Source organism: Myxocyprinus asiaticus, chromosome 1 (assembly GCF_019703515.2).
Source record: "Myxocyprinus asiaticus isolate MX2 ecotype Aquarium Trade chromosome 1, UBuf_Myxa_2, whole genome shotgun sequence".
In the NCBI taxonomy this organism is placed as follows: Eukaryota; Metazoa; Chordata; class Actinopteri; order Cypriniformes; family Catostomidae; genus Myxocyprinus; species Myxocyprinus asiaticus.
In genome coordinates this window covers 48,790,302-48,923,052 of record NC_059344.1, presented here as the reverse complement: position 1 = coordinate 48,923,052, position 132,751 = coordinate 48,790,302, and the positions used below count along the sequence as shown (strand labels likewise).

The window sequence follows — 132,751 nt, the reverse complement described above, 5'->3', positions numbered from 1 at the left end:
AATTGGCTTTTAGGTAGCTGTTATATGGGCAAAGAATTTTAGTGTTTATGTCTAGTTTTAGTAATCAGAATGGAGTGAGATAATTATGATTAATCATTATAATTATGATAATTATGATTATCAGTTGCAGGCCAGTGTGCAAATCCCCTGAATGCTTTGTTCCATTGGATTGCTTCTAAACAACTTTCCTTTCTGAATTCCCTTCTCTCAAAAACTCTTTTTGATATGACTGGTTTGGAGGACTGTGATTTTTGCCACAGTACATTCGCCAGGCAAGCTCTTTCTGTGTAATCTACATCCAGGGTGTTTTTAGTCATGTCTACCTAGAATTTAATAATGCTTTCAACTGTAGAATGGATATTTTAAATGATCACTTAAAGTATCATTAGCACTGGTGGGTGCGAGAGAGCTGAGAAAATGATGATTACATGGGTGTTTTTTTTTGTTTTTTTTTGTGTGTGGATGGCAGGCATGCCCCCTTAATCTTGTGCAACCCCGCGTCCTCAAGCGAGGACATTATGTTTTGGCTCCGCTATACACTGGGCATAATTTCGATTCATTTAAACCAACTGATCTCAGTTCAGGACACTCTGGGCTGTCATTAAAAGGTTAAACTTTCGACGCACAGAGTCATGTGACAAAACAACATGGCACCAATCTCAGTGACGTTTGTCTATGGGAGAAGCACCGTTGAAACCTTATGATGTTTTTACATTGAAACCTTTGTTTGTGTCAAAAGAGTAACATCTTTTAGTTTCATCCGATATGCCATTTGGAATATTTCCTCAATTTATCGCAAACATGCACACTGTTAAACACAATGACCTCCTGCGAGGACATTTGGTCATAGTTAGCATAGAACTCCAATATTCACTGTGCCTTGTCACATTGAGAATCAATGGTTGCATCTAAAATCTGGAAAATGTTGCTTTCAGAGGCTGTATACAGGGTTAGGATGAACAAACTATTCTGAGACCAGTGCAGTCAGACAACACACTGTAGGTTAAATCATTCATTTATTAGGGAGCAAAGGAGCATCCTATAGCTTTTCTATTAAGCCAATTTTGCATTCACTCCTAACTTCCGGTAAAAAGTTCAGATCCAGGCTGCATATGGTATTTGCACCAATCAACATGGTTGGCAGTCATGGAACAATGGTAATCAGTACATAAATTCAGAATTTACGATGTGCTTTACCCAATACACATTGTTACAAAGCTGCTTTCCAGAAAATCAGCTGTAATGTCTGTAACGTCTTAAAAACATAAATAACCAACACTCCTGGAAACATCATAAACAATTTGATAAAAAAAAATAAAAAATAAAAAGTACAATTATTTTTTAATTTCTCAACTTAGACCCATATCAGTAAGTGTCTGATTTGGTGCAGCTACGAAATCAGAAGACTACAAAGGACAGTTCGGACTGCTGAGAGGATTATTGGTTGCCCCCTGCCCTCCCTTTAAGAACTGTACAATTCCAGAGTGAGGAAAAAGGCTGGAAAAATCACTCTGGACCCCACTCACCCTGCCCACTACCTTTCAGAACTGTTGCCTTCTGGCAGGTGCTACAGAGCACTGAGCACCAGAACCATCAGACACAGGAACAGTTTTTACCCTCAGACTATCCATCTCATGAACAGTTAAAACTGCCCCATTGAGCAATAATTATGTGCAATACACAGCTTAGTCTATTTATATTTATCCAGCATACCATACCTCTTCTTGCTTCTGTATATAGCAGATTTGTATATTGTACATGCGTGTGTGTGTGTGTGTGTGTGTGTGTGTGTGTGTGTGTGTATGTATGTATGTATGTATGTATGTTTATATATATATATATATATATATATATATATATTAGTCCTATTGTGTCTTTCTATATATACTTATATTTTCTATTCACTTTTTATTTTTATTCTTTTTTTTAATTTTTTATTATTATTATCTCTTGTTGCTGTTTTTGTATTGTTGTGTACTGGAAGCTTCTGTCACCAAGACAAATTCCTTGTATGTGTAAGCATACTTGGCAATAAAGCTGATTCTGATTCTGATTCTCTTAGGACATCATTTTTTTAGGAAAACTATTTGCGCTTCCAAAAAAAAAAAATCAGCATGTCTATTAAGTGCTACTAGTTACAATCAAAAAGAGAAATGGAATATGTACACGGCAGTCACGCTCTGGTGTCAGGAGGTTAAAGGTATAGTTTGCCTCAAAGTGAAAGTGGTAGTAATCTGTCCCTGAAGTCACTGCATGAATATGTTTTTATGAGAAGCAAGAAATTGCAAGTTCTCACATGAACATGATTCTCTCATAACACTCATGAACATGCATTTTCACTGAAAACAATTACTTAAATTTCAGGTTGTTTCACACCAAAACCTATTGTTTGCCTTTAGAAGACTTGGAATATCATGCACAAACCTCATGGACTACTACTATGATATGTTTGGGTACAATCCACTTCCATTGTATTGAGAAGACTGTCTGCAATATTCATTTAAATGTCTCTATTTGTGTTCGCATAAGAAAGAAAGTCATGCGGGTTTGGAATTATATAAGGGTTTTTATTTTTCACTTTTGTGTGAGCTGTTCCTTTAAATTGCTCCCTGTGTAGAATGTCATGCTGGAGTACTGAAAATTAGCTTGTGCTTGTTTAGATGTCAACTTGTAATTCCTTGGTAGATGACATGATTAGGCAAACTGACTTAGAGATGGAGTGACTAAATTACCTTCTTATTTTATTAAATGGGTTCAGTTAAGTTATTTTGTTATCTGGTATCAGAGTGGACTGATGCCATGTTCTGAATGAAAATCCATGAATAAGGTCTGAATAACATTCAAATAATGAATTTAAAGTAGCCAGACTCTTTTATATTGCACATTTTGTTTTTCTAGATAATCATCATATTTAGATTGCTTTAAGCAATTATGTGAGCTCAGTGGAGATCTTGGCTTCCTAATTAACTTAATTCCCTTAATATACACGCATTTTCAAATTTTCTTAATTCTTCTCTATCTTTGGACTCTCTAATTCGTTTTTCTCCATTCTACACTTTGGGTTGAACACTGCTTATTTGTTTCTTTTTCACTAATGCATTGCAAACTTTTGGGTAGATTGTGTTCTCCATTTGATTGTGTGCTCTTATTTCCCCCACACAGCCCCTCCATCTGCTCAAATGCCTTGTTTCCTTTGTGCAGCCATCACTGATATTTCTCTGTGTTATGTCACAAGTTCCGCGTTACTTTCCCAGTTCCTCACGGACAAAGTGATTGATATCCACAGCAAGAAACCCCACCAAATGAAAGTAAAGCTGTCTACCTATACAGCAGAAAATTATTACTTCCACCAAAAACAAATATAAGACTGAATATGAACTTCTGTTGTATGTAGGTTCTCCTAAACTGTCAAGATTTATACTGTTTATTTGTATTTCTTACATGCACTTGTCTTGCATCCTCTTTTAATGATAGCAGGATTGATTATCCTCAGCCATTTTTTGGTGTCCCCCATCATTGACTCCCATTCCTGTCTTTATTCAGCACAGCTTCAATGTAACTTCACTACTATCTTCGGGGAAGTTTGATCATGGCAAATTATTCAGCCAGGCAGGCCTAATTTTAAACTATTTGCAGGGCCCCTGAAATTCTGGTATTTTTCTGATGAATGCCTTGTCCGCGTTAGAAGTCTGGGAGGTAAGTAAGCAAGACCTGATTTACGTCTATTTCCCGGACACACTACAGATTTCGTCATTCATTTGCCACCCAGTATTTTAAACAAAGGGGTGAAAGCCTTTCCCCCAAGTCATTCAGAATGTGTGTGTGTGGACATGAACTCCCTTTTTCAGACTTCTGTTTCACTGTGTATGGTATCCAGGACTTTTTCATACTCATAGCAGTGTTTGTGAGTGTTAGCTCAACATAACAACAGCAAGTCCGTCAATAAGAGTTGAGCTATCATGATTTACTTCAAACACTGACACACTCTCGCATAAATTTAGCACAGTCATCAAAACTCTGGGTGCTCTTGGGTTATTGGATTACAATGTATTGGCTTAGTAGTGACCGAAATAGCCAACACCTGCGCGAGATCAGCTGACACCCCCCCCCCCCCCAAAAAAAATACAAAATAAAAAGCCCTGGAAGTGCATCCACTTGTATACCAATTTGAAAGTTAAATACTTCATTTAGGGACTAAAACTGACTCAAAGTTGACATGTTGCTACTGAATGTTCCGGTACCCTGACCCCCATTCTGCATAGTTACTAACAAGCGGCAACTCCCTTCAGATATTTTTGCATTAGTTCAAATGTGTTTACCTTTTCCTATGGTGCAGCTAGTCTCAGGAACATGGGTTCTGGTCCTCGTTTCCATATGGAAACCAGGAAGGAACCGCACATAATCAATGACGAGTGCAATTCGGAAGTTACATTTTCCTTTAAGATTACATTTTTACTCTACTGATGTTTTGGTTTAGGACTGGAGCGTAAGGTTGAAAAAATATGCATTCCTATGCACTGTATTACATAATTTACAACTAAAAACAACTCTCTTTACAACTCTCTTTTAGCGCCACTCTGTGGACATTTCATACGGTAACTGAAGCTCACATGTGCCCACATGTTCAACAACACTTCCAGCTTCGGCTGCTGGGGACAGTGGTTCGAATTATGGTAAGCACAGACCAATTTAAGTTGATGAACTTTTGACCTACATTTGCAGATTTTTTTGACTGAAGAGGACCAATGTATTTGTTGTGATTTGCAAAATTCTTGACCATTTTCATGGATTGTTTAGAGAAAATCCACTTAATTATGTCTAATGCTGAAACAATCAACATTCCCTCACAAGTCTTGCATGTCATGACAAAAAATTCAGTTAAAACAGATTTAACCCATTATTGTGATTTATCTAAAGCTGACTGAATTGGCCAACATGGTAAAAGTTGACATACATATACTGACTCTGTAATGGTAATCAAGGACATGCTCTTGTGTTGAGTCAGAGCACAGCTGCGTTTGTGAGTATTGTGTATTTATGAAGATACTCAGAAGCGGTTTATTCACCCCAATGTCCTCAGGTCCCTTTTCACTTCCTGTATGTCAAACTATTGTGCTCCTCAAGGACGCAAAGCCCTGCAAGAGCATATGTAGTAAAATGGCTGAGCTTGCGTTTATTTGTCTTGGTGTACTATCAATAAATTTTTGCGCAAAGAGGATTTCTAGAGTGATAGAATCAGGGAGGGGAACTGTGTTGTTTATTTATCTTCACAAATGAAACATGAATTGAAATTGCATAATGGATCCCAACTGATGGTCTAAGATAGTGAGAATATTGTAGGCATCACTTTGGGAAGAGTGCTGCTATGTGTGTACAATAGAGAAGGAAATTGTCTCTTAAAGCTGAAGTATTTAATTTCTGTGCCACAACCGTCACCAAACGGAGATGAGCGGAACAGTGCCTGCCTTTTTGGTTCCGGAAGTGTTTTTCCCAATTTCTTTTTTATAGGGATTTCATTAAAGTCTTAAAGGTTTTTTAAGCCGTTAACCAAATCAAGCAGCTCGAAGTTGAATCACATTATTAAAAACATTGATTTAAAGTTAAAAAAAAGTATTTGAAAATGCAAAGGTACAAGAGTGTGTACTTAACGTCTTTCATGAGGGAATGAACTGCAATCCCATGAAGCACTGCAAATTAAATAATTGAATTATAAATGATGGAAATATATAAAACTATTAATTTTAAGTTGTTGATTATAAGTCTAGAAACAATATATTTTAAGTTTATTGCAAAATATTACGATACTGTATATACAATTACATAAGTAATTTGAGAGTGTAGAGAGACTGATTTTATTGAATCATTCACATTGGCTGAGTTCAGAATGACATATTACCCATACTACTCTTACTACTTCAGCCATATACTGTATGTCTATGGCAGAAATTGTAAGGGTAGTATGCCATTCTGAACTCGGCCCGTGTGTAATGAAGTGGGCGGTTACTGCTGAGCTCTTTTGCTGCGGAAACAAACCACAGTAAAAGATACACTGATTGGTGGATTTTGTCCCTCAGGATCATGGGTAGTGGAGTTCTTCACCAGGAAGTTTTTTTTTGTTTGTTTTTGTTTTTTTAAATGAAGCAGAAATAATGCAAACTGATGGCTTCAACAGTAGCATATTCCATCAATGAACAACTAAATCAATTCAATTAAATCAATTCCTCTATGGAAAAATATAACGGGATTTTTACTTCGGGAACCAGACTATTGCTCTGTATTGCAAAATAAATAATTGTTTTTAAATATATTCTTGAAAACTCCCTCCGTCTTCCAGTGGTTTTACAAACAGATTGTCCCGCCCCAAACTCATGCCTTTGGTTCAGCCAATGTTGCTGTGTTGGGCTTGGGGGCTGCTCAAACAAACAAACAGAGGAATGTTTTGATAGAACCACAGTGTTACACATTGATAAAGGTGCACTCAGTAACTTTTGCGTTTGTGTCATCTTGGACCTACAGTGACACCTGGCGGAGTGGATGCAGCATCATTTAAAATCAATAGTTTTCAGTTTCAGATCCCCATTGTAGAAATTCACTATTCACATTCAGCCATGATTACTGTAATCAAAGAGTGAAAGTGTCCAGTATCAGGGCGGTTACTGAGATTAAGCAAGTAGTATTTGACTGGTCATGTGCTTCTAACATGGCAGCCCCCATGAGGGGACCCTCTCCATGTAGAATAAAATGGCTTTCATAAGGTTACTGATATGACTTGAACTCTTCATCTCATGTGATTGCACATGATTGTATACCTATGTTTCACAATTACTATTCATTTCTTTAGGAGTAAAACTTTTTTAATGAAAAAAATTACTGAGTGCACCTATAAGCTGGGATACGAGAAAGATCATCAACAACGAACAAATTACATATCAGTTTTAAGGTATTTTAGTGAATAGCATTTGAGAATAATTTGTAAATGTTCTTTTTTTCCTGTCAGGTCCCTCTTTTTGTAACAATGTTTTTGCATATTTCTGGCCAAAATTGGGGGGCATGGGCTGGGGTTCTCTGACACATCTGCTGCCCTCTGGGCTTTCACACTGTGAGATTATTGCAGCTACTAGGCAGCTGTTCTGTATTTTGATGAATTCATTCCAAATCACTCTGTACATCTTGATGAACAGCCACACATTAAATACCTTCCAGGTCAAAATAGTTGACATGCTTGTTAATTTTTCTTATTAAACTTAAGTTAGGTTTGTTTGGGGTGAGTGCTCTCTGAGCTTGAAGACGTCTGTCAACACGGAATCAGTGGTTTCTTTTCCTCTCTAATAGGAATGATACATGTCCTGTTGTTTGTATAGCTTAAATACATATCACTTGAGAGCAACTGGTAGATATCACCTGCCAACATTTAATGTTACTAGCTGTAATCTACCAAACATCCATCGCAGCTGGCATAAACCATAGAGAGTTCAAGTGTTCAGGAGGGAGTCACTCCTCCAGGGAACTGTTATCTTCCCTGAAACTCATAAACATTTGTGCTATCTGGCTCACAACGGATGTTGTGGAAAACAGTCCCTCACCATGCAGTCATTCCACTCTTGCATACCTAGTAACACAGAGAATAGATTCATTAGCACTATGGGAGACATCACCACTGCCACTAATATACAGCATGTGATTTACAGTAGAATGGAGTTTAGAGAGTACTAAACAATCAGACTTGACGGGTAGACTGGTTTCCAGGGCAACTTTTAATCTTTGCACATTCTGAATGCAGTAGAGTTACAAGACTGTATGAACTTTACAAACCAGGTGATATTTGTATATAATGCAAAGCATCATCTGTATCTTTGTATGTGAAGCTTGTATATGAGTGGTGATACATGTGTTTATAAATCTCCTTAGACCTTTAAACTCCGTAACCTCCAAGCTCTGAGTGAGAAGCTGTAGATTCAAATTGTGTTCTGTGCAGCTGTACTGTTATTAGGAGAACTGCAGGATTTTCCCACGGTAGAGGGAAAGCTATCTGCTTTTCCTTCTTATTGCAAATGTGCTTTTGCCCATTTACAATGCAGATGTCTATCTGAGGCTGGCCATTTAATCACACTCATCCATGTTGAACGTTTATGACAAAAAACTGACAAGCAATTTCCCTTGATATTGTAATTCTGATACATTTTTATTAATAGAATTTACACTAAAATATTTATTTTGGGTGGATCAACTGCATGCCATACTCTTTGTCGTCTACACATCCATAACAAGCTGAGACCTGTATTTCTTGTTATTAACAATTTGTATTGTTTCCATTCAACAAATTAAATAAACATCACAGAAAATGCAGAATCAAATTATGTACAATTAAACCCTTCCCCCCAAACACCCCCACCCGACACAAACACTCACCCCAGTGGTCATAAATATTTGGAATAAAAAAAATAAAAAAAAACACGCACCCACAAAAAAATAAAAAAATTTAAATAAAAAGCATATTTTCAAAAAACAATCAAATTGCACACACATATTTAAAACTAGAGATCCCTCTCCCCTACCCCTCCACAAAAGTCTTCCAAAAAGGCCAAATATCTGCCCCATTTCCTATCAAATAACCCCAGATTTCTCTGCCTTCTATACCTCCCTTCCTCAAAGGCCACCACCCTCCCAAACTCCGAGCACCACTCATGAAATGAGGGTGCTCCAACCGACCTCCAACCCCTTAAAATAACCTGTCTGGCGATCATGACGCTCGTTAGGACCCAACTCTTTATGTGCCAATTCTCAACATCGATGACCACCCCATTGCCCAAAATACAGAGTCTGGGGCAAAGTGAAAGCCGAGTGCCCAATACATCACATAAAAGACTGAACTTTCAACCAGAACTCCTGGATCTCAACACACCCCCAAAAGACATGAGTTATATCTCCAACCTCTGATTGATATCGCCAGCAGGTGGGTGTGTCTTTAAGACCAAGCCTATACAATCTGGAGAGGGTCCAATAAAATCGATGTAAAATCTTAAATTGCATAAGGCGAACCCTTGCATCTCTAGATGCAGACTTGACATTTTTTAGGATCCTTTCTCCCATAATTTTTTGAGAGAATTCAAAGTTCGGTCCCCCAGACTCTAAATTAGCAGGGAGTAATACACTGATGCCTCATGACCCTTCCCAAGAGCAGCAATCACCACTCCCAGAGTATCTGCCGAACTGGGGGGGGGGGTGCGTGCCACTCCCAAAAACAGTGCAGAGTAGGTGGCGCAGTTGTAAATACTTATAAAACTGATATCTGGGAATGCCAAAATGTTGAACCAAATTTTCAAAAGGTCTCAATACTCCACTCTCATATAGGTCACCAAGTGTATTAACCCCTCTCACAATCCGATCTGACCAACAGAAAGGGGACTTATTAATACATAGTTTAGGGTTCAGCCATATGCTCGAGGCTACGTTTAATTAAATATCAGAATTAAACACTCTGGACACTTTTGTCCACATTGAGTGCAAATGCAAAATAACGGGGTGAGACTTAACCTCTCCAGCTAGTTTAATCGAAAGGCTTTGCAGTGGCGAGATAGGGGCAAGAACTTCCTTTTCAATACAAAACCAGGGAGGGGCTCCCTCAGGTGGAAGCGACCAATGAGCCAAATGTCTACGACTTTAACGTGGGATGCTTACCATTCTAAATGAAGGACTTCGCTATGCTATCAAATTGCTTGAAATAAGAGAGGGGGACATCTATAGGGAGAGATTGTAACAGGTAGTTGAATTTTGGAATATAATTCATTTTAATTACATTAACCTTCCCAATCATCAATAAATGTAATGAAACCCACCTGTCCACATCATTCAAAAACCTTTTTATTAAGGGATCAAAATTAACTCTGACTAAATCAGACAAATTTGCCGGGAATAAAATTCCCAAATACTAAATTCCCTGTTTGGGCCACTGGAAGGCGCCCGGCTGGAAGGCGTTACTGGACAGTACGCTGTCAAAGCCAAAGCTTTGGATTTAGACCAATTGAGTTTGTATCCTGTGAACTTGGAAAAGGATTAAATAATTCTGTGGAGGCAAGGCATAGATCTAGTAGGGTTGGAGACGAATACTAAAATATCATCTGCGTAAAGCAGAAGCTTATGCGGCACACCTCCTGCAATCACCCCTGGAAAATCATCCTCCTTTATCGTGGCTGCTAATGGTTCCAGGGCAAGACAGAACAATAATGGGGAAAGAGGGCAACCCTGCTGGGTGCCCCTATCCAGAGTAAAATAATCTGAAATTAATCCGTTTGTTTGTACCGCTGCTACAGGGTGTCTATAAAGTAACTTAATCCAACCAATAAATGTACTCCTGAACCCATACATTTCCAAAATCTTAAAAAGATAATCCCATTCTACCATATCAAACGCCTTTTTGTCGTCAAGTGAGATGGCAGTGACCGGCGATTGATCATTCGCTACTGACCACATGATATTGATGAGACGCCTAATATTATCAGAAGAGCTACGGCCTCGAATAAACCCCACCTGATCTATATGTATAAGTGATGTCATAACTTTAATTAATCGATTAGCCAGAATTTTTGACAACATTTTTACATCTAACTGGATCAGGGAAATTGGGCGGTAACTTTTACACTCGCTTGGATGTTTGTCTTTTTTAAGAACCAGACTGATCTGGGCTTGTGTCATGGTTGGCGGAAGCTTTCCATTCTTTAATGATTCCGTATAAACTTCTAACAAAAGTGGAGCCAGTTCTGTAGCATAAGATTTGAAAAACTCAGAGGAAAAGCCATCAGGCCCCGGAACCTTGCCTGTAGGCAAGGCCTTAATTACCTCATCAAGCTCTTCCAAGGTTATCTCAGAATCAAGAGAATTTTTTTGCTCAGTCGTCAGTTTAGGAAGTTCTAATGGTTACACAAAGTTTCTAATACCTTCATCAGTAGACGAAGACGTGGAACTATAGAGATCAAAGTAGAATTCTTTAAAAGCATTATTAATATCAATGGCCGAGGTAAATATTTCACCACCCGCAGATTTCACTGAGGGAATGGTAGAAAAAGACTCTCTCTGCTTTATATATCTAGCCAAAAGTTTTTCTGCTTTGTCCCCTGACTCAAAGTATGACTGTCTTGCCCTGAATAACCAAAACTCCACTTTTCGCGACAAAATAGTATTATATCTGTATTTCAATCAGGGCAATTCTCTGAGGCCATTAGATGACATAGGGTGCTTCAGCTCTGCCTCGGCACTTTTAATATTTCCTTCCAACTCCACAAGTTCTTGTGCTTTGGATTTTTTGGTGAATGAGGCATACTGTATGATCCGACCCCTTAGAACTGCCTTAAGTGCCTCCCAAGCCACGCCCACAGAGGATACTGAGGAACAGTTGGTCTCCATATAAACATTGATTTCAGTCTTTAACATTTGTTGGAAATCAGGATTTTGCAAAAGGGACACATTAAGGCGCCAACTATATGTTTTCTTTTTCTCTGTATATGGCAACACCTCTAAACTCACCAGGGCGTGATCTGAGACTAAGATATTTCCAATTGAGCAATCAACAACAGATGAAATGAGGGATTTGGATATAAAAAAAAAAATCTATTCTAGAATAAATCTTATGGACTGATGAAAAAAATTTATAGTCCCTACCTGATGAATTCAAAAGTCTCCAAATATCTGTAAGACCAAGATTTTTAAGCATCCTGTGAAGTGTCAATGTTGCTCTAGGGGGTTTACACACTTTTGCTTCACTATGATCAAGGACTGAGTCCATCAAAAGATTAAAGTCTCCTCCCAATATTATATCATGAGGGGTGCCAGCGGTTTGCAGCATCCCTTTAAGATCTATAAAAAAGCCCTGATCATCAGCGTTAGGTGCGTAAATATTAGCCAAAATCAACCTTTTGCCTTGAATTTCAGCTAAAAAAATAATGACTCTCCCTAATTTATCTTTAGTCTGTTTGAGACATTTGAATTGTAAATGTTTATTAATCAATATATTGACTCCCTTGCTCTTACTTGAGCCAGCACTAAAGAAAACGTCCACCCCATATCTTCACAAATTTTTCAACTTCCTGCGGGGAGAGATGTGTTTCTTGAAGAAACACTATATCCTATTTCTTACATTTAAAAAAAGTAATAACCTTCTTTTTATGGGGTGCCCCAACCCATTTACATTCCATGTGGAAAGAGACAATCCATTCATATTAACATTTGACATTTTGATATAGTAAAAAAAAAAAAAATTGTGTGTCAAAAACAAAATTGTACAGACCACATTCCCCATTAGTGAAACAATCAAACCCTGAACCTCCCCCCGAACAAAACAAACAGAAAAAAGAAAAGCATGTGCATTAACCCCGCGCACGAAAGCGCCAACCGGCGACAATCCCTCTAAACTCAAAAGGTCCATGAATGCCCACGAGCCCCACGACAACTTTGCCATCGGATTGCTCAATTTTGCCCCACAAATTTGTGAGGCAAAATTACATAACAGAAAATACTTTGTAAAATAAACCCCAGCCAATAGGAAGAATGAAAACAAAGAATGCGTAGATTCATTCACAGAACTGTCTCAAAGGTGTGATCTTCAACAAAACAAATTCCAGCTGATATAAAACCGTTCAGATTACTCGGAAAGACAAACGAATGTTCAATAAGCCAGCTGTTATGAGTTCAGCGGATGACGTAATCATTCCAATGTCCCGTAAATATACTCAAAACAAACTCCAGGCAGCAGGAGGAATAAGCATGAAGAACAAACAGATTAATCCACAGCTGTTCCAAAGGAGTGTTATTCAATAGAACAAGCTCCAGCCGCTAGGCGGAACCAATACAAAAAGAAACAAATCTGGCATCCCGATTCCCCAGATGGTCGAGTCAGTTCACTCAGAGGCCGCATAAAAGTATATACCATGACATACACAATCCGTCAACTTTATAAAAGACATCCTTTGTGTGAGCATGTAGATATTTTGCAGTCATCCGTAGTGTCCACTCTCAAACTGGCCAGGAACTTCAATGCAAAAGTAATCTTTCGTCAGTGCAAATGTTTCTTTAAGGAAAAGTGTTATTCACAAAACAAACTCCAGCCGCTCGGCGGAGCCAACGCAAAAAGACGCCCAGCTTCCTCAAAAGCCAGAATAAGTACAGCAAGTCGACCCACTCTCATGAGAAACACCCAATGGTTTACTCACCCATTGATTCTATAAAAGACATTGCCTGATTGGGACATGTAAATACTTTGCGACCGTCCTTCGTTTCTATTCTCAGTTTGGCCGGAAACATCAGAGCAAAAGTGATCTTTCGCTGATGTAAGAGTTTCTTGCATTCCTTGAACCGATCGCGTTTCTCTCTTGTCGAACTCGCAAAGTCCGGGAACAAGAAAATATTATGGTTCTTCCAAGAAAGCTTCCCTTTGCTCCTCGCCTGGCGCAACACAAGATCTTTATTGGATGATCTCAGAAATTTGGCCAGGATTGATCGGGGCCTTTCTCCCTCAGCAAATCTGTGAGCTGGGACTCTGTGAGCTCGCTCGATTTCCAGTTTATGGCCTGTTATGTCGAGCAGACTTGGGAAAAGCTCGTCTAGGAATTTCACCATATCTCTGCCCTCCTCATGCTCAGGAATTCCAACAATTCGAACGTTATTCCTGTGGCTTCTATTCTCAAGATCTTCAAGCTTTTCAAGGAGATGTTCCAAATCAGCTTTGGTCGCGGGTGGATTAGCGGTTAATTCCCTCTCCGAAGACTCCAGACAATTGATTCATCTCTCAACATCAGTCACTCTTGTAACTAACTCAGAGAATTTTATTTCCATCGCCGTAATTGATCGACGTATTACTGCGAGATCCTCCAAGTCAGCAAGAACCTTCATCAGCATCACTGACATGTTGGACAGTTGACGCTGGATCACCTTTCCGGCCGTGCCATCCAAATCGAGTCCCCGGTCTGTAGGCCTGTCGGGGCTTTCATCCTGAACACGTAAGTGTCTTTTAATGTCTCCAGAGCCCGAGGATTTTGACTTCTTTGCCATGTTTTGCCTCAAAGAGCAAATGTGCAACTCGGTGTATCAAATTTCACCAGATTATAACATGAAAATAATAAATAATTTAGCAAAGTTCGCAGAGCTCGTCACTCACACGTCTGCTTCTTGCATGGTGTCACGTGACCGAGACCTGTATTTCTGAATTACTTTAATGTGGTTTTAAACATCATTAAATCAAAACTAGTTGCCTAAGCGATCAACTTCACATTGGCCCTCATTGGTTTTTGTAAGAAAACAAAGCAGGTATTAAAGTTTAAATTAATTATATACAGAAAGTAAGTAACATACTTGTCTGTGATTGGTTGCAATGCTCAACTGCTGCAAAAACAAAATAGAAAAATAGAAAATTGTATATACAATTTTTGATGCAGCATGGGTAGACCTACATGCTTCTACAATTGACAAGTTTCATGATTAGTTAATTGTGGCAGCTGTAATTGTTATCTTGATTATTTATTTGATTAATTGTGCAGCCCTGTGGTGCACTATAGGATTCTATTCCCAAAATCACAATGTTCATTTTAAAGGGGATCAGAGTCATTGACATGTTGATTCTCTGATATGCACAGGCACAGAACTCTAAAATGTCATCAAACATTGTTTATTTTTTAATCACCCTGTCTTATGGTTACTGAAGCTTATTTTGGTCAATCAAATTGCCCAGTCAGTTGGTTGTTGGTGGGGTTATGAATGTCTAACCTGCAAAAGTAAAATAAAACAAAATAAAAATATGACATTTTATACACAAGTGATGTTTGGCCAACAAACCACAGACTGTTCTTTGAGGCACCTGCTAACAATTACTGTCACCTCAGACAGGAGACAGACACCATAAGCATCTATGCGTCCACTCAAAATGGCCACATATTCAGTGCTCATGAAAGATATTATATTGAACCACACCACCCAAGCTTTCATTATAGCAATGAACTACTCTGCTTGACTCTGTTTAAATCAAAATGATTTGTTATCTGTGTGAAATGTTGAGTGGTGCTCTCCTCACCTCCTGTGGACTGGGGCAGGTTAAAGTGGTTGTGAATCAGAGGTTGACTATGTGCATTGAGGAGCATAAAGATGTTGTACACTTGCTAAAGTAATTTCTCTGCAAGCTGAAACATGTCATTTGAGGCTCTGGGGCACTTTAACAACCATCATGCTCTAGTGTAGAGTATAGCTCTGGTGGTTAACTTTGCTTTCTTTTTTTTTTTAAATCAAGGTGACAAGAGACATAACAACACTGGGGTCTGGGGTCTGTATGTGATGATCTGTTGCAGTTGATAGCAGTTATTTTAGGGACTGTTTCCATGGCCAGGGATCAGGTCTGTCAGAGATCTCAATATAACTGAAGCCTTTCAACTTGTTGAGCTGCGTCATTGTGATTTTGAAAATAGTAATAGACTATTACCCATGAATTATCTGATATCAGGAAACACTGAGCATTTGAATCACTTAGTCTGTATGATCACACCTAGAACTGTGCATTTCAGCAGGTTATCATTTCAGCTTCTTGTCATGATAAGCACATGCTCAAACCTCTTGAAACTTCCTGTCATTTAAGAGGTACAATCCAAGTACAATTTAATGTATACACGCACTGCAGTTATTGAAGTCTTTACAGTCTGGATTGGGCAACATTCCGTTTAAGAGGGGCGTGTTTACTAGTTTTTCATCGGAATGTAGGCACACACACTGGGGCTGAGCTTCAGGTGAACGCGACTGCACGCAATCCTGTTGCCCTGAACTCGTATGATCTCAGTTCACATCAATATAAACTGAAGCTTCATTTACACATTTTTGATCATCAAGGACGTAAGTTGCTTCTACTTTAATTATTTTGCGTGATGTGTGTGTTCTTTATTTCATAAGATAACGCTCAAGGAGTTGGTTTTCCCATTCTCTTATAGAGGATGCTCTGTGGAAGCATACTAAAGCAATAAGCCAAGAGAGGCTGTGAGGAAAAATCACTGTAGCCTAACGAACGGAATCGGGTGGCGTGTTGCATTTATAAAATGAAGCAGTTCAATTGTTAATAATATGAATAAACAATTTGTCCGCAATAGTAATAGTTCATTTTAATAACGAAAATATAAGAACAGAATTGACGCATTACAGGTGTTGTAAGCGATTTTGAACAGCTCTAGAGCTTCACAAAAGCAACGGTAGCAAAATAGCGTTCTCTTGTGTATTGACAGTCTTATTTCACTGTTTAGAGAAACTAGCGCTGTCCAGGGGCGTAGATTCGGGGGGGTGGGGTGGGTGATAACCCCCCAATTATTTGTACCATGGTCAATGGAAACATGTAAATGCCCCCAACGTTCAAGCCAAATCTATGCCCTTGCCGTGTGATATTTTATGGCACCCATTTCATTGATATCTTTCCGGGAATAGGGATATTTTCTGCTTGTAATTTTAGGGTACGTTTATACGACAACAATGTACTAAAAACAGAAAAGTTTTTCCTTTTTTGAAAAGTTTCGCGTAGAGACGACAACGTTGTCAAAATGATCCCCGTTCACACGGATCCGTGAAAACGACTAAAAGCGCAGTATTATGCATGCCAGGCCAGTAGTTGGCGATATCACTTTGTAAAGGAACACTACGCGCCTGTGCACATAAGCATTCTTCCACAGAGCGGTGAATACAAACAATGAAGATGGCGAACGCATCGAGCAATTTTGTCTGGACGGACGATGAGGTTGCTTTATTACTACAATTACTTTGCTGCAGAAGCGTCAATAAATTCAAAATCTTGAGCAGCACAAACACAGTCCTGTAGTCCGCCATTGTAGTTTTGAAAGTCTCGTGTGTTATTTTGAAGTACTCGCGCTCATGCCAATAAACTGAACTCGTAATATGCGTGCACTTGACGTCATCGTTTTTCACAAATTAGTGTTTTTATATGTTTACACGGAGACGATAATGGCATCGTTTTCAAAAACTTGCACTTTGAAACCCATTTTCAAGCCCCAAAACACCGTTGTCGTATAAACAAACAGCCAAAACGCATACATTTTTCCATTTTTAGTTGTAAAACGTTGATGTGAAAACGGCCCCTTATTAAACCATTTATTTACAGCACCTTTAATACAGAATGTGTTCTGACAGTTGTGCATTTATAATCATTTCTCAACAGCTTAGAACACGGCTCATCCAATTATGAATGAATGAACGTTACATTTATATAGCACTTTTCTGGCACTACACTCAAAGCGTTTTTTTCACAGTAAACAGGGGACTCTTCTCAACCACCACCAGTGTGCAGCATCCACCTGGATGATGCGACAGCAGCCATAGTGCGCCAGTACGCTCACCACACACCAGCTATTGATGGAGAAGAGAGAGTAGAGTTATTGAGCCAATTAATGGATGGGGAATATTAAGGGGCCATGACTGAGAAGGGCCAATAGGGGGAATTTGGCCAGGAGACCGGGGTTACACCCCTACTCTTTACGAGAAGTGCCCTGGGATTTTTAATGACCACAGAGAGTCAGGACCTCGGTTTAAAGTCTCATCCGAAAGACAGTGCCTTTTTACAGTATAGTGTCCCCGTCACTGTACTGGGGCATTGGGACCCACACAGACCGCCATGTGAGCACCCCCTGCTGGCCTACCTAATACCTCTTCCAGCAGCAACCTTAGTTTTCCCCAGGAGGTCTCCCATCCAGGTACTGACCAGGCTCAACTCTCCTTAGCTTCAGTGAGCAACCGGTCTTGAGCTACAATTAGAATTCAGGGTCGAAATTGCACTGCGGTGAAGTAGATTATAATAAAGAAATAATCGCTGTCCCGCTCAGTAATTTGAAAGTCAGTTAACAAAAATATGAAATTAGCAGGAATGTATGCTAATATTGTTTGTATTTCTTTTCAGGTGATCTTCACCGACTGACTGTATGTGTAGTAGTACCTACATCTGAGGACTGAATGTACTTTAAAGGCAATGGCCGATATTAAAGCACCGTTATATTCCCTCAAGGAAAACTAATGATTTCCTATATATGTGTGTGACGGCGAGGCTCAAGTAGACTTCACAGGAAGGCATCTGGAGAGAACAAAACGCTTGAACTCCAGGCGCAGTCATTTATAAAGCGTATAACAAAACCTTCTTCTTGAGAGGACGGACACTGGACCACATGAAACTAAAAGTGTGTTTGAGGTTTGCTCTTCATCTGAAACAGCACTTTGTAATCTTGGAGATGTGTCTTTTATCTCTTAAATAATGCACATGAGTGAAGACCATGTAAACAAAAAGTTAATTAATTAATTAGATCTTCTGCGTCAGTGCAGGATTCTGTGGACAGGTCATCTTCTGGTGGTACACACTCATTTCTCTGGGTTCTTTGTCTGAGAAATCTCCAGGAAAATTTCCACTTCATGAGAAGAGGAGAGGAAACTCTTCAAAAACATGGATGCTGAAAGGTTTCCCGACTTCTTTGATGATAAAAACCACTGGGAACACACAGCTCATGGTCTTTACTTTATCAGATGAGTCTGATTTCAGACCTCAAGAGGATTTAACGTTATTGTGTGACACCTGACGAACAATGCAAAAGTCAAACAGGTATGTATGTGGATCATGCTAGTTCTCGAATGTGTGTGTGAATACTTTCATGATTTGATTCATTGTGTTGCTGAAGAAAAGATGGCAAAGGACAAAGCGACCAAGTAAAGTTGTCTACTTATTAGAATACATAGACCTATGCTTATTTATTATATAGCCTACATTTTACCAAATCAGTTTTACATTTTATTGAGTCATATTGGATATTAGGAGAATCAAACACAGAATTTTCAAGAATTTATAGCCCAATATTTTCAGCTTCATTGCTGGTGATTGTTACATTTGCAACACCACAGATGAAAAACTTGCATCATTATGAGCTTTTTCATTGTTGGTAGCTTGATGTAAATTTAGGTTAAAAGTCTTGTTTGTAGAATTCATGGTGGTTTTGGGGAAATTGTTTACTGTTTGAGTTAAATAAGCTATTCTTGCATCAAGGATCCAGCTGTTTAATCTAATCTTCAAGAGGAGAATGGTTTACTGTTCATAAAAACTTGTGGTGCTTAGGCATGACACATAAACAGATTTAACACTTCGGTTAAGTTCAGATTTAGTGCTCTGTGTTTTTTAGCAAGAAATGTAATGGTTCCACGTGTCCATTTAAGGTTTTATTACATTTGGCTTCATAAGTAGTGAACAGTAAATACCTTTAGCATTAAAAGCACCATTAATGTGAAGTCATATCCTTTTTATTACATGGTCATGGGAGGCTCAAGGTTTATGTTCTTACACCTGCTCACTGGAGCAGCAATAGAAACCAAATCTAAATTAACATCATTATTGCCTGTTAAGTATGGACCTCTTGACCTTTCACCCAGACAATAAGCTATACTCTAATATGCTGGACTATTAAGTGTACTGATGTTTCATGTAGTTAATTATTAAACATTAACTAGAGTCTGTATCTTTTTTTTTTTTTTTTATCTCATCGTTTATGATTAGGCAGCACAGCAGTTGATAGTAAACTTGAGTCAGTAAACATACTCCTCCTAGTTTCTCGTCCGTATCTTTTGTGGATAATTAAACAATACACATCTGGGAGAACCACATCAGAGGGCACTTTGCTGAAATATATCATATATGTTAACCATGGATGAGTCTACATTTCCCAAAGCATCAAGTGTGTTATCAACTAGTAGAAATTGTGAAGCAACAGAGCACAGTTAGCAAACTTTTAAAAACCTCATCATGTTTAAAGGGAAAGTTCACCCTAAAAATGAAAATTCTCTCATCATTTACTCACACTCATGCCATCCCAGAAGTGTTTTACTTTCTTCTGCAGAGCACAAATTGTAATTTTTAGAAGAATATCTCTGCTCTGTAGGTCCATACAATGCAAGGAAATGGGTGCCAAAATGTTTACACTCCAAAAAGCACATAAAGCATCATTAAAGTAATTCACACAACTCCAGTAGTTTAATCCATATCTTCAGAAGTGATATAATATCACCAGTAGGGGGTGGTATGCATGAAGAATGTGAATCACCAAAAAGACGAGAAGAATGTGAAAGGGATCTGTTTCTCACCCACACCTATCATATCGCTTCTGAAGACATTGACTTAACCACTGGTGTCTTATGGATTACTTTTATGCTGACTTATGTGATTTTTTTTTTTTTTGAGCTTCAAAAGTTTGGCACCCATTCACTTGCATTGTATGGACCAAAAGTGATGAGAAATTGCTCTAAAAATCTTCATTTGAGTTCAGCAGATGAAAGAAAGTCATACACATCTGGGATGGCATAAGGGTGAGTAAATGATGAGCGAACTTTCATTTTTGGGGTGAAGTATTCCTTTAACCTCATTAGGTTTGTACATATACATGATGGAGAAATGGTGTCCACCTTTAAACTTCTGAGAGTTCAATGCATAGATATATTGTAACAACAATGCAAGGAAGACAGATGGGCTTCTGGGAAACCACTCCTTTGAGTCAGTTGTTGTGTGGTTTGGGTAAGACTAGGTCTGCACAGACTTGTACTGTAAAAATGCATGTAAACATGTTTTCTGTGTGTTGGGTGAGTTCTCAATGTATTGTTGGCTCTCCACATGGCTACTTTACTCTTTGACGTGGAGCAACAGCTCTTATGTTAAGTGAGCCTGAGTTTCTTGTCCTGGTTCCACAACTTAATTCTAAAGGGATGGGTGTGTCTTATTAAGTGGATTTGGTGATTGACAGACTGGCCACCTGTCCGAGGTGTTTCTCAGCCTTCGGCCTGAGACAGCTGGTATAGGCTCCAGCACTACCCGCATCCCTACATAGCACAAGCAGATATAGAAGGTTGATGGATGGATGAATGGTGATTGACATCAATTTACATGATTTATTTTCTTTGTCTGTAGGAAGCTGTCTCTGTGCAAGGCACTCATCCTTGTAACAGTGCTCCTGTGTCCAGGTTGCCTGTCATCTCAGTGGGTAAGATAGTCCTTGAAAAACTGCCCTCTTTAAAAAATATTAGCATATACAGTAGAGTTTATATAATGCCTGTGGCGGAACAACCCACCACTCTCTCTCGCCATCATCGCCCCACCTCTGAGGGACGTCCTTTGGCCAGGCTCACAACGTGAGTGGGCAGGAGAGAGGAGAGGTGCAATTTAATAAGCCTCGGTTGGGCAGCGGATCATGAGGCACACCTGATCTGTATATAGCCTCATTGCTGCCATTAAAACGTTGAGCGTACCTCTCCTCAGGGAGCCGGCTTCTATCTCCTCGTGTGCACACACTGGCATCCTCGCAGGTCTAGGATCAAAGTACTGGCTGAATCAGATGTGCTGCCGGACCCGCTCCCCGGACCCCTAGAGCGAGTTAGACTTGCCGCTGGGGATGGTAGATGGCCGGGCTGCCTTCCCCTCACATGCAGCGGCCCCTGAGAAGACAGGCCGCCACAGAAGCCACTGCCCCTAGCGCCCCGGAATCTTGGAGGGGAGTGCATGTGGCTGTCGGACCCCGCTCACATTCTGGACCATCCCATGGACACTTCCCCTTCCTACACAGAACCCCGTTGCACCATGAGGGTGCCAGATTGATGCATTACAGTAGCTGGACCAGCTTGAAAATAGTTTTATCACTTGATCTGAGCTAAAGAAACACAATATATGATACCATTGTTACCATAATACCACAAAACTATTTTAAGTGTTACATCAACATATGCAGGGTACCACTTTATGCAGTGCAGTTTGCAAAAGTTATTGTAAAATTTAAGTCCTGTCAGGCAGTAAAAGATTACTTTAAGGGACAAGCATGAGTAATCAGTATTGTTAGTGTAGCACTAACCCCCTTTCAAGGCAAGTCAGTCCACTCGGTAGCCATCTTTGAACACTCTCGGGCAGCTATTTTCTATGGATAGAAGCGCTTAATAAAAGTGCTTCATCTCTGGCTAAATAGTCTCAGACGCTCAGACTTGCATATATCTCTGCCAAGGTTTTGCTCACTTTAACTAGACTGTTGTCTTGCCCATCGATTGCCAAAAGCAGCTGAATCAGAGCAATCCAGGCAGGCCAACCTCAGTAGATTCAGAGACTGGGAGGCTTTTTTTTTTTTTTTTACTTAAATTGCTGTTTACATACATTAAAAAAATGAGCAGTCAAGAAGAACATGATGTTTGGCTCATATTCTCTCTTTAACCTTTAAGTTGCACTGGCAAATGGAGGAAAAGTTTGCATGTTACTCTGCCTTTGATATCCTGGGGACTTCACCCAGTCATTTTCCCATTCCCCTCCTGTGTGAGATCCAAGCTAGGTCTTGTCTACCAATCATTATCATCTTCATTCCACTGAAATGACTTTCACACTTCTCTATGAAAGCAACACATACTGGTTCTATCCACAGGAAGCCAAGCTCATTGCATCATATCAAAATTCGGAATTTTATTTCCAACCAAATGTTCCCAAATCTCTTTCTAAGAAACATACTCCCAAGTCAACATTTCTTTTAAAATTGCCTTTGGGGGGAAGCTGGTGTTTCGAAGGTGAAGGGTCGATTTCATTAATCCGCCTTGCCCTCGGGCCCCATGGCAGACTGTCATCAACACTAATTTGAGTCTTTGCCACGGTAATGAGGGCAGTTCCAGGTCATTCCGGTATTGAAGATGATGGACGTCGGTCATAAAGCACTATTGTGTCTGTGTGAGTGCAGTCATCTGTCGTTTTAACCCTCACAGTCAGACATCCCCACTCATTACTAGACCCCTATTCAACACAAGTCTCTAGGATATATTGGGTCAGAAGATTCAAAACACATTCCATTTCATCCTGCCTTGATAACCTTATTAGATGACTTCATCCAAACAGAGAAAAATTCCTCTTACACTGTAGAAAGTGGTAACCTGCGATTGTTACAATGAAGAGCTCTTTCTACCTGATCTAACCCTAAACATGAATTTTATTGGTGTAACACAATGTATTCAGGTTGATTCAGTGATAAGTTAGAAACAGTTTATATATGTTAAACAAATTAAGATCATTTTTAGGTTAAAACATTTTTTTTCAGTGAAGCTTTCTTGTTTTCTTCTTTGAAAGGGTTAAACTTGAGGAACTTGTACAAAACTTAGCACAAAAAAGGAGTCAGATGTGTGCCAGTAAAACACATCTTTAGGGATCAAACTTTGGAATGCAAGTTCAATGCTCTATTTGAATGCCTAAATCATTTCATATTGTTGTGATGTGTTTACACACACCATGTGACACTGTGTTGCTCAAATTAGATTTACGTGAAACCATGGATGATTTTTATTTTAGGAAGGAAAACAGCTGCTGTCTATGAGTTTGTTTAACCTGGTAGAAGCAGAAGAGTGAGCTCTCCACACCTACATAACATTTAAATGCAAATGCTCTCTCTCTCTCACACACACACAAACCTTGAAGGGAAACAGGTAAGCCTCAAGGATCTCATGGAAACTGCTCTCTCTCTCTCTCTCTCTTAGTCTGTTACTGCCTGTTCGTCTCGGATCAAAGCCAGGAATGTGTCTAAGAATGACAGAGTAATGTTATCCTTGAGGACGATTAGTGGTGGTCTGATAGGAATACTGCTTGTGTAATGGGGGCTGTGTAATAGAGCTGATGTGGCATCCGCAGTCCAGCACCTGGGGAATACTCACCACACTTCCACAAATGTCAAGTGCCGTCTAGCATGTCCGATGAGCAGGAAATGTTTTGGTGGCCTCTCATATCATGTGTCCTAAGCAGTAGTATGCAATAATTTAGAGTGCAAGTACAGGATACCTTCTGTTCAGTAATTATCATACATCAGCTGACTTACAGAAATAGCAATAACATTATGCACTCCTCCACAGAAAGCCAACAAGCAAATTTCACCACAAGATCATATCAGAATTCTTAATTTGATTTTCAACCAAAGGCTCCCAAATCTCTTTCCAATAAACATACCTCAGAGTCAACATTTCTTTTAAAATTGCCTTTGGGTTTAAAGTTTTGAAGTACGTATGTCAGTTGACTTAGAAAATAGTAACACCCGCAACTGCTATACAAATCATGATAAATCTGCATGTTCCGACACAGCAAAAAATAATACAGTTACTACTATATATTAACCTGTTTTCCCTGTGCACTGAAAAAATGCTAGCCTTAAAAATATACTTTATGGGGTAACCTTTAAATTACCTGGTTTGATTCAGGGGCGGAAAGGTCGCCTGCAGGGGTAGCACTGGTGCCTCACAGCAAGAAGGTGCCTGGTTCGAGTTCCGGTTCACACTGGTCCTTTCTGTGTGGAGTTTGCATGTTCTCCTCGTGTTCACGTGGGTTCCTCCGGGTGCTCTGGTTTATTCCAGTGTCCAAAGACATGCAGATCAAGTGAAATGAAGAATCTAAATTGCCCATAGGTGTGAGTGTGTGAATGTGTTTGCCTGGGTGTTAGCCCTGTGATGGACTGGACACTTATCCATTGCATTTACCTGCCTTTGGCTCGAGACAGCTAGGATAGGCTCCAGCGCTCCCCGTGACACTACATAGGACAAGCGGCTATAGAAGATGTATGAATGGTTTGATTCAAGTCAAACATAATATATCTGAATCAACCTAAATTACACAAACAAAACTTATTCTAAGTTAGGTCAGGTATAAATTGCTCATTAAAGGGATAGTTCACTCAAAAATTAAAATTCTCTCATCATTTACCCACCCTCATGCCATCCCAGATGTGTATGACTTTTTTTCTTCTGCGAAACACAAACAAAGATTTTTAAAAGAATATTTCAGCTCTGTTGATCCTCACAATGCAAGTGAATGGTGAGCAGAACTTTGAAGGCCCAAAAGGCAGTATGAAAGTAATCCATAAAACTTCAGTAGTTAAATCCATATCATCTGAAGCAAAATGATAAGTGTGGGTAAGAAACAGATCAATATTTAAGTTCTTTTTTAACTGTACAGCTACACTTTCACATCTACATGCTGGTGTTGAAGTGAATTTCACTTTCACATTCAGCCACCTAATCGTTGGGGCTGGTCAAAGGTGGAGACTGATAGTAAAAAAGGACCTAAATATTTATCTGTTTCTCACCCACACCTATCACATTGCTCCAAAAGACATGGATTTAACCAACCATTTATGCCTTCTTTGTCATTTTTGGACTTTCTGAGTTCTGGTCACCATTCACTTGCATTGGGAGAACATACAGAGCTGAAATATTCTTCTTAAAATCTTAATTTGTGTTTTGCTGAAGAAAGTCATACACATCTGGGATGGCATGGGGGTGAGTAAATTATGAGAGAATTTTTCAAGAGTGGTTTCCATGTACGCTGAAGAAAATGTGCCTCATGTGGTAACATCAAAATAAACTTGTTTTATTCAAGTCTAAAATATTATTCAACATCACTGAATCAACCTGAATACATTAGGAAGCACTAACAAAATTAATGTAGCCAAGTGGAGAAATTTCATGTAATTTAACTCTGGTCATAGATTGGACATGGCCCCTTTAAGAACCAGAGTTTTGTGACACCCCCTTTCCAACACACACTTGTGTTGAGATGTGAGAGCATGCATTGTGCAAGAGTGCTCCCAGTTTTGTCCTTCGGTTGATAATTCTTTGGGATGCAAATGGATTGCATGTGTGCACATGTGCAGGAGCTGGCCTCTACCGCATTTCGTTGAACCATATTTCCTTTATATATTTCATTTTTTTTGGTTAATTAAAAATAAATAAATAAATATATATATATATATATATATATATATATATATATATATATATATTTATACAGGTGCATCTCAAATTAGAATGTCGTGGAAAAGTTCATTTATTTCAGTAATTCAACTCAAATTGTGAAACTCGTGTATTAAATAAATTCAGTGCACACAGACTGAAGTAGTTTAAGTCTTTGGTTCTTTTAATTGTGATGATTTTGGCTCACATTTAACAAAAACCCACCAATTCACTATCTCAAAAAATTAGAATACATCATAAGACCAATAAAAAAAACATTTTTAGTGAATTGTTGGCCTTCTGGAAAGTATGTTCATTTACTGTATATGTACTCAATACTTGGTAGGGGCTCCTTTTGCTTTAATTACTGCCTCAGTTCGGCGTGGCATGGAGGTGATCAGTTTGTGGCACTGCTGAGGTGGTATGGAAGCCCAGGTTTCTTTGACAGTGGCCTTCAGCTCATCTGCATTTTTTGGTCTCTTGTTTCTCATTTTCCTCTTGACAATACCCCATAGATTCTCTATGGGGTTCAGGTCTGGTGAGTTTGCTGGCCAGTCAAGCACACCAACACCATGGTCATTTAACCAACTTTTGGTGCTTTTGGCAGTGTGGGCAGGTGCCAAATCCTGCTGGAAAATGAAATCAGCATCTTTAAAAAGCTGGTCAGCAGAAGGAAGCATGAAGTGCTCCAAAATTTCTTGGTAAATGGGTGCAGTGACTTTGGTTTTCAAAAAACACAATGGACCAACACCAGCAGATGACATTGCACCCCAAATCATCACAGACTGTGGAAACTTAACACTGGACTTCAAGCAACTTGGGCTATGAGCTTCTCCACCCTTCCTCCAGACTCTAGGACCTTGGTTTCCAAATGAAATACAAAACTTGCTCTCATCTGAAAAGAGGACTTTGGACCACTGGGCAACAGTCCAGTTCTTCTTCTCCTTAGCCCAGGTAAGACGCCTCTGACGTTGTCTGTGGTTCAGGAATGGCTTAACAAGAGGAATACGACAACTGTAGCAAAATTCCTTGACATGTCTGTGTGTGGTGGCTCTTGATGCCTTGACCCCAGCCTCAGTCCATTCCTTGTGAAGTTCACCCAAATTCTTGAATCGATTTTGCTTGACAATCCTCATAAAGCTGCGGTTCTCTCGGTTGGTTGTGCATCTTTTTCTTCCACACTTTTTCCTTCCACTCAACTTTCTGTTAACATGCTTGGATACAGCACTCTGTGAACAGCCAGCTTCTTTGGCAATGAATGTTTGTGGCTTACCCTCCTTGTGAAGGGTGTCAATGATTGTCTTCTGGACAACTGTCAGATCAGCAGTCTTCCCCATGATTGTGTAGCCTAGTGAACCAAACTGAGAGACCATTTTGAAGGCTCAGGAAACCTTTGCAGGTGTTTTGAGTTGACTAGCTGATTGGCATGTCACCATATTCTAATCTTTTGAGATAGTGAATTGGTGGGTTTTTGTTAAATGTGAGCCAAAATCATCACAATTAAAAGAACCAAAGACTTAAACTACTTCAGTCTGTGTGCATTGAATTTATTTAATACACGAGTTTCACAATTTGAGTTGAATTACTGATATAAATGAACTTTTCCACGACATTCTAATTTATTGAGATGCACCTGTATATATAGCCCCATCGAGCGCTGTCCTAAAGGGTGACAATTGCTAGTAACTGTGTACCATTACTATGCTTATTAATTTTTACAGTTTAGTGCACAGTTGTTCTAACAAATGAGCTTGCTAAAAACACCTTAGCATGGCATAAGTGATGAAATTTAATAGTCAGGTATTCTGCCATTTAGTCCCTCTTTTTTGTTGTTCTGCAACCTTTCAAATGCACTTCATTGTTTATGTATTTGCAGTCATCCAGGAGAGTAGAGGTGGCAGGTGAGGGTCCAAAGATGTGGAGCCAACTGCTTTTCATGAATGAGTGGGCCTCGTGGGGCGGCTGGTCCGAGTGCTCACGCTCCTGTGGGGGAGGAGCTTCTGTCCGTACACGCACATGCATCACCAGGTAAATCAAAGCCTTGGCTCACCCCATCACACTATCTTCTCTGTATGTACAAAAAGAATGAAAAGTAAGAATCTGTGTACAAGGAGAGATGCTGTCCTGGTTTTATCATGTATCGCAGTGCCAGTGATTGTGCAAAGTAGGATGTGTTCCTGGATTTCTAGCAACCAATCAGATTTTAGGGTTAGGTTTAGGGTTAAGCTTGCACTTTGGTTTATGGCTGGGGTTGGAGCTTCAATAACATAAGTATTAACGTACACTTAAAAAAAAAAAAAAAATTCTTATGTGATAACATCTAAATTAAAGGAATAGTTCACCCAAAAATGAACATTCTCTCACCATTTACTCACCCTCATGCTATACTAGATGTGTATGACTTTTGCTGAAACAAACAAAGATTTTGAGAAAAATATCCATAAAATGCAAGTGAATGGTGGCCAGAAATTTGAAGCTCTAAAAAGCACATAAAGGCAGCATAAAATTAATTTATATAACTCCAGTGGTTAAATCCATGTCTTCAGAAGTGATATAATAAGTGTGAGTGAGAAACAGATCAATATTTAAGTCCTTTTTACTATAAATTCTCCTCCCTGCCCAGAAGGTGGTGATATGCACAAAGAATGAGAATCACCAAAAACAAAAGAAGAACTCTTAGGAGAGAAGAAGATTTATTGGACAAAAGGACTTAAATATTGATCTGTTTCTCACCCAGACCTAGCATATCACTTCTGAAGATATGGATTTAACCACTGGAGTCATATTTCTTTTTGGAGCTTCAAAGTTCTGGCCACCATTCACTTGATTTGAATGGACCTACAGAGCTGAGATAATCTTCTAAAAATCTTTGTTTGTGTTCTGCAGAAGAAAGAAAGTCATACAAATCTGGGATAGCATGAGGGTGAGTAAATGATGAGAGAATTTTCATTTTTGGGTGAACTATTCCTTTAAAATGTCTGAATCAACCTGACTACATTAGGTTTCACCAGCAAAATTAACTGTAAACTTTTTACAGTGTACCATTCCCTTCTGATTTCTGAGGTAACTGATGGTTAGAGTTAGGGAAAGGACTATGTTTGCTTGATAGGAATGTTTTTCCATGGAAACGTCCTACTTGCCATAATCACTGTGACCGTCATAAATCACATACAAATGTTCCATTCTTATTGCCGTTTCTTTTGATCACACTCATGTGATTCATATAAAATTGACACTAATTTGATACATCTGAAATGATATTTGTTATTGTTTCCCTCTAGAAATCTAGTAGGAGGAGCGTGCCCAGGGGATACCAGGCAATACAAGATCTGCAACACAAAGGTGCAGTAAATCCCTGACAGTTTGACCAGAATGTCTGCATTGCAGTACATTAGTCACACTTTTATTCTATTGGAAAGGTAGCATTTATGTGCAGTTGATTTTAATGGCATTCATTTTGGTATTACCAAAATTATCATTTGCACTGGTATTGTTTTGCAGAACTGGTGATTGTGTTAGCACATAGACGAGTGTAAGAGTGTGATTGAGGCTGCTGGGACTGTTCTAATGATTCAGAGAGTGTTAATGAATCAGGGCTTTAGCTGGTTTACACAGGCTGTGTGTGTATATGTTTTCTCTTGAGCTTTGTGTTTGTAACATCAGGAGTGTGCAGCTAGTTCTCAGGACTTTAGAGAAATGCAGTGTGAAGCTTTCAATGACAGACCCTTAGTTGCTGGCAACAGTTACCACTGGACAACCTTTCATGGAGGTCAGTGAAGCATGGCTTACCTCTTTAAAGCCTGTGTGTGTGTCTTTTTACATATTCTGACTGAAATGTCTGAATTGATGCCCTGTCACCTTTGCTTCAGGTTCTAACCCCTGTGAACTCAGCTGTCTGGCTCTTGGACACAACTTCTACTACAACTTTGGGCAGGTCCTTGATGGCACTCCTTGCCAAATAGAACAGGGGGCAGTCTGTGTGAATGGAAAGTGTCTGGTGAGTAGCTGCTTTGTTAGTTTCATAATAGCTAGTAACAACAAAATCTTTCCCTCACTGTTTTTACCTTAAAAGAGCTATTTCTACCTTAAAATTACTGGTAACACTTTGCAATAAGTTTCCATTCATTAACATTAGTGTTAGGTTTCATGAACAAACAAATAATAATTTTTTTACAGCATTTATTAATCTTAGTTAATGTTTGTTAATAAAAATACAATTGTTCATTGTTAGTTCATAGTGCATTAACTAATGTTAACTAATACAACTTTTGATTAAAAAATGATTAGTATATGATTTTATTAACATTAACTAATATTAATAAATTCTGTAAAAGTATTGTTCATGGTTAGTTCATGTTAACCGATGTTGTTAATTACTTTTACTTTTGTTGATAAACCTAATGTATTTGTTACAAGGCCCACAAGTGTGTTGATGTGCAAATACAAGGTCCATTTTATTTCAGGAACACACAGAGTTACAAAACATTACATTTTGATTGAACTTGGGATAATATACATATGTTAAAATTGTTTTTTTGGAAAAAAATTATTTAAACTTGAGTCTTAAAGACCTATCAAATGTCTTTCAAGCTTCAGCTTAAAAGTCACAGACAGCAATCTCATTCGCAATTACAAAATAGATATTCTCTGTTTCAGTACTTGTTGAAATTAATGCAATGAACAAAATCAATTCTGTTTTAAACAAATATTACATGTAAATTAACAATATGATATTTTGAAATATGAAATGTGTTCCTTTAGGCCGTATCCCTTTATACTGTATATTCTGGTTGATTCAGTCATATTAAATTATATTTTTGACTTCAACTAGTTAATTTAAATAAAACCAGTTAATTTAGATGATTGTGCACATGAAGCACTTAAAGTTTTTTTTTCAGTGCTCATGTCCTTTTCACCCTCTTCTTTTTGGTTAAATGTTCATGTCAATAATGTTTTGAATGCTCTGGCTGATAATAATAGTTCCATAAAGTATCATGGCATTAAAATTATTTTGGACATGTATCATGTACCATACCATGGTATTTAAAGTACTTTGGAGTACCATACTGTATATGGTACTACAAAAATACTGTATACAGGTATATGGTAATCATTCAGTACCATGATATATCAAAATATCATTGTATTATACCATCACTGTAACATGGAACCACCACTTTACGTATAAGGGAAATTGTAAGTATTGCTATTTGAAGTATATTTATTTATTTAATAACTTTTAGAGAAACATTATATTTACTCAGAGAGAAAGATCCTCTGATCTCTGCTCGTCAGCTTTACTTAAGTGTTAAACTGTCATGTAGTGGGGTTGAAACTGCTTGTTTTGCCTATACTGATGACGGTAGACAGCCTTTGATCTCTTTTCTTTGAGAGTGGTTTGTCACAAACTCCACACTTGAAAATATGTAAGTATAGATTTGTGTGCATTGATTTTTAAGACCTTTAATCACGCTGTGAATTTGGCAAGAGTAGGTAGAAAGTTCTGCTGCTTAAATCAGTCTGTGCTTACCGAGATTCAAACCACTACCCCAAGTGGCCAAAACTGGAAGTGTTGTTGAATGTATGGACACATCTGAGCTCCAGTTTCCAGGTGAAATGTTCACAGAGTGGTTTAGTTGTAAATGATGTAATATAGTTAACAGGAATGCATATTTTATTAAACTTACCAAAACGTCAGTGGAGTAAAAATTTAATTTTAGAGAAAAAAATGCAACCTCCGAATCGTGCTCACCATTGTTTATGTGAAAGTGATAACTTCCTGGTTTCCACGGATCTGGGACCCGTGTTTTGAAGGTTGCTCATGCAATACGCTATCAGTAGCGCTAAAGGGAAATGTGATCACATTTGAACTGATGCAAAAATGTCTCATGGGGGATGGCATTTTTCAGTAATCTGGCAGAATGACGTTGAGGTCACATGAACATTTGGAAGCGAATGTTCGATTTCCCATCTGATCATGTTGAATCCTGGATGGATCACTCCATACACTGTAAAATGTCATTTGTTTAAAATATTGTTAGATGGAGAATAGTATATCAAACTGCAAGACATGTTAACTTTCCAATAGTAATTATTGTCAACTACCTACATTTAAGTAAATATACTTGGTTCAGGTATGTCTTTCTCCAGAGTAGAAACATGAACAGACACAGTGTAGTGGCGACTAAGTTCATTTCTTGGAAAATTCCCAAGATTCTGTATGACTGCCATGAGCGGTGCCTGAAACTGTATGTGGCATTACTTGGTATTTTGACCACTGATCCCAGGGCTTTTGTGTGTATGTGTGTGTGTGCAGAAGCCAGGATGTGACTTGATCTTTGGATCTCAGCAGCAGGAGGACGCCTGCATGGTGTGTGGAGGCCACAACTCAACCTGCCTTCATCACCGAAGCGTCTACCAGAGCAACGGGGTGAACAATGGTCAGCTGCGAATCTAACTACACTCAGACTCACTCTAAACAATAGAACAGATAGTAGGTGCAGAAACTAAATTGACTTGTGCTATGCAAGAGTCAAAGAACTTTGCAACTTTGAAATCAATAGTTCTATTAAAACATTAATGTGAGGGGTGTAAACAAAAGATAACAGCATTAATACTTCTATGAAGTTTGTTACTCCGAGCAGCACAGTGGCCTCCAAACTTTAAAATTTGGCAGCTAGCTATGGAATTCTTAACCTAAGACCCCATATCCACCTGATATTAAGATGCTTTTTGGTGATCGGATCACATGTGGTCAGCGCTAAATACAGGTCGATAAATGGGCTCTAAAACGTTTTGTGATCAGATAAAAAAAAAACACATATGTGTGTGGTCAAAAACGCATCTGAACACATCACATTTGAGGTGTAAATGCTAATCCGTCCTGTATGCGTCCTGGCAGCAGCGAAGCGCCACCCCTCACCTGTCAATCAACCGCTGCGCTAAAACAATAGTTTAAACTTTTCCAGTTACGAACGGCTTTAAAAGGAAAAAACATCCGATCGGAACATTTTTAAAAAGTGGATATATACACAAGCATGAGAACTTCACAGATCTTCATCACTGTCTGATATCAACATGCAGGGACACATATGAGAAGCACAAACATCTGCAGCTCAGGTTAATACAGGTAATCCACTAAAATAATGGACAGTTCTGCTCGAAATGTTGTTTTTGTGCATAGATTAAATTTCAGCTCCATCAGGGAGAAATAGTGCACCGTTTTTGACTTTTCTGACTTTGTTGAGGTTTATTATCATGCAGGAACACATTGACATTGTGATTGATGTATGTCATCATGAAACAGAGTTCCTCCCCTCCAAATCCGATCACAAGTGGTCACAGAAGACGCATTTAAAGGACCAGGTGTAAACAGCGATGTGTCTCACCTGACCACATGTGATCGGATCACCCGAGACGCATCTTAATACCAGGTGGAAACAGGGTCTAAGTGGTTTCTGTGGGAAAGTGACCGTGACACCTCTCTCTCTCTCTCTCTCTCTCTCTTTCTTTACCCTCACATTTAAACACATATCTACACACTTAGAACACTGACACCTCTGACTTTGAACTTCGCCGCTTGAAACAGAACCTCTTTTAAAAGTGTCCCTCACTTTGGCCAACTGAAAATACAGAGCATTTACATTGGGGAAAACAGCAATAATACTGGCTTTGTCTGGCCATCTGAAAAGTGCTCGGTTCCCCACTCTTTAGCATCTGGATTTCTGAGAGTAGAATAACAGATTGGAGAATGCCAGCGCAATGCTCTGTAAGGAGGGTCAAATGTCAAAGGAGAAGAGAAATGCACTGCCTTGGTCGTAATTCTGTAGTACCTTGCAGCCAGATCACAAAGACCACAAGTGCATGTTGCAGCTGTAGAAATCATAAAAACACATATAGCTTTTTTCCATGAAAGAGTGTGCACCTGTTGGAAATCAGTGGTTTTTTTTGTTTGTTTTTTTTTTTCTCAAATGTGCTGAGAAGCATTATTCTTTCATCTGTTTTTTTCCCAGCAGGACTGTTTGGGTACAGTGAGGTCACTATGATCCCGGCCGGAGCCACACACATCAGAGTGACTGATAACAGCAGAAACTATCTAGGTTAGAGCACAGCGCTGTGTGATCTCTCGGCTGGAGGTTCAACATGTGTTTTTCAAAGCAAAAGAGGCAAGGTGCACAGTGTGTGAGAGAATTGTAGGAGACTACAGACAAAGGCATACCTTTATTAGCTCCATAAAAAGACGTATTGTAAAAATTGCAAAACTTCTAGTAATTTTTCACCTTTTAAAGTAAATTCTCTAAGAAATCATGAACTGGCTGTAAAGAAATAAAAGTGCACTTTGTCTAACTGCTGTATGAGGAAATGAGGTCCTTTGTTAGTGAAATATTTTTAGAAAAATCACATTTTGTAACATATTTTTATAGCCCTCCAAAATAGTCGTTCTCAGTTTGTGATCAATGGGAACTGGAAGATTAATGTTCCAGGGGAGTACAGTGTGGCAGGAACCAAACTGCTGTACCGCCGTTCTGCTGATGCCTGGGAGAGTTTTGAAGTTCCAGGACCTACTCAGGAGGATTTGCACATTATGGTTAGCTCTATGAATACACTTATTAGTTTTGCTTGCTAAAGCAACTATCACTATTGTGCATACAAAGATTTTGGTTCACCAGATTTTTGACTGTAAGATGGTAAAACGTAAAAAAAAAAGTCCAGAGCCATATTTAGGGACCAGAATAACAGAAACTTGGGGGTACCCTGTTTTATCATGGACTAGTAAGCACCCAACCAGAACACCCTAGCATCTATCCTGATCACCCTAGCAACAGTGAACTAACAACCACTGAGAACACCTTAACAACCGCAAATCAACACCCTGGCAACCATAAACAACACACTAGCATAGTGGTGGTGACATTTGTATGAGCAAGCACAACTTTAAATGTAATGTAAAATGTAAGTCTAATTTAAGTTATTATTTCATGTGTAAAAAATATACACATTTTTTATATTACCTTAGAATTTTTTTGTTTTGTTTGTTACTATGCTAATGTGCCATTTTATGGAAAGTTTATTTATTATGTTTTTTAATGATTAGCAGGCAATCAATTATAATTTTTACTGATCTGTTTGTAGGTATTGTCCACTGATAAGAACCCTGGGATAGAATATGAGTATTGGCTCCCTCCAGATCGCTATGCTCTGTATCATGGGAGAAGTCAACTTCGGCAGCCTCACCACACAGCAAACTTTTTGCCCTTTGGAACTCCAACATCCACTATCACAACTACTAGCACAACCACAACACCACAGCCAGTCACTAAACTTCCTATCTGGGGTAAACTCCTTTATTTCCTAATGTTAAGGAAACGAAATATATATCTACTGTGTGTGTGGGTATACAGTTGTGCTCAAAGGTTTGCATACCCTTGGAGAATTGGTAATATATGTACCATTTTTAAAGAAAACATGAGTGAGCAGGCAAAATGCATTTCTTTTATTTCTTATGGGATTCATATTCAACTGTAGGTTATAACAGAATGGCACAACCATAAAACAAAACATGGCAACAAAGAAAAAAATGAAATGACCCCTGTTCAAAAGTCTGCATACCCTTAGTTCTTAATACTGTGTATTGCCCCCTTTAGCATCAATGACAGCGTGCTGTCTTTTGTAATAGTTGTCAATGAGGCCCCAAATTCTTGCAGGTGGTATAGCTGCCCATTCGTCTTGGCAAAATGCCTCCAGGTCATGCAAAGTCTTTGTTCGTCTTGCATGAACCACACGTTTGAGATTGAGTGGCTCGATGATATTAAGGTCAGGAGACTGTGATGGGCACTCCAGAACCTTCACCTTTTTCTGCTGTAACCACTGGAGGGTCAACTTGGCCTTGTGCTTAGGGTCATTGTCGTGCTGGAAAGTCCAAGAGCATCCCATGCGCAGCTTTCGTGCAGAAGAATGCAAATTGTCTACCAGTATTTTCTGATAACATGCTGCATTCACCTTGCCATCAAATTTCACAAGATTCCCCGTGCCTTTTAGAGCTCACACACCCCCAAAACATCAGTGAGCCACCACCATGCTTCACAGTGGGGATGGTATTCTTTTCACTATAGGCCTTATTGACCCCTCTCCAAACATAGTGCTTATGGTTATGACCATAAAGCTCTATTTTGGTCTTGTCACTGCAAATTACAGTGTGCCAGAAGCTGTGAGGCGTGTCAAGGTGTTGTCGGGCGTATTGTAACCAGGCTTTTTTGTTGGCATTGGTGCAATAAAGGCTTCTTTCTGGCAACTCGACCATGCAGCTCATTTTTGTTCAAGTATCGTTGTATTGTGCTCCTTGAAACAACCACACCGTCTTTTTCCAGAGTAGCCTGTATTTCTCCTGAGGTTACCTGTAGGTTTTTCTTTGTATCCCGAACAATTCTTCTGGCAGTTGTGGCTGAAATCTTTCTTGGTCTACCTGACCGTGGCTTGGTATCAAGAGATCCCCGAATTTTCCACTTCTTAATAAGTGATTGAACAGTACTGACTGGCATTTTCAAGGATTTGGATATCTTTTTATATCCTTTTCCATCTTTATAAAGTTCCATTACCTTGTTACACAGGTCTTTTGACAGTTCTTTTCTGCTCCCCGTGGCTCAGTATCTAGCCTGCTCATTGCATCCATGTGAGAGCTAACAAACTCATTGACTATTTATACACAGACACTAATTGCAATTTAAAAAGCCACAGGTGTGGGAAATTAACCTTTATTTGCCATTTAAACCTGTGTGTGTCACCTTGTGTGTCTGTAACAAGGCCAAACATTCAAGGGTATGTAAACTTTTGATCAGGGCCATTTGGGTGATTTCTGTTATCATTATGATTTAAAAAGGAGCCAAACAACTATGTGATGATAAATGTCTTCATATGATCGCTATATGTATGTGTATATATATATATACACATACATACATGCATGTACATACATACATACATACATACACACTGGCAGCCAGAAGTTTGGAATAATGTACTGATTTTGCTGTTTCGGAAGGAAATTGGTACTTTAATTCACCAAAGTGAATTCAGCTGATCACAAAGTATAGTCAGGACATTACTGATGTAAAAAAAAATAGCACCATCACTATTTGAAAAAAGTCATTTTTGATCAAATCTAGACCGGCCCCATTTCCAGCAGCCAACTTAATTTGGTACTAGGAAATCACTTGACATTATATCAAACACAGTTGAAAGATATTTGGTTCGTTAAATGAAACTTAACATTGTCTTTGTGTTTGTTTTTGAGTTGCCACAGTATGCAATAGACTGGCATGTCTTAAGGTCAATATTAGGTCAGTATATACATATATATATTATATATATATATATATTAAGCTATCGATTTAAAAACGTTAATTAATGGCGATATTTATATAAATATTTAAAAAATGACGCCTAAAAAATAATTGACAATTGATCATGTCCCCGGACCATAATAAGGAATGTTCATCTTCATGTTTTTACGAGTCTTCTGTTCAAACACAGCTGGGCAGATATCAGTAACAACTGATACAGTGTCCTGAAAAGGCTGTTTATGACGCAAAGCAACCAAAATGAGACTCTCCAAAAGCATCTGTCTGACGCATATATTCATAGCCATGTCCTTATAAAATCCCTTATAAGTCTACCACGGACAGATGGCCAAATAAAATTGCAAAATGGAATGCTGTGGACTGTAGGCCAGTGATAGGCTTATGTTCAGTGATATTGAAACAAACTATAAATTGCCTTCTAAAACCACTTTATATATTATCTCATCAATGGTTTACTTATCTGCCACAATAATGTAATATATTTTAATGATCTGAAGTATTATATTTCTTACTGTATGTATTATATTTTAAATTATTTAAATATCATTATTTTATCACTATTTAATTAATTATTTTGAAAATATATTTGGGGGCCTTTCTTAGCAAATATTGATATGTGAATAATTCAATTAATTAGCACATCATGTAATTAATTTGATTACAAATTTTAATCAACAGCCCCAAAAAATGGGGCCACATGGCAAAAGAGAAGCACCTAAGTTTGCTGCCATTGAAAAGTTAGCTAAACGGTTTACTTATTAATTTATTTGTAGCATGTTGTTGCTCATGATGACTTCACAATGATGTCAATTTGTTGTTTACAAAAAGTCGTAGTACACCAAAAATCGTGCAAACGCCTTTTTGCATTTTTAAGAAACAAGCAATCAAAAATTGAGCCCCCTTTTTTTGGGGCCACCCTGTACATTTAGTCATTTAGTAAACACTTTTATCCAAAGCGACTTACAAATGAGGAACACAGCAAGCAATTTGTCATACAAAAGTCAGCAATATCTGCTGTATCGCACTGCCAAGTTCTCAAAGTAGCTGGAGTAGTTTAGATGCCAGCGCAGAAGAAAGAGACAGACAAGGAACGTTTTATTTTGTTATTTTTTTTATTGTTAAATAGTAAGTGCAATTAGTGTGGATTAGTTAAGTGCTCAAGGAATAGATCTGTTTTCAGCTGGTTCTTGAATGTAGAGATGGTATTAGCATAAAATAAAAAAAAGCATGAATTTGATGTAATTTAAATGTTAAGTACATTTAAAATACATGTGATGGAAAATGTTTGCCAGAAATGGGTTTTTTTTTATTAAAGCTCAATGTTAGGAGCCTTTTGTAAATTCAAGTGTGATTTACAAGGTCATGCTCTCAGGTGCTGCTGGCCACTGGCCGTTTCAACCCCCCTATCAGCAGCAGCCAGTTCCACGATTGGAAAGAGACGAACACCGCAGGAATCGGCTGCCTGAGATACATCGTAGAGGTCAGCACATGTTATCAATCCTTTTATACAGGCCATAAACATAATTTTAACACCTACCACCTCCTTGAACAGCCTCTCTTACAACACAGGCCTATTTTTAGGCTTGTTTGTTCCTTATTCTTTCCAACTGGTAATTTGTTTCATTACTATCTTGGCATCTGATTGGGTCTTCTAAAACATGATTATTTAATTAATACTTTCTTATATTTGTAATAATCCTTTTGTAGGCCACTGTGGGAAATGTCGGCGGGCACGGGGAAAAGGGGAGCGTCAGCGACAGTATTGCCAAAAAGATTTTGGTGAGGTCAATCAACATATCTCCCAACATATGTTTTTTAACGTACATAATTGGCTCTATTTTATATATGACAATATACTTTCTGCTACAATAGTATTCAGAGCAAAAGTTCTGGAAAAAGTATATCATGGTGAAGAAACCCGCTACGACGTCCATATCATCCACACATACCGCAACCGCTACCGTCTGGAGCACCGTGAGTTCCTATGGGCACCCAACAAATGTGACTGTCCCCCCCTTGAGGAGGGCCACCAGTACGTGTTAATGCTGCGACGGCATATTAATTACGAACACACTCTCAATCGTATCCTGTTAGAAGAGGACAGCTACGCTCAGCCATATCGAGCACGTGAGGATAGCCTGCTTCGCCCCCTAGAGGAGCTCTGCGGTAATAGAGGAACTAGAACTCAGTTCAGGGGGTAAACACACATGGTGCCTTTCACACACTACTTAACAGGACGCTGATCCTGAAGTTTGACTCTCATGCCAAGAAACAAGGCATAGACTGCAACCCTTCTCTGATGCTGAATTTAAATCAATGACGTGATTTTACTATAGCAGTTTTCATTCCTTTAAAGGGACATTGGACAGTTTGTCAGGATAAATTATGTCCATGAGTACATGAGGCAAGCCAAAGCAAAGAGAGTCACTAAATGAAGCACTTTAGGTGGATAGTTTCACCTTCCTTTAAAATGTATACTCCAAAGTAAATAATATACACAGAATTTATGATGCCTTTTCCTTGCACCGCATGTTTGTTAATGGCATAAAATTACTTGACAGCATGTATATTTATCATATTGTCATTTATCATTGTGCATTTTGATGTTGTTTTTTTATTATATGTATTTATATGTCAAAAGTATTTGTAGATGAAACCTGCATTTACATATAGCCTTATCGTTTTAAATGTTGTACCATCTATATGTTTGCCACAGTGAAAAGTGTTTGAGAACTTCTGCTCTGTCACAGTATAAGCTGTCAAATATATTTTTACACACCCAAGATAAGCAACAAATATATAATATGTGTGTGTGTGTGTGTGTGTGTGTGTGTGTGTGTGTGTGTGTGTTTGTTTATGTTTATGGCAGAGTGCTTTTCCCAATGAATAGTTGTTGTTGTTTTTGGAAGCTGTTTGTTTTTTTTTTTGCCAAATATTCCCTTTAATCATTAGTAGACTGAAGTTTTCCTATTACCTTGATGTGCTTGTTTAGAGTTAAATTATAGACAAGCCTCTGTAGAAAACACAGTTAAACTCTAGAATGTGATTTGTTAAAAATATATTTACAAAAATAACTTTTATGACAGTGACATACTAACACAAACATGCAATTAGAACTAAACAGGCTGGTTGTCGCTGGGCTATTAAAGTCATTATACTGTAGATAACAGCTTTTTCTCCCTGTGGCCTCTGAGTGTGGGAGGTGCTCACCCTTAGAGCATATGGCTATTATAGCACATATCCAAGCCATAGATCACTGAATCATAGCTGACATAGCCTATAAAAATTAAATAAATTTAAATGAAACACAGTATATATTAATCTGAAAAAGCCTTTTTAAAGTAGTCCTCATACTGTATGTCTACACATCAACCCAATGAAAAATGCTTCTACATTTCTAGTTTTAAAAAAATCACAAAATGTTCGACACATCCAGCTTGTCCAGAAAATGGACAGAATTTCTATATATGTATTCCTAATATATTCATTTTACTTTTGGCAATTTCAGCACATCCCCAAAGGTATATATGCCCATGCAGTCATAAACATGGTTAACATTTTCAGTGCCCATGTTGAATTGCATTTACAGTGCTGATGTTTTTAATCCTAATAGGATCTTCAGGAGCATCCATTTTCATTTAATGGAGTCTTCTCCTCAGATTTCATAGTTCTGGAGTTTGACCCATTGCCCAGTTGAGGTGGAAATGTCCATTAACTTGTGCACATCCCCACTGTCTTTGATACTGTTGAACAGTCTGGTTAATGTCATTCACACACTAACACTAACATGGCGCCGGGAGGGGGTCCGTCTCTTGATTCGGGCACGGCGAGGTCGTTTGTGATCGGACTGGCAGTGGCACAGGGGACCCAAGAGGAGCCACAGATAGAGAACCACACATGCCCAGCAAGAGGACAGCTTGACCCAGAATGTGGAGTAACTCCCGTGGGTGAAGGTGGTCTCTAGCACAGCAGTCTCATAACTGGGGGGAGATAGAATGTTATTATCAAAAATGGACCGGATTTGAGTCTTTTTTTACTTTCAGAGTACACTGTATATGTACAATGGGGCTAAAGGCCCGCAAGGTAAAAGGCACTTTTAATTTTATTTTCTCCCAAAAGGTTAAATTGCAATAAAAACTACCACACTGCTTTCCTAAATGCATATTTGTCACTATGCAATGCACAATTTCCCTGATACATGAGGTCAACTTATGCAGTGTCTAAAGGTTGATTTTGAGGTAATCTGATCTAACATTTAATAACTTTTAAAATGTTGCAAATGTATGTAGCTAATGAGAATCCCTGAAATTATCACATTTTGAGACAAAATACTTTTCAGTTTTGTTCAAGGTTATTAAATCAAAGGTTTTCAATACAGTAGTTGTCTAATAAATGAAAGGACAGTAGTTGGGGTAAAAGCCCCCGATAAAACAAATAGTTCTTCTCAATTGGGGGGAATAGATTTGTTATGAATAATGTTTAAAGTGAGCTCACGTTGACTGTTCCAATCCCAAAGGAGATTAATTTGCTTATAGAATACTTGAGATATGTTATGAAATGCCAAATGTGATTGAAATTAACAGGAAATGGTGCACCCTTTTCTGAAGTGGTTATTTAGAATAAGCATTATCTGTATTTATTATTTGAAAAACATTGTGTCTCAAAAGTATTTTCATAAATTGACCAATTTTGTCCTATAACTATTTTGCCATACATCTACACTATATCACTATAAACCCCCTTTATGTGTGGGGGCTTTTACTGCAAGTGTGGGATAAAAGGCCCCCCTCTGCACCTTTAAAAAAAAAAAGAATTTTAATCAAAACAATCTTCCATTATTATTTCTTTTCACAAAATGTTGTTCCACCAATATTCAATAAAAAGTATTATTTCTCAATTTTGAAACACTTTGCGACCAGAAAACCCCCCAAAACATATTCATTAAGGGGTGCCGTAAGCCCTTTTGTACCCTACTATACATACATATATTTGAGCATATGGTTTGTTTGTTTTTTTCCTAACCTAGCTATACTTTTGGCTACAAAATTGCTAAAAAAAATTCCCAGAAATTAGATAAATCTGAAAAAAATAAAATAAAAATCCTTTTGGTGACAACTTCAAATGGAATGATGGTTCATAAAGAGACATAATAATAATAAAAATATATATAATAATTAATAAATAATTGCAGAAGGAATTCTGTGTTCTAAAACTGCCGAAATTAGTCTATACTAATTAGTCATATTAAAGAACAATAGAAATCAATAGGAAATCTCCATTTTGACAGCTGTGTATCTGCATGTCAGCGTGCTTTCCATGCTAAATAGTCTAAATATGAAGACTCTTGCATGTACTTAAGTTTATTGTCATTTTAGTGCTTTCTACTGTGACCTCCCTAATCCAGAGCAGCTCAAATGAACTCTTTAACGACTGACCTAAACCAATTAGTGAGGGTCATCATTACGTAGAGGGAGGCCAAAAAGAAGACGAAATGGAAGAAGAAGTAGCTGTAGGCAACGCGCTGGCTCTCATTGTGGATGACCTTCTGACAGCCTTTGTTCTCTTCGATAACAAACTCCTCCTCTGTCAGAAGACAAACAAAGATGTTAAGACCTTGAATCTAAATTGTAATTAAAGACTAATATGTTTGCAAAATCTATGTAAATTGGAACTTGTAATATTGTTCTTACCATCTTCTTCCTCTGGACAGCAGAAACAACAGGAGGCTTTCTGTTCAGTGAGAGAGAGAGAATGTCAGAGAAATAAGCCATTAATTCAATAACAATGCAATATTAATTCAAATTTGGCAGTGTTTCTAGAAAATAAAGAGACAGTTCCCACAAAAATTCTCTCATCATTTACTCACATCTGTCTCATATCTGTCTGACTTTCTTCTGTGGAACACAAAGATATTTTCATAGATGCATGACATGTGTTTTTCCATATCAATATAAGTCAATGGTGTCTAAAACTTTCAAGCTCCAATAAGGACGTAAAGGCAGAATAATGATAATCCTAACGACTCAAGTCGTTTAATCCATGTCTTTAGAAGTGTTACGGTTGGTTTTGGGTGAGAAATAAAGCAAACATTCAGTCCCTTTGCCATCAGCAGTCTCCTTGGTGCGTGCATGAGAGAAGCTCATTCACATTTCCTCATGCTCAATGCACTCGCAGAGTGCTGTACACATGCCAAGAGCGAAAAAGTGTGAACAAGCTTTTCTCATGAATGCACCAAGGAGACTGCTGATGGCAAGATTTATAGTGAATAAGGAGTTACATTTTGTTCTGTTTCTCACTCAAAACCAATCGTATGGCTTCAGAAAACATGAATTAAACCACTTGAGTTGTATGGATGTCTTTCATGCTACCTTTATGTCCTTTTTGGAGCTTGAAAATTCTGGACCCCATTGACTTAAATTGTATGGATATAAAAATATACATCTTTTAAAATATCTTGTTTTCAACAAAAGAAAGTCTTACTTGTTTGAGATGGCATAAGGGATAGTAAATGATAAGAGAATAATAATTTACTGGGTGAACTATAGTTTTAAAAGTGACAGAGCTCATTAATTCCCTAATCATGTCAGATATCCTTCAGTTCAAATCACGAAAAATATCTTAAGTAGGCATTTTCTGCCACATGTGGTCAAAGAGGCATTCAGAAAAACACATACCTGGAATTCATAGCGGTAAACTTTTATCATCCAGAAAGGTCCAAAGACCTCAGCTAAGTACGAAGCCTCATTGCTAAGAAAAAAGGTAGCAGTTAGCTATTTTATTAACATCCAATATCAATACTCCCTCCCCCCCCCCATAGCTTAAATATAGGGTGCACACCATGCAAAGAGAACACAGCAGTACATGATTGCAGCACCAATAATGGCCACGGCATTGCCTTCATTTTGAATCTCATCCCTGCTGACTTTGGGGTAGCACACTGTCATGTTGACTCCCTGATACTCCACTGAAAGCACAAACCAAAACAGAAAGAAAGAGTTGGTGTTATTTGTATCACACATTCACATTTTGCCCTCATTAAGTCTCCACAGCATGTTTGTGTTGACAACTGCTGAAAAATGTCCCCTCACTTTAAGCTATGAAGAAAACAACAGACACACACAATGTAATTTTGGGGGTTTCAGAATCATGTTGTCCAGTCTTGCAAACTCCTCAGAATAAAATGTTACATTAAAGGGATAGTTCACCCAAAAATGAAAATTCTCTCATCATTTACTCACTCTCATGCATCCCAGATGTGTATGACTTTCTTTCTTCAACAGAACACAATCAAATATTTTTAGAAGAATATCTCAGCTCTGTAGTTCCATACAATGCAAGTGAATGGTGATCAGACCTTTGTAGTTCCAAAAATCACATACATTCATATATTTAGAAGCGATATAATAGATGTGGGTGAGAAACAGATCAAAATTTAAGTCCTTTTTTTACTCTAAATCTGGGATGGCATGAGGGTGAGTAAATAATGAAAGAATTTTCATTTTTGGGTGAACTATCCCTTTAAAAGCAGACACTCAGCTGTTTGAAAACTATGGTTAATTACACGTGCGACAAGTTGGAATTTACACACTCAATTTAGAAACGAAAAGTTTTGGAGTTACTGTCTGCTGATTTTGTGTGCTTTGTGTTTAAAAGAATTCCTCTGAGATGGGATTAAACTCCCAGCAAGCCTCAGGGTGCACTGCAGTCCTTATGATGAAGTCATGTGTCAGACAAAGCCCAAACATCCACTGAAAGTTAGAGAACAAGCCGGCACACAACAAACAGATGACAAATGCACATATATATAATTGTGCAGCATTCAGGGATCATGGTGGAGGGTCTCACTGAAAACACTATCCTCACTAGGACTACAAAATGTACATTATGCTAATTTTAATCTTACCACATACTGTATATTATGTTATAAGTGAAAGGCAAAGTGTACTGTAAATCATCCTTAATCAAAACCTCAAAATGCAATCATTAATGTAATCCTGACCCTCAGCCACTCCTGTAATACGTCCCCTCTCTGAAGTTTATCATCAGTGGACTATAACATCTGTATTTCAAATGCCCATGTGAACACCCTCAACTACATCTGTGTTGCATGCTTGAGAGCTCTCCTATGACCTCAGTCAACAGAGTTTTTCTTTCCGGAATTCTCATTTATCTGTCATATGCTGAACATGCACCATCCATCACCTTTACGGTATGCCACAGATTTCTTCTTAAAACAAATCCAGCACTAATGGATTAAATTATGTGAGATGAGATTGAGATTGTTAAGACATTGCAGAGTTTTGCAGGCTTCATTGGTGTCTTTTTGTTAAAGCCAACTTGATTAACTTTGCTTAATAATAAATCAGTTCAACACACAGAGGTTTGCATGCACCACTGCACTTCAAATTGCAGTGATGTTTGCTACTGAAACAACAGACCAGAGAACCTTCATCATTACCTGTGATTGACCAATCAGTTGCTAACAGCTAGAGCCAGGCTCTTACATGCTGCCAGGTTTACATTTTCAAGAGCACTTTGTTTTATTGTCTAAATGACCTTTTAAATGGGTAATTGTGTTATAAAAGTGTCACTTGACCCATCAGGAATGTGAATCATGATGCTGCAGAGCACGTTTGTTGATCGTCTTTCAAGTCAACCTTGTTGTGTAGATGTTAGAATGTAAAGTATCGGGCAATGCGTTTTTGCATGCCTTTTATTTAGTTTTTTAAAGGAATAGTTCACCCAAAAATGAAAAATAATTTATCCTCATGCCATCCCAGATGTGAACGACTTTCTTTTGCGGAACACAAACAAACATTTTTAGAAGAATATTTCAGCTCTGTAGGCCCTCATAATTCAAGTGAATGGTGACCAAAATCTTGAAGCTCCGAAAGCACACAAAAGCAGCATAAAAGTAATCCATATGACAGTGGTTCAGTCTATATCTTCTGAAGCGATATGATAGGTGTGGGTGAGAAACAGATTAATATTTAAGGACTTTATTTACTACCAATATACACTTTCACATTCTTTTGTTTTAGGTGATTCGTTGGATATTCGAGCATATCGCCACCTACTGGGCAGGGAGGAGAATTTATAGTAAAATGGACTTAAATATTGATCTGTTTCTCCCCCACAATTATCATATCGCTTCTGAAGACATGGATTTGACTACTGGAGTCGTATGGATTACTTTTATGCTGCCTTTATATGCATTTTGATTCTTCAAAATGTTGGTACCCATTCACTTACAATTGTATGGACCAACAGAGCTGAGATATTCTACTAAAGATCTTCGTTTGTGTTCATACACATCTAGTATGGCATGAGGTTAAGTAAATGATGAGAGAATTTTCATTTTTGGGTGAACTTCCTTCAAAAGAGCAGAGGGAGAGTAGTCTGAATTGGGTTCTATCCCATTGAATCAGCTCACCCATTGAACTCATTATACCAGCCACAAGTATTTCCAAGTCATCACGGTTTGCATCAGTTGATCTGCTGAAATCTTCATAATTTTCAACGTCTTTTAGGAGAACCCCGCACTATAACATAATATCACAATCGCTCATCTCATGACGTCTTTTATGGACAGCGATTTACTCTTCACCGAGGTGACTAAAAGAGTGATGATCATTTTGCACGTGACCTCTAAAATGAGCATCTATTATCACAAAAGAAAAAAACAAAATAAAACACAACGTCTATTTATAGCCTTATTCCACGTAACAATTTACACTTATGGTGAGAAGACGTTCAGTAACTAAAAAAAGCATTTATATAAATACAACTCGATTAGCCCGACCGATTATTTGTATTGGACAATTGTTATTACGTTATTTAGTCAGAGGTCATGTAAAACTCAGTCTAAATGTCAAAGTGTAAAAATATGTAAATGTATGCCCTGTGATTGGTTAGATAACGTTCACGTTCAGGAGCGCTTCACCCTAAAAGTGCAACATTAAACAGTGTGCTGTCATGTCGTGCTACAAAGGTACACTGAGTGTAACTGTGTACTTTTTTTTTTTCAGTGTTAAAATACTTTCTCCCATCTGAACGCAGTACGCAGTATGTATATTACTGCATAGTATTTTTAGATTATTATTTTTGTTTGTTTAATCAGACTTTTGATCAAAATGTTCTTTAAATTTGGTCAAAATTTCGTCATGTCATATTTATTAATTTTAGTCCATTTTACTCTGACTAAAATTGCATATAATTTTAGTCATCGAAAATAAAATGTAGTTGACAATAATGTGCAAAATAAAAAAAACCGTAACAAACCAGACTTTAACCAAATATTCAAACATCTTGAAAAATGTACAATATAGCTAAACATTTATTGATTCAGACATGTATCAAACATATGATTTCTCAACATAAACAACACGAGAAAACTGTCTGGAAAACATGAGCTTCTGAATAGCATAATAATATAGTAGTCTATTCTAAGTACAGTATTAGAAACTTTTTTTATAAGTTACTGGGTTGCAGATTTTTCATACTTTAGAGAATATTCCGTGTTTTAAACAATTTAGAAGTTGTTTTTATGGAAACATTGTATTTACAAAGTTGTGCATTCTGACAAGTGTGGTAAACTTTGTTCAAGTTTATCTGTTCATTTGCTTACTTGTCTGTGCAGATGTAAATTGTATTATGTTTATGTTGCAAACATAGGTGATTAATCTCATACATGTGCTTGATGTGTTTGAGTGAGGTAATTAGCCTGTTTGTACATACTATGCATGAATTATTTTAATAATAAATAAAAAAAATTAAGAAATAAAAAAAGAAGAACATGTTAGTGCATTGTAAGTATTTTGCAGTATTGTTTTTTTTTTTTTCATATTTTCATCAAAAGTATGTTCTAATTAAAATCATTTGATTATCGTCATGATGCGTCTTTTTTCGGCTGTCTTCATTCTTGTTGATAAAATAAAAACATCCTTTGTCAACAAACATTTTCGGCAGTAATTTAGTTGTTGAGATTAACTGTATGCAGAGACAACTATAAAAAGCCATTCGTAGGTTGATTTCCTTCAATTAGTGTAAACACTGTGGCTCTATCAAAACATTGCTTTTTTAGGTTGTTTGCTCATTTGCAATACGTGTGCTATCTGGGCTGATTTTAGTCAGAAAGACGGACCCGTTTTGCAGTTTCACATTTCTTTCTCTCTTTTTCACTTATTAGCGAAGGCAGAAAGATTTGTTTTAGCACCAATGCAATAAAATGAAGAGCAAAACCACGCATTAGTTGTGCAATTAATACTGTCTCTACCTATTTAACCCTCCTGTTGCATTCAAAATCTGCATACACCTTCAGTTTTGACCCGGTGGAGTTTTTTTTTTTTTTTTTTCTCCCTTTTTCTCCCCAATTTGGAATGCCCAATTCCCAATGCGCTTTAAATCCTCATGGTGGCGTAGTGACTCGCCTCAATCCGGGTGGTGGAGGACGAATCTCAGTTGCCTCCGCGAGACCGTCAATCCGCACATTTTATCACGTGGCTTGTTGAGCGCGTTACCACGGAGACCTAGTGCGTGTGGAGCTTTCACACTATTCACACCAAGCAAACCACATTATAGCGACCAGGAGGAAGTTACCCCATGTGACTCTACCCTCCCTAGCAACCAGGCCAGTTTGGTTGCTTAGGAGACCTGGCTGGAGTCACTCAGCACGCCCTGGATTTGAACTTGACTCCAGGTGTGGTAGTCAGCATCTTTACTCGCTGAGCTACCCATGCCCCAACCCAGTGGAGTTTTAAGCTTATAAAACATTTGTAAAAAACTAGAATTCTTTAACATTTCAAAATATACATTAACTACAGCTAAACCAGTGTTTGTAAACAAGATGCAATCCCATTTTGAGACTAAAAAGTGTGCGCGAGAGTATGGGAAAGAGGCTAAATGTAAGTAAAGTATTTTAAAGAAAAATCTCATTCATAAATGTGGGAAAATATCTGCATAATATCATGTTTAAAGCCATAATTGATGCCCGGGAATGCAAAAGATGTAAAAAAATTTTTTAAAATAGTTATATCTCTTAAATAATTTCTTCTAAAATTCTGATGTTTTTTTGTTTTTTTATTATTATTATTATTATTGTTCATTTTGGTAGTCTTGACAAAATCACAAGGTTTGGTTCCCGTACGAAAAACGATGTGGTATTTAAAAATTATGTTTTACCTCTATCGGGTCAAAAATGACCCAAACGCAATAGGAGGGTTAATCATTCTTGTGCGGCCACATATAATGATGTAATTTTGTTTCAAACGCTTGTCGCTGCATAAACCAGCTAAATGAGTCTTATTTTCTGGCAAGGTTTGTCATAATTCTTCATTAACAGTACAAAAATGCATACAAACTAAACTGTACAGTCAAAATCCTCAAGAAAAAATTAATTATTACCAATAGCAATTTGCTTCCGCCATGATTCTTAAATCAACCACTTGAAGAAAATCCCAAGTTTCCCCACTCGTAATTATGACTTTGTAGTGGAGTTCATGTGTGCTTGTAAATACGGTCATTCCGACATGAATTTAACAAACCGTTAGATCTGACACAGTTTTGCATGGGACAAACAGTCTTTTCTAGTTACCTTTCTCTGGTGGGCGGCTGGACAGGGCAGAGAAGGTCAGGTACATGACATAGCAGCTAATGATGGAAGCCTGCAGGAGTCCTGAGCGGGGCTGCTCTAAAAAGGAGAACAACTGTCAGCCTAAATAACTAATTATGCTTGATTTAGTTCAACATTTTTTGCTTGTAATTGTTTAGGCTTATAACATTTATCCTTTTCTTGATATGTTTATATTTAATTTTCAATGTTTTGGTGAGAGCACATAAACAGATAAAAAAGAATACAGCACTAACTTTGCTGCACGCAGGGAGTGACCGCAATAAAAGACATGATGGTGCAGAGGGCCAGGTTTGTCCATAGCAGTGCTTTATTCAGGTGGCATCCTGCTGGGTGAGTGTAGTATTTGTACATGAACGTGAAGGCCATGGTGGCGATGGTGTAGAAAAAGAGAGTAGCACACAAGACTGCCACGTACCACCTTTTATTCTCAGCTGCACCGGTTAACCTGGGAATGAGAGGCAAGACTGAGACAGGGTGAGATCATTGTTGCCGCGGGTGTAAATCTAAATGGAGAAATCACACTACTGTATGTTTCCCTTGGATGGCTTCCATACTCTAAGAGGCAGTAATGTGTTGCACAGAAAATCCTATTATGTCCAATGTGTTAAGCAATGTAATGCTGCCTCAAAATGACTTCACAAACATCTGGGGAAAAGCTGGATGTCAGAAGGTGAGCAGAGGGGTGAGTCTGAATGTGTTTGTGTGTGTTTGTGTAAGAATAAGTGAGATACCAGAGAGTAACAAGAAGGGAGTGAGGGACAGAGATAATCTAGAATTCCAACTGTGGAAGATTATGTTTTATCATTCCAGGGCAAAATATGACTCAGACATGAACCAGATGTGTTCTTGGTTCAACACAGTCTGGTAATGGGTGCCTTCCTACAGTAGTTATTGTGGATTAAAGCATTGTGGATTGACTCAGGTGCATGTATCCATGAGTTGGTACCGTCTGAGAAATCCCAGTTCCTTCACTTACCAGTTCTTATTCCAGGTGTGAGCAAAAGCAGTGATGAGAATGAGCTGAATGAGGATGAAAGAAAAGCCTCCCACCACTCCAACATAATGCCAGGCTACAGGGGGTAAGAGATGAAAGAGGAAGAAAAAAGTAAAATGCTTGCATTCTATAAAACAGGATATGGGAAAGAGACAGCATTAAAGCATCTCTGAAGACAGAGTGAAGGAGCAAGATTTAGCATCTCTGTAACAAGTGAAATCCAGTGTCACTGAGATTTACGGGACAATCCCCACTGTTGTGCTCTGATGAAAAATAGGCAATGTGTCCATAGTACCGCCTGGTGGATTTGTGTGAGAACTGCAATTCAAATGATCCAGACTGAGAGTTAAATAAATAATTCCCAGATGTGTATGCATTTCTTTCTTCCACAGAACACAAACAAAGATGTTTTTTTTTTTTTTTTTTTTTTTTAAATATAACAGCTCTGTAGGTCCAGTCAATGCAAATTAATAGTGACAAAAACTTTGAAGCTCCAAAAAGCACATAAAGGCAGCATAAAAGTAATCCGTTCGATTTAATCCATGTCTACTAATGCGATTTAATCGGTTTTGTGTGAGAACAGACCAAAATATAACTGCTTTTTTACTATAAATCTTGACATTAGCAATTTCCTTGGCTACCATGATTTCAAGATTACATTGCTTGACGCATGCGCAGAGCGCTAGATGGCGCTAGGAAGTGTAATCAAGCTTGAAATCATGATCACCAAGAAGACTGCTGATGTCAAGATTTATAGTGAAAAAGGAGTTATATTTTGGTCTGTTCTCAACCAAAATTTATTTGAAATAAACCACTGGAGTCGTATGGATTACTTTTGTGCTGCCTTTATGTGCTTTTTGGAGCTTCAAAGTTTTGGTCAAAAAGTATGGACCAACAGAGCTGAGATATTCTAAAAATCTTCATTTGTGTTCTGCAGAAGAAAGAAAGTCATACACATCTGGGATGGCATGAGGGTGAGTAAATGATGAGAGAATTTTCATTTTTGGGTGAACTATTCCTTTTAACTTGTATTGAAACACAAAAATGAAAATTCCATCATCATTTACTCACCCTTTTGTTGTTTCAAACCTGTATAAATTTGCATTTATTTATTTCCCATGTAACACAAAAGAAGACGTTAGCCAGAATACTAGTCTTGTGTTCCATGGAAAAGATAAAGGCATATGTTTGAAAAAGCATCAGGGTGAGTAATTGACAAAATAACCATTTTTGGGTGTACTAAACTTTGGAGACAGGGACACAATGATTTGATTCAACAAAGTCATGACCAAAATCGTAACAATCACTTTAGATGCAGACTATTCACTACAAATCACAATGTTTTGGTCACTATGCATTTCATGCCCAAATTAGTGATCAGAAAAATGAATATCAGTTTGACAGATGATCAGCTCACCATGCAAAAAGGATTCTGTGGGGATAAAGAAGGCAGCAGCAATCATTCCAAGCAAAGTGATGAACTTCAGAAACCAGAACCTGAGTGAGGATGAGGAAAATAAGTGTTTTAATGTATCTATATTAAGTTACTTAATATGTATAAATATATACATATATATATATATATATATATATATATATATATATATATATATATATATATATAAGTGTAACTTATAATTAAAATCAATAGGTTATGGTTAGGATTTATGTTTAGTCATACATGAGCACTCTTATCTAGGCCAAGCCACCATGGCTCTGGTTGACCCGTGTCCATATCATGTTCTTCCTTGGAAGAAGTCATCAATTATGGCCTAGCAACAGCCATTTAGTATTTAATTCATAAAGCAATCAAAAGCAGTCCGAGATCAATTTAAGCGGCCAGCAAGTTACATCCAATATCCCATTGTCTCAACTACTAAGTTTAGCACAGATTTTAAAGGCTTTCATGATGCACATGCACATCTACTGAGTGCGGATAAATGCAATATGATAATAGCATTACCACAGAGGGATAATAATACAAATAATACAGTCACTGACCCGTTGTGGATGAGGGCTCGGAAATCCTGACTGGACTTTACATCAATAAGGAAGATGGCCATCATCAAATAGAAACAAGCTGTTCCAAAGCACACCCTGTAGACTGCAGAGTAGCCCACCAGCATCTGACAGTCCCCTCCACCGTGAGCCTCATCACACACCACATTAAAGAAAGGCACCTGAGGAATAGAGAGACATTTGGTATTCTGTGCCAGAACGTTTCTGCAGGGTACAGACTATGCTGGAATGTGTAGTTGGTGTGTGTCCTGGCAAGCTGATTAGTTAAGATTTTATTGGATGCAACTTGGTTCAAAAGAAGTATAGTTTTGGCTGTTTACAGCAGAGTCTTCCTACGATTTGATGCCTTTTTGGCTTTAAACCTTTTAAAAAATGAAACATACTGCACTTTTATAACAATCTTTATGTTTCATCATAAAAGGGACATGTTAAAGATTTTATAAGTCATACTGGTCTAGCTAATTGACTTTAAAAATATATGCATCCTGTTAAGTGGGCAAGGCCATAGTGGACAATAACTGTGGAAATCAACTTTTTGCTACAACATTACATACCTTTAACATTAATATATAAAAATTCATAAATATTTATATATAAAAAAAAAAATTCAGAAAAATAATAATAATATTGGAAAATATTAGAAATCTGATGACTTAGCACTTATTTTTGTCAAAGATGTTTGGTGTGCAGCCCACATGAGAAAATGAAACTAGTACAATAAATTAAAATTATTTAAAATTTGACTGACTAGGCTCAAACAACAGTGCATAACATTATAAATACCATAATTGTACTGGGGATTTAAAACACATTGTAAATAGAGAAGGAGGTAAGGAGAATAAACTGTACCCTGTATAAAGCAAAAAGAATGTCAACCTGTTTATAAACTTACATTCTCCCTCACTGCCTCTGACACAGTCTTAGACAGCATGAGGCATGAGACAGTGCAGGCCAGGATGTGGAATAAAGTGTACATGACACGAGTGCTGGATGATGATTTGATGGGTGGACAGAAAGAGCAACACAGGGAACATGGTGCCGGGCCACAGCAGCAGCATATCTGTCCAGAAAAATAGACCATTTGAATGAAAGGGTAAGGGGAAAGATCTAAAGCTGATGTCTTTGGTGGACCTGCAGTGGCAGGTCGCCATCTGAGTTTCGGAAATATGGTGGGGAGGGGTTGAGATTAATCTATTGTAGATCACTCAAAGCATCTGGATTTTTCTAATGGGTCACGGTTGGCTGATTGGACAAGGTCCAAGCATCTTTTATCCTCAGGTTAACCCAGAAACATACAGTAGATTGGGCTAAAACTCAGCTCATTCCTCACTGATTTCTACAGATTAACAACCCATCTTGATCTTACAGCACGTGCTTGTAATGAAAAACATGAAATGTATAACACTGCACTTCAATCTAATATCTTGTCACAGTCATTCACTATGTGAGTGGACAACCACAGCATCTGACACAGCCATTGAAATACAGAGCAATTCCCAATGGAAATTCCAACCTATGATGTCTAAGCCTTTTGCAATATAGTATTTAACATTCGAGTTCATCATCACATTTCTTTTGGCATCGCTATTTGGAGAGAGAAAAAAAACCTTTGCATAGGGAAATTAATTGTTAAATTGATACATTTCTTAATTGCTAAATGAAGCAAACTAATTTTAAGGTAATAGTGACAGCTTCTGGTAAAAGCATTTGGCAGCATATTTTTGGCTACAGTTTTGGCCTGAGTGAAAACAATGTCAAAAAGTTTACAAAAATTACAGCACGGCCTGTTTTACAGCACTGTTTCTCTTTGGGGATGGTTGATTCTCACATAACTCTGTTGTTGTACTGATTGACTGTAAAGCACGTGTCAGAACTACAGTGTGTGTAAAAATGCTACAAGCTTCTTATAAATTACAATAAAAATTGAAAAATCTAAATTGTTTACAAATAATTTCTCTCAAAACAAAGTACAATGCTGAAAAAAGTTTATGAATCAAGGAATTACTTTGGATTAAAGGATGATTCCGGCAGCTTTTGTAGCATAATGTTGATTACCACAAAAATGTATTTCGACTTGTAAAAAGCTCAAATCTGGGTTACATCAGGCATTTACAATGGAAGTGAATGGGGCCCATCTGTAAATGTTAAAATACTCACTGTTTCAAAAGTATAGCCACAAAACAATATGTGTGCTATCATGATTTTAGTGTGAAAACATCACTTACTAACATTTTCTGTGTAAAGTTTTATTCAATTTTACAACTTTGTTGCCATGATGATGTAATGCTGTAAACACTAAAATTATCATAAAAAAGACTATTTAAACAACTTTACAACTTAAGCCTAAATAACACAAAAAAAGTGCTTTATAAAATTATAAACTTCACATTTCTGCCTTTAAACCCCCCCAAACACTGGCCCCAGTCACTTTCATTGTAAGTGCATCACTGTAGCCTCGATTTTTGCTATTGTTTTATTTTTTTCGAATAAAAGGAGGGATAAGTGGGGCATGGGTAGCTCAGTGAGTATTGACGCTGGACCCTGGAATTGCGAGTTCGACTCCAGCCAGGTCTCCTAAGCACCCAAATTGGCCCGGTTGCTAGGGAGGGTAGAGTCACATGGGGTAACCTCCTCGTGGTCGTGATTAGTGGTTCTCGTGCTCAATGGGGCATGTGGTAAGTTGTGCATGGATCGCAGAGAGTAGCATGAGTCTCCACATGCTGGGAGTCTCTGTGGTGTCATGCACAACAAGCCACGTGATAAGATGTGCGGATTCACTGTCTCAGAAGCAGAGGCAACTGAGACTTGTCCTTTGCCACCCAGATTGAGGTGAGTAACCGCACCACCACAAGGACCTTCTAAGTAGTGGGAATTGGGCATTCCAAATTGGGGAGAAGAGGGGATTAAAAAAAAAAAGGAGGGATAAGTAAAAAATAAATATTTTGTGGTAATCAACGTTATGCCACAAATGCTGTCGATTGAGCTTTGCTTGTCTATTGAACCCGGAATATTCCTTTAATCTATTACATTAACCTGTAACATGTTCAGTGGTATTTATCTATGTTTGGTGCAACCTCCCGCATGTTCCATTTTTATTTTAATTTTTTCATTTTTTTGCCTTGCATCACTCAACAAGGGTCAACCATCAGGTACAAAAAGAATGAGTCAAATATGTATTACAAATATTGACAAATCTAATATTCACTTCAATTAATAAATTAACTGCAAATTCAGGATGGTTTCAAACTAATTATCAACTCCATCTATTCAGTTGCCACTACAGTTAGGCAGACAATCTTAGGTGCTGACGATGTAGACAAAGTAACATATTATGAATACTGCACATGTAAATACAGTAGCCGTTTATGTTTTTTTTTTTTTTTTTTTTTTTTATTAGCTACTAATTTGACCTATTTTAAATGAGGGAATTATCAAAAAATCTTAATTTCTTTACAGTTTGTGTAATGGAGTTGACTTATGATTGTGATGCAGAAAATATAAGCACAATTACTTGTTAATACCTGACAGTGTTGACAAAAAGTAGGGACACAGCTGTGAAAATGTATACAAAATGTAGGCCCTACATGTGGACAAGTTGTGAGGCATGTTTTGCCTTATCTGCATAAAAACACATTTGTCTGATAGCTCACTGATGGTGCATCACTATATTATTATTTTGTGCACTTAAAATACACTTGTGAAGACTTGTGTGTAACTAACCCAAGCTGCTCTTAATAAATGAAGGTAAACATGTTTGTAGTCAATGAGCAGCCAGCAAAGACACTGACCTACAAGGCTGATGATGACAGAATGAGTCATTCATCCTCTTAATTGCATTTGGCAGAAAGCATTTTCCATGATGCCTCTATTTTGATTCAAAGAGTTTCACCTTCTCATACCAAACAACACCAGCTGACCAATGATGTGACACAAGCTGACACATTTTAATATTGTAATAATAACTTTTACAGTATTATTCTGATAATGGATTTTTCTTTTCATTATTCATAAATGTATAATGTCTCATACATTTGTTCTGCTTACTTTTTTAACAACTGCATTCATATTACTAGCTAATTCCAAATACAGATAGGCCTATATTACAGGTGCATCTCAATAAATTAGAATGTCGTGGAAAAGTGCATTTATTTCAGTAATTCAACTCAAATTGTGAAACTCGTGTATTAAATAAATTCAATGCACACAGACTGAAGTAGTTTAAGTCTTTGGTTCTTTTAATTGTGATGATTTTGGCTCACATTTAACAAAAACCCACCAATTCACTATCTCAAAAAATTAGAATATTTTGACATGCCAATCAGCTAATCAACTCAAAACACCTGCAAAGGTTTCCTGAGCCTTCAAAATGGTCTCTCAGTTTGGTTCACTAGGCTACAAAATCATGGGGAAGACTGCTGATCTGACAGTTGTCCAGAAGACAATCATTGACACCCTTCACAAGGAGGGTAAGCCACAAACATTCATTGCCAAAGAAGCTGTCTGTTCACAGAGTGCTGTATCCAAGCATGTTAACAGAAAGTTGAGTGGAAGGAAAAAGTGTGGAAGAAAAAGATGCACAACCAACCGAGAGAACCGCAGCCTTATGATTGTCCAGCAAAATCGATTCAAGAATTTGGGTGAACTTCACAAGGAATGGACTGAGGCTGGGGTCAAGGCATCAAGAGCCACCACACACAGACATGTCAAGGAATTTGGCTACAGTTGTCGTATTCCTCTTGTTAAGCCACTCCTGAACCACAGACAACATCAGAGGCGTCTTACCTGGGCTAAGGAGAAGAAGAACTGGACTGTTGCCCAGTGGTCCAAAGTCCTCTTTTCAGATGAGAGCAAGTTTTGTATTTCATTTGGAAACCAAGGTCCTAGAGTCTGGAGGAAGGGTGGAGAAGCTCATAGCCCAAGTTGCTTGAAGTCCAGTGTTAAGTTTCCACAGTCTGTGATGATTTGGGGTGCAATGTCATCTGCTGGTGTTGGTCCATTGTGTTTTTTGAAAACCAAAGTCACTGCACCCGTTTACCAAGACATTTTAGAGCACTTAATGCTTCCTTCTGCTGACCAGCTTTTTAAAGATGCTGATTTCATTTTCCAGCAGGATTTGGCACCTGCCCACACTGCCAAAAGCACCAAAAGTTGGTTAAATGACCATGGTGTTGGTGTGCTTGACTGGCCAGCAAACTCACCAGACCTGAACCCCATAGAGAATCTATGGGGTATTGTCAAGAGGAAAATGAGAAACAAGAGACCAAAAAAGGCAGATGAGCTGAAGGCCACTGTCAAAGAAACCTGGGCTTCCATACCACCTCAGCAGTGCCACAAACTGATCACCTCCATGCCATGCCGAATTGAGGCAGTAATTAAAGCAAAAGGAGCCCCTACCAAGTATTGAGTACATATACAGTAAATGAACATACTTTCCAGAAGGCCAACAATTCACTAAAAATGTTTTTTTTATTGGTCTTATGATGTATTCTAATTTTTTGAGATAGTGAATTGGTGGGTTTTTGTTAAATGTGAGCCAAAATCATCACAATTAAAAGAACCAAAGACTTAAACTTCCTCAGTCTGTGTGCATTGAATTTATTTAATACACGAGTTTCACAATTTGAGTTGAATTACTGAAATAAATGCACTTTTCCACGACATTCTAATTTATTGAGATGCACCTGTATATTTGTCACAGTCACTGTGTTTCCAAGGACTCATATTTTGAAGTGGTTTTCATCCCTTGTATTCTGATTCTCCCGGACTACTTTTCTCAGAATGCACTGCCCTCATCACTGCCATCTGTTCCTCACCACAGCAACCTGTTCTCCATTCCCTCATCAGCACCTTGTGTATATATACCTTCTTGTTCAGTTTCATCCTTGTCAGTTCTTGTTCATTGTTTGTAGTTGCTTTGTTTCTGTTAACTCTTACGACTGTCTAGTTTTGTAACCCAAGTCATTGTCTTCTGTGTATCCTCGCCTTCTTGTCATTGTTAATTAAAGGATAGCTGCACGTAGATCCTGCTCTCTCGCCTCGTCAATACTACACGTGACAGAAGAACTGACCCAAACTAAATGGATCTACCGCCTGCAGTTAGCATCCTCCACCTCGAGCAAGGGTACTGTCCAGTTGAGGATCATGTCCGTGAGTTTCTCCACCTGGCGAATTTAGTGCACTATGAAGACCGCTCTCTGGTGATTTACTTTAGAGCTAGTCTGAATAGTGCACTAAAAGAACTGATGCCTCCGGCGGATCCTCACTGGACGCTGGCCGACTACGTGGAGGTGGCTCTGCAACTCTGTGACTCACCCTTCACTGTGGGAAGGGAGGATAATGCCGATTGCTCCAAGCCTTCCACGGCTCCTTGCTCCAAGCCTTCCACAGCTCCATACATTCCCCATAAATAAACTTTCAGGGGGTTCACCTTCTCCAAGCTCTGGTGGTCGATTTCCCCGACGAAGTCTGCAGTAGCGACCACGGAGGTGACATTTCCCCCGTACGCTGGTATGTATGACAACCAACGGCCATGCCTGCCACAGTTAACGAGCCAGTGCCCATGCCTGCCATGGTTAACTAGCCAATTTCCATGCCTGCCACAGTTAACGAGCCAGAGCCAACGTCTGTGGCCTCGACCGTCCCAGAGCCAACGCCTGTGACCTCGACCGTCCCAGAGCCAACGCCTGTGGCCTCGACCGTCCCAGAGCCAATGCCTGTGGCCTCGACCGTTCCCGTAACAACGCTCCCAGCTGTCCGGAAAAGAAGAAAAAGGACACCTTCTCCCCAGTCTCTGCCCGTGCTCACGGCCACGGAAGTCGTTCCCCAGCTTCTGCCCATGCTCACGGCCACAGAGGTCGTTCCCCAGCCTCTGCCCGTGCACACGGCCATGGAGGTCGTTCCCCAGCCTCTGCCCGTGCTCACGGCCCCGGAGGTTGTTCCCCAGCCACTGCCCATGCTCACGGCCCCGGAGGTCATTCCCCAGCCTCTGCCCGTGCTCACGGCCACGGAGGTCGCTCCCCAGCCTCTGCTCGTGCTCACGGCCACGGAGGTCGTTCCCCAGCCTCTGCCCGTGCTCACGGCCATGGGAGTCGTTCCCCAACCTCTGCCCGAGGGGAACGACGGAGGTTGTTCTCCAGCCTCTGCCCATGCTCACAGCCCCGGAGGTCGTTCCCCTGTCTCTGCCCGTGCTCACGACCACAGAGGTCGTTCCCCTGTCTCTGCCCGTGCTCACGACCACGGAGGTCATTCCTCTGTTGCTGCCAGTGCTCATGACCACGGAGGTTGATCCCCAGTCTCTACCTGTGCTCTCAACCACAGGAGTTAGTTCCCAGTCATCCATGGCTCTTAGTCCCGAGCCTCCCACGGCTCCGCCTTCCATGGCTTTGCCCCTCAAATCTCCCACGGCTCCGCCTTCCAAGGCTTTGCCCCTCTGCCCTCAGAATCTTTCACAACCTCACCATCTACCACAGAAACTCCTTTCCTGACCCGGTCCCTGCACTGTGGCCGCCTCCCAGGCCTCCTGACCTGGTCCCTGCCCTATGGCCACCTCCCAGGCCTTCTGACCCGGTCCCTGCCCTGTGGCCACCTCCCAGGCCTCCTGATCACTCCCACACTCCTCCCTGGCCACGGGATTATCCACCTATCCCTCCTGGACTCCATGGTCTTCTCCTGGATCCTCCCCAGTCACCTGTTTCCTCCTGCCCTCCTCCACCTTTAGGCACCAGGAGTTGCCTTTTAAGGGGGGGGGGTGTAATGTCACAGTCACCATGTTTTTCAAGGACTAAAATTTTTAAGTGGCTTTCATCCTGTCTTCTGTTTCTCCCAGACTACGTTTCCCAGAATGCACTGCCTTCATCACTGCCATCTGTTCCTCATCACAGCTACCTGTTCTTCATTCCCTCATCAGCACCTTGTGTGTGTATATATACTTTCTTGTTCAGTTCCATCCTTGTCAGTTCTTGTTCATTGTTTGTAGTTGCTTTGTTTGTTAACTCTAACGACTGTCTAGTTTTGTAACCCAAGTCATCATCTTCTGTGTATCCTCGCCTTCTTGTCATTGTTAATTAAAGGATTGCTGCACATAGATCCTGCTCTCTCACCTCGTCAATACTGCATGTGACAATATTATTTATATACAGATGTAAATGTATTCTGGCCAAATACAGAACCTTTCAAAAGCCAGTCTGGTCATAGAACATAAATTCTGAGCAATTAAAGTGCGACTGTCTGGTAACGTGGAGCGAAAATACCTCACAATCTCACAAAACCTCTAATTTTCACAACACATCCTCTTGTTAGAAAAGAGGAACTATGGGGCCTGGGTAGCTCAGTGGTAAAGACATTGGCTACCACCCCTGGAGTTCACTAGTTCACTATCCCAGGGTGTGCTGAGTGAATCCAGCCGGGTCTCCTAAGCAACCAAATTGGCCCAGTTGCTAGGGAAGGTAGAGTCACACGGGGTAACTTCCTTGTGATCGCTATAATGTGGTTCTCACTCTCGGTGGGGCGTGTGGTGAGTTGTGCGTGGATGCCGTGGTGCATGGCGTGAAGCCTCCACACATGCTATATCTCCGCAGTAACGAGCTCAACAAGCCATGTGATAAGATGCGTGGGTTGACGGTCTTAGACGCGGAGGCAGCTGAGATTTGAGTCGAGTCACTACGCAACCAAGAGGATTTAGAGCACATTGGGAATTGGGTATTCCAAATTGGGAGAAAAAGGGGAAAAAATCAAAAAAAGAATAAAAAAGAAAAAAAAAGAAAAGAGGAATTACAAGTATGAAAACCAGTAACTGCAATTACATTTAACGGACATAAGATGTGACATTTAAAAAAGGCAGGTTCCATGTGATAACAATAATCTTAAACGGTCTTGTAGTTAAGCTATAGATAGATACATTAGGTGATGGTAGGACAAACAAGAAAACATGATAAAAGAGGCCACAACCTGTGGAAATTTGTCTTTTAGTGACACTCAGATCTATGAGAAATTCTTGAAAATACTTCCCATGGCATCTTCACATCTCTTGTAAACATAGTGTCTCTCTGTCTACATTTGTCTACATCTCTGTCTCACCTGATAAGCCACCATGTTCAGGAAATAGTTGTAGACACCGGTGTGTTGTAAAGATTGAGCAGTCGACATGGTTCCAGTAAAAATTATGAGAAAATATAATAAAATGAAGTATAGTCATACAAAGTATGTCAAGACACAGTTTGAACTGTAGGAGGTCTCTCAGGATTACATTAAAAGGACCTCATCTATTTTCTCCCATTAGCCTGCAGCCGTTATTCCACGGACCCCCATCTGTACACCCTCATGCTCCTCCTGTGGGAATTTCCAAACAGACTTCCCATGTCCTATGAGCTGCCTGGTGGCACTGAATTGTGCCAGTAGAGTTTGTGAGCAATGGTGGATGCCCAGTTACCCTCCCTCCAGTCACCTCTATCCAGGGAGATTAGGCAATGAAGCACAGGGAGGAGGGGGGCAGGTTCCATCTGTCCCTCCCTTCCCCCAGGTCTTCGCTCCACTGCACCAGCTCAAGCCACAGAGCAAGCACCCTCAAGCACAATTGGATTGCTCCAGGGTCCTAATCGGTTTAGGGCAAAATAATGTAATCACTTGCCATGTTGTGATTTCTCTCGCAAGGTAGACATGCCTTTGGATGCCCAACCCCTCTTTTCTGGTTAAGTGACACCTTAGCAATTGCTCACTTGTCTGATTTTAAAGAGGCCACGTATGTAATCTGGTCATTATGCTATGACCCAGAAACAGGGCAGAGAGAGGTGAACGAAGTGGGTGTTTGTAGAAATGCACATGCAGAGTGGGACAGGTCCCATCCTACATTCTTTTGCATACATTGTCCTCAGCCTCCGCAAACAACAGCAGAATAGTGATACGCTTCAAAAAGTACAAGCATTTACATCAGAGCAAATTTCATGTATTGTGTCTACATAATATGAGGAAACTTTTTCAATAAAGTGTTATAATAAAGTGGATAAACATCATGTATGTGATCATGTATAATTCATCTATATTGTTACAGACTGTGTTATGAGTTGATAGTATGCAGGGCTCTGGTGTGGCTCTATATTTAGGTCAATGTATATGTGTGTGGATGTGTGACGGGATTATCCTGGAGTTTTAGTCCCTGTCTCAGCCTGGTTGACCTTCTCTCTCCGGTAGTGTGACACACTAATACAAACAGCAGGGTCTGGCAAGTACGGGCTCACCTGCACTCAGCCCTCTTCTGTTAGGAACTGTCAAAATTAATTGCAACTTGTCCCTCCTTGTCTTTAAAAAAGCAAAAATCTGGGTTGCAGTGAGGCACTTACTATGAAAATGAATGGGGCAATTCGTAAATGTTAAAATGCTCACTGTTTCAAGAGTATAGTCACAAGACGTAAACAATATGCATGTTGATATGATTTTAGTGTGATAAAATCGCTAACTGACCTTTTATGTGTTAAGTTATATCAAATTTTACAACCTCATTGCCATGACGACATTACACCGAAAATGCCTTAAACTACTGAAAAAATTACAATTTAAACAACTTTATGAGTACCCGGATGATGTACTTGTTCAGCCGTGAAAACAGAGTGTGGAATTTTGAATACTTTGTGCACTCAGCGGCTTGCCATATGTAGTGGAAGGGGCGGAGTTATCTGGCCTTGATGCTGGTCTGTCAAAACAAATGTAAATAATGGAGAATGTAGCAACTAGTGAAACTTCAATGAAGACAGCACCTTTCAAATGTGAGTTGAATGCTTTACCATCACCTCACACTGTGTGAATATGTACAATGTTTAAGTTATAAGTGTTGAACCGAGGTTGTTTCCATTTAGTAAAAAACTGTTAAGTGTTCCATTTGGGACAACACTACACTTCGAACATTGTTCATGTAAGTGCATAGTGTATAGTGCATCATTTTGATAGTCATATATAGATTTTTTGAAGGTTGGAGTTTTAATAGTCTTGGTCTGTTTAAACATTCCATCATCTCAAGTCTATGGTATTTTGGGGATATTGATCGCCCGCCGTAAGTCTGATCAGTTAGAAAAGACATAACAACCCAAGGCAGAACAGGCTGAAGGACTGTGCCAAGTTTGATTGATGTAGCTTGAATGTTCTAGGATGTTAGTAAATTTATTTTGTCTTGTTTAGGGATTTTGAAAACCCTAAACCAAGTTTGTAGATTAACTTTGTCAAGCCAACATAATAATATGAAGGAGTAGTGCTCTCTTAAATCGCACTCCTTAGCATTTGATGTTTTCCTTAAAGGAATAGTACATCCCAAAATGAAAATTCTCTTATCATTAATTCACCCTAATGTACCTGTATTACTTTCTTTCTTTGTTCCTTCTTTCAATGAAAGCACCAAATGAGAGCTACAGTTGGTGTCAAGACTTACAGTATGTATATAATGCATGAGTCATATGGACTTCTATATCATACTTTCACTTTTTTTTTTAAAGCTTCTATCATCATTCTTTGTAACGGCATGAGGAAAAGCAACCAGTGCATTCTTCAAAATGTCTCGTGTTCCACAGAAAAAAGGAAGTCAGGTGTGCAATTATTTTCCAGTAAACACATGACTATTAAGTAGTTCCAGGTCTTGACCGCATAACGGTTCTATATCACTTCGCCAAATTATTGTAGTTATTTCAAAAAGCAGTACATGTTACCACAGCAAAATAACCATATAAAACAAACACATTGGTTAAGTAAATTGGATAAGAACGAAAAACAATGTTGATAGTATCCTAAATTTATTTCAATTTCAACTGAAAAGAAACTTTCTCTCTCTCTCTTTTGCTCTCATCACACCCACATTCACTCTCTTAGCTGTCCATCGTATCCAATGATGACGCTTGCTTCAGGTAAAGGGTTGGTTTCAGGGGAGGGTGTCAGCGATGTTGACGCTGATGCCACTTCATGTGGCTGTGGAGGCTGATTAGTGCGCCGCACACTCTGTTGCAGGTGGGACAGGAGAGGCCAGATGCTGAGGCTGTGCCAGCAGCCCATCTATGACATTGTTCCACTGAATTTTTTTGAGACATCCTACATGGAATGCTTTCAAGAGCATGATGTGCCGCCTGTATGGTGTCCACATCTCTGCCCCATAGAGGAGGGTGAAAACACATATTGCATTATAAACAGCTCTTCTCAGGGTTTTGTTCTCAAAGACCTTCACATGCAGTCACCCAAAGGCTGTGGAGGCTATGCTGATGAGGTTGTTTATTTCATGGGAAACTGAGCAATCTGAGGAGATTGTGGAGCCATAATAGATTTATCGGTCCACCTCCTTCAGTAGAACACTATTGACGTGAAAGCTCGAAAGTGTGGAAAGGTTTACTGAGAACTGTGCAATAATTTCTGTGTTCTGAATGTTGATCTGGAGACAAAAGGACTGGTAGATGCTGGAAATTGTATTGAGGGCAAGCTGCACAGATTGAGGGGTATGGGCTATGATAGCACAGTCATCTGCATATTGCAGCTCATGTATCTGACATGTTAGAGTTTTACTGCGGGCCTGTAGTCATTGAATATTAAAGAGATTCCCATCCAGGTGGTATTGGATATGAACACCATCTGTGTGTGATGACAGAGAGCATAAGGTTGAACAAGATGGGAGCCAGTACACAGCCTTGCTTAACTCCAACATCAGCACTGAAAGGCTCTGATAGGAGGCCTCCAGAAATGACTCTGACTTGCATTACATCATGTAGTTGATGGAGGATAGAGAGAAACTTGGGTGGTACTCCAAGTTCTGAAATATGTTTCCAGAGCATCTCATGGCTTACAGTGTTAAATGCTTTTGAGGGGTCAATAAAGGCCATGTAAAGATCTCAACGACGTTCTCTGCTCTTCTCCTGTATGACAAAGATCATGTCAGTGGTGCACCTACCTTTCCTAAAACCACACTGTGATTCTGAGAGAGTGTGCTCCGAGATCTGAGTCGCTGTTCCCACAAACTGTTCTATCCCCCTTCTGTTTGTAAATGATCACAATGTTGGAATCCTTCCACTCTTGAGGAAGAGTCTCTGACTGCCAGATATTTGTGATCAGAAGATGTAGTCCGTGAGTGAGCAGGTAGCCCCTGTTCTTTATTATCTCTGCTGAAATCCTATCAGGTCCAGCACTCTTGTTGTTCTTCAAGGTTCTGATGGCGCGAAGAACTTCAGACAACTGTTGGGCCTCATGTATTCAGATAGAAGACAAAGGCAGGCCTAACACAGTCGTAAAACCTAACTCAGGCCCCCACATACCAGGTCATAAATTATACTGATAAAAATCGTGCCAAAATCAAACAAAGGGAGTCCAAAACAGACTACAAATCCCATGAAGCCTTGCTCACTAAAGGATCGAACTCTCGACTCCTATTGGATGAGGCACACGAAAGAACGCACCTCAACCATGGCATCATCAGAAGTAGAAATACCTCTGAAATGCTTCCGGGATTTGCTTCCAGCAACTTTGCTCGCCGTGCGTAGACGCAGCTCATTGCTGCTCTCAGGTGTAGCCTTGTGGCACAAGGAAGTAACGTACGACTTGAAACTGTGGCCATACAATCTCCATCTTGCTGGACGAGTTGAGATTACTCTGTGTTCCACCGAACACTCTAATGGATCCGAAGGAGACCACCGAGCAACCGTTTGCCTGCAGAAGTGAAGAGATAAAAGATTTCTCTTCAATCAAGTCGACGTCGCTAATTTCTCCACCAGCCCACCAAGAATCAGCAGCCGTACCGCCCGCCGACAGAGCGAGGAAACGGCCTCCCGTCATCACCCGAGCCTCGAGGAACCGAGTCTGAGTTAAAGGACGGATGAACACACATTCTGCATCCTCATGCGATTCAAGTAAGAGGTTTACGTCTGGGCAGAGATAGAATATTATAGTGTGTTATTCTTGTGTACCAAGGTTTTTGCTTGTACAGTTTACGGACCGCCATGTCCGCTCACTATTAATACTCAGGGTATTACTTATCACAAATTTGATTTGCTGTATTGTGGTCCAACCACATTGGGCTTTTGTGCATTTCCGTCATCGCGGGTGAGACCGGCAAACTGAGTTTATCCATTAAAGAATCAAAGAACACGGAATGGTTTACGAGCCGTCCACCGCGTCTCTGAGTGATAAACTAACAGCTGCTTTCTCTCCCACGATCGCGAAATCGGCTTTGGGGCAGTCACTTAATTCTCTCTCTCTCTCTCATACTAACCACACACACGCGCGACCCCTCACAAACATTCTGGCACACATTTTTGGCTAGTAGATAGCTTCGTGATAAAGCTCAGCTTCGTCCCTAAGCTACCATTGACTGGTTTCTCTCCTCCCACATTCGCGGCCATATTCCCTGGCCGGAAGTCTCGCGTGACATGCTCTCCACGAGAGTCACGTCCGCCATTTTGTGCGCGTCCCTCCTTACACACACACACACACACACACACACACACACACACACTCTCACACACACACCTTATGTGTTATAGGATTATTTTAGTTTCCATATCTAATCATATCACTGTTTAGTTTGTAGTTGTAAGTCGGAAGTTTATTGACTGCATTGTATTAATTATTAATTGATATTACTGCATGAATAAACTTTGTTATATTTCAAAGAGAAGTGTTTTGGTTTGTTTTGCATACACCTGTGTCATGCTGATGGGATGTCAATGCTCGGATTCAAGCCTTCATTCATTTTTTTTTTCCCGAAAATCGATTTTCTTCGGATTTCGATTTTCCTAAGAAATTAATCTAATATTGAGACTGTTATACTATCTGGTTATTAGTTCCTGATTCCAGGGTGGTGCCCCGTCAATGTTAATCATTATTAATATTCTACTGATTTTTGATAATTGATAATTATCTTTGATGATTGTTGAATTTGAATGATCAATAAGCTAGTGTTAATTTTAATTAATGTTTCATTGATGTTAACAATTAATGATTATCTTTGATAATTATTGATTATTGCTAATAACCAAACCCGCTCCTAAACGTAGCGCGCCACATTTACTGGAGCCCCATATGAGGTTTTAATGAGTTAAGATTCAATTAATTAATTTTAATATTAATTAATAACTAAAGAAATAATTATCAGTTATTTCTGATAGTAACACTGATCTAAACAACCAGTAAAGCCCTACACAACCGTGGAGGGATGTAAAGTTGATGAATTAGCGGAAGATCTGGGAGTTTGCGAGAAACCGCAAATCATCCGGGTTGGAGTGGTTCAACAGGCTCTTAAAATGTTCTGCCCATTGATCTAAGATCTGATGTTGATCTTTACAGAGGGTGTTCCCATCCGCCGAGCGAACTGGAGCAATTTCAAAGGTTTTGACGGCGTCATAAAAGCCCTGCATATTGTTGCAGTCCGCTAGGCCTTGTACTTCACTTGCTTTGTTCATCCACAAATTGTCCTCCATCTCCCAAAGAGCCCGCTGGGTCACAGCTCTTGCCTCAGCAAAAGCAGCTTTCAGGATGAGTGAGTCCGGGTTGGATAGAAGAGCTTTATGTGCTTTGTGTTTCATTTTTTTCAAGTGAGTGGATGATGGGAACATTATTGTCAAACCAGTCCTGGTGATGTTTCTTAGAAAGGCCAAGGACTTCCGAGGCTGCACTTTGGATGATTGTGCACAGATTTGACCAGTCGGTTTGAGTTCTCAGATTTTTATCAAGCTTGTTTGCATCTAAAGTTGTCCCTGATGGAGGGATTTTTTTGGCCAAGACAGTTAAACCACACACATATGCACACACATAAGCACACACATACTCGCAATTGTCAAACAGAGCCTTCATGTCATCGCATCCCTGCGATTCAGGGAGGTTGTAAACAGTTGTTTAGCAACGGAAAAGCTATATACAAGAATGGCAACACGACCACACTGCTGCTGAGAAGTACACTTAAACTTACATCCTGGCAATTTGAAGCAATGTTACTGCTAATGAGAACCACTGCAAACATCCGTAATTCCACATGTGATCTCTCTCTCAGTTTCTCTCATTCACTCAAACACACACACAAACACACACACACTACATTGATACTCTAGTAAGTGCTCCAGTAAAGCAGCGCAAGCCTCTGTTACTAGTTCTAAAGTGATGTTTTCGAACTAGCAATGGAGGCTCGTGCTGTATCAAAGCAAGACGCTGAATCCATTGCAGAAGAAAGTAGTTCCACTCACAAGAGTGTTTATGGACAAAAACCAGAAAATGTCTTGAAAAAATTCTGAACAATGTCTTAAGTTGTGGTAACCATGGTATAAGCCGAATAATTGATGACGGACCATTGAATTATTGAAAAATAATGCACACCTGAGGTCCTTTGTCAATTATTCCTTGCTTTATAAATATGGTAAAAAATGGTTGCAATGTTGAGACAAAAATTAAGGTGACAATTGTAAATCAAATAAAAGTGTTACAGCACTACTTGGATAGAAAAACTCCAGCATAACAACACCACCACTACTAAATCTTTAGAATTAACTGTGACAGCCACCTGCAAAAGGTTCCAATCAACAAATGCATGGTACTGAGAGAGGTTGATACAATATGACCCATTTGTTAATGTCACTGAAAACCCTGAAGGAAAATTAAAAGCAGGACATGACTCTAAAGCAGAACTGTGCTTGTACAGAAGTATTTGTGCAGACTCTGTGTAAAATTGCAGTTTGGAATGAGCATTTACTGACAGTTCCAAAGGGTCATGTGGCCAAAATTTTGCCAGACACAATATAATTACAAAACACTATTCATGGGATGTAGCTACTTGAGTGTCAGCACATTACACCACAGACAATTTTTTCTTCTTTTTTCAGAAGAGGAAACATCTATGACATTAGAGATAAAACATTTGAGTTTCTCTCTCTTTTTTATCATCAAAATGAATGCTTACAATATCAATAGACTAACATTTGTTCTATGAATAGCATCATAACAACAAAATAACTCTGTACCACACTAACAGGCTTTCTACATTTATTTGCATCAACAAATGTGATACTAGGAACTGGCCATATAATTTAGGAACTTTAATCTTTGGTCAGCTAAATCACATAGGTATGAACGTTTCTAAACCAATTAGAGTCTGTTAGAGCTTCAAATCTCTCCCCCAGAGTGAAACACCCAGAATAACTAGAGGTCTTTTCACTCCATAACTGGGGGGCCTAGTGTGAGAAAGGGACACTAGCACACTGATCGAACAAAAGCACAGCTGACAACATACAATGCAATCACTCAGCCAGGCATGAGAAACATTTGATCTATGGTTCTTGTAATGGGCTTTAGTGGAAGTGATGGGTAACATTTATCCACAGATATTCAAGAATGGTCTGGTCTCCGTGATGATGAACCTTTCCATTCATTCAGTTGTAGTAATGAGCAATAACTGACTGTAATATAGTGACAGGTTTAAAGGGATAGTTCACATAAAATGAAAATTCATCATTTAATCACCCTTATGCCATCCCAGATGTATTTGATTTTCTGTCTTCTGCAGAACACAAATTAGTATTTTAGAAAAATATTTCAGCTCTGTAGGTGTCAGGTATTCCTGTTTTTGTCTAGACTTTTATGTTGAAATTCTTGTTTAGTTCCCTGTTCCTGTTTCCTGTGTTTGTTTTGTAGTCCTTTGTAGTTTTATTTTATGATTGGTTCACCCTGATTGTTTCCCCAGGTGTTCCTTGTTTTTCCTTGTGTATTTAAGCCCTTGTTTTCCCTGTTTACTTTGTCAGTCTTCACATGTATTGTCATGTTCTGTATCTGGTTCCCTGTTTTGTTTTCATTTTATTCTGAGTTACTTTGTTCATCTTTTGTTTACATTAAAAGCCGCAGTTAGATCCTCCTGTCTCGTTACAGAAAGACTGACCAAAAATGGATCTAGCGGCTGTCAGAATTTTGCTTCTGAAGCAAGGGGACCATCCAGTTGAGGATCACGTCCTTGAGTTTTTAGAACTAGCAAATTTAGTGCACTATCCAGACTGCTCTCTGGTGGTTTTCTTCCGGACTGGCCTGAATAGTTCACTGAAGGAACTGGTGCCTCCGGCTGATTCTCACTGGACACTCTGCGAATACGTGGAGAAGGCTCTGGAACTTTGCGGATCCCTTTACACAGTGGATTATGGCGGGAACCCCGGGCCAAAACCTGCATCTTCTGCTCCCTCATCCAAGCCTTCCACAGCCCGTGTCTCGAAGCCTCGTCCGTCCCAGAGCCTGCGTTGCCAACTTTGGCCATCTGAAGGAGGAGAAGAAAGGCTTCTGTTCCCAAGTCTCTTCCCGTGTATGCGACCACGGAGGTCGTTCCCGAGTCTCCGCCCTGCGACCACGGAGGTCGTTCCCAAGTCTCTGCCCATGCCCGCGACCACAGAGGTTGTTCCGTCCACCTTTACCAGAGACTCCTCTTACAGCGCCTCCCAGGCCTCCTGACCCTATCTCGGCCCTGCGGCCGCCTCCCAGGCCTCCTGACCCTATCTCGGCCCTGCGGCCACCTCCCAGGCCTCCTGACCTTATCTCGGCCCAGTGGCCGCCTCCCAGGCCTCCTGACCTTATCTCAGCCCTGCGGCCGCCTCCCAGGCCTCCTGACCCAGTCCCCACCTTGAGACCAAGGAGATGACCTCCTGGTCGCCGCCTGATCTGCTCTAGTCTCCTTGGTCTCCTGGCCGTCCGCCTGATCTGCTCTGGTCTCCTTGGTCCTCACTCCCACCAGCTCAGCCTCGGTCTTCTGAGCCACCAGCTCCACCTCAGCCCTCTGAACCTCTGGCTCCAGCTTGGTCCTCCAAGCCTGCGGTGTCACCCTGGCTCTCCATCCCTCCGGCTCCGCCTTAGTCTCAAGCCTCCCTGACTTTGCCTTGTTCCTCTGCTCCCCTTGCCTCTTGTGCCCCCCCTGAACTGCCTGTTTCCCCCTTCCCCTCACACCCCATGGACAATTTGTTTTTTTTGTGTAGCATCTGGAATCTGCTCCTTTTAAGGGGGCTCTGTCATGTATTCTCTGTTTTTTGTCTAGACTTATGTTAATTCTTGTTTAGTTCCCCGTTCCTGTTTCCTATGTTTGTTTTGTAGTTTTATTTCATGATTGGTTCACCCTGATTGTTTCCCCAGGTGTTCCTTGTTTTCCCTTGTGTATTTTAAGCCCTTGTTTTCTTTGTCAGTCTTCACATGTATTTTCATGTTCTGTACCTGGTTCCCTGTTTTGTTTTAATTTTATTCTGAGTTACCTTGTTCATCTTTTGTTTACATTAAAAGCTGCATTTAGATCCTCCATCCTCACCTGCCTCGTTACAGTAGGTTCTCACAATGCAAGTGAATGGAAGGTCATACATATCTGGGATGGTATGAGGGTGCATAAATGATGAGAGAATTTTAATTTTTGGATTAACTATTCCTTTAACTTGGTGTTTAATTAGAAGTTAAATGTCCTTACATTACTAAGATGGAGAATTAAGAGTTAACAAAGTAGAATGGAGAATTTCATGATCTTCTCAAAAAGATCCACAGATGAAACCATGATAAAACAATAGAGAGAGATTGAGCTTAGCCAAAAAAAAAAAAAAAAAAAAAAACACTTCTAGCAAAAATAACTGGGGAAAGTCCTCCTATAATAAAATAAACTATACACACAAAAAGCATCTTTAAAAAGCATGAAGGAACCATTTTTACCTTCCAAATTTGTTTAAATTAGATATTGGAGAGCCAATATGTAAACATGACCTCTTTCTCTACTCTTTACTGATTTGAAAGTCACAGCTCACTCACAACTTTATTGAAGTGTTCTGCCCAAACGAATCTCATGCTACATTTCAAGTGAATATCTAAACACTAAGTGCTCATAGTGCTACCATCATACTCCGGAAAGCTTACTTGAGCCCAGCAACAGCGACAACACATCACTTCCCACACTGATCCGGCTGCCAATGGAAATATCCAAATCCAGTGGCTCTCAGAAGTCAGTCATACAGTAGAATAAAAAGACTGGTAAAGATGGGGAAAGGCTTCCTATGAAACCTTTGTAACATTCCTCAAAGTTCTTACACATGTTTATCTGAAAACACAATGAGTGTGCTCTGAAAAGCTATCCTTTTTGTTAAGCTGATTATAAGTTGAGGAGGAGGGAAAGTCACATAGTAACCGTGTAGATTTAAGTATGTGCCACTAGTAAACCTATTAAGGGACAAAAATAGGTAGGTGAAAGGTTTTAAACCTAGACAGCACAAACAACATCTGCCTGTCTGTATGCAAGGTTGTTCAATTGTATTCTAAACATGTTTTTTCTTCAAATGACAGGATCATTTTCAGAACTAAACTCTAAAGCTCAAAATAATAGGAACAAATTTGTATTTTTCATATATATATATATATATATATATATATATATATATATATATATATATATATATAGCAACTTAAGTTTAAGTGTAAGTTTATTAAGGATTCGATTCTTTTTGTTTGATGCTATCAGAAAGGGCTTCATCTTTTCTGGGATTGTCATCATAGTAAGATGTTTAGCTAGCAGAAGGTATCTAAATTTATCAAAGACAGTTTTTTTCTTGTGGTTTTATTCATATAATGTTTTAATAATTAGTGTATTGATAATTAGGCATATATCACAAATCTCATCACTATTGTAGTTACATTTTAACTTTCATATGTATATTTGCCATCCAGAAGTCTCTTTTTTTCTGTTGTTCTTTAACCCTCCTATGGTATTGAAAAATGGAACCTCCCTTTGGTATTTGTGATCTTTTTTTGACCAAAGGGTCAGATGTGTAACACTTTTTTTTTTAATGATGATAATGATACCATTTCTTCTTCCGTGAAGTAAGAACAATAAAATTATGCATTTCTTTTGGGATTTTATGCTATTTTGATCTTATTTGCATGTACATTTCTAAATTATACCATTAATTTGCATATACAAATAAGCACAGAAAAAAAAAACAGAAAAAACATTAAAATTAAGAACCTACACTTCTATAAGTTGAAACGTGAAGAAAATATGAGAATGTGACATAAATTGGTGGCAGATTACTGCTATCTGGTGAACAAAATATAAATAACATGTTTTGAAAACCATGTCATGCCAGTAACAGCCAGTAGATGGCTGTAGCCACCTACTGTGGAGTTTGATGGCTTGTAACCTATTTTTATATTTTATCACAAGATATGCATTTGGATATATATTTAGACATTATCAAACTATTATTTGTCAAAGTTTAGCATTTTAAAATCGTCAGTTTTTACAGTTAATTTCATTATGCTTGCAATCAAACCTGACCATGGTGTTCCAAAGGGAAGATACAGAAAAAGCATTTTTTTTTCCTACCAATAATTTATTTCAAACATAAAAATGTAATAACTCAAAGTAAATGCATAATAATGTCAAGAAAATTAACATCAAGAAACTCAATTGGAGTATAAATCAGAGTAAACATTTTGTAATTTCAAACTTTCTATAGTAAAAATGTATTTTGCAAATGTGTGTGTTTGTCAGAGTGCTGACATCAGCTGGAAAACAACAGATGACTTGTAATGCCAAAAATGACCAAAACATGTCTATAGAGCACCACTTATTGATGCTCTGGTTCTCTCTCTCTCTCTCTCTCTGTGTGTGTGTTATCGTCTCACCCCTTCATTTCTCTGTGTGTGTGTGTGTGTGTGTTTAGCATTGTGAAGGTTTTTTTTTTTTACATATATATATATATATATATATATATATATATATATATATATATATATATATATATATAAACCTCTATGTTATAGTTTCACCAGTTTCTTACTACCATTTAGACATTGAATCAGATAGCAAATGGAGGAAAAGTCACAAAGTCTTGTACTGCTCAGATAAAGGAACCCAGTCCTATTAAATGAGGTACATTTATTTTGGTCAAAAATGACCAAATACCATAGCAGGGTTACAAAACTGGAAACTTGCATAGCTGTACATTGATACTGTCAGGATAAATAGCCTACTAAAAGAAAAGCTATTAAACCTTTTAATTTACGCACAGCTTGAAAGATTTTTCTTAAATTGTGTCTCCGTTTTGTTTAAACCCCTGGATTCTTTATGTTCACAGTGATTTTGAGCCTAAAATACAGATATATCTACGATTAAAAAAAACGTGTTCCATACTGGTTCTTTTAAAAGCACGTGACCACTTTTGTGTGTTGCATTAATCTCAGTTCGGGTGTTTTCTTGGTCGTTCTTTTGCGTTCCGGGTGCGAAGAGGCGAACATGGCGGCTGAGGGAGATGTGGATTTGGATTTAGAGGCTGAGGAAAACTGCACGGGAAAACCCACAGAAAAGCCTCGCAAACATGATAGTGGAGCTGCTGATCTGGAAAGAGTTACCGACTATGCGGAGGAAAAAGAAATATCCAGTTCGAATTTGGAAACGGTAAGTTCAGAGTTGCATCAGAAGCTAGTCTGCTTAGCTTAGTAACCATGTGCATGTGTGGGACAAAAATTGACATACTTGCATGATAATGGTATGCCTTCTTTAATCACACATTTATGATAACGTTAAACATATATTTCAGCAGCCGGCTTGACAGTTAGCTAACAAGAGATCTCATTATAGAATGAGACTGTCTCATCTCTGAAAACACAAAATAAAGCATGAACTGTTATCCTGATTTCTTCTGTTTTTGTGTATGTCTCATACTAAATTGTTTCAAAAATTAAAACAAAATCTAACATAAAACAAAGGCAGTCTGATTAAACACACAATACAGTTTTTAAATAATGTTAATTATTGAAGCAAAAAAGTTATCCAATACTGACTGGGCCCGCTAAGTTACTAAATCCCCAAATCTCTGAAACTGCATTTATCATGGGATTCAGCTGTACTAGACACAGGCCTGATTACTGCCAGCCCTGTTCAATCAAATCAACACCTATATATAACTTTTTTAGCAGCATGAAGTTGGCTAAAAGCTCTTATCCAGTAGCACAGTATGCCAAGGTCGAAAGAAATTCCAGAAATAATGAGGAATATAAGGGGATTGAAATACATCAGTCTGGGAAGGGTTACAAAGCTGTTTCAAAAGCTCTGGAACTCCAAAGTACCACAGTGAGAGCCATTATCTCCAATTGGAAAACACTTGGCACAGTAGTGAACCTTCCCAGAAGTGGCCGACCTTCCAAAATTTTTCCAAGAGCACAGCGACGACTTATCCAGTAAGTCACAAAAAAGCCAAGGACAATATCCAAGGAACTGCAGGCCTCTCTCGCATCAATAAAGGTCACTGTTCATGACTTCACTATCAGAAAGACACTGGCCAAAAATGCCATCCATGGAAAAGTGGTGAGGCGAAAACCGCTGCTAACCCAGAAGAACATTAAGACTCGTCTGAATTTTGCCAAAACACGCCTTGATGATTCTCAAACCTTTTAGGAGAATGTTCTGTGGACTGAGTTGAAAGTGGAACTGTTTGGAAAACAGGGGTCCCGTTACATTTTGCGTAAATGAAACACAGAATTTCACAAAAAGAACATCATACCTGCGGTCAAGCATGGTGGTGGTAGTGTGATGGTGTGGGGATGCTTTTCTGCTTCAGGACCAAGGCGACTTGCAGTAATTGAGGGAAACATGAATTCTACACTCTACCAGAAAATCCTAAAGAAGAACGGCTGGTCATCAGTCCGTGAGTTGAAGCTCAAGCCCAATTGGATTATGCAGCAAGACAATGATCCAAAGCATAGGAGTAAGTCCACCTCTGAATGGCTCAAAAGAAGCTAAATTAAAGTTTTGGAGTGGCCTAGTCAAAGGTGGACCTTAAACGGGCAGTTCATGCTCAAAAACCCTCCAATGTGGCTGAACTAAAGCAGTTCTGCAAGTAAGAGTGGGACAAAATTCCACCACAGCGTTATGAAAGACTGATCTTCAGTTATAGGAAGCCTTTGGTTGCGGTTGTTGCTGCTAAAGGTGGCACAACCAGCTATTAAGTTTAAGGGGGCAGTTAGTTTTTCACATGGGTGATATAGGTGTTTGATAACTTTTTTGCGTCAAAAAAAAAAAAAAATAATATATATATATATATATATATATATATATATATATATATATATACACATTTGAAAACTGTATTTTGTGTTTACTCAGGTTGCCTTTGATTTATATCTCGTTTGAAGGTCTAAAACAATTTTGTATGAAAACTACACAAAAATAGAAATCAGGATAAAATACTGTTTCAAATACTTTTTCACAGTACTGTATTATCTCTATAAACAAATGAGATGTTAAAGTGACTTACTGTAGCGTATGGTTTTATTTTCATGAAGTTGTATAGATTAATAATGTATCATACCTGTTATAAGTCTTGATGTCTAATTATTGACATGTCTTTAAAGGCCATGTCCGTGATCGGAGACAGAAGGTCCAGAGAACAGAAGGCAAAACAGGAAAGGTAAGACATTTTGATCCCTGATTATTTTGATATAACCACTGATCCATGGCTGAATATTTTATCATTAAGAAATAACCATGTCAAATCACTTTTTATCACCTTTACAGAGAAAAAGAATTGGCTAAAGTAACAATAAAGAAGGAAGATGTGGAGCTCATTGTAAGTATATAGGCTTATGGCTTTTATGTTAGATTCAGGAGTTATTTGATCATGTTTATGTAAATGAATGAACTTGCTAATGTCTTCAACAGATGGGAGAGATGGAGATTCCCAGAGCATTGGCAGAGCGCAGTCTGAGAGAACACATGGGCAATGTTGTTGAGGCATTGATTGCACTGACCAACTGAGTGGATTGGACTGATTTGAGATGAACATATTGGACTGCCTTCCTGCATATCAAAACCTTTTCTTTGGATTTCACACTGTATTTAGTCTGTAATAAAGAAACTTTTCTTTTTAACAGTACAGTTTGCTTGCTTAATTTAGCAGAAGCTCAACTTATTTTGGTGATGAATTCACTGTAAACCCTAATAAGTTAGCAGAACTTAATTCAATTAGCTTTCCTCTTCTTGAAGTATTTAAGTAAACCCAACTAAATTAGACATGTTAAATTAAAGGGACAGTTCACCCAAAAATGAAAATTCTCATGATTTACTCACCCTCATGATGTGTCTGACTTTCTTCTGCAGAACACAAATGATTTTTAGAAGAATTTCTCAGCTCTGTAGGTCCTCACTGTAAGTGAATGGGTGCCAAAATGTCGAAGCTCCAAAATCCATTTAAGGGCAACATAAAAGCACTCCAGATGACTCTGGTGGTTATATCCATATCTTCAGAAGTGATATGATACCCACACCCACCATTATGTCTGAACACGGATTTAACCACTGGAATCAAGTGGATTAACTTTATGCTCCCTTTATGTGGATTTCAAGCTTAAACTTTGGCACCCATTCACTTGCAGTGAGGACCTACAGAGCTGAGAAATTCTTCTAAAAATCTTAATTTGAATTAATCTCTTATAAACTTGATTGAAACAATACTTTTGTTGGCATACTTATTGCTCATTGAGTAAAGCAATATTGAACATTCATGAATTGTACCTGTCTTCAACCTAATCTCAAGCTCCAATATTCACAATGATGGTAACCATAAAACTCCAATATAACAGAAAATCTCCTAAATAACAATATTAAACACAAGCCTTCCCCCTTTACATTCATCTATCACAAAGATGCATTATATAACACTTAATTTTAACATTTACTTTCCTCGTCGTGTGCCATGTAAAGCATAATGGGAATTAGAAATCCCCTGCCACGATTCAATTAACAAATTTTTTTTTAGCTTTTTGGAGAAATTTGTAGTTTCACCAACTCTGTTCAATGCAACAAAGCTGCATGACAAATACACGCTTCCATTGCAACATTGGTGGTGTAGATTGAGAGGATACTGGACATCTTGAAGTTCAATTGGGCAGTTAAAGTTTCTGTAAATTTAAAGAGACTTAAAAGTTCATTAAACTCAAAACAATTCAGGTTAATTCAAAGGTGTCAGTTCCGTCAACTCAAAATAAAGAGAAAGTTCTAAATAATCAAGTTAATTTAAACCAATTTGTTTAAAAAAATGTGTTTTTATTTTCTCCCTAATTTGGAATTCCCAATGCGCTCGAAGTCCTCGTGGTAGCGTAGTGACTCGCCTCAATCCGGGTGGCAGAGGACGAATCTCAGTTGCCTCCGCGTTTGAGACCGTCAAGCCGCGCATCTTATCACGTGGCTTGTTGAGCGTGTTACCGCAGAGATCTAGCGTGTGTGGAGGCTTCACGCTATTCTCCGCAGCATCCACGCCTCCCACCGAGAGCAACCCACATTATAGTGACCGCAAGGAGGTTACCCCATGTGACTACCCTCCCTAGCACCCAGGCCAATTTGGTTGCTTAGGAGACCTGGCTGACTCCAGGGGTGGCAGTAGTCTTTACTCGCTGAGCTACCCAGGCCCTACCCAGTTGTCTTAATGTTTTTTTCCCCAACATTAGCACAACACATTGGTAAAGTATGGGTGATGAAGGACAAAAACAAGTTTAAATCAGTCCATGTTTGAGCTCAGTTTGCTCTTTTAAGCATTAAGAGATGTGTTCATGTCTTTCTCTTATGCACTGTTGGACGATCAAACACATCTCTCACGCCCCCAGCCTTCTGTTTGAAGAACTTGCTGTTCTGAGCACTCTCCTGAGCCCAGGTAGAATCAAATGAAGTGATGTCCTGATCCACCAGATGTGTATTTTGTACGTCCAGAACGTCCACATTTTTTGACCTGCAAATTGCAGAGCACATGGTATAATTAGTTATGTTATATAAGTCTTAAACATGGATGCCCAACTACTAGGTTACTGAAATGAAGGATTTGATCCAGGGATTGATTTTGTCAGAAGGCAGCTATCTGTTTGGGGGTTTCTCACCCATAACAAACCAGATAAGGCCACAAACTTTAACACTGCTCCCATAAAAAAAATAAAAACCAAACATGAAATATACCGAGCTTAAAAATTAAAATAGATATCTAGTCTATAGAATGGCATTTATGTTAAGACCAACAACATAATGGGTTCGAATACATGGCACTGGTACTTAACTGCATGACTTTGGGTAAGATTGTTTTGTTGAAATGGTCCTCAAGAGTTGGAGCACTGAAGTCTCTCCTGAAGATATCTTGCTCATCATTCAGCAGAACAAGATGCAACATTTATCAGACATGAAGAATAAATAACGATCATGTCTTCAACTGATCATATGCCATAACTCACCACGAAGAAAGCTCCTCTGTGGTAGTACTTCTGCAGAAACTTGTATTTGCCCTTTGTTGGTGATGACTTTCCCACTGTTGCGCAGTTCTGCTCTGTGTTCCTCTGTAAGATTGTGAAATCTCGATTTCGGCCTTCTCTTTCTCTATTCTGTAAATAAAAAGAAATGCCACTTTAAATCATACACGACTTCTTTTCTAAACAAAGACCATGTGCATCTAAACAGTTCTTGGTACAAAGGACGACAGCTCACGCTTCTCTGGCTTTTCTGTCCCTCCTAATACGCTTCAGTTCTCTCACTTTCCAGGTCTCATACTCTTCCTCCTCATTTTCTCCATCCGTATCCAGAGCATCAAGTGCGGCCAGCGTACGTTTGTTCTCCTCAAACTCTTTCTTTGCCTCCTCTACAATCTTCAAAGTGTAGTGTTGCCTCTCTTCAGCTTGTTTTTTTTAGCCTCTGCTTCCAGCTCTTTTTATCTCTGCTCCTCGTTCCACGACTGTCACTCTGTCCTTCCTGATAAATCACATTGAAATGGAGAATAAAATCACATCAGATCACAAGAGTCAGAGAACCATGTCATATTTGTGATGCAAAACCATTGTCTAGCTCTACAAAGCAAGCTAACTTCAGTCTTAGTCAGCACAGCCACAGATAGTTCTCAAATCAGCTGAAGCATTTTGCATATGAAAACTGTAAGAGCTGGAAAATATTGCCAATTTCAATCTGACTGGCTGGCTGCTACACTTATTCCAAACTGACCTACCACTAAACACCTAAAAAAGGACTGCTAACATTTACTGCCTTTGCAAACAATGTAATGTAAAATATCTCTGTTTGCTGTATAAACAGACTTGAGTTTCATTTATGTTAAAGACCCTTACTTGCGGATGAACATGGGTTTTAAACGAGGCTCAGTTTCATCCTAACTATCTGTGTATTCTTCATACTCGGACTCAGACTCGTCACCAGATTTCCCCTCCTCCTCCACAATCTCCATTTCCTCATTCTTTCTCTCTTGTGCTCGTTGCCGCATCATTGCTCGTCTTCTCTCAATTTCCTAAGCGTAAGACATAATACCATTGTTTTGTAAACTCACCTACTAAAGAAATATTTAGTTGAAGTGACCCACTTCATCATCAACTACAAAGATGGATTAGCTATACCTTTCTTCAACATCCTCAGAAGCTCGATTCTGGAGATGTCGAAGATGAGGATCTGATTTTTCCTCTTCTTCCATTTCCATCTCTGGTTCAGCCTCTTTATCCTTCTTAACAAACTGGAAATCTTCCTCTTCTTCATCTGAGGACTCCATGAGAGCGTAGTCTGTATGTTTATCTGACAGGTATCGCTTCACTTTCACCTTCTCCATAGAAATTTCACCTGAAGTTTGATGAGAAGAAACATTATATTTTCATGATCTTTGTGGTTTCATAAGTTGCACAGAAAATTTCTCAAACAATGGTAAAGGGACAGTTCACCCAAAAATGAAAATTCTTTCATCATTTACTCACCCGCATGCCATCCCAGATGTGTATGACTTACTTTCTTCTGCTGAACACAAAGATTTTTAGAATACTATCTCAGCTCTGTAGGTCCATACAATGCAAGTGAATGGTGACCAGAACTTTGAAGCTCCAAAAAAGCACATAAAGGCAGCACAAAAGTAATCCATAAGACTCCAGTGGTTAAATGCATGTCTTCAAAAGCGATATGATAGATGTGGGTGAGAGACAGATCAGTACAAGTTATTGTTTTTTTTTTACTATAAATTCTACGCTCTGTCCTGTAGGTGGCGATATGTACGAAAATGCAAGTCGCCAAAACCAAAAAAGAAGAATGTGATAGTGGAGATTGATGGTAAAAAAATAACTTAAATCTTTATCTGTTTCTCATCCACACCTATCATATCGCTTCAGAAGACATGGATTTAACCACTGGAGTTGTATGAATAACTTTTATGCTGCTTTTAGTAACTTCAAAGTTCTGTCAAACATTCACTTGCATTGTATGGACCAACAGAGCTGAGATATTCTTCTAAAAATCTTCCTTTATGTTCTGGAGAAGAAAGAAAGACAAACACATCTGGGATGACATGAGGGTGAGTAAATGATGACAGAATTCTTTATTATAATTTTTTTTTTTTTTTTTTGTTAAGTATCTCTTAAAAAAACAATCATTTCTATTTGGGATTTATGTTATTTCAAACATATTTAGTTTAAATGAAAGTCAACTCTATGTGGGGATAATTACAATTCACAAATCAAAAAGTCCAAAAAAATAAAAATAAAATACAACTTATAAATACATATTTTAAGAAACATCAAGACGAAAGCTTGTTCCCAATAAAACAACCACCACAACAAACAAACAAACAAACAAACAAACAAACAAACAAACTGTGACAGAATACGACATCAGCATCCTGCAGCAGTACAGTCTATATGATTCAGTCTCATTACAGATTGTTGCTATGTCTTATATCAGTGTTTAGAGGTAGTATACGCACATCTAAAAGGAACGCAGGTGCACAGCTGCAAGATGAAGCAGACTTGGTCAATAAACTGAACATTACTGGAACGTTTAGCAGTGTGCCCGTGGCTCTACTCATTTATATCAGTGTTTTCATCATCAAGAGGATCATGTTGTCAATACTCATGCTAATAATGAAAGCTAAGTGCTTCTCTCTCATTTACCTTTTTCATCACGGATCGGCACGGCTCCTGCCATTTAATGCGTTTGGTCCAGACATTTTGGACAGCTCACACTGATCCCTTTACACTAAGAAAAAAAAATCACAATCGATGGAAATCTCCGTAAAAAACTATTTACAGTCCCTTTGTCACTAACATGGACGACCCGGAAATCTTCCGCCAATGGATTACCGTTTAAATTGTCTCCCAGAAACACTGTCTTATCTAGTAGTTCCTGATATCTCTGGTTCCTACTTTCAACTGCACCTTTATTTTTCAACACATTGCCCTGACATTCCCTTATAGGTTATAGCCTATAGGGTTATCAGCTGCATATTATTTCTTATAGTCACGTACATTTTTTTATTATTATTATTTCATCCAAAACCACAATTAAATTAAGGCATTCCAACAATAATGTCAAGCCATTTTTATTTGTATAGTGCCTTTCACAACAAATATCGTTTCAAAGCAGCTTTACAGAAAATCATGCATGAACAGAAAATGAAACTGTAATATCTATAATGTCTTAGAGTCATCATTGTGTAGTTTGATTCAATGTGATTATGAAGTGTGTATAAAAATATATAATTAAATAATAATTGTATTTAGAAACCCAGTGAGCAAGACGAAGGCGACTGTGTCAAGGAACACAAAACTCCATAAGATGTTGGTTAATGGAGAAAAATAACCTTGGGAGAAACCAGGCTCACTGTGGGGGCCAGTTCCCCTCTGGCTAAACATCATGAATATAATGCCAGTATTACTTATTTATGTGCAGTGCAAGTCATGGTTTAAATTGAGTAAACTAAGTAAGTGTTAAGGGTCAGTGTTTATACAAGGATTTTGTATGAACTGTAAGATTAATGACTAATATCTTTAAAGTTAATCCTGGATCTTCCTTTGTTAGTTTCCTGATGAAGGCTTTTATTGGCAGTTTATTACTCTATGTATTCCATTATAAGAGTAGTCCATCATTAGACCAAGATGATACAGGCAGAGATCAGTGAGGTGCTTCGCAGTTCAACCGGCCAGTAATTTCGATGAGGTAAACATTGGTCCCAAAAGTAAGAGCACACTTACAACAAAAATAACATTAAAAAAAAAGAAGATTTGTCTTTTTACATATTTTAAGGACCTACAGTAACTCTGGAATTGTTTTTGAAATATAGATAATAATAGTTTTGTTTTAAAGCATTTTCCTTAATGGATAATACATTTCCCCAAAATAATAATGTAAAAAAATAAAATTAAAATAACAACGGGATCATCTTCTATTATAAAATTTATATAATTATTAGCAAATTCAGTTAATGAGTTTATTGAGTTTAAGCCAATTATGCATGTGTTACTGAATACACAATAGAAAAACAAATGATGTGTTGATTTAATTTTGACATCACAAAAAGAGCAATTATTATTAAGTCTATGTCTAAGAAACTCTGATGGTGGGTATATCATTAACATTTCTAAATGTATTAACATGGCTTTTGGGGGAATGGGAAAAGATAGATACGTAGTTAACTTCCCAATGATAATTTCGTGAAAATGTGTGCTACATAATTTCTACTACCTTGACTTGGAAATGTATAATTGGTCAGCAAACATATGACTTGGTTGAAAGCAATGTTTTTTTTTTGTTTTTTTTTAAAGATTAATTTATTTTATCTTAATATTATCTAAATGTTATTGTTTTATTGAAATTATTTATTTTTGTGAAATCATAAATGAATATGCAATCTACTTCCAAGTACAAACTCAAGAACCTCTCAGACTCTATATAAATATTTTTAATTTTGTTTATTTTCTGGAATCACACGATACTGGTGGCTAATATCAAGCTTACACAGTGTATTTAGAAACAATTCCTGTGGTATTTTATCTGTGGTCACCATTGAAAAATCTTTATAAGGGAGAAGCAGCAGTACTTTTTAGATCATTATTATTCATATTACTCAGTTTAGGAATAATACTACATAACTTTTTTGTTAACCTTTTCCAAAACTTTAATTGCAGTTCATAACAGTGCATGGCTTTGTCCTTTATTATTATATAACAGAAGGGTGAAATACACACACAAAATATTCTAATTTCAGAAAAAACATTTCTAAATCTTTTTTTTTTTTTTTTATGGCAAGGAGCATTCCTTGATGATCAAATGCATTATAAAAGCACCATTACAACTGCACTCCTCTCTCTAAAAAGAGCTGCTGCAGTTTCTCCTCAAGCGCTGCGTTGGTGCCACAAAGCCCTTTTACCACTTGAGATGCCCATACAAAATATTTGTGAACTCTTTCTGTTGTCCAACCTGCCAAGAAAGATAGAAGACAGCATCCTTACACAAGCAGTAAAATTACAGATTGGATATGTATTCATGCTCACACAAATCTCTCGAGCAGTAGGACCATCTCACCTGTGGGGGTGCAACGATTGAGGTCCCGTAAATTATACAACTTATCAGCTAGTTTAACCAGCTTGGCCTGTTGGCTGCGGTGTGGTGCATGTTCCACTTGTAGGCGTTTTCTCTCTTCTTTAGGGAGTGTTTTGTCATCGGTCACCTCCTGGACAATTCTCGCCACTGTTGGTCCAAACACAGACTCCAGCTCCTCAACAGTTGTGTCAGTGTCCTCTACAGTGTCATGAAGCAATGCTGCCTGTGTTACAAGTGCATACAGTCAGTCTCAAGTTTGAATTACAGAGATGCTTTAAAAAAAAAAATACCATTGGCTTCTGAAATAAATCACAACTGAGCAAACTCTTGAAAAACCTCTCTCTTCATAACCATAACTAACCAAATATAGACTGTTTCCTATTTTAACGAAACAAAGCTTACAACTGATAATTGCCTTTAAAGGTGCACTAAGTAATTTTTGTTACTGTGATTCTGCATTTCTTTTATTTTTATTTTTATGTGATTCTGAGTTTGTGTCATCCTTCTTCCCTCTTCTGAAGTCATAATTATGAGTATGTTACATTGAAGTGCTTTGTTGTTGGAAACATGGATGACATCAGGTTCATTTTTGCATGCTTCTTGAGGAACTCAAGTATACAAGAATACAAGCTTGCTGACGATGGTGGAATTTTGGTCAAATACATGCTATTTTCTCTGTAAAAAATGTACAACATACATCAAATGTTACTGATTTACATAAATGTATAGACCTTTTTCACACTCCGGGTTTTGGAACGCAGAAGTAAGCGTTTGCAGGGTAAACTTCGTCAGCGGTGAATGGGAGATCACAGCAAATATTATTTTCACTTACCCACTTGCTCCAAGATCAAAAGAAAAAATCCACTATTGCATTTGAATGACTTTCCAGAAGAGGAAAAAATAGAGAGCGGTGGATTAAGACAGCCAGATAATCTCACTCAGATGGGAGAAGATGCCAAATTTACTGTCTCTCAGCAGCTGTAATCGAACCCCCCTCGCAGCTGTGGTAATTTGTTTTTTTAAAACTAATTCCAGGGTAATATAATAATAAACATAATGTTAACAATTTACACTCAATATTTAAAAAACTGTATAATATAAAAAAAATTGCGAGATTTACGCTTATAAAGTAGAAACGGCCATCACAGTCTGTGAAAAAGGTCTAGTTATGTGATCCCAACATGGCAGCCCCCATGAGGGGACCCTCTCCATGTAGACTAAACAGCTATTATATATGGTTACGGATATTAATGGACTCTTCATCTCTTGAAAGAGGCCCTGATTTTTTACATGTTTAAAAATTACAATTAATTTGTTTAGGGCAAAAAATACTGAGTGCACCTTTAAGAGCACACCACACTCAACCCACAAACAACAACAACTCACTTGCAAAACTTCGATATCTGTGATTCCACCCTCATGACTTAAAATCCTTGCCACCCCTGTGAAAATTAGGGGTTTTGTTAACGGTGGGTTGCATAAAACCACACGGTCGTGACAACAGGCTAAATATTATTTAGCCACCTCATGCACTACATACTAGTCCAGTACTTGTACCTATGGGATGATTAATGTATGGTGTCGCATCGGGGTCTTTACGGCGCTGATTACGATGTTTCTCTGCGGCAAAGTTGATCGTTTCCAGCAGCACTGCAGTAGACGCCGAGCTCATAGTTACATTAATAAAAAGACTACGTGAGTGCTCAGTCTAATAATTAATGAAAGATTCAGACTGTTACGTATACAAGTCACCCTGAATATAAAACTAACCCAAGTATGAAAATCAAGGCTAATTTTGCTTAATAAATGTTCTATAAAGGATACATGTTTTTCCCCCAGCTGATCTAAGGTGTCCGTAGTAAAACAAGCTTCAGTACCGCCTCAAAACCACTTCCGGGAAAAGAAGACGATGTGCTATATGAATTCACCGTCTTTAATACACGTCATATTTAAATGAATGTGGATAACTAAATTCACGTGTTTAAATGAATTATTGTCCCGATCAGGTGTGTGAATGACAGTTCGGGCTGCTGATGTAAGCCAGCTTCAATGTGGTGTAGTCAGTATACCCATTGTTTTACTCAAGGGCGTAGCAGCCATGGGGGACGTGGGAGACACATCTCCCGCACTCTTTAAAAAGGTGATTTTTGTCTCCCGCACTCTTTAAAAAGGTGATTTTTGTCTCCCGCACTCTTTAAAAAGGTGATTTTTGTCCCCCGCACTTTTCCAAGCTAAACCCATACCGAGTCCAAATGGTGGATTTGTATACTGTATTCTTCACATTTTGTTACTTTAGGGTTATTGTGCGACCATCCAGCCAATCACAGGTGAGTTTCACGAGCTGAAAAAACCCTTATGTAATAGGCCATCAGTCAGACAGTCTAATCCATTGTTTCCCAACCTTTTTTCTGCCACGGCACACTTTTTACGACTGAAAAAGTCTACGGCACACCACTATCCCACATAGGCTAACCATCATCAATATTTTTCCTTTTCAAGAACTTGTCCATGTTTTCTGTCCGTCTTAGTAGCATGTTTACTTGTAATGTTTGAAATTTGGCTATGAAAAAAAAAACAAGTCACATAGGTAGGGCTACGCTGTGTGAGGTCACAGGTGGCAAGAGTGCTAAATGGGTACTGAAAAAACAACAAATTTGCTTCTTTTCTAATTTGTAGATTCTTTCTTGCAATGCCACAACAAATAACAGGGATGCAAACTCACGAGACAATCAACGGTCCACGAACATTTTTTCTGGGGATATTTTTTTTTTAAAGAATAAGCTAAAAGCACAAATTCCAGCTATTTTAGTGATTTCAAGTTTACAATTGTGTAGAATTAGCTGCAAAATAAAGAGTATTTTGGTGAGGCTTGCTTTTGTTTCACAAATTTGTTCAATTTTATTAACTGATTAGTTCAGTGACCCCTTCTGGAAATGTGCTATGAGTGAGTCAATGAGCGTCTTATGTGCTATAAGTGAGTCATTCATGACCGAAATCTACCAAGAGTTTTTATAGTGTTTAAGCATTAAAAGAACAAAGCAGATCTATAGTCTTCCTTCAGTCTGAGCATTATTTTTCATCCAAAAAGACAACAGTAATAGTCTAATAATAGTGAGTTTCAATAACGTCCTTACCTTCTCCTTTATTAAAACTTGCATGGCTACTAATCTACTGATTTCAGTATAAGAATTATAAACACAAAGCAAATCTATGTTATCATTTTCCTACAGTAGCCTATTTAAACTACTGAGCATGGCTTTTATCAGAAAAACCACAATAATAGACAAATAATAATAATTTTGAGTTTCAATAATGTTCTTTCATCATTGTAAAGTGCATTTCACATGAGTTGAGTCGAGGCGTCAACGCTCCGTTCAACGCCAGCGTCAAGCGCCGCACTGCCCTCCACATGACAAGAGTTGCAGATAGCGTCACAGAGGGGCGATTTTACGAGTTTGCCACGTAAAAAAGCGGGAGGTGTGCACAATAAACATTGAAAACATGTATTTGGAAGAGAGAAAAAAAAGCTTGCAGTTGCTTTGATAGCAGAAAGTAATAAAATGACTCGTTTATGTTCAGGTCTAAGCGTTTTCTTTAAATTAGTTCAATAACTGGGGTCTCTGATATTCGTAAACGATAAGGTAATTATTTAATTAATATTTAATTAACTCTCAGGAGTGGTCATTTTGAAACGTTTATGAGGTCATTGGAGAACAATCCGTCTGTTTGACACATTCTCACGCATGCGCAGTGGAGCGCTAACCAGCCAATCAGATGTGCAGCGTTATTCTCATGCGCATTTTGAATCAGACAGAAACGGTTGCGCGCACGAGTGCGAGGACTGTACAGTCAAACATTCTCTCATAAAACACAAATAAACAATTGAAAGCCTCGTCTTGGTATTCGACGATGAGGAAGAGGTTAGTATATTTACATGTGTTTCATAATATCGTGGGTGGATCATTTTGTTTATATAAGAACTAAATGTACGGAGGGAAGACTTCGTTTCATTGACAGTTTGTTTTGAACTTGTTTTGATTGCTGAAGCTTTTAGTTTCCCACACACGATCATTAAATGGCGATGGATTTCGTAGATGCATGCATGCCGTGCTACGAACGGACTGACAGGTGTTTACTGGTGTATTTTTAGTCCAATTGGCCATCGATTATTAGAGAACATGCTGGCATTTTTACTGCATATGTGATCTGAGCATGGGTGGGTTGGTGTTTAACATGTAGTTCATGTAGGCCTACATTAAAATATGAAAAAATATATTTGAATCAAAATTTAATGCCATGTCTATATCTGAATTTACATTAACTAAAGATCTGTTTAGGATTATTTGATATAATGGGATCGCTTTTTAATAAGGTTACTTTTGTTAACAATTGTAAATGCATTAGATATCATAAACAATGAACAATCTATTTTTTTACAGTATTTATTAATCTTTGTTAATGTAAGTTAATAAAAATACAATTGCTCATTTATTAGTTCACGTTAGTCCATAGTGCATTAACTAATGTTAGCTATCAAGTACAATTTTGGATTTTAAAAATGTATTCGTATATGTTGAAATGAATGTTAACCAAGATTAATAAATGCTGTAAAACTATTGTTCATTGTTAGCTTATGTTCCATAATGTTGTTAACAAACGTAACCTTATTTTAATGTTACCGATGTAATTCATTTGTTATTTATGAAAGATATAAAGTGTTACCTGTGGATCTAAACCACAAATCTGTAAATTAAAATTAATACATTAATTCCATTGATGTTTATAGATGTTACTTTAAAATATGTCTATCAACAATGTATATTATCTGTCATGTCTTGGGTCATATTGTGATCTGTTGTTTCTGTCAATGATTTTAGTGAGGTGATTGCTGCAGAATCAGTGGCATGTCTGAATAAAGCGCTTTGCCATCTAAAAGATATCTGGGAGGAGATCGGCATTCCAGAAGATCAGCGATTAGAGAGAACAAATGTGGTTAGGAATCATGTCAAAGTGAGTGCTGAGTGCATTGATCCTATAGACCCCAAAAAATATGAAAAGACTATTTCAAATACATAATTTGGAATCACACTAACATACTGTGTCTTCTACAGAAGCATATATCCTTGCTTAACTACCTCAACCTCATGCTTGCTCTGTCTTGAAAGGTTTATATGTTGTTGTTGTTAAACAGAAATGTCTCAATATGTAGAAAATTAATGGGATTTATACTTCTGAAACCCAACTGTTGTGCTCTCTTAAAGATGCTTCAGTGATAAACTAACAAAACATATGCAAAACGTAGGGTCTTCTGGACATGATGATTGCAGAGGAGGAGAGTCTGCGGAGACGTCTGATGACTAGTATTGAGACATGTCGCAAAGAGTTGAGTAAACTGTGCTCGGAATTGCAGCTTTCCCCATTACAGGCAAGTATTTACTCTGAAATAAAACTTAAGATGCCCCCAATGTTAAAGGAATAGTTCACCCAAAAAGAAAAATTATTTCATCATTTACTCACCCTCATGTCATTCCAGATATGTATGACTTTTTTTTTTTTTCTGTAGAAGACAAATAATGATTTTTAAAAGAATATCTCTGCTCTGTTGGTCCTCACAATGCAAGTGAATGGTGACCAAAACTTTGAAGATCCAGAATGCACACAAAAGCCAGATCAAAGTTATCCATATGACTTCAGTGGTTTAATCCATGTCTTCTTAAGCAATCTAACCAGTTTTAGGTGAAAACAGATCAAAATGTAACATCACCCTGAGCAATGGAAATAGTTTACAAGAGTAAATTACACTCACCATTTTCTGTGAGAGACGACAGACAAAGAAGTCTAAGGCTGTCAATCATTGACACCTGATGGACAGAGTACCATCATGCTTGTCAAATGTAACAAAATGTAACTTTTTCACTATATCTTGCCATTGCAGTCTCTAGGCACGATCATGATTTCAAGCTCGATTTCACTTCCTAGTGATTAATGCATGAGCAGAGCGTTAGATGGTGCTAGGAAGTGTAATCGAACTAGAAATAATGATTGCCAAGGAGACTGCAGATGTCAAGATTTATAGTAAAACAGGAGTTATATTTTGGTCTGTTCTCATCTAAAATTGGATCACTTCAGGAGACATGGATTTAACCACTGGAGTATTATGGATTTCTTCTAATCCTTAATGTGATTTTTGGAGCTTCAAATGTCTGATCACCATTCACTTGTATTATATGAACCTACAGAGCTGAGATATTCTTCCAAAAATCTTTGTTTGTGTTCTGCTGAAGACAAAATGTCATACACCTCTGGGATAGCATGAAGGTGAATAAATGAAGAGAACATTTTCATTTTGGGTGAACTATTTCTTTAAAATTAAAGAAGGAAGAAACAGAAAATGTCACACTTTTCTTGTGGTTCCTAATCATTTTAGGAGGAGAGATGTAATACAATGCTCCAGCAGGAAAAAGACCTCCGGAGCCGTGTTGAACTGATGTTAAAAGAGAAAAACCAGAGAATGCAAGCCCTCAAAGCCTTTACAGAACAGGATCAGGATCTCTGTGACAATCTCTGCTCCAAGCCATTTTCTATCTCTGCCAGTTCTGTCCCCTCTCTAGAACATCTGGAGACCTTTCGTCAACACATCTCCAGCCTCACCGCTGAGAAGGTAAAACATTAAATTAAGTGCTTGTTTTAAACACTAGACTCATGTTCCCATGCCATTTATTAAGTTATATATTAAAGTATTGTGTTCAGTTTGATGTACAGTTTTATTTATTTTTTTAAGGAACGAAGACATACCGAATTTGTCCAACTGAAAAAGCAGATCATACTTTGCATGGACGATCTAGAACAATTGCCTGAGACTAGTTTTGAAAAGGATGTAGTATGTGAAGACGAAGAGAGTTTTTGCTTGTCCAAAGAAAACATTGATTCACTCAAAATCCTCCTTCACCAGGTAAAAAAAAAGTTCATTTTGAAATACTGAAAATGTATTAACAAATGTATAATAGTTTTTATTATATATATATATATATATATATATATATATATATATATATATATATTTTTTTTTTTTAAGTTGGAGAGCAGGAAGGCAGAGAATGAGTGCATTTGTGGCTCTTATCGAGAGAAGATCCAGGAACTTTGGGAGAGGTTGCAGATTCCACAGGAGGAGCGTGATGCCATTTCTGAAAACATGGCCCTGTCAAACAAAAGAAATATGGAAGCTGTTAGTAACCTTTGAGCTTGTAGATTCTATTGTATACCAAATATATTTCACACAATATTGTGGGTTGATCCTTAAAGCTGACATTCCTTCTTTATACAACACTACTTTAAAAGATTGGTTCATGATTTACTCACACTTGTGTTGTGATTAAATGTGTACATATATCATTTATTTCTGCACATGCAAAACCTACATATTTAAAATCACATCTATGAATTTCTGATTCATATTTGCTGTTAATTATCATAATATTAACTATAAAAATAGTAATAATAATAAATAATACTATTAATAATAAATACTGAGTGAATATTAATCCTGAATTTTATTGAATTCATTCAACTGTGCAATGAAATCACACACAGTAATGTCATTGAGGTAAACCTTTGGTAGCTTTTCCTTCAATGAACAAAATCTATTGCGAGCAAAATGACAATTCATCACAACTGCCACTAGAAAGAGAAATATGACATATGTCATATGTGAATGTCAGAGACAGTGAAAAGGCGGCTTTAGGCAGAATGTCAGCCTCTGTCACCTTTTACTGAATGGAGAAAAAGATATAATGAAAGTGAATGGTGACTGATACTATCATTTTGAGTAACAGCTTCTTCTTCAACTATCTTAAGGTGTCATTGAGGTAGTTAATAGCTATCCAATGTATTGAACACATAAGATGAAAATATTATGCTCTCTTTTGTCAGCTACAATCGGAGGTCAAACGTCTTGAGGAACTGAAGCTTAAAAATATCCAAAATGTTACTGTGGCCATTCGGAAGGAGATTGCAGTGTTCTGGGATATGTGCTTTTTTAGTGCTGACCAACGGCAAGCTTTTGTGCCCTATTATAATGGTGGGTTGTAGTTTTCTGAAAGACACTTAAAATTTTGCCTGACATTGTAATTATATAATGACTTGGATGTTTTCGTTTTTTTTCCTCAGATGATTACAGCGAAGAACTTCTGAGCTTACATGATGCAGAAACTGTGCGTCTCAAACAGTATTATGAGGATCATAAAGAACTCTTTGAAGGTGTTCACAATTGGGAAGAGAGTTGGAAACTTTTCTTAGAGCTTGAAGTAAGTTAAACTAAGTGCATTATCATGCTGAAAATGTTCATTAGATGTTTTTTGCATAATCTAAAACGGATAGTTTTTTAAATTTTATTTATTTATTTATTTATTTTTTTGGTAGGAAAAGGCCAAAGACCCATCTAGATTTACCAACAGAGGAGGAAACCTTCTAAAGGAGGAGAAACAACGGGCTGACCTGGTCAAAGGCCTCCCAAAGGTAATCATGACTCTTATCCATATTACATTATAAAACTGACCTTTAGGAAACTTCGACTGCTGTAATCCAGTCTGTCTCATTTAGCTTGAAAAGAAGCTGAAGGCCGAGATTGAGCAGTGGGAGCAGGAACAGAACAGAGAGTTCCTGGTGAATGGTCAGAAGTTTATGCAGTTTGTTGCTGATCAGTGGGAGTCGTACCGGCTGGAGAAGGAGCGGGAAAAACAGGAACGGGTATGTACATCACTTTATTAGGCGTATGAAGAAGTATGTATCCCAGAGTTGCATTTGATTGCAATTTTATATTGGTAGATGATTTAATAATGCAAGCACCTTGCTTTGTTCAGCAACTAAAGAAGACCAAGCAGACTGAGTCGGACATGGTCTATGGCACTGTGGTGCGGACTCCGACTAAACGAAGATTTCTGGGCAGCACAACGCCTTGTAAAGCACGAAAAGTAAGTACAGTAAGATTTCACTTAGTGGTGAAGTCAGATTTAATACATTTGAAGATGAAAGGAATAGTTCACCCAAAAATGAAAATTCTCTCATCATTTACTCGCCCTCATGTCATCCCAGATGTGTATAATTTTTTTTTGTTCTGCTGAACACAACCGAAGATTTTTAGAAAGATGTCTCTGCTCTGTAGGTCCATACAATGCAAGTTAATAGTGACCAAAACTTTGAAGCTTCGAAAAGCACATAAAGGCAGCATAAAATTAATCCATACCACTCCATTGGTTTAATCAATGTCTTCTGAAGAGATCCAATCAGTTTTGTATTAGAACAGACCAAAATATAACTCCTTTTTCACTATAAATCTTGGCATCAACAGTCTCCTTGGCAATCATGAGTCCAAGCTTGATTACACTTCCAAGCGCCATCTAGTGCTTTGCACGTGTCAAGCACTAGGAAGTGTAATCGAGTCTGAAATCATGATCGCCAAGGAGAGTGCTGTTGTCAAAATGTATAGCGAAAAAGAAGATAAATTTTGGTCTCCTCTCAACCAAAACCAATTGGATCACTTCGGGAGATATGGATTAAACCACTGGAGTCTTATGGATAACTTTTATGTTGTCTTTATGTACTTTTTGGAGCTTTCAAGTTTTGGTCACCATTCATTTGTATTGTATGGACCTACAGCGCTGATATATTTTTCTAAAAGTCTTCGTTTGTGTTCTGCAGAAGAAAGTCATACATGTCTGGGATAGCAGAAGGGTGAGTAAATAAAGTGAGAATTTTCATTTTTGGGTGAACCCTTTATTGATTCCTTTAATATCCCGGTTCTCATCCCACACCTTCATAAACAATACATTATAAATTAAGCATGGCTCTTGCAGTATTAAAGGAATAGTTCACCCAAAAATGAAAATTTGCTGATAATTTACTCACCCTCAGGCCATCCAAGATGAAAGAAGTCTTCATCAAAACAGAATTTAAGATTTTTAGGATTTCATTTCAGGCCTCCTCTAAACAATGCAAGTGAATGTCCTCCATTTTTTGATGGTCCAAAATACATATTTAGGTTGCATCAAAATAATCCACACGACTCCAGTCAACAAATAAAGTTCTTCTGAACCCAAACGATTGATTATTTTTCGAAACAAAACAATACTTATATACTTTTTAACTACAAATGTTCACTTCCGTACATCTCTGTGACGTGCGCTTAAGAGAGGGATGAAGTAAGCTCGTTGGTAAGGTCACATGGAGGAGTCAGGAAGCACGTCATTGTTTACAATAGAAACGTGCACTGAGCACAGACCAAGCGCCGTTCACAAACCAAAACAGTCCAAAACAATAAAAAATAAAAAAAATAATTTCCTAATAATAATAATAAAAAACAATTAAACAAAGATGCTCTTCCTGACTCCTCCTCCACGTGACACGTGACCTTACCAGTGAGCTTACGTCATCCCTCTCATGAGTGCACGTCACAGAGATGTACGGAAGCAAACATTAGTATTGTTTTGTTTCTAAAAATAATCAATCATTTGGGTTCAGAAGAACTCGAAGTATTTGTCGACTGGAGTTGTGTGGATTATTTTGATGCACCCTAAATATGCATTTTGGACAGTCAAAAAATGGAGTACATTCACTTGCATTGTTTGGAGGAGGAGGCCTGAAATGAACTCCTAAAAGTCTTAAATTCTGTTTTGATGAAGAATGAAACTCAGATACATCTTGGATGGCCTGAGGGTGAGTAAATTATCAGCAAATTTTCATTTTTGGGTGAACTATTCCTTTAAAGCTAGGGTGTGTAATCCAGAGAGGCTAGCTTTGAAAGCATAGAGCCCGCCCTCACTTCAGAGGTGTCTCCAAAGCCACGCCTCCTCTATCACACATGAACACACACACACAGAGCAGAGTCTAAGCACCAGGAGGAGAGACGTGTTGGTGGAATCGATCGCAATGGTTTCAGATTAACTCATGTCTCATTCACAGGTTAGACATTACAATAATAACGAACGTAAACAACTTATTTGTTTTTTTAAAGAAAAAACTGTTTAAAAAAAAGGTAAAAACACCACATTTCGCAATAATATAATGTCATAAGTTATTTTTTTTTTTAAATAAATTTTTTTTTTGCATGTTAGAGTTTTCATGATGAGAGCTTGCTCGCTCTGCACAGCGTCAAGGAACCCGCGCTGTTGATGTGTTATTGTCTGCACGATCAAGTTGCGTGGCGGTATACAAATATAGATTGACAGACAGGAAGGACATCCTATCATTACATTCGGACTGAATGCAATGATTGGTCGATCATTTTTTTTTTAGTCCTGTCCCTTCCACAGAAGGTATATATATATATATATATATATTTTTTTTTTTTTTACATTTAGACCACTTAAATTATTGATTGCTATCAGGATGTGAAGAGACTTTCAACCAGTATAACAAAAAAATTTCTGGAAAAGATTGCACACCCTAGCTTTAACACTTTGGCTTTTCCTCAGCTAAACGCTACCTCCAGTACTGGCACCTCTAACAGCACTATTCGATCTGTCTTTGGTGGTACTGTCTGTCACTCTCCTATATCGCGCCCTCAGATTTCAGCAAGCAAGGTCAGTGCACGACTATAATAAAACTATTGATCTCAAGCTTTTAATCAACTAATGTAAACCATCTGTTACTGATTAACAAAGGCAATGTTACTTTTCTTCTGCCCTTATGTGTCTTCTTTCAAAGCAGGGTAATGCAGTGAAGACTCCAGTCCATGGTAAACCTCCTCATCCGGGTATGCTAGAGCGCAATAAGGAGAATATCTGTCATCTTACTGGTGGTGTAGGTGGGGTTATGAAGGTCCCAGCAAGTCCACGGCGTAACTTCAGCATTAACTCTGTTGCGAGCACCTATTCAGAATTTCAGGTAAATTTGTTGTTTCCTCCCTCATATCTCTATCAGTAACTCAAAGTCCAGTCAAAGAGAGCAAGAGCTTGAATTTACAATGGTTTTAAAGATAAGAGTTGTGTAAATGGCTGTTTAATGATTGGTGATACTGACATAATATTATGCTTATAAAAAAAAAAAAAAAACTTGTTTCTCAAGGATGTTGTCAAGCCTGAATCCATAAAATCAAGGTTTGTTTAAGATACATTTCCATACAGTGCATAGATAATATTTTCCCTTTGTAACTGCATGGTTAAACATGCCAGGTAAACACCCTCTATTTGGACAACACTATTTAAATGCTTTATTACGATGAGCTCGCCTCTCTAAAAAAATTGGAAGGCTTGAACTGTATGACAAGATTAACACCTTTTGTAGAAAGCATAATACTGGACCACTTATTTTTGCATCAGTTCACATGTTGGTATATTCCTTAATAAAATCAGCAAAACTGAATACAGTTTGACCTCATGAGTGCTGTTTCACACCCAAACAGACTTCCTGTAATATCTGAATTTAAAAGACAGTCAAGAGACATTATGAAAAGCTCCATATGCTAAATGGCAGTTTATTTTGTGTCCCAAGATTTACCACAGCAAGACACTTTGTGGACAAAACAATTAAATGTTAACCTTTCATGCACATTAAATGCAAATAACTGTGGTGCATGTGTACTTGTGATGATTATTTAATCTTGCACATCCTCTTGCCATCTCTTTGAACTGGACTGTGTATTCTTCAACTCTTAATTCACACTTCTAACCCAGACTGTCTTATTTTGTAATCTACATATTAATGTAATACCTAACTGCCATCATCTGTCCCTCTGTCTCCATTCTGCCACATGAATGTTTTCAGATTGTAGTCGACTGTATTAAATAGTGCTATTCAGTTACATAATAAGTAGAGGTCAAAAATGTATTGTAATCTGTTATTTCTTTTCACAGCGAGACCTCTCCAAGTCATCTAAATCAAAACACATGCCTGAAATCCTGAACTCAACCATCATTCAACTGTAACTCTGCTGCAGACAACACTTGCTATTAGGTCTGGAAACTGATAAATGATGGCTTTTGGGTTCTTGTTCTTTATAACTATAGCTATGCATTTTGTATGTAAATGAAGGTAATTTATATTTAAATGTTTCTGAGGGATTCATGTATGTTCACTTTAACACTTGGAAAAGCACTGTTTTATGTAGCCTGTAATTTAACAAATGTTAATGTACATTTTAACGCTACTGGTCAGCTGTACCAAGCATTTTAAAGCTTAAAAATATATTTTAAGAGCTGTTTCTCAGTATTGGCCTCATTACAAAGCACAGTGTATTTTATGAAATGCTTTTTAATGTTTTGCACAATTTATTGTAAAAAGTTTTTATTGCATTCTTTGTAGTATTAAACAATTCACTACTGTACATAAAAGTTAACCTTTAAACATTCTGGGAGTCTTGTGTCAGTTAAATAATTTTGACAATCAACCTTCTGTACATCACAATGTCTAAAGTGTTTGCTTTATTATCTAGAGAAAAAAATTGTAGTTGAAGAGAAGCACATTACTTAAATCAACAAAGTAAAATAAGCATTTTAAAAAGTTACAAAGGATTTATCTGGCTAAATATATCTTGGAAAGAGTTACATTGACTATGTTATACACGTTTGAATCATGTGAACTGGAAAAAAAAAAAAAAAAAATTCTGAAAGAATTTGGAAAATTGTAGTGAGGGAAAGAAATCCCTCAAATATAAAAAGTGTGGCAAGAATTAGTGTTTTTGGTGTGATATTAACTTTTTTTTTTTTTTTTTTTTTTTTGCGATGTAAAGATGTTTTGTATAGTTAATACAGGATTTTAACGGGTAAATACAGTATACATAAGTAAAAAATGGCCACTTTGCCACCCAAATTTCTCGCATTTCTCAAGTTAAGTTGAATTATATGGTATCCTTTTAGAAAGGAATACACTAAACACGTGTAATATAAAGTAATTACAATTTGTGTAAAACAGGTTTCGTATGTAACTTTAGTAATGTGGGGGGAGGCGGGGTCACTATGTTACCCGGAAGCAGATGTTGGTGAATGACGTGAGTCGAATGGACAGACTGTAGAAAGATGGCGGCTGACAAGAGCAATAGCCTTGGCACTCATTCAGCTAATAATCGCTTCTGGTGCCCGTCCGTTCGAGGACCGGTGTTCATATTTATCTGGGTCCTGTTGGCCGAGCCCGGGCGAGCCACCACACACTGGGTGGTGACGGAGGACGGCAAAATTCAACAGCAGGTACGTGAGTGTGTCATGTTTATTCACTGTCGCTCTCTAGATCATATTTACATTAGAAGAGTAAGCTGAGCGCTTCAATAATCACTGTCTGATATGATTATTATTCACTTACACCGTTTTATTTGACTGTCTGCGTTGAGCTCAGTGTAACTAATGGGATGACAGATGTTTACTGCTGCTTACTAATTAATAGCCATGATATCACTGGGCTTTGGATAGAGATCTGCTCTCATATGTAGTGATTAAGTAATTCTGTCAAAATCATCAGCTTATTTTGGCTTCTAGATATTTGTCCTTGTGGTCATCAAGCTTGTAACTGTCCTCACTGACCTGATATCTAACAGATCAGTGTTTGTGACTAAGTCTCTGTGTGCATTGATTTCGCCTTTGCCTTTCGTCTACTCTTTCATTTTTAGGTGGACTCTCCTCTAAACTTGAAACACCCCCATCATTTAGTTCTTTTCATGCAGCAAGAGACTCGTGTGAACTACCTCAAGAAGTTAGAGGTAGATGTTTTATCCTCACATTCATCCTAAACTATTATATATACATACATACATACATTCAGGGTTGGGAGGGTTACTTTGAAATGTATTCCACTACAGATTACAGAATAAATGCTGTAAAATGTAATTTGTAACGTATTCCGTTAGATTACTCAAGGTCAGTAACGTATTCTAAATACTTTGGATTACTTCTTCAGCACTGGTAGATTTTTTCACTTGTTTTGACTATAAAAACTCTGCCAGTACAGTAAGACAAAATACACATGTTAAAAATACATTCTCTGAAAAACCTAAATATCTTATGCAGTGTTGTTTCTAAAACAAGATAAATCAAATTGATCTTGTTTTAAGGATTTTTAAATATTTTTACAGGAAAACAATACAAAAATGATCAAGAATACGATTTTTGCCCTAATATCAAAGGTCTTACTAGAAAGAATGAAATTATGATCCAACGTGAATTTTCTTGATAAACAAAATATGATCGTGCCTGGTAACATTTACATGTAAAATGGCTAGAAATAGCATTTTAGCTTAACGTAAAGCTGACAATTTACACAAGGTTTATTTCTATTTCTTCTGCTCTAAACTTACTTCAAACATACTTCTCTGTCTGCTCGTATGAATGAAACACATCATAAGAAAGTGTTTCACCGCTGTTCAAATGCTCTTTGGATCGCATCATTTATATGTATAAATGTTTTCCATCTGAAAGGACTAAATATTAAATGAAACAAATGACAATAAAATGCAAAGTAATCTCTTCAGTAATCAAAATACTTTTTGAATGTAACTATTTTAATTACCAATGATTTAAATTGTAAATTTAGTGGAATACGGTTACTTATATTTTGTATTTTAAATACGTAATACTGTTACATGTATTTCATTACTCCCCAACCCTGTATGTGTGTATATATATATATATATATATATATTTACTAGGCCTATGTCTTTGTTCTACTGTGAATTCCTTGTGAAAACTTGAAAGCTCCAAAAGGTACATAAAGGCAGCATAAAAGTAATCCATAAGTCTCCAGTGGTTTACCCCACAATTGTCTCATTTTCTCACCCTCATGCCATCCCAAATGTGTATGACTTTCTTTCTTCTGCAGAACACAAATTAAGATTTTTAGAAGAATATCTCAGATCTGTAGGTCCTTACAATGCAAGTAAATGGTGACCAAAATTGGAAGCTCCAAAAAGCATATAAAGGCAGCATAAAAGTGATCCATGCGACTCCAGTTGTTTAATCCATGTCTTTAGAAGCGATCTAATTTATTTTGTATAAGAACAGACCAAAATATAACTCCTTTTTCACTATAAATCTTGACATCTATAGTCTCCTTGGCGATCATGATTTCAAGCTCGATTACACTTTCTAGCACCATCTGGCGTCCTGCGCTTGCGTCAATCACTAGGAAGTGTAATAAAGCTTGAAATCATGATCATGCCTAGAGACTGCAATGGCAAGATGTACAGTGAAAAAAAGAGTTACATTTTGGACTGTTCTTACCCAGAACCGATTGGATCGCTTAAGAAGACATGGACTAAATCACTGGAGTCTTATTGATTTCTTCTATGCTGCCTTTTATGTGCTTTTTGGAGCTTCGATCTTTCGGTCACCATTCACTTGCATTGTATGGACCTACAGGGCTGAAATATTCTTCTAAAAATCTTCATTTGTGTACTGCAGAAGAAACAAAGTCACACATCTGGGATAGCATGTGGGTGAGTAAATGATGAGAGAACTTCATGTAAGTGAATGTATGCTTCCCTAAACTTTGATTAAAAGCCCTATTCTCTGACAATGTGCTTTTGTACTCTTTGCAGAAGCAGCTAGTTGCTCAGAAAATCCACATAGAAGAGAACGAAGACCGGGATACTGGTTTAGAGCAGCGGCACTATAAAGAAGATGCTGACTGTGTCACAGCTAAAGTTCCACTGGGAGACTTGGATCTCTATGATGGCACTTTTATATCCCTGGAGAGCAAAGATATAAAGTCAGTGTAGTTTACTTTGCCTATTACGGGCATGTAAATCCTATTCTCATGGTTAAGCACTTGTAATTTTAGGTCTCAGTTTGGGATAATATTTTTTTCTGTGTTAAAGTCCAGCGGATTATTTGGATCAAATGTCACCTCTACCTCCAGACCTGGAAAAACCTGACTGTGCAAAAATGATGGACCTTCCTTACAGCATTCATGCATTTCAGCACCTCAGGGTAAGTGTAATGAGTGCTTTATGCTACCACCATACTTGTCTGTCCTTTTCCTTTTCACTTATACATGCTTGATGTCTTTGAATCTCTTGTTCTTCCTCTCAGGGTGTACAAGAGAAGGTAAACCTCACATCACCCTTGCTTTCAAAGGATGACCCAATCTTCACCTCCCTGTCTCTTAAACTGGGTCAGAGCGTGGATGAGGTTGGGCATCGGATACACCAGGCCTTGATGAGAGTAAGTTTATATGCTGTTTGATTTATTAACGTGAGGGTTTTCACAGTCATGTAAAACCTGAAAATATCAGGAGATTTTAACATTTTAATTTCTTTGCCTGGAAAAGTAATGTAACATTCTATAGTGAGTGCTTTGATCGAATATATTTTATCGGCTAAATACTGCCCTTTGTGGTTGTGTACAGAAAAAATTGCACTGCAAAAATCGTTTTATTAATTAGTCTTTTTCTGTTGTTTTCCAGTAAAAATATCTAAATGTTCCTAAAACAAGATATATTTACTTGACAAGCAAAATGACATAAGATATTTAGTCTTGTTCTCATATAATTATTTTAATTAATTAATTTTTTTGTTTTGCTTAAAACAAGAAAAAACATATCTACCAGTGAGGTAAGAAAAATAAACTTGTTTTCCCATAGAAATAAGTTTATTTTCCTTACCCCATTGTTTACTTGTTTTAAGCATAAACGTCTTTCGAAAATAAGACAAAATATCTTTGCCATTTTGCTTGTCAAGTAAATGCATCTTGTTTTTTGTTTTTTTTATATCCCCTTTTCCCCCAATTTGGAATGACCAATACTTAGTAGGTCCTCGTGGTGGCGCGGTTACTCACCTCAATCCGGGTGGCGGAGGACAAGCCTCCGCTTCTGAGACCGCCAATCCGCGCATCTTATCACGTGGCTCGTTGTGCATGACACCGCAGAGACTCCGCATGTGGAGGCTCATGCTACTCTCCGCGATCCACACACAACTTACCACGTGCCCCATTGAGAGTGAGAACCACTAATTGTGACCACAAGGAGGTTACCCCATGTGACTCCCTAGCGACTGGGCCAATTTGGTTGCTTAGGAGACCTGGCTGGAGTCACTCAGCACGCCCTGGATTTGAACTCACGACTCCAGGGGCGGTAGTCAGCATCAATACTTGCTGAGCTACCCAGGCCCCCAATGTATCTTGTTTTAAGAATGTTTAGATATTTTTACTGGAAAACAAGACATTAATACTAATAAAGGAAATCGTTTTTTGCAGTGTGTTTGTAAGAAATCCAGCATGAGGGTAACTGTTTCCTATTAGGGAACAAAGTTGTCATCTTCAGAGGGCACTTGCGGGCATTAAGAGTATATCCCCTTTTGAGCCACATCAAATCTCTGGATGTTTTTTGTCTAATTAAAGACATTTTTCAGTGATGATTAGTTTTATGTAGGTACCTCACATGCAAATGTAAATTCACCAAGAAATCTGTTTAAATTGATTTAAAAAAATCCTTGTACAGTAATCATTAACATCTGGAAAAGTAATTTATATGTACTGGTCAGAAGGTGTGGGACCCTGATGACTCTTGATTTCCTGTGGTTCCTAATATTCCAAGATAACCACAAAAGCGGTCTTCTGAAGCTGTCTCCCTTGAAGATTATTGATAACTGGTTTTCTCTTTCTCACTTCCTTCAATATGTAAAGAACTCCTCTTCTTGGGTGCTTTACAACCTGGCATCCTTTTACTGGCGGATGAAGAATGAACCAAGGCAAGCTGTGGACTGTGTGGTCCGTGCCCTCCATTTTTCTCCAAGGTAAAGGAAAATAACACATGGACAAGGGGCAAATGTATAATGGGGCACAACAGTACTTTGGAATCAGTGCTCGAAACCAGCGTAACATAACATAACATATTGAAATTGAAATCATTATTTTTGCCTCCTGCACAAAGAGCTGTATTGGTAATATCACCAGAGAGTTGGCTTGTTTTGCATTCATTTGCATATTTTTTTTTCCCTGTTTGCAGACAGCACAAAGACATCGCTTTCGTCAATATGGCAAACATACTTCACAGAGCACACTTCTCAGCTGACGCCGCTATCCTTGCGCACGCTGCTCTGGATCTCACCACCGATCTGCTAACCACCCATTATACCCTGGGCAACATTTACGCTGTGAGTGCAGCATGAGGAAGAAAAGAGAGTGGTTTCTGAAAATGCTTTCAGACTTTTTCTGACTTCCTCACAATCCTCTGTGACCATGCATAGTCTACTGGAAATGGAAGGAAATTACAGCTTTGCTTTAGTATCTGTTTTCCCTATTCGTATCAAATGACCTTTACATACTGTTTAATTTCTTCCCTGTCCCTTCCTCCTGTCTCTCTGGTAGATGTTGGGGGAGTATAATCACTCAGTGTTGTGCTATGAACAGGCCCTGCAGGCTCAGCCAGGCTTTGAGCAGGCCCTAAGGAGGAAACATGCTGTCCTCTGTCAGCAGAAGCTGGAGCAGCGGCTCGAGGCTCAACACCGGTAACAGACAAGAGACGATCTGTTTTCTCATTGACTGTCATGACTTTGACTGTCTTTTTCAGTGTGATATATATGTGTCTCTTTAAGAACTGCCTGAGATGGGCATTGTTAACTTGGCATTGAGTGTTACATGTTTTTTCATCAATGGTGTATTCCTGCTTAAAGCTTTCCTTTCCATCTGTATTTGCTCTGCAAAACATGGAAAAATAATTGAAGTGTTTTATCACATACTGTGCAAAAGTTTATAATGAGGATGTTTTAATAAATAATGCCATGGCATTTATACATTTTATTAATCAGTTAGCCTAATACAAAGTGCAGTAAACTAATTTAAATAAACGAAATCAATATTTGATGTGACCACCCTGTGCCTTTTAAACAGCACCAGTTCCTAGGTTGTTCTAAGCATCTTGGAGAACTTGCACAGTTTTATGTATAAAGGCTATCTCAATTGCTTCTGTCTCTTCTCGTAATCCCAGACTGACTCGATGTTGAGATCCGGGCTCTTTATTGGCCATACCATCTGTTGTAGGAATCCTTGTTCTACTTGTATTTTATTCTGTTTTCGAAAGGAATGTTTGGGAATCTAAAATTGATATTTCCTATTGACACTAAAACAAAAGATATAAAATAACCGTTTTAAGACAAATGTTTTTGTGAAACATCTAATGTGCTTAAGATACTTCCACAAGACTGTATCTTTTATCAAGATATTAATAAAAAAAGAACACTTAAGTCCATTTGGAAAGGCTCAGGTTTGTTTTATGTGAATGCAACATGAAAGAATCGTGCTATTGAATGTTTATTTTGCATTGTTGTGAACCTGCTGTGTTGTCTGATAAGACTGGGTAAAAATATAGATTTTCTGATGCATTGCAATCTTCGTTTGAATGATCTTGATATTGATTCTTAAATCCTTTACTCTATGCGGCAACCCTCTACAAAGTGAGCAAATCAATACCGTATTGACAAATTATTTGCTGTATGACCAAAAATATCAGTGATTAGCCACTGACTTGTGTACTTTCAGATTTCACTCACCAGTATTTGAGTAGTATAGTGGTGAAGAAGTTTAGCACCGAGATCCTTTCATTGTGTGTTGAGAGTAAAAGGTTTGACTCCGTGTCGAAAGACGAGATCCACGCAATCCATTTGTCATTGAATAATGTCTCTTTTAAAACCCTTTCTGTTCTTTACAGACAGTTGTTGATTTAAAACAATAAAGAAAGAAACATTTAATTCTAATTAGACATAGCAAGGATGCGTTAAAGAAACTGTGCGACTCATTGGCTGATGCCGGTAGTTTTAAAGAGACCGTAATGATTTAGCCTGTGTTCTACAGATTAAATAAGACAATTTGTAAAAATTTATATTTTCGAATTGTACTTAGAAGGGTTACCTAGAAGGTTAGAAAGTCTCTTTATATTTAACAGCATTAGCTTAGAGAGAATGGCTTTCATATGTAAGCAAAATGGACATTGTAACCGAAATATACCCATATGAATCTATATTGAATCAGAATCTATTTAAATCGAGATCTTGTGAATCGGAATTTAATCGGGAAATCTGTGTCAATCGCCAGCCCTATTTGGGAGTGGCCAAATAAACAAAATCAAAACCAAATGAGCATAGTTCTCCATTTCGAACTTTTATTTTTCAACATTTGTTCCCTGGGAATGGTTGAAAAACAGCATCTGGTGGTTCTCATATTGATAAAGCATTTTGTATCTGAACTGTAGTTCAGAACAACATAACAACTAAAAGTGTGGGACAACCGACATAAGTAGCTTCTGTCTTTTTGTGCAGGTCTTTGCAGCGCACTCTGAATGAACTGAAGGAGTACCAGAAGCAGCACGATCATTACCTGCAACAGCAGGAGATGCTGGACAAACACAAGCTCATTCAAGAGGAGCAGATCCTACGAAACATCATTCACGAAACCCAGATGGCTAAAGAAGCACAACTAGGTTAGACTGCATTTCAAAACCTTTCTGTACCTGTCATACAGATTCTGTCACGGAAATAAGACTGGATTGAAAGAAGATTGTGCAATGTACTGGATAAACTTGAGAAGTTTCATGGTTGTGCAAGCCTGCCTGATCTTATCTTGTTGGTGCCACATTTTTCTTCCCCTGTTGCCTACACGAATGTTAATAAACTGTGATGTTTTCCTGCGACATTTTAGGGAACCACCAAATGTGTCATATGGACCAGCAGAAGTCCACCCTGCACTGCCCTTTTGACTTGCCCGTACGATATCATCGTGGAGAACTGTTTGAAAATGTCCACTACATTCAGGTTAGACAGAAAACAAACTGTAACTGTATCTCTTCACTGTGTCACAGTGATAAATTATTATATTTTGAATGCATTATTTTAGTAATGAGATTGAATACTGAAGCAATTTAGCCTCTTAAATATTGCTATTGCACATCTGTCTGAAAGTATATATTTTATGTATACAACAGTTTGTTCCAGCGACCATTTTGATTGGATAACCAAAGGGTGTCTGAGGAGTGCTGATATTGTGTGTAACAGCACTGGATTTATTTGCTCTTTATATCATTCTGCTTGCCCACTTGATCCTGCATTGGCTTTTATTGTGTTGAATGTCAGTTACTTGATATTAATTTCTTGATGCTGTTGTACTGGATTCAGTACAGTATTCAGTATTTTTGCTTGTGTGATATTGCTTAAATGCTGATCTCCTCTCTCTCTCTGAAATGTTTTTTGTGTAGTTTGGCGAGGAGGTTTCCATAGCCAGCAGTGTTGCTCTTGTGTCTGAATTGAGTGTGAATGATAGTCACAGTCCTTTGCAGTCCTACACCATGTCCTTAGGACGTGAGCCTGCAGCCCACTGGGACAAGGAGACCACCTCCTCTGATGTAAGAGCTTCAGTGTGTGGAAGTGTGTGTGTGTGTGTGTGTGTATTTTGACATAAATTTGTACATTGCAGGTCATCAGCAGGCCCAGTGGAATGTTTTTAAGTATCATCAAATTTCTGCTCAAATGTGTTGAGAAGAAATGCGTGTATGACAGATTGCTACTTCTTATTGGGAACTGAAAGCATAAAGGTTCTGCGGGCACAGATTGCACATGGACCTAGTTGTCAGTATGTTTAAATGCATGCATGTAAGTTAGAACACATTTTCTGTATTGGTCTTGTACTTCTTACAGTAAAGATCGCATTCTGTGTGTGAATAGGAGAGTCAGAGAGTGCTGTGGCCAAAGAGGTCAGACTGTGCACAGCGATTCTCAACGGTTCCCCCTGCTCACCTACTGCCCACCTATTATCTGTCCCCTGAGTCCCGCAACTTTAAGTAAGACATGTGACTTTGTGACTTAAACTCTGCATATCATATTCCAGCAATAGAAACCACAATACCACACACTTGACAATGCTTAAACCTTCAACATGTGTCACTCACTGATACTAGATAATGATTTTTGTTGTATTTTCGGGAAATAAAGATTCACATATTGTACTCTTTAGTTTATATTTCCAAAAATATTGTATATACAGGGTCATGAAAAATGTATCAGTGAATTTAAAATGAAAAGCCAGAGGAAAGTCATGGAAATAGATAAAATCTAAAAAGCCACAGAAAAAATACTGTAGTGAATAATAATTTTTCTAGTTTTCCTCTGTGCAAAAAATATTTCGTAAACCATAGCAGTTTCTATTTGTGAGTGAATCATTCTTTTGATTCAATGAATAGGTCAAAATGGTAAACACATCAGTCTGAATGAATGATTAGCGAAATGGTTTGATTCAAAATAAATGTTAACAAATCCATATCCATTAATTGCACATTACTGGAAATCAGAGGTCAACAAATATATCAGTTTTACGACTAATCTTTGCCGATAGTTGCTTTTTGGAAAAATCGTTTATTAGCAAAAATCAACGCAGATAGTTTTTTATTTAATTTTTTATTCCTTCATCTTACTCTGTGGCCAAAAACCTTTATATGGTATAATATAAAAGGCTAAAAAAAGCTTAATTTGTTGAATATTTACATATAGAGGATTGAAATAGAGCCAAGTCTCTGTCACAATGATTATTATGGACTAAATTACAATTATTAATATGAGAAAGTAATAAAAAAAAAACATTCATGCTGATTTTACTAGAGAAAAGGAAAGAAATATATTTTATAATAGCAAAAAAACGGACACTTGACAAGCAATCACTGATGATCTACTATTGATGAATGGTGAACTACTGTTAATGAATTACTGCTCATACAGTATTAATAGCCCATGTGACAATGTTCACTTTGTACTATTTCTGTTTTGATAAATTGTAGATGATTGTGAAGAGCATGATTTGTTTCACTTGAGTGTTTGTGTGAGCTGGAAGTACAGACATTTCAAAATAAGAGTCCGTGGTGTATTTTTGGTTTGTATATAGTTCCACGTTATGCACCAGCTCTTCATTTTATTTTCTTGTTATTATTGGATTCTGGTTGCACAATAAACCTGCATCTGGGATTTGACTCATTTTATACTCTTGTATCCTCAATGTCACAGTAAGGAAACTCTATGAAAATGTTGAACAATTCAGTAAATGGATTTTAAAAACTGTCATCCAATTAATCGGTTATCTGCCTTTTCCACCACCTTAGTTATCGGTATCAGCAAAATCCACTATGGCCACTTACACACTGCAGCTATATTCAGTTGTCATTTCACCTTTTAGTGCTTAATCCTGTTTCTGATTCTGTCGATGACAGCTAATGAAACATTGTCGGATGATAATACATCTCTGGTGGATAATCTCTTTGCTCAAAAAACCGCAAACACAAAACGGGTTAAACTGGTGGCATTCATGTTATACAGGCGCGAGATGCTGCAGCGTTGCTATGGTGATCACTTTTCAATCATTGCAAAAGTGGGAGTCAGTCCTTACACGCATGGAATGAAAATTTAAGGGATTCACTCCCACATTTAAATGAGGTTGTCAGAAACTTTGTGGTGTGTGTGTGTCTACCTCTGCTGGAAAGGTCATGGAAAAGTGATGGAATTTAATTGGTCAAAAAAAGTATGAAACCTGTACATATGTGTTGTTTTTTTATTTCTCAACTTTCTTGTAATTATACTGTGTTAATCCAAATGCTTGTTATTCATGTCATGTTTCCAGGGCTTTGAATATCCTCTTGGACAACAAAAGTTCCCCACCACCAGCAAAAACCTTGGACTGCAGCTTCAAGAATCATGTCACTGCTGGAGACCCTCTGGCCTCTGTGGTCTGGGCTTTAGAAAAGGAGCTGCCTGATCCACATGCTGCAGAGGTATGAGACTGGCTAGTCAGTCTAAATGAGTTCTTTCTTTGAAAAATACCACACCCTTAGCTTGCCAGACCTATTAGTGCAGGTAGATAGAGCAAGGGGAGGTATGTAGGAGTGTTGTGTTTTCACAGGTGAGTCATTCTACTCAAGGCTCACATGGGTTGTGTGTGAATGTGTGTTTGGAGCAGGTATTGCTGAAACGCAGTGGTGGAAAGAGTTTGGAGCAAACTGGAGCACTGATCGCTCAGGCTCTGGACAAGGTAAAAGATTGTTTCAGTAACATGGCTTATGCATTAGCAGATTCAACATTTGATACTAGTGGTCGACTACAAAGGGGTTTTCAATGGCTGATATAGATGGTGACATCTTGAGCGCAGGGTGGCTGACCATTTTATAATAGCAAATGAAACAAACACAGAGCTGCTCAAATTAAATGGACTACTTAGTTCACCCAATATTTAAAAATCCCCCAAATGTCTTAACTGACTAAAATGATTTGAAAACAGAAAATCTGCACCATCCATTGACAAAGCTGTGGAACTGACACACATAATAGCTAATGCCAATGATCTAAAAAGACCAAATATCGGCCAGTTAATTGGCCTGGACAATTGTATGTCTATCACTATTTGACACCACCAACTTAAACATCTTGAAATGTTTAATGTTGTTATCTGCCTTGGTTTGGATGTCAACAACATAAGGGTAAAGAAGATAAAATGGTATGTTTGAACAAAGAAATAAAAATAAAAAAACACAAGTTGGATGAAAGTATCCAAGGCTTGTTAAAACCAGTAGCAACATTTTAGCTTACATTTAACTCTCTCTCAGATGAGTGGCCCACAGTGGTTGATGCAGAATGAGGCAGGTTTGTTCTGGCGTGCCAAAGGAAATGGAACACAAGCTTTTGTGTGCCTGCGTCAGGCGCTGCATTCTGCTCCTCCCCAGCACAGAGATATGCCGCTGGTCAACACAGCTAACCTGCTGCTGCACTACGGCCTGCATGATGAGGCCTATGAGCTGCTGCAACAGGCCCTGCAGATCAACCACTCCGAGGTATTTACTGACAGTGACCAATGTTGAACACCACAGCTTTTAAAGAGCAGACTAGAATTTAAACACCTAGGCTGGGGTCAAGTTCCTTTGAGCCATTTGCTAATGCATTTGAAATATCTGAAATAGTAAATTCTGTTAAAGTTTTTCATTGATATATGTATGTATGAATATTTTACTTATATATATAATTTTTAATCGAATTAATTACATGGTGTCCAGATTTGCCATTAATCGCATATACAAATATTTGCTGAGAAAGCCCCTAAAATAACAATAATTCAGTATATAATGATGAAATAAGTTATCTTTAAATATTTACAAATTATTTATATATATATATACACACTATATTAGACAATACAAAAAGTTGCTTTAAAATACAGTATATTGTTTATTTGCAAATTATTGAACATAAGCCAATCATTGGCATACAGTTCACAGCAATCCATTTTGCAATTTGTCAGTCAGTCAGAGATTTATTATGAGAGCCTATCTAAGGACCTGTCAATATACACCTGCGTAAGATGGATGCTTTTGGAGCGTCTCACTTTGGTTGCGTTGCATCATAAGCATACCATTTTTTGGTCATTGTGTCAAGTTAAACGTAGTTTAATACTTAGAAGAACATGTCTTGAGATCTCTTAGTTCGGATTTGCACTCCAAGCTGTGTTATGAACGCAAGAACGTGTCCTCGTGGTGTGCTGAAGGGTTGTTTTGTTCTCTGTAAAGTGCATTGCCCATACAGCTGAAGTTTCACTTACTGCACCCTGGAGCAAACAGGTGGTACTATAAGCTTGAATTTCTCAGGAATCTTCCTTATTATGGTCCGGGGAAATGATTAATTGCGTTAATTTTTTTAACACGTTATTTTTTTATAAAATTCATCGCACTGAATTAAGGCATTAAAAAGACAGCCCTAATATATATATAATATATATATATAAATACAGTTGAAGTTAGAAGTTTACATGCACTTAGGTTAAAGTCATTAAAACTCATTTTTTAACCACTCCACAGATTTCATATTAGCAAACTATAGTTTTGGCAAGTCATTTAGGACTTACTTTGTACATGACACGAGTAATATTTACAACAATTGTTTACAGACAGATTGTTTCACTTTTAATTGACTACATCACAATTCCAGTGGGTCAGAAGTTTACATACACTAAGTTAACTGTGCCTTTACGCAGCTTGGAAAATTCAATTTTCCAATTAATTGGATTCAAAATCCAATTAGCTTCTGTTAGGAGGTGCCTCTTTGCTTTACATCATGGGAAAATCAAAAGAAATAAGCCAAGACTTCAGAAAAACAAATTATGGACCTCCACAAGTCTGGTTCATCCTTGGGCGCAATTTCCAAATGACTGAAGGTACCACGCTCATCTGTACAAACAATAGTACACAAGAATAAACAACATGGGACCACGCAGCCATCATACCGCTCAGGAAGGAGACACATTCTGTCTCCTAGAGATGAATGTTGAACAAAGGACTTTGTGAAGATGGTGGAGGAAACAGGTAGACAAGTATCTATATCCACAGTAAAACGTGTCTTATATCGCCATAACCTGAAAGGCTGCTCAGCAAAGAAGTCACTGCTCCAAAACTGCCATAAAAAAGCCAGACTACAGTTTGCAAGTGCACATGGGGACAAAGATCTTACTTTTTGGAGAAATGTCCTCTGGTCTGATTAAACAAAAATGGAACTGTTTGACCATAATGACCATTGTTATGTTTGGAGGAAAAAGGGTGAGGCTTGCAAGCCTGAAAAACACCATCCCAACCGTGAAGCATGTTGTGGGGGTGCTTTGCTGCAGGAGGGTCTGGTGCACTTCACAAAATAGATGGCATCATGAGGAAGGAAAATTATGTGGATATATTGAAGCAAAATCTCAGGACATCAGCCAGGATGTTAAAGCTTGGTCGCAAATTGGTCTTCCAAATGGACAATGACCCCAAACAAACCTCCAAAGTTGTGGCAAAATGGCTTAAGGACAACAAAATCAAGGTATTGTAGTGGCCATCACAAAGCCTTGACCTCAATCCAATAGGAAATTTAGAAAAGCGTGTGCGAGCAAGGAGGCCTACAAACCTGACTCAGTTGCACAAGTTCTGTCTGGAGGAATGGGCCAAAATTCCAGCAACTTATTGTGAAAAGCTTGTGGAAGGCTACCCAAAATGTTTGACCTAAGTTAAACAATTTAAAGGCAATGCTACCAAATACTAACAAAGTGTATGTAAACTTCTGACCTGCCGGGAATGTGATGAAATAAATTAAAGCTGAAATAAATCATTCTCTCTACTATTATTCTGACATTTCACATTCTTTTTTTTTTTTTTTTTTTTTTCCCTTTTTCATCCAATTTGGAATGCCCAATTCCCAATGTGCTTTTTTAAGTCCTCGTGGTCGCATAGTGATTCGCCTCAATCCGGGTGGCGGAGGATGAATCCCAGTTGCCTCCGCGTCTGAGATCATCAACCCGTGCATCTTATCACATGGCTTGTTGAGCGTGTCGCCATGGAGACATAGCGCGTGTGGAGGCTTCACGGCATCCGCGCTCAACTTGCCACGCACCCCACCGAGAACGACCCACATTATAGCAACCATGAGGAGGTTAACCCATGTGACTCTACCCTCCCTAGCAACTGGGCCAATTTGGTTGCTTAGGAGACCTGGCTGGAGTCACTCAGCACGCCCTGGGATTCGAACTAGCGAACTCCAGGGGTGGTAGCCAGCGTCTTTTACCACTGAGCTACCCAGGCCCCGACATTTCACATTCTTAAAATAGTGATCCTATCTGACCAAAGACAGGGAATATTTTCTACTATTAAATGTCAGGAATTGTGAAAAACTGAGTTTAAATGTATTTGGCTAAGGTGTATGTAAACTTCTGACTTCAACTGTGTATATATATATATATATAATATACAGTTGTGCTCAAAAGTTTGCATAACCTGGCAGAAATTGTGAAATTTTGGCACTGATTTTGAAATATGACTGATCATGCAAAAAAACTGTCTTTTATTTAAGGATAGTGATCATATGAAGCCATTTATTTTCACATAGTTGTTTGGCTCCTTTTTAAATCATAATGATAGCAGAAATCACCCAAATGGCCCTGATCAAAAGTTTACACACCCTTGAATGTTTGGCCTTGTTACAGACACACACGGTGACACACACAGGTTTAAATGGAAATTAAAGGTTAATTTCCCACACCTGTGGCTTTTTAAATTGCAATTAGTGTCTGTGTATAAATAGTCAATGAGTTTGTTAGCTCTCACATGGATGCAATGAGCAGGCTAGATACTGAGCCATGGGGAGCAGAAAAGAACTGTCAAAAGACCTGCGTAACAAGGTAATGGAACTTTATAAAGATGGAAAAGGATATAAAAAGATATCCAAATCCTTGAAAATGCCAGTCAGTACTGTTCAATCACTTATTAAGAAGTGGAAAATTCAGGGATCTCTTGATACCAAGCCAAGGTTAGGTAGACCAAGAAAGATTTCAGCCACAACTGCCAGAAGAATTGTTCGGGATACAAAGAAAAACCCACAGGTAACCTCAGGAGAAATACAGGCTGCTCTGGAAAAAGACGGTGTGGTTGTTTCAAGGAGCACAATACGACGATACTTGAACAAAAATGAGCTGCATGGTTGAGTTGCCAGAAAGAAGCCTTTACTGTGCCAATGCCACAAAAAAGCCCGGTTACAATATGCCCGACAACACCTTGACATGCCTCACAGCTTCTAATTTGGAGTGACGAGACCAAAATAGAGCTTTATGGTCACAACCGTAAGCGCTATGTTTGGAGAGGCCTATAGTGAAAAGAATACCATCCCCACTGTCTAGACATGCATGGTGGTGGCTCACTGATGTTTTGGGGGTGTGTGAGCTCTAAAGGCACAGGGAATCTTGTGAAAATTGATGGCAAGGTGAATGCAGCATGTTATCAGAAAATACTGGCAGACAATTTGCATTCTTCTGCACGAAAGCTGCACATGGGACACTCTTGGACTTTCCAGCTCGACAATGACCCTAAGCACAAGGCCAAGTTGACCCTCCAGTGGTTACAGCAGAAAAAGGTGAAGGTTCTGGAGTGGCCATCACAGTCTCCTGACCTTAATATCATCGAGCCACTCAATCTCAAACGTGTGGTTCATGCAAGACGAACAAAGACTTTGCATGACCTGGAGGCATTTTGCTAGGATGAATGGGCAGCTATACAACCTGCAAGAATTTGGCGCCTCATAGACAACTATTACAAAAGACTGCACGCTGTCATTGATGCTAAAGGGGGCAATACACAGTATTAAGAACTAAGGGTATGCAGACTTTTGAACAGGGGTCATTTCATGTTTTTCTTTGTTGCCATGTTTTGTTTTATGATTGTGCCATTCTGTTATAACCTACAGTTGAATATGAATCCCATAAGAAATAAAAGAAATGTGTTTTGCCTGCTCACTCATGTTTTCTTTAAAAATGTTGCATATGTTACTAATTCTCCAAGGGTATGCAAACTTTTGAGCACAACTGTATATATATATATATAAGCACATTATATGTTTCACAAAAACTGTTGTCTTAAGATGGTTATTTTTTATTTTTTTTTCTGCTTTACATGAAGAGACAGAAGCAATTGAGACAGTCTAAAGACAAAGAACTGTGGCAAGTTCTCCAAGATGCTTGGAACAACATATATGCTGACAACATTGAAAAACTGTGTGCAAGTGTATCAAGGAGAATTTTTGCCATTTTAAAGGCAAAGGGGGGGTCACACCAATATTGATTTAGCTCTTTTTTATGTTTGCTGGACTTTGAATAAAGTTAATTGATAAAATGATTTATGGCATTAATTTTGAAAACATCCTCACTATGCAATATTTTTCAACTAATAGCATCCAATTACAAGGGATTTTATTGAAATAAAAAAGTAGTATCAGTCATGAGATCTAAATGTGTTGGTGCCCACGAATGTCCACCCAGCACCATATGTAAAATAAAGCAGCTTTTTCTCTTAGACTGATATGACTAGAGTACATTTCTCATGTGGGTACATCATTTAAAAAAAAAAAAATCGATTTTTAAAAAATTATTTCTGTTTAACTTAAAGGAATAGTTCACCCAAAAATGAAAATTCTTTCATTATTCGCTTAACCTGATGCCATCCCTCACAGAGCTCTGTCAGGTCCTTATAATGCAAGTAAACGTGTGCCAGCACTTTGACGGTCCAAAAGGCACATTTAGGCAGCATAAAAGTAATCCATGCCTCCAGTCGATCAATGAATGTGTTCTGTAGCAAATCGATATGTTTGTGTAAAAAAATAAATCGATAATTAAAACCATATTAACTTTTAAATAGCACTTCCTGCCAGCAGTTGACACATCATGTTACTGTTGCGTGACGTAACTCGCGTCGGCGAGTTCACGCAAGAATTCGGAAACGGCACTTATTTACAACAGAGAAACGAACGTCATGTGAAAGTTCGGCCATTTCAAACCGAATCAGAGCCCTGGACGGAAGCACTGAATTAATGTTAAAATCGTTTAATTATCTACTTGTTTCTTACATAAACCTATCAATTTGCTTCAGAAGACATTCACTGATCGACTGGAGTTGCATGGATTACTTTTATGCTGCCTAAATGTGACTTTTGGACCATCAAAGTGCTGGCACATGTTTACTTGCATTATAAGGACCTTACAGAGCTCTGTCTTCTAAAAAATCTTAATATGTGTTCTGCTGAAGAAAAACATTCATGCATTTTTGGGTGAACTATTCCTTTAAATGTTTAGCAAAAAAACAAAACAAAAACGAATGCACCTTTTAATAAGGAAAAGTAATTTTGTGAATGATTAACTCTCTCTCTGTGTCTTTATTTCAAAACAGCCTCACACCTTGTTAAGTTTGGTCAGCGTTCACATCTCTCAGGGAAACCTGTCTGGCGCTCTGACTGTGTTTCGTCGTGCCCTGACCCTCACAGTTCGCTGTCCCCAGTGTCGTGCCAGCCTGCCTCTAATGCGCTGCATCCAGTTCTATCCCTTCCTCTACAATCTCCAGCAACAGGCCTGCCTGTGTGAGTAGCTTCTTCAGCTGAAAAGAGAATTTTTCCTCCTGACAGCTACCTCACTTCACCTTCCTCCATCACTCACTCCTTCCCTCTCCCTTGTGTTGCAACCTCAGCAGTGGAGCGCTCTGTGCTTTTTTTTTATAGCCCAGCCCACTGTAATCTTTGAGCCAATTTTATATTATTTACCATTGCATCTTCTATTCTGGGTTTGCTGCTCTCCGTCTCCTCTGCTCCCCTTTTCTCCTCTCCTCAGCATCCTGTGTTGCTCCCCTTCTCTAGCTCGGCTCTCTCTCTCCTGGCACTCTTCTGAGCGAGAGAGACTTTGAAATAGCGAAATCGTGTCCTCAATAATTCAGGGCACTGAAAATAGCACAGGCTTTATTTAGATGCTGCTGCACTCTGCAGACAAAAATGAACGCATTGTCCTCTTCTCATTTGAGGGAACTCTTAGGTATTGATTTAGAGATTAAAGTGGCAACTCCCTTTAGAACTAACACGCTCACATAGACAACCATACAAATGATGTGTTTGTGTCCAAGTGGCCTTTGTGTTTCCCTCCTGTGTCTGTCCATATCTTTTCTTGAACAAGGAGGCAATTTATTTTACTTTTATACATTTATTTGGTGAATGTAAGTTAAGAAGTATATGAGCTCAATTATATTTGTGTGTGTGGGTGTGTAGCTGGCTCTGGCTGTGAGGCAGAGGAAGACTCAGAGCTGGAGGACTGGGACTCGGGGAACAGTAACAGGCAGGAGACCTGGGACAGTGATGCCATGCCAGTGTCTGCTTTAGAAGACTCACTCCTTTTTGAGAGTAAGATTAATAATGGAATTCTCTCATCATTTTCTCACCCTTATGCCGTCTCAAACACGTATTACTTTCTTTCTTCTATGGATCACAAACGAAGATATTTTGATTGCGATATGATGTGTTTATTTCCATACAATGCAAGTCAATGGGGTCCAAAACTTTCAAGCTGCAAAAAGGACATAAAGGAAGCATAAAGGTAATCGATATGACTTGAGTGGTTTAATCCATGTTTTCTGAATGCCCCATGTAGAATAAAAGAGCTTTTATAAGTTTACTGATATGACTGAACTCTTCATCTCACATGAGTGGTCATGATTTCATACAAATGTTTCAAAATTACTATTCATTTCTTTAGAGGTAAAACTTTTTGAATGAGGAAAACAAATTACTGAGTTTACCTTTAACATTTCTGTCTTGACTTTGATTGTACTTCCAAAATTTATTTAAGACATTTTATACATGATTCAGTTAAAAAAGTGAAATATTTTTTTCAGAGATGAAACACGCTAAATTAAACATGCAGTGTGTTTAGAACATGTTACAGCGATTTGGTATGCTTCTGTATAAAACATTTCTTTTTAAAAACTAGTAGGCAGGACACAGTGTATATTATACTCTTCTGCCCATTTTGAACATTTCCATTATTACATGGCTGATGTCAATCTACATGAATGAATGAAGGGATTCAATTCATATTTATTAATGAATTAAGTGCATATTGAATAAGCTGTTCTTAAAGAACGTCTTACTAATTAGCCCAACTAATTTCTTAACTAGCAGCACTCACAGCTGTATGTATTCCTTCCTCTTCCCCTTTCCAATAATTTTCTCTCTGCTCTCTCTTGTCTTCTGCAGAGGTGGTGGTGGACAGCAACGGCTCGGGTGAGGTGGGTTGGCAGGAGAGAGGCAGAGATCAGAAGACAGAGGGGGTGGAGGTAGAGGAGCAGGACTGGCAGCTGAGAGAGGAGCTGATTGGAGCATTCGAGGGGGCTCTAGACATGAATGGAAAGACAGGGGACCTACGGGGCATTCGCGTGCTGAAAAACGATAGGGTCATGGGGGAGAGAAATGGAGGACCCTGCTTTGGCAACTGTGAGGATGATGAGGGAGCCGAATGGGTACGTCTGGATTAACTTCTGTGACGGTATCTATTCTCTACAGTATGCATGCATTTTTGTGTCTGTCTGTGAAGAGTTCTGGAACTTTGTCATTCTTGAATAATCTAAGTGGCTTCAGCTGTCAATGTTCTCTTCATTTGTTCAGATCACATTCCAGGTGAAACGAGTGAAAAAGCCCAAAACTGATACCTCTGAGAGCTGGGTGGGAGAAGATGTTCGGCAGGGTGAACCATCTGCAAGCAACTCCATCTTGGAGATCAGTGGGCCCACAATCCCCTCTCCTGGACCCTCAGGTGCTGAGAATGAACTGCTCTCCTTCAGCTATGCTAAGGATGTGCCTTCTCTATTAGCAAAGTGATGATTCTGCTAGTGCTCTAGCTGCAAAAGGCATTCATACTGACATGCTGTTTTGTGTTTATAGAGAGATGGAAGGACTACAGCAGTCTGGGTTGGCCAGGTCCCGAAGAATGTCAACGCACACGTCGTGTAGACCTCACTACTGTGGCCAGTACCTGGCTCGCTGTGTCAGCCAAGAACATAGAGTAGGATCATTGTGTTGCCAATTTTTTTTTCTTAAAGAAATATTTGCTGAGAAAGGCACTCAAATAACAGTAATTCAATATATTATGATTAAATATAAATAGTTATATTTAAATAATTATAAATTTAATATATATTATAAATAATTCAGATTACTAATTAATACAAAAAAGGTTTAAGAAGGCAACATATTATTTGCATATAATTGAGCATAAGCCTGTTATTGGTCTTCAGTCCACAGTAGTCCATTTAGCAACTGAATTCATCAGTCTGTAACGAATAATAATTATTGTAAGGGCTTTTCTAAGGATGCGTCAAGGTAAACATGCATCAGATGGACACTTTTGGAGCATCTCACTTTGGTTGCGTTGTGTCATATACAGTGTTTTTAAGGGTTGCTGTGTCAAGTTAAGGGAAAAGTTCACGCAAAAATGAAAACTTTAATTATTTACTCACCCTCATGCCATTCCAGATGTGTAATATTTCAGCTCTGTAGGTCTATACAGTGCAGGTCAACAGAGTCCAAAACTTTGAAGGTAAAAATGAACATAAAGGCAGCAAAAACATAATCCATATGACTCCAGTGGTTAAATCTGTATAATCAGAAGCGATATGATAGGTGTGGGTGAGAAACAGATAAATATTTAAGTTCTTTTTTAACTATAAATCTCCACTTTTAAACAGCCCTCCTGTGTGCTCTTCACATTCTTCATGCAAATCGCACCCTACTATGCAGAGAGGAGAATTTATAGTCAAAAAGGACTTAAATATTGATCTTACCAACACCTATCGTGTCACTTCTGAAGACACTGATTTAGCCACTGGAGTCGTATGGATTACTTTTATGCTGCCTTTATGAGCTTTCTTGAGCTTCAAAGTTTTGGACCCTGTTGACTTGCATTTTATGGACCAAAAGAGCTGAGATATTCTTCTAAAAGTCTTTGTTTCTGTTCAGCAGAAGTCATACACTTCTGGGGTTGCATGAGGGTGAGTATATGATGAGAGAATTGTAATTTTTCGGTGAACTTTTACTTTAAACGTAGTTTGAAATCTAGAAAAACACATCTTGTGATCCCTGCATTCAAAATTGCGCTCCGTTTGGCTGTGTTTGTATGCAAGAACGCGTCCAAATCTTGTGCTGTCATGAGTGTCAAGCAAGCCTGAGTGTGGTTTGCTCTCTGTCTGTATAGGTGCGCATTGCCTGTGCAGCTGGAGTTTCGCTTACTGCTCCCTGCTGAAAACAGGTGGTACATCAAGCTTGAATTGTTCCAATAGTAGGAATATTCCTTAATACGGTCAGGGGACAAGATTAATTGTGTTTATTTGTTTAACACGTTATTTGTTATATAATTAAGTGCACTGAAGTATTGTGTTAAATCGACAGCCCTCATCAAATCATTGATTGCTGTTATTATACAGTATATCAAATCACTCCAGCTTATAGCACCCAAACAAATATGGGGAATATGGCACAAGCTTGTCATTTAGTCACGAGGCATGCAAGAACAAATGTGGATTGATGGTTTTGACATCCAACCTTTGCCGTAGTCATCATATTTCTCCTTTTTGAAGCTTGACAGCCCAGAGTCATGATTCACTTTCATTGTATGGCCAAAAGCTGTGTGAAGAAATGTATTTTTTTATTTTTCCTTTTGTGTTCCACGCAGGAAAGTAATTTGGGTTTGGAGTGACATGAGTGTGTGTACATAATGGCAGATTTCTTATTTTTGGGTGCACTATTCCTTTAAAGCACAATTATGTTATTGTTTTAATACTGCCATAGATTTTTTTTTTTATCCACTAACATATCTCATATCTGCTCTCCTCACAGTATTACAGAGCATATAGACTTTGCTACTCCACTTCAAGAGCCTGCGGTGGAACCAGTCTGTAACGCAAACCTCCCTGCTAGTATGCACACACTAGACCATCTGACTGGAGTGGCCAACCGCGGAGGCATCCATTACACTGGCGAGAGTCAGCTGAGAGAGGTGCTTTCACTCTTTCTCTTTATGCTGAGTGACTCTGCTGACCTGAGAGGCTCTGAGTTTTGTGGATGGCTGACTCACGCTTATTCTTCTGTCACAGGTTTTGCAGAATCTGGGAAAAGATAAATTTACAACACAGTCTTTTGAGCAAGTGGGAACACGTATTGCAAAGGTGTTGGAAAAGGTATAGCATTAATTGTTGTCTGCTGTGGGAATGTTACTATGAATGCTACATTTAAAGTTGAGTTTTGTGATTACCTGGACTATTTATCAGTGTTGGGTATTACTTGGAAAAAGAGTGATAGACTTTCTTACATTTTATGTTTTGGGTGTTTGTATATATCCATTAGAATCAGACCTCCTGGGTTCTATCTAGTATGGCAGCATTGTACTGGAGGGTTAAAGGGCAGGGAAAGAGAGCCATCGACTGCCTCCGTCAGGCTCTAAACTACGCTCCTCACCACATGAAGGTTTTTCTCACTCTCCCACTCTTACAACTATCTTTAAGTAATAGTTCAGCCAATCATTAACATTTGCTCACCTATATTATTGTTGTTCCAAACTCTGTGTTATTTTCTTCTGTGAAACACAAAGTGGAGACTGTATTAAATCTGATTTGCAATCTGAACAATGGCACGAGCAAATGCCCTTTCACACATGCAGCAACTTTATCGCATGAGGCCTCTGTACTGTGAAGTCGCTAGTGGCGTTCCTACTGCTGTCGCTCTAACGTTATTGGTGGATTGCACAGCTGGACATATTTTAAAAAATCTGACCACAGATGAGAGAAATTGCTGGTACAACTAAGATTTCATTCTAATTTGACAAGGAATTTGTTTTCTTGTCACTAAAAAGGAACATTCTGCCGGGGAGAGTGTTTTATATATCCTGCAGCAGTGCTCAGTGCATTAAATCATTAACCTGATGAATGATTATCAATGTACGAAATTGTAAGTGCATCACTGTAACCCAGATTTTTGCAAGTCACAATTTTTTTTTTTTTTTTTGTGGTAATCAATATTATGCCACAAATGCTGTCGATTGAGCTTAACTTGTATTGAACCTGGAATATTCCTTTAACAAGATGAACAATCTATCAATGTATGAATTAAACTCACTCTGTGAGTTTTCCATGCATCATATTTATTAAATCCATGTATATGGTTACAGAAAAATATGGAATAGTGAAATCGCTTAGAGAAACTTCTCCTTTGTCTTGCCTGCACTCGACACCATTGTTTTACAGGAGATAGATGATGTGAGCTCCACTGACACCCTCTTCACTCCTATTGGTAGTCACTGATGAAAGTTGCTCCTCATTTGCATAAAGTAAAACTTTTTTTCAACTTTCTGAAGTCGCTGGACAAGCCCACATCTAGTCACTCGTGACGCTAAGTCGCCAGCTCTCATTGAAAATGAATGCGATCAGGTCGCTTTTTCGCTAGAAGTCGCTGCATGTCTGAACAGGCCTTGAGATTTGTGAGCACTGGCGAGGAGAAGACTTGCAGTGAATAACGGCTTAAATTTTGGTTAATTCCTTACACAAAACTATAATATGGCTCCAGAAGACTTTGAATGTAGTGCATGAGTCATAGACTGCTTTTATGGTGCTTTTTTTTTTTTTTTTTTTTTATCCTTTTTTTAATTACCATCTACTTTAGTTGTTTGCAAAATAAATCACAAACTTTTTGCTTTTTGGTGAACTATGCCTTTAAATTATTTTTCATTGGCTGGTTTGCGCATAAGCCTACTGTACTGCGTGATCTAAATAATGAAACTTTCCCATGTTCTGTTAGGATGTGCCCCTCATCAGTCTTGCCAACATCTTCCAAAATGCGCGGCTATTGGAGGACGCCCTGACTGTGGCGCGCATGGCAGTGGAAATTGCTCCTCACTTTGTGGTCAACCATTTTACTCTGGCAAATGTCTACATAGCCATGGTCAGTGGTATTAAGACACTCATAATAATGTTTTAAAGGATTTTATTGACATGAAGTGTTTAGTATACATTTAAATGTTCTTTTCATAGGAGGAGTTTGAGAGAGCCATGCAGTGGTACGAGTCAACTCTAAAACTCCAGCCAGAGTTTGGACCAGCCAAAGACCGTCTGCGCACCATCCAGTGCTACCTCCTCTCCAAGAGGGACCGGCGAGTTCCCTGAGGACACACAAACACAAAAACATGAAATGAACATGCTCCTTAATCTTAGCAATCAGTGAGGAACAAGGTGTTTGTCTGTTTGTTGTCTTAATTTCATAAATATAAACCGTGTCATTAATGTCTATAATGTTGGGTTTCAGTTGATCTATGAAATATGGTTACCCTTTTTTCCCGATCATTAAGAGAATTTTATGATGATGTTTTATGACTTAAGGGATGTTTGTTTATTTTTTTTATAGAAAACATCTTGATATATTAAGGAATATTATTGCTGGTAAAAAAAAGGGTCAGTTAAATTCTGCACGTGATTTCAGTGTGGCTGACGTTGAATGTGTCCGATTGTACCTTAATGCTTTTATTTTCCAATAATACAGAGTTTGTTCATCCCCCACACATAATGGGTGTCTTATGGATTTTATCATTGAGAATACCAACTGTTAAAAGAAACCCTACCCCTTTACACATGCATTCTCAAACTAATTGTAATAATTCAGGCCGTTACATTTGGCTGTCACTTACACTCTTATGCTCTGATGATGTCTTTGTATCTGCCATCAAAGCAGGCTTCCTTCTGTTGCTTTTTGTTAGCTAAAAATATCCAATACTGCAAACATGTATGGAGGACAGTTTCCACTCATGGTGTATTGTACTTTAAAAACATAGTTGCTATGGCTAACTTCGAATAAATCCTAAACATCCAGGCTGTAGACAGGGACATTGCAAGTATTTATATTGAACAAAAGATCATCAAAATGTGGTTTGAATTGTATTAACTTGATTTTTCCCCTTCTTTTTCATATTTGAAATCAGACCTTTAATGAAGAGAAAACGCATAATGTCGCTTAAAAGCAAAACACTGTTTCATTTGCTTTACTTTTCACAGCTGAACTGTTGACTTTAAATATCAAGATCTGTATTGCTCTATATGTAATACTTAGGAACATTTTTGGTGTCCGTAGTCTATTTACAAACATACAAGTTCCTCAGAAATTAAAGTGGACATGAGGTGTTGAAAGAAATAAAATTATTTTACTAAACTGAACTTGAATCACAAATATAAAATGTTAAAGACAACATTGGTTATTTTTCAAAGGTTTTACTCAACAGTGTGAATGAGTCACTTCAAGAAATCTTTGACTTAGTCAACCAACATACTTGATGAATAAAACTGTGATGGAGGATAAAAATGTTGTAAATGTTTTGCAGTTTAAGACTGGTGAGGAACAGAAATCATCAGCAGGTTTCATTTATATTGGTTCTCAAGCCTGATGAAGGTTTATGTTATCTTTAGTTTGACCACTAGGTGGCTGTGAAGCTTTATAACATTTATTTAAATGAAAACATGCCATACAGGTGTTCTGATCCTATAAGGCAGGGGTCGGCAACCTTTTTGACATGGAGTGCCATTTTCTATTTTCCTGGTCAATGGTTCTGTGCGGAATTCATATAAATAAAATAGTCGTCTACTCTCTCGCCGATGCTGGCGTGCCAATGCTGGCATGCGTGCCATATGTTGTTGACCCCTGCATAATCCACTGTCAACACCAAAACAATAATTCATGTTATATTTAACTATATTTTACTAGATCATCTAGAGGCCAATGCAATTTTGTGGTTTTAAAACAGAAAAAACTTAATAGAAGCAAAATAATACAGTCGCATTACTTTTGCTACCGAGAAATATACCGCCAACACCACACTCACCAGCATTTCGACGTGGGTACTTTATCAGAAATACCTCTTAATAGATTTCGTTTGACGCTGAAGTAGTAACAGCAGTCTAATTCTGTGCAGGAGAGCCCCACCCACATCAAGGCCCCGCCCACTCTTTTTGTCAGCTGAATTAATTTGGTACTATTTTTGAATTTCTGCGTTTCCCAGGGAAACCTAATGACGCAATGACGTCAATGCGGGTCAAAAGCACAGTGATAGGCTGGTGGCGGGGAAAGCTGTGTTCTCCACCAGCAGAAACGACACTGCTGTATCTAAGAAGCCCTGGTGTCTATTTAATTCGAGGTAACGGAGTTATGCATGTATAAAATAAAGATTCATATTTTAATAAAGAAAAGAAACGAGACAAATGCGGGTTAAAACGAATGCAAAGTCACAACACTGTCTACTTCCTCAGGGGCCGTTCACACCGAATGCGCATTTGCGCCCGTCCGCGCTGTTTGTCAATTGCAAACGCATTGCGTTTCAGCGCAAGAACGCGTTCGGTCTGAATGGCAATGGCCCCTAACATTAACTAAAGGTAAAGCAAGAAATGTTATCGTTTGATGCCATTTATCTGCACAGCTATGTATATTCTTACCGTGAATGTGCAGAACTTTCGTTGAACACTTTTCTTCTGTGCAGAACATCATGCCCACTTATCAGTCTACGCAAAACAAGTTTGTGGGATGGCACCCCTCCATCAACTTCTTACGCATAGTGATCAAGCTCATCCTCTAGTACGCACCCCACCCCAAAAACATCGGGGACGCTGATACTTTTTCTAAGTATTTCTCTCTTCATTCAAAAAAATCAAGTGAGCTCATTCACGCACTGATCAATGGTCCAAATGCATGCGCATGACTGTGTACTCCGTCTTGCCTACATTTCTAACAGAACACTATGCCAACATAGCTTTTCACCTGCTACTCGAAGATGTAAAAGGTGAGTGATTTATTATTTCTTTCTTTTCAAATCTGAATGCATTTTTAGGCTTTTAGACTTCGGATCGGTTGCAAAGTGTTCAGTGATGGAAAATGATAATAAATCTACTTTGATTGCTTGTGCATGCAGGTAGAGTAGCCTATAGGTATAGCGCCAAGAACAACTTGTGTGAAAGATAACCTATTACTCTTTTTCTGTGTGTTTATCATTACCAAATAGCGCATACTGTATGTGCTTAATTTGTGCTTGCGCTTTATAATGACACTTGGTTTACATTTCTGTTGATCTTTTCACTTACTGATGGCTGATACTAGGAAAAGTGTGGTGGTAATAATCATAGCAGTCTAAGAAACTTTGAATTCACTACTGCTATGTTCTCACGATGACGCGTGTTGTTCTCATTGTTGCCGAGTGGTCACGATTCGCGCTTTTGTAACATTTGTGAATCGCACTGACATCTCTTATACGATTTTAGAACCTGTCATGCTCATATGTTTAAATAAGACGGATAATGGAACAAGCATATGTTTTATAAAGTTGTGTCGTGCTCAAAAACAGCTTTACTTGAGCTAGCAGATGAGGAACCTCCGAACCAAGCTCTATACACTGTAGCAAAGTCACTGAACATGCAAACTGGTGTTTTCCTTGGGACTGGTTTAACTTTGTCAGGCTATACCCAGCAAGAATCTGCACCCTCATTTGAAATAAAGGGACGGCGTGTTCAGTACCACGGACAGCGACGTCACTACCAGACAGAGCGGCCTTCCAGCCCGTGCGTCAGACTCACTGTAGAAATAAGAAATCTACTGATGCATTAACAACATGAATGTATGTATACAATGGGATACATATCTAAATAAGTGTTTATTAGATTTCTGTAGCCAGTGATCACGGCTGCATTGCCGTAATCATTTGTTTTAATCCTACATTTTATACCTTTCGTTTGCTTGGTTGGGTTTTTCAGCAAACTCTGGGCCACGGCCTCAAATGTTTTCCCTCAAGAGTTTAAAAAGTAGGGCAGGCCGGGACTTTCAATGCAGAACTATAATTCCCTACTTCATGTTTTAATTTAACAAAACACCATCCAGTTTTTAAAAACTTGAATAACTGATTGTTGTGCTTGAATGCATCACTATAAACCCGGTAACCCCCCCAAGCATGTACAAGCAAGTACATCACCTGAATGGTGGCAGAATCTGCTACATACACCCTTTTCTATGAATGTTTTGTCAGATGTTTTCTATATAGCCAGACGTATCTTTACGTATCTTCATGGGCTATCCTTATTATAAGTAATAATAATTGTCTAGCTTTTACGCTACTCAGTGTTGCTATGCTCTTAATTGACATAATATAGGCCAGCAGTATTGAGTAGCCTAATTGGCGCTTTTGTGTACGTCACTCGTATAAATAATGTTTACATTTGGCCTATTATTTGCCATGAGCATTTAATATATAGTATCACTTTTTTGGTAAAACAGCCACCAAAGTAGTGGTGTCTTACACTAAGGCATCAACAAAAGGAGGAGAATCTGATCGTGACGTCAATGATTAATAACTGACGCAGCTTGAAAAAAGGAGAAAACATACTTATTTCCAATATAGTACATATATGATTGTTTTTTTTTTTTTTTGTTTTTTTTTTAGTTTGTGTGTATGAATGCATGATGCATTCATTATGGTGCATAACGTATCATTTTGATGCATTTGCTAAATGGGGCGCAGTAGTGGCTCAAATTTCAATTGAGCTCACTATAGCCTATATGAAAAAGAGGAGAAAATATGCATTTGTTCGAATAAGAAAAACAAAACAAAAAAAAAAAAAAAAACAGTTGTCTGATTGCACGATTATGCCAGATCTCCGTACCCGAGCGTCACGATCCTTTGTGCAAACGGCGTTGGAGAGAGAGTAGACGTGAACGCGCATGTCACGGCGATCACGTACAATTCCTCTGAAGAGCATTTGTGAGTGTGCCTTTTTTCCCCTGCAAGTGCTCTAAAAATAGTAACAGCTTGTTCCAGAAATAGACAGGGGTATCACCCTTATATCCAGCCTTCGTGTTGAGGCATAAAAGCACACCAAGACAGCACGTTGTGTACTCTCATTGTGTCTTTGAGATATTTCCTTTTGTTATTGAATGCACCGTTTCATTCAGTAACACATGTATTTCTCTCACCGAGGGCTCCCTCCACCGGTAAGCGTTCGCGAGACCTGTCGCTCTCCTCGTGACCTCGCTTAAAATATGCTTTTCTGAACGCTTCTGCATAGTCACTTCATTCAACACGCAAAAGTTCAATTATCGCATTCATCATGTCAAAGTCAAATCGTCGTCTCCTCGCTGTCAGGGAATCACCCTGTCTGCATTCAGTGAATGAAGATGGAGGGGGGGATCTCATTGGCATGTCGGCACTGTTGAGCATTTTACCCAAACTTGTTTTAATCTCTGAAAATCACAAATACGAAAACAAAAGCCCTCGTCCGTAATGAAATATGAATAACATAAAAACAGGGACGTACTTTACAAACACTGTTCATCATGCAGCCTCTATACTTCGATGGAGCTGTCCACCCTGAATGGTGCTGAAATCAGTAGGACATTCACAGTCACAACATTGCAGTATTGTATATCTGCGCTGAAGACTGCTTTTGTGCACCTGACCATTTCCTCAGTAATTCAGTGAATCACATGTTTAATAATTCATTCCCTACAAGGGGATCCTAAAATAATGGTAACATGCATAACCCTTTAACAAGAACCTCTGTGAAACCACGGCACATCAAGATCACGTCAATGGTGACACGAGATGTTCTTTAGATTATCTGAGGGATAAAAAAACCCTCAATGATATGTGTATTAACCAAGAAGCCTTGCATCTAAACTAGCAACGCTGATTTGTAAACAATCTATTTGTCTGGCTAAACATGCAGCTGTAATGTTTTGGTCATAGAGCCTATCGTTTATGTTCATACATAAAAACCAACCAATTCTTCTTTGCAAAACGTAAGCTACTAAGTGGGTAAAAGCCCAGTGCTCCATGGTAATTCATTTTTGGCGTGCGGTTGCATCGGAAACAGCACTGATTTGCGAGTCGTGACTGCTAAAGTGAGTAATGCGCGTCGGCTGCGTCAGTAGGGGCAAAGCGCTGGGTGCCGGAGACAGATGGAGGGAATCGTGACTGACTGGAGACTTCCACAAATGAAACCAAAACCGCACTATGTCTCCATGAGAGAGCTATCTGCGAATATTAGACTTAATTGTTAAGGTCTCGTTGTTCTCCACTGTCACTCTCAGTCCTGACATTGGAATCCGGAGGCAATTCTACACATTCTGAGAAAAGCGACTTGAAGTAGGCTATGGGGATCTCTGGTTGGAGAGTTTACGCACGCACGCGCGCAAAAGAGAAAGGGCGCAAGCTAGACATCGTTTTTGTGTGTAGGCTTGTGTGCTTCCTTAGGGATGGGGTTATGTTATGGTTGTGTGTGTGTGCGTGTGTTTATGTGTGTGCGTGAGATGTGTGGGGTATCCAAATATAGCCAGATTCAGGGAACGATGTTCATTAATTTATGAGAAAAGGAAAGGAGGAAGCTTTGGTGGTGACTGCATAGCCTACCTAGTACAGGCTTGTTCACAGCCTACAGAAGGATCTTGAGAAACTTGTTGTGGTAAGTGTTCACCTAGATAATTTTGCAATGAATTGGCGGTTTGCCGGTTATTTGAATGGACAGATGAATTTGAGATTTTAATGGATCCTTACAGTGCTTTATATCTGAATAACAACTGAAACTCGTTTAATTTCCATTCTGTTGTCAGAAATATCATAGGGACTACACATTAGTTTAAGGATTAAGCAAATATGCGTCGCAAACCCAACAATGGAGCACATTTATTAAATGCATTTCGCACACCGGTGGAGAATTGGTTTGCTATATTTTTCCTTTTTTCAAAAAGGGGGGTCCCTGTGTGAGAAGAGCACCGATTGGTCGAATGACGATTTTCGTACGCTCCAATGAAATCCATCACTGCTCTCTATTTACTGTGAGCTGGAGCGCAGTAATTCCCCTCCTTCAACAGATCTATCGACTGACAGGAGTAGATCAGCTTTTTACTTAACCACGTCACGAACAGGAGAATATGTACAGTATGACCATAAGAACAGCATTAGAGCACGGATCAAATGACGATGGGAAGGCTCGGATGAGAAAGGAGTCGCACACCAGAGCAGATTCTGTGCATTTCTCTGTGAATGTTGATAGAATTGGAGTCTACTGCACACAGTCTAGCCATTGGCTACAACAACATGGACTGTCAAGAATTATGGACAAAACCTGCAACTCAGATGGCACATCCAAAGCGTATGGACTGTCAGAAGTCTTTCACGAATCTTTTTGCGGTCTGGGCTTGCTGTTCATAACTATCAATGGGAAGCCCTTACCCCAAAAAGCATTTGCGGAGGGCACACACAGCGAAAAATAGAAGAATGCTCTCTCTTACTTCTGCTCCTCTTGGACTATCATCATACTCATTGTCAGAATGGCACACACTGCAACTCTATTAAGATATTATGTTGGATTTTTGCTGGGAGAAAAATAAAATAAAAAATCCCCTCAGTCTTTTCAATTGATTTTTTTTTTTTTTTTTTTACTTTAAGTCTGGCGCACCCTTTCAGTATCAAGTGGCTCCAACCGCGCCTTATCAATTTAACATGTGATTTAATTCCACATTTTACGAGGAAGGGTTGGGCGCTGCATGGTTACAACTAATATAAATAATACGTGGCTTGATAGTTTGAATGCCATGTGAATAAACAACTGAATTAAAGGATAAATGCAATAAAAAATAATATTACCTCTGGATCGTGACATCTTATTTGGAGTTTTGCAAAGACGCAGCTGACGCGCGCGCAGGTGCTGCTGTTTCACACAGCTCGTGGAACATCAAGTCTGTTTGCGGAGTTAAAGTATTACTATACAATTTCTAGTTGCACGTGTTTAAATGGGCATATTCAACAGCGCGGCTTTAGCAACCATTGTATGCACAGACTGTCTGCCATATAATGATGCCTTCTATAATTCAATTAAACACGTGCTCACAAGGAACATCTGTACAAACTGTTAAATGTTTGCTTGGAATAAAATGTTATAGTGTTGCTTGTACTTACCTGTGCTTAACATTATAAAAAATAAAAGAGAAAAGAAAAAAATCCTGGGGCCATATTCATTTTGTTCAGACATGGCACAAAGCTTGTGCATATTTACCTTTACACATACAAAATAGAATATTAGCACACAACAATATAGGACTAGGTAACACATTGCATCTTTATCCACACACACACACACACACACACACACACACACCCACACCCTAACTTTTAAGAAAAATTATAAGTGATTAAATTTAGTCATGATATGGTATAAAGCATAAAGATAAAAAGACAATTTGTTATGGCGTAAAACAATATAGGTGCAGCAGTCCTAAAAGCATGCAAATGCATAACTGAAACAACAGCTAATAACAACAATAATTATAACTTTACAGTGATATGTGTTCTCCAACACTTTGCCTTGAGATCTGTGCTTATGTGTTTTGCAAAGAGTGGATGATAGGTGATCCTGTTGGTGAGACAAAATATTTATTTGTTTTAAAACATGCTATGTAATGCTTGCCCTATCATTTACTGTAAACAGTGATTACAAGTTTAGTGAAGTATCGAAGATGGTGGCTAATTTAGTCATTTAGCTATACAATTACAAAACAATAATTGTTTAAGAGACTATTTTACTGCACATGTCAAAATTATATGGTTTGAGAAATAAAAAAAATAAAAAAATACATATATATATCATAAATATAACTTCATAAGTGCGTGAGTCATAAGTGCGTATTTGTGTGTCGGTGCTGACAATGTTTTAACTTCACTTTATTTTTTTGTTTCATCATTTATCAGTCATCAGCAATTCCCAAACAAAACAATTATTTTAGTTTCTCCAGTCTAGTTTGTTTCAAAGGTGTGTCATCTTATGTTTAGGCCTTTTCACGTTCTTGTTCCATTTCAGTCACTTATCACTAATCAAGCAGATATAACACATTAAAGTAATTCAAGTTGTCTAGGTAAAGTAAATAATTTTTTTTTTTTTAGAATTTAAGTTAAATAACGCATAACAACATGTTGATTTGTGTGCAGGTTATTCCAGCCACAGGGTCTGAGCTAATACAGAGTGCAGAGAGAAAGCAGACAGAGAAAGAGGGATGGGAATCTGAGTCAACAGATCAGGAGAGCCCATGCCTTACATATGACAGATGCCATGCACGTGAAAGACATTTGTATTTTTGGAGATGCTTATCATCATATCACTGATGTTTTAGATACTGGACATGTTCTGGATTCCTTTTTTCATCTTTTCTTATCTTACTGTAGATTGTAACTAGATACAATGATTGCAAATATTGTTTTTCAGATTTACTGATCTATACTGATCTTACTTGTCATTTTTATGTTTATACCAAAATTTGATATTTATTCCTTTCC

General features: G+C 38.3%; 6 protein-coding genes and 1 pseudogene across 13 annotated transcripts; 4 read left to right on the top strand and 3 right to left on the bottom strand.

The window, feature by feature from the left end:
- The first annotated feature begins 15,715 nt into the window (after nucleotides 1-15,715).
- LOC127447243 (ADAMTS-like protein 5) lies at nucleotides 15,716-39,934 on the top strand. Of its 3 annotated transcripts, XM_051708977.1 has the most exons (15): nucleotides 15,760-15,861; nucleotides 17,277-17,717; nucleotides 17,921-18,610; nucleotides 20,954-21,026; nucleotides 27,650-27,801; nucleotides 29,055-29,115; nucleotides 29,437-29,542; nucleotides 29,643-29,770; nucleotides 32,090-32,213; nucleotides 33,786-33,872; nucleotides 34,197-34,360; nucleotides 34,906-35,107; nucleotides 38,503-38,610; nucleotides 38,838-38,909; nucleotides 39,003-39,934. In XM_051708977.1, exons 3-15 carry the CDS (start codon nucleotides 18,594-18,596, stop codon nucleotides 39,329-39,331), a joined length of 1,623 nt encoding a protein of 540 aa, XP_051564937.1. In that variant the 5' UTR covers nucleotides 15,760-15,861; nucleotides 17,277-17,717; nucleotides 17,921-18,593; the 3' UTR covers nucleotides 39,332-39,934. The 3 variants fall into 3 exon arrangements, with proteins under 3 accessions (XP_051564948.1, XP_051564926.1, XP_051564937.1); XM_051708988.1 differs by lacking the exon at nucleotides 17,277-17,717 and having other exon boundaries at nucleotides 15,716-15,861; nucleotides 33,789-33,872; XM_051708966.1 differs by lacking the exon at nucleotides 17,277-17,717 and having other exon boundaries at nucleotides 15,716-15,861.
- A 173-nt stretch (nucleotides 39,935-40,107) lies between these two features.
- Nucleotides 40,108-72,696, bottom strand: LOC127447245 (serine incorporator 4-like). Of its 2 annotated transcripts, none has more exons than XM_051709012.1 (12): nucleotides 72,635-72,696; nucleotides 53,667-53,834; nucleotides 52,757-52,935; nucleotides 52,173-52,252; nucleotides 50,738-50,831; nucleotides 49,995-50,206; nucleotides 49,723-49,818; nucleotides 43,968-44,094; nucleotides 43,805-43,877; nucleotides 42,821-42,860; nucleotides 42,566-42,713; nucleotides 40,108-41,110 (listed from the first exon to the last, which is right to left on the bottom strand). In XM_051709012.1, exons 1-12 carry the CDS (start codon nucleotides 72,659-72,661, stop codon nucleotides 40,900-40,902), a joined length of 1,455 nt encoding a protein of 484 aa, XP_051564972.1. In that variant the 5' UTR covers nucleotides 72,662-72,696; the 3' UTR covers nucleotides 40,108-40,899. The 2 variants fall into 2 exon arrangements, with proteins under 2 accessions (XP_051564972.1, XP_051564964.1); XM_051709004.1 differs by lacking the exon at nucleotides 72,635-72,696 and adding an exon at nucleotides 61,850-62,255.
- A 2,271-nt stretch (nucleotides 72,697-74,967) lies between these two features.
- LOC127445377 (huntingtin-interacting protein K) lies at nucleotides 74,968-77,646 on the top strand. Its single transcript, XM_051705421.1, has 4 exons — nucleotides 74,968-75,170; nucleotides 77,126-77,181; nucleotides 77,289-77,340; nucleotides 77,433-77,646. Exons 1-4 carry the CDS (start codon nucleotides 75,009-75,011, stop codon nucleotides 77,526-77,528), a joined length of 366 nt encoding a protein of 121 aa, XP_051561381.1. The 5' UTR covers nucleotides 74,968-75,008; the 3' UTR covers nucleotides 77,529-77,646.
- Nucleotides 77,647-79,981: 2,335 nt separating this feature from the next.
- Nucleotides 79,982-82,856, bottom strand: LOC127440043 (microfibrillar-associated protein 1-like; annotated as a pseudogene).
- Nucleotides 82,857-84,457: 1,601 nt separating this feature from the next.
- Nucleotides 84,458-86,981, bottom strand: hddc3 (HD domain containing 3). Its single transcript, XM_051706480.1, has 4 exons — nucleotides 86,661-86,981; nucleotides 86,490-86,545; nucleotides 85,086-85,326; nucleotides 84,458-84,980 (listed from the first exon to the last, which is right to left on the bottom strand). Exons 1-4 carry the CDS (start codon nucleotides 86,773-86,775, stop codon nucleotides 84,850-84,852), a joined length of 543 nt encoding a protein of 180 aa, XP_051562440.1. The 5' UTR covers nucleotides 86,776-86,981; the 3' UTR covers nucleotides 84,458-84,849.
- Nucleotides 86,982-87,108: 127 nt separating this feature from the next.
- LOC127445932 (protein regulator of cytokinesis 1-like) lies at nucleotides 87,109-98,446 on the top strand. Of its 3 annotated transcripts, none has more exons than XM_051706466.1 (14): nucleotides 87,109-87,243; nucleotides 89,981-90,113; nucleotides 90,406-90,528; nucleotides 91,531-91,764; nucleotides 91,885-92,055; nucleotides 92,179-92,328; nucleotides 93,033-93,180; nucleotides 93,270-93,406; nucleotides 93,522-93,617; nucleotides 93,702-93,848; nucleotides 93,962-94,072; nucleotides 96,572-96,679; nucleotides 96,804-96,983; nucleotides 97,952-98,446. In XM_051706466.1, the coding sequence occupies exons 3-14, from the start codon at nucleotides 90,418-90,420 to the stop codon at nucleotides 98,021-98,023; spliced, it is 1,665 nt and encodes a 554-aa protein (XP_051562426.1). In that variant the 5' UTR covers nucleotides 87,109-87,243; nucleotides 89,981-90,113; nucleotides 90,406-90,417; the 3' UTR covers nucleotides 98,024-98,446. The 3 variants fall into 3 exon arrangements, with proteins under 3 accessions (XP_051562426.1, XP_051562418.1, XP_051562410.1); XM_051706458.1 differs by lacking the exon at nucleotides 87,109-87,243 and adding an exon at nucleotides 88,896-89,023 and having other exon boundaries at nucleotides 96,807-96,983; XM_051706450.1 differs by lacking the exon at nucleotides 87,109-87,243 and adding an exon at nucleotides 88,896-89,023.
- Nucleotides 98,447-99,089: 643 nt separating this feature from the next.
- On the top strand, nucleotides 99,090-124,769 carry LOC127445019 (tetratricopeptide repeat protein 17-like). Of its 3 annotated transcripts, XM_051704738.1 has the most exons (26): nucleotides 99,090-99,280; nucleotides 99,697-99,786; nucleotides 101,620-101,789; nucleotides 101,899-102,010; nucleotides 102,113-102,244; nucleotides 103,703-103,812; nucleotides 104,025-104,172; nucleotides 104,387-104,526; nucleotides 106,333-106,493; nucleotides 106,712-106,824; nucleotides 107,265-107,411; nucleotides 107,731-107,846; nucleotides 109,670-109,820; nucleotides 110,006-110,077; nucleotides 110,649-110,873; nucleotides 116,769-116,955; nucleotides 117,631-117,762; nucleotides 118,615-118,877; nucleotides 119,023-119,170; nucleotides 119,299-119,419; nucleotides 120,608-120,661; nucleotides 121,249-121,408; nucleotides 121,506-121,589; nucleotides 121,756-121,875; nucleotides 123,202-123,345; nucleotides 123,435-124,769. In XM_051704738.1, the coding sequence occupies exons 1-26, from the start codon at nucleotides 99,113-99,115 to the stop codon at nucleotides 123,564-123,566; spliced, it is 3,600 nt and encodes a 1,199-aa protein (XP_051560698.1). In that variant the 5' UTR covers nucleotides 99,090-99,112; the 3' UTR covers nucleotides 123,567-124,769. The 3 variants fall into 3 exon arrangements, with proteins under 3 accessions (XP_051560698.1, XP_051560708.1, XP_051560717.1); XM_051704748.1 differs by lacking the exon at nucleotides 120,608-120,661 and having other exon boundaries at nucleotides 123,435-124,768; XM_051704757.1 differs by lacking the exons at nucleotides 99,090-99,280; nucleotides 101,620-101,789 and having other exon boundaries at nucleotides 99,695-99,786.
- Nucleotides 124,770-132,751: the final 7,982 nt, after the last annotated feature.

What these genes read in the sequence shown, in the direction of transcription:
- LOC127447243 (XM_051708966.1), top strand. An exon ending in ACAAGATCTGCAACACAAAG is followed by an intron (nt 29,116 to 29,436) that starts GTGCAGTAAATC and finishes TTGTAACATCAG; the next exon opens with GAGTGTGCAGCTAGTTCTCA. An exon ending in AGGAGGATTTGCACATTATG is followed by an intron (nt 34,361 to 34,905) that starts GTTAGCTCTATG and finishes ATCTGTTTGTAG; the next exon opens with GTATTGTCCACTGATAAGAA.
- LOC127447245 (XM_051709004.1), bottom strand. Translation starts at nt 61,918, where the DNA reads ATGTCGACTGCTCAATCTTTACAACACACCGGTGTCTACAACTATTTC. An exon ending in TGAACATGGTGGCTTATCAG is followed by an intron (nt 53,835 to 61,849) that starts GTGAGACAGAGA and finishes TTTTCTGGACAG; the next exon opens with ATATGCTGCTGCTGTGGCCC. An exon ending in CGAGCCCTCATCCACAACGG is followed by an intron (nt 52,253 to 52,756) that starts GTCAGTGACTGT and finishes ATCCTCACTCAG; the next exon opens with GTTCTGGTTTCTGAAGTTCA.
- LOC127445377 (XM_051705421.1), top strand. Translation starts at nt 75,009, where the DNA reads ATGGCGGCTGAGGGAGATGTGGATTTGGATTTAGAGGCTGAGGAAAAC. An exon ending in CCAGTTCGAATTTGGAAACG is followed by an intron (nt 75,171 to 77,125) that starts GTAAGTTCAGAG and finishes ATGTCTTTAAAG; the next exon opens with GCCATGTCCGTGATCGGAGA. An exon ending in CAGAAGGCAAAACAGGAAAG is followed by an intron (nt 77,182 to 77,288) that starts GTAAGACATTTT and finishes TCACCTTTACAG; the next exon opens with AGAAAAAGAATTGGCTAAAG.
- hddc3 (XM_051706480.1), bottom strand. Translation starts at nt 86,775, where the DNA reads ATGAGCTCGGCGTCTACTGCAGTGCTGCTGGAAACGATCAACTTTGCC. An exon ending in ATACATTAATCATCCCATAG is followed by an intron (nt 86,546 to 86,660) that starts GTACAAGTACTG and finishes TAATTTTCACAG; the next exon opens with GGGTGGCAAGGATTTTAAGT. An exon ending in CAATCGTTGCACCCCCACAG is followed by an intron (nt 84,981 to 85,085) that starts GTGAGATGGTCC and finishes CTTTCTTGGCAG; the next exon opens with GTTGGACAACAGAAAGAGTT.
- LOC127445932 (XM_051706450.1), top strand. An exon ending in TCAAAATCCTCCTTCACCAG is followed by an intron (nt 92,056 to 92,178) that starts GTAAAAAAAAAG and finishes TTTTTTTTTAAG; the next exon opens with TTGGAGAGCAGGAAGGCAGA. An exon ending in AACTTTTCTTAGAGCTTGAA is followed by an intron (nt 93,407 to 93,521) that starts GTAAGTTAAACT and finishes TTTTTTTGGTAG; the next exon opens with GAAAAGGCCAAAGACCCATC.
- LOC127445019 (XM_051704738.1), top strand. Translation starts at nt 99,113, where the DNA reads ATGGCGGCTGACAAGAGCAATAGCCTTGGCACTCATTCAGCTAATAAT. An exon ending in TACACCAGGCCTTGATGAGA is followed by an intron (nt 102,245 to 103,702) that starts GTAAGTTTATAT and finishes CAATATGTAAAG; the next exon opens with AACTCCTCTTCTTGGGTGCT. An exon ending in AAAATGTCCACTACATTCAG is followed by an intron (nt 106,825 to 107,264) that starts GTTAGACAGAAA and finishes TTTTTTGTGTAG; the next exon opens with TTTGGCGAGGAGGTTTCCAT.